The 139493-nt window shown below is 60.5% G+C and overlaps 3 protein-coding genes across 3 annotated transcripts in view; 1 reads left to right on the top strand and 2 right to left on the bottom strand.

Moving 5' to 3' along the window:
* fbl (fibrillarin) overlaps positions 1-10765 on the bottom strand; it is a 23542-nt gene extending 12777 nt beyond the window's left edge. Inside the window, exons 1-4 of the mRNA XM_073055678.1 lie at positions 10609-10765; positions 5077-5292; positions 3040-3129; positions 217-311 (exon numbers count right to left, since the gene is read on the bottom strand). Coding sequence (XP_072911779.1) covers positions 217-311; positions 3040-3129; positions 5077-5292; positions 10609-10618 — 411 coding nt within the window. The 5' untranslated portion in view covers positions 10619-10765. The remainder of the gene's footprint in view (positions 1-216; positions 312-3039; positions 3130-5076; positions 5293-10608) is intronic.
* Positions 10766-17570: 6805 nt separating this feature from the next.
* On the bottom strand, positions 17571-110680 carry LOC140737808 (complement C1q tumor necrosis factor-related protein 3-like). The gene is made up of 4 exons (XM_073064508.1): positions 110559-110680; positions 109679-109756; positions 24667-24772; positions 17571-19596 (listed from the first exon to the last, which is right to left on the bottom strand). Exons 1-4 carry the CDS (start codon positions 110562-110564, stop codon positions 19199-19201), a joined length of 588 nt encoding a protein of 195 aa, XP_072920609.1. The 5' UTR covers positions 110565-110680; the 3' UTR covers positions 17571-19198.
* Positions 110681-127189: 16509 nt separating this feature from the next.
* Positions 127190-139493, top strand: part of LOC140732962 (IgGFc-binding protein-like) — a 64163-nt gene continuing 51859 nt past the window's right edge. The window contains exons 1-4 of the mRNA XM_073055697.1: positions 127190-127262; positions 130964-131011; positions 131542-132789; positions 133656-133969. Of these exons, the coding sequence (XP_072911798.1) occupies positions 130966-131011; positions 131542-132789; positions 133656-133969 (1608 nt within the window). The 5' untranslated portion in view covers positions 127190-127262; positions 130964-130965. The remainder of the gene's footprint in view (positions 127263-130963; positions 131012-131541; positions 132790-133655; positions 133970-139493) is intronic.

The raw sequence follows: 139493 nt of genomic DNA on the forward strand, positions 1-139493 counted from the left end.
TTGCTTTGACTTTATTGGATAAGCAACACAACATTCCAGGTGGAATTTCTTCACTTCATCTGCCCATTGGAGTATCACCAAGGAGCATTAACTTCCACTTTTCTCTCTCTCTCTCTCCATACCCCATCTCCAACGTTCCTTTACCACTCATTTTCCTGGCAGCTGCCTCATGCCCAAAACACTCACTCTGGGCCAGGGTGGGAAAGGGCAACTCACCTCCACACCAATCCGTTTCTCCCCGTACACCGACTCCCCAGGGACCATGTTCCTCGTCACGAGGGCGTCCTCTTTCCCTCGGCAAATGAAGACACCTAAAAGGAGAGGGCCAGTTAGTCAGTGCCCTTCTGGAAAGAGTTGGGTTTGAAAAGAAAGTAAATCTTGGTACAATCAGGCAAGGTGTTGAAGTATTGGAAACAGATTTGGTCCCCTTATCGAATAAAGGATATAGAATTGGTTTATTATTGTCACATGTACCAAGACACCGTGAAAAGTCTGTCTTGCATACTGATCATACAGATCAGATTATTACACAGGACACTGAGGTATCGTAACCAATAGTACTTCTCAATGCATTGTATTATACAGTTGTTACAGAACAAGTTTCACGACAAACGTCAGTGATAATAAACATGATTACTGACTCTGATAACAGCACAGTAGAAGCTGTCCTTGAGCCTGGTAGTACGTATTTTCAGGCTTTTGTATCTTCTGCCCAAAAGCATGGGGAGAAGAGAGAATATCAAGGTGGGCAGGGTCTTTGATTATGCTGAATCCTTTACTGAGGCAACGAGAAGTCTAGATGGAGTTTATGGAAGGGAGTCTGGTTTCCATTACGCACATACGAAGCCATGAGGCATCTGAATTTGATGCTTTCCACACAAAATTGAGAATAAAGAATAAAATGTAATAGGTAAACAAGCACTGCCCTTTCTCTATAACTTCATTTTGCATTCTGTTATTGATTTACCTTGTGGGTAATGTAATTGGTGGAAACAAACAGAATTCACAACCACCGACATTGGGTTCACTTCAAAGCTGGTCTGACATGATGATGTAATTACATAAAGGACTTTCAGCAGTCTTTGTGTTCAGGAGTGGAATAAATGTGTTGTTTTATTTGTGAATCACACTGTTTCATTTATGAAAATCTGCCTTGGTGACCCCATGTTCTAGGATTATTTTAAGAGTTCTTGTACATGTCGGCCAACGCAGTCGCTTTTAAATAGCTGGAGATCTGGGAGCAAATTGCCACGGCTTGGTTTGTACGAGCTGAGGCCCAATTCGTGCTGTGAGAAATCACCACCAATAACACCAAATTCTAGAATACATACACAACACTGGAAGAACTCAGCAGGTCAGGCAGCATCCGTGAGAAAAGAGTAGCCAACGTTTCGGGCCGAGACCCTTCATCAGGAAACACCAAATTCTACTATGTGGTAGCATCACTCGGAAACTCCACGTCTGTGAGAGTATACTAGAAAACCCGCTTGAACACCATAAATACTGGCTGCTGAAAACTCACCTTTTACAGAGTCTCAGCATGCCAAACAGTTGCTCTCCGTGCTAGGCCGTCAGAGCTAATGGACCACATGCTGTCTGTCCTGGAAATCCTTGTTTTATTTTTAAACAGCTCTTCATGCAGCAAATGCCTGATAGTCCACATCTAACTAGGCAGTCGTGCATCATTCCTCCCCCTTTCTCTACCTCAAAAGTCCAGACAACAAGGCCCCCAACTTAAGGATACCCATGGCTGCGAAACAGACAACTCCAGGCCTGTGTTTTTAACCACGCTCACTTTGGTACAAATGCTAGGAAGTGCCGACTGCCTTGCAACTTCCAACATTGACAGCGCGTCGGGACATCAGAGGTCTGTGAACACCGTGGGTTCAAGCTGCCAGAGTCGTTTACTGCTCATTATAGAACCCTTTCAGGGTGACACCTCTGTGAGACGCTGGTGCTCAAGTGAGCATGCTCCCAGCACTGCCTATTGAGAAGGCAAAGAGTGATGAAACCTCGCTGGAGGCCGCCAAGGGCAGCAGGATCCAGACCTACGGAACACGACAGTTAACGCCCTGTTTCAGTGGGCGATGTAACACGCGGCTTCGTCCAGCCCAAAGTGGCTATACCTCTGGTCAGTACAGACTTCCTGTGTACCCAAGGACTGTTAGCTGATCCTAAGAACAGCCAGCTTGTGGACTTCAAGGACTTTGGGCCGTTACCCTGCTCCCCCAGTAAGTTCCCCACAAGGACTGTCGAGCGCATTCACCACGTGATCGACTGCTGGACAAATTCCCAACCCTCATCAAGCTCACATTGTCCACTATAGTCACAAAACATGGGGGTCAAGCACCACATTTCTACAACTGGCCCATCAATCCATGCCGGCATACGCAGACTGGACCCAGGAAAGCTGGCAACCACGAAGGCCGAGTTTACCAACGTGGAAAGATGGCACTGTACACCAGCCCAATAGCCCCCAGGCTTCGCCCCTCCATATGGTCCAATGGTGGCTGCCAACTATGTGATTGTTACCCAGTCCCCCACATCCAGGACTTCTCGGCATGTTTAGCCAGGAAGTTAATTTTTTTCCAAAGCTGATTTAATTATGGGCTCCCAACAGGTGCCTGTTGCTCGAAGGACATTCCCAAAATGGTCGTGACAGGCTCACAATGCTGGTGTAAGTGAATGGGGGGCGGGGGGCTGTGTAGTGTAATTGTTGGAAACATTCAGAATTCACAACCACCATTAGGCTGGGGTTCACTTTAAGAGGCTGGTCTGACGTGATGAAGGTATTCCGTAAAGGGCTTTTCGCAAACTTTGTATTCAGATTTTGGAGTGAAATACATGTGTTGTTACTGTTTTCTTAAGCCTTACGTCATTTTATTTGCCAAAACCTGTACCCCTGTTCTACCTCAATGCACTGTGTAATGATTTGATCTGGATGAACAATGTGTATGACAAGCTTTTGACTCTATCTCAGTACACGTGACGATAATGAAAAAGCATCCACCTACCCAGAGACCAACCAGTGCGACTCACCTTCATGCCTGTGCGGCTCGACCGTCACTTTCGATCCGCCGCGGAATCCACCCCTTCGACCTCCACGACCTCCCCCACGCCCCCGACCACCTGTTGAGAGGGAGAAACAACGGGGCTGGGTGGGTGCTCAGTACACAACAGCCATTCCAGTGGGGAGTTCCTTGCCCCACACTCTTCCTTCTCAACTCCTCCCAACTTTGAAAATATAACGAGCAGAGTGGATAGAGGGGAACAGGCAGACATTATTTACTTGGATATCCAGAAGGCGTTTGATAAGGTGCCGCATAAAAGACTTATCCATAAGATAAGGATGCATAGAGCTGGGGGTGATGTATAAGCATGGATAGAAGAGGAAGCAGAGAGTTGGGTACGTGGGTTTAAGCTGGTTGGCAATCAGTGGTGAGTGGTGTGCCACAGGGATCGGTGCTGGGCCTGCAACTGTTCACGATATACATTAACGACCGAGAAGAGGGAACCGAGTGTTGTGTATCTAAGCTTGCTGATGATACTGCATTGCGTGGAAAAGCAAACTGTGCAGAAGATATGGAAAGTCTGCAGAGAGATAGAGATAGGTTAAGTGACTGCGCAAGGGTCAGGCAGATGGGAGTACGATGTTGATAAATGCAAGGTCATCCACATTGGATGGAAAAATAAAAGAACAGATTATTTAAATGGTAAAAAATTGCAGCATGCTGCTGTGCAGAGGGACTTGGGAGTGCTTGTGCATGAATCACAAAAAGTTGTTTTGTAGATGCAGCAGGCTATCAAGAAGGCAAATGGGATGTTGGCCTTCATCGCTAGAGGGACTGAATTCAAGAGCAGGCAGGTTATGCTACAACTTCACAGGGTACTGGTGAGGCCGCACCTGGAGAACTGCGTGCAGTTCTGGTCACGTTACTTGAGGAAGGATATACTGGCTTTGGAGATGGTGCAGAGGAAGTTCACCAGGTTGATTCCAGAGTATGAGGAGAGACTGAGTCACCTGGGACTGTACTTGCTGGAATTCAGAGGAATGAGAAGGGATATTATAGAAACATATAATATTAAAAGGAATAGATAAGTTAGAGGCAGGAAAGTTGTTTCCACTGGTAGGTGAGACTATAACTAGGGGACATAGCCTCGAGATTCGGGGAGTAGATTTAGGACGGAGATGAGGCGGAACTGCTTTTCCCAGAGAGTGCCCAATGAAGCAGTGGAGGCTACCTCAGTAAATATATTTAAGACAAGATTTTTGCAGAGTAGGGGAATTAAGGGTATGGGGAAAAGGCAGGTAGGTGGAGATGAGTCCATGGCCAGATCAGCCATGAGCTTATTGAATGGCGGAGCAGGCTCGATGAGCCAGATGGCCTAATCCTGCTCCTATTTCTTATGTAAAACCCACTGTAACCAGGGCATCTCCATGGGAAATGGGTTGGAGGGAATGAGGCAATTTGCCCCATGTAGGTTCGATGGGGGAAGGTGTGAGAGTTGGTAGCTTTCAATTCTTAGGCGTTAACATCTCAGTTGACCTTCCTGGGACCAGTAGAGAGATGCAATCACAAGGAAGGTGTGCAAGCATCTTTGCCCTCTCAGGAGGTTAAAGAGGTTCGGCTTGTCACCGAACACTGTAACAAGCTTGCACAGATGTCCTGTTGAAATCTCCTGACTGGTTACATCACGGTTTGGTAGGGCAATTTAAATACACAGGAGCGCAAGAAGCTGCAGAATACTGAATGATTAACCCACCAACCCTGCAAGGTTATTTTTGGGATGCGGGAGGAAACAAGAGCACAGGTGAGGGTGGGGGAGATTGGTCCCATGCAGCCGAGAGAGAACACATAAATTTCACACAAGCTGGAGGTCAGAATTGAACCAGGTTCACTGGAATATTGTAACACAGAGACACTATCACCCACACTCCCAGCACAGACCAGCAGGTACTGGGGCTGGTGGGTAGTAGCTCACTCACAGAGAATTCAACCAAGCATTGGAAATACAGCAGAGAGAAAGGGTAAAGTGAGAGGGCAGAAGGAAAACTTGATTACGGATGACACCTACCTCGACCTCCTCCGCCTCCTCGGTCTCCAAATCCGCCTCGTCCTCCTCCTCTCCCTCCCCGGTCACCGAATCCACCTCTCCCGCCGAAACCGCCCCGGCCACCACGGTCTCCAAAACCGCCCCGGCCACCACGGTCTCCGAAGCCGCCCCGGCCACCGCGGTCTCCGAAACCGCCCCGGCCACCAAAACCACCCCTTCCTCCCCGCGGTGAAAATCCTGAAAGAACAGAACACAACAGGTGGGGAAAGAGTGGGTGAGTTAAAACAAAAAGGCTCCTGGAAATCCTGCTAACGCTCCTCAAACACTCAAAATATCCCAAACTCTCTCACGTCGCAGTGCCTGAAACAGGGCGGAAGCTTCGTGCACGGAACAGCCCGGGCGACAGCAAAATCACAGAGCAGGGGAGCGGGAAATGCCGGGCAGGCGCCAGGGAGGGAGAAAAACAAAAGACACCATTTCAGGTTTCATTGATGGATGTTTAACACGAGGTGGGGTCTTCACCCGTCGATGAGGAGGCACTCAGGAGAGCCGTGCTCAGTTCTGCTGTCCCCCTTCACAGCAGGCAGCTAGTTCAACTGGGAAGATCTCGTCGGAGATTGACAAGGACATTGCCAGGACTCAAAGGCCTCCCTTATAGGGAGAGGTCGGCCAAACTCGGTCTTTATTCCTTTATGTAGAAGATGGGTGGGGCCTTATGAGATATAGACCATTAAATCCAATGCTTCTGAAACAGCTCCTTCCCCTCTGCCCCTCTAAACAGTCCATGAACACTACCTCACTGATGCACCATCAATAACTCACGCCGAGACTTAGGAAGTGAGATATCGGCTTTTATTGACTGAAGAACAACACTACATCCTGGGGAAAATGAGGGAGAGCAGCAGGCCACAGTCGCCTTTATACAGGGGTCTGTGGGAGGAGCCACAGGGGTAGTCAGCAGGGTCTTGGGAGGAGCCACAGGAGCAGTCAGACAGGTATATCTAGTTCACCACACTCACTATCACCCTTCTACAAGTATTTAAAGTTCAAATTTATTATCAAATTATGTGTAAGTCAACATACCCCGAGATTCATTCTCTTGCAGGCATTCATGGCAGGACAAATAAATACAGTGACATCAATTAAAAACTAAACACAAAGACTGACAAACAATAAAAGACAAACTGTGCAACGACAAAAAAACCACAAATAACAATAAATAAATAAATAACGCTGAGAACACGAGTTGTTGGGTCCTTGAATGTGAGTCCAGAGGAAGTGGAATCAGTTCAGCATTGAGGTGAGTGAAGTTATCCACGCTGTTTCAGGGCAAATAACTGTTCCTGGACCTGTTGGCGTGGGACCCAAGGCTCCTGTACCCTCTTCCCAATGCCAGCTGTGAGAAGGGAACGTGGCCTGGATGGTGGATGCTGCTTTCTTGTGGTAGCACTCCTTGTAAATGTGCTGCTTTTTTTTTGCACTTATGTTGACTTCTGTATGTCCTGCACTGTACTACTGACAAAAAACAACAAATTTCATGACAGATGTCAGTGGCAATAAATGTGATTCTCATACAAAGAGTCTTTTACCCAGGGTAGGGAGACAAAAACTAAGTTTGGGGGTCACTCCCATTGCCTTCCCTCCCCCCACTCCCAGTCACTTTCCACTCCCTCCCATCTGTAAGCCTTCTCCCTCTCCTTCCCTCCTCTTGCCTTACTTCCCCCTCTCTTCCTCTCCCTCACCCCTTGTCAAGTGCTACCCTTTGATACAACTCAAGACATAGGTGAGACCACACTGGGAGTACTTTTTGTGCAGTCCTGGCTGCCCAGCTATCGGAATTATGTCCTTAAACTGGAGAGGGAACAGGAAAGGTTCATGAGCATATCACCAGCACTGGAGGGTTTGAGTTACAAGGAGAGACTGGACAGGTTGGGACTGTTTTCCCTGGAGTGAAGGAGGCTGAGGAGTGACCTTATAGAGGTTTATAAGACAGTGAGGGGTGCAAATAAACGGGATGGTAAAAGTCTTTCCCCCAGGATAGGGGAATCTTGTAACAGATAACAGGTTTAGGGTGAGCGAGATTTAAAAGAGACCCGAGGAGGAACTTCTTTACACGGAGGGTGCTCCGTATACGGAACAAGCTGTCCGAGGACGTGGTTGAGGCGGGTACAACAGTATCATTTAAGAATAGATACGTGGAGGGGAGGGTTTGAAGGGATATGGGCTGAATGCAGGAAATTGGGACCAGCCAGGTAGCACCATGAAGTGTTTGGGCCAAAGGGCCCTTTTCATTGCTCTTTCTCCCAAGATGCTTGCTGACCTGCCGAGTACCTCCTGCACTGTGCTCCTCTGCGGTACGCTCCAGTTTAACAACTGCCAGGTATGTCCTCTCGGAAGACTCAAGAGGGGGACCTTACGAAACACAGGCAGCCCCTGAGGGTCACGTCCCCGAACAACTGCTCCCCACCTGAACTTCCTCAAAGGTAGGAACGGAGAACAGTACGCGGGAAAGAGTCACAGGCAACGAGGGTGAGAGGAGAGTTGGCGGGCATGGGGTGAGCGAAGGAGTGAGCATCACCTCATCTCCAGCCAGGTTTCGACTGCTATGGGTCAGGGGGGAGAGAAGGGAACTGGATTAGTTTATTAATCAAGATACAGTGAAAGTTTGTCTTGCACACTGTCCATACAGATCAGATCATTACACAGTGCATTGAGGTAGAACAAGGAAAAAAATTAACAGAATGCAGAATAAAGCGGAACAGCTAGAGAAAGTGCAATTCAGGCAGACAGTAAGGTACGAGTTCATAATAAGGTCAAAAGTCCATCTTGTTCCAGGTTAGATCACGGGGAAGGAAGTTGAAATGGTCTGTTACTGGGAACTCAGGGTGGTCACTGAGGGCAGCGGGATATTAGTGAATAAAGATGATAAAAGGTAAAACAATAACACTTTATTCTGCATTTTGTATCGCCTGCAGAGAAAAATGCAGTACATGAGGTACAAGATCAGGGTGAGGTAGATTGTGAGGTTAAGAGTCCATCTTATCACACTAGGGAGCGTTGAAGAGTGCTGTAACAGTGGGGCAGAAGCGGTCCTTGAGCCTGGTGGTACCTGCTTTCACGTTTTTATATCTTCTGCCCAACGCTGACAGCAAAATGCCCCTCTCACAGCCGGCAGAAGATATCTGCAGCCCGTAAACCCATCCCGCAGGTAATGGAGTCAAGGAGCACTACAGCACAGACAGGCCCTTCAGCCCATCTAGTCTGTGCCAGCTTGGTCTTCTACTTAGTTCTATCTACTTGCACCAAGGATACAGCCCTCACCCATGTGCCCATAGAAACTTCTCTTAAACGTTACCATTGAACTCACATCCACCACTTCCACTGGCAGTCTGTTCTACCCTCACAACACCCTCAGATTCCCCTTAAGTATTTTACCTTGCACCCTTAACCCATGATTTCTAGTTCTATTCTCACCCAACCTCACGCCTGCTTGTATTTACCCTCTCCTACCTACAACCCTCGTAATTTTCTATAACTCTGTATGATCTCCACTCATTCACCTATGCTCCAGGAAGTAAAAGTCCGAACCTGTTCAACCTTTTCATTACAAATCAGCTGGGCAACATTCTTGTAAATTCTCTGCAATCTTTCAATCTTATTTACATCTTTCCTGTAGCTACGAGAATTCAACCCTGATCTTACAGGTGGCACTGTAAACTAACAGCCTCGCTGGTGTGCCCGATGAAGGCCAATGTGACGAAAGCTCTCTTTACAATGCAATGCCCCTCCACATGTGCAGCAACATCCACAGGTCAGGCACTTGTCTCCCACGGGAATTGTGTGACCCATACGGATGTAGGTGGGATTAACGTGAGCATGTGTAGACATGATAGGCGCAACAGCTTGTTCCTCTACCGTCGCATCCTACAACAAAAGCACGATGTATACCATAAGACTAGAACCTCCACTCAGCCCATCGAGTCTGCTCCACCATTCCATCATGGCTGATTTATTATCCCTCTCAACCCCATTCTCCTGCCTTCTCCTCATAACCTTTGACACCCTGACTAAACAAGAACCAATTAACCGCCACTTTAAATACACCCAATGACTTGGCCTCCAGTCATCTGAGGCAATGAATTCAACAAATTCACCACCCTCTGGCTAAAGAAATTCTTCCTCATCTATTCCTTTTATTCTGAGGCTGTGCCCTCTAGTGCCAGACTCCCACACTACAGGAAATATCTTCTCCACATCCTCTCTACCTCAGCCGTTCAATCTTCTACAGGTTTCATTAAAATCCTCCATTCTTCTTCTAAGCTCCAGCGAATACAGAAACTGAGCCATCAAGCACTCCTCTAGGGAGAATGTTTCAGCTGACTGAGGAACTGAGGGTCCTGGTCTCTGAACAAGGGTTTGGGCCAAGACCAGGACGACAGGCTCAAGAGGCCAGCAGCCGTCTCGAAGTGGGGTCTCAACCCAGAACGTCAATTCCTTCCCTCTCACAGGTGTTGCTCAACCTGCTGAGTTTCCCCAGCTGTTTATTCAAAGTCTCAGCGTCTGTAATCTCTCTCAATTATTATGACCCTTGGGAAACCTCTCCAACCCTTGCCAAAGTGGGCAGGGACTGACTTAATTCCACGCACAGCCCCTCTGCACCGTCCCATCACACAGTCAGACAAACAGGAGGGGGCTCCACACAGTGAAGCTTCCTCTAGTCTACACCATTCCTATCACGGATTCCCCCAGGTCAGACACTGAAGGAAACTCCCTCCACACTGTCCCATCACACACTCCCAGGATCAGACACAGAGTGAAGCTCCCTCCACACTGTCCCATCACACACTCCCGGGGTCAGACACAGAGTGAAGCTCCCTCCACACCGTCCCATCACACACTCCCGGGGTCAGACACAGAGTGAAGCTCCCTCCACACCGTCCCATCACACACTCCCGGGGTCAGACACAGAGTGAAACTCCCTCCACCCCGTCCCATCACACACTCCCGGGGTCAGGCACAGAGTGAAGCTCCCTCCACACCGTCCCATCACACACTCCCGGGGTCAGACACAGAGTGAGGCTCCCTCCACACCGTCCCATCACACACTCCTGGGGTCAGACACAGAGTGAAGCTCCCTCCACACCGTCCCATCACACACTCCTGGGGTCAGACACAGAGTGAAGCTCCCTCCACCCCGTCCCGTCACACACTCCCGGGGTCAGACACAGAGTGAGGCTCCCTCCACACCGTCCCATCACACACTCCTGGGGTCAGACACAGAGTGAAGCTCCCTCCACACCGTCCCATCACACACTCCCGGGGTCAGACACAGAGTGAAGCTCCCTCCACACCATCCCATCACACAGTCCGAGGGTCAGGCACGGAATGAATCTCTCTCTGTCTACACCACCCCACCACACACTTTCGGGGTAAGAGAAACTCCCTCCGCACCTTCCCGGGACAAGCGGCCTAGACCCAGCCTGAACCTGGGGAATTGAGTTGCGAAGGCAGCCGTGACCCTCTTCACCCACTCGCCCCCTTCAAGTTCCTCACCCGGCTTCATAGCACTGTCGATACCGCCTCTTGCTCTGTCCGCACTGTTAGACGTCTGACTCCCCCTCCGAACAGAACCGAACCTCCCGCTGCCGCCAATACACCCCGACACGCGGCCGGCCACTTGCACCTCCGGATTCCGGGACCTCCGGCCACAGCGCCGCCCGCCGCCGGGAGGGGTAACTGGAGGTCTCCTGTCGTTGACGCGCCCTTGCAGGCCGGGAGGCGAGTAGCAGCGCTACCATCCTCCCAACTGGATTGGAGGAGGTACTGCACCGACCTCGGCGCAGCGCCGCCATCCTCCTCGTTGGAAGGGAGAAGCGGAACAGCGCCACCGTCCTCCTTTTCGGACAGGAGGAGGGATTGCACCAGCGGCACAAAACGCACCCCACTCCGCCTTCTCGCTGGACAGGTGCGATGAGGTATTCCGGGGCATGACTTCGCAAAATCTACAGGTAGTACAAACAGTTAGGAAAGTTACCGAGGTGTCGGGTGGAGAGCATTCCGGCAGATTCTATCACAGTCCCATATTCAAAAACAAATTTATATTCAGACGCACTAAGTCCATGTCTGCGCTGTTCTATGAAAATCGTATTTGCCGCAGCATCACAGGAACATGGCTTCAGAACACTATATTCACAAGATAAACATAAATTAAACAGAAATCATACACACTTGGTAAAAGGAAAAGCACAGAACATAAAAAAGCAACACGTACAAACAAGCTGGAGGAACTCAGCAGGTCAAGCAGCATCCGTGGAAACCAGCATTCAGCGTTTCGGGCCGAGACCCCTCGTCAGGACTGAACAAAAAGAAGGTCCGTTGTAGAAGAAATCAGAATCAGGTTCATTATTGCTTCATGAAATTTGAATTGAATTGACTTTATCTCTTACATCCTTCACATACATGAGGAGTAAAAATCTTTACATTACATCTCCCTCTAAATGTGCAATGTGTAATTTATAGTCATTTGAAATAAATAGTATGTACAACAGGACAGACAATATAGCATAGAAATACAATGGTATCAGCTTGAATTAATCAGTAAAATTGTGTTTTCAAGTCAAGTCAAGTCACTTTTTATTGTCATTTCGACCATAACTGCTGGTACAGTACACAGTAAAAACGAGACAATGTTTTTCAGGACCATGGTGCTACATGAAACAATACAAAAACTACACTGAACTACGTAAAACAACACAAAAAAAAAACTACACCAGACTACAGACCTGCCCAGGACTGCATAAAGTACACAAAACAGTGCAGGCATTACAATAAATAATAAACAAGACAATAGGCACAGTAAAGGGCAGAAAGTTGGTGTCAGTCCAGGCTCTGGGTATTGAGGAGTCTGATGGCTTGGACTGTTACATAGTCTGGTCGTGAGACCCCAAATGCTTCGGAGCCTTTTCCCAGACAGCAGGAGGGAGAAGAGTTTGTATGAGGGGTGCATGGGGTCCTTCATAATGCTGTTTGCTTTGCGGATGCAGCGTGTAGTGTAAATGTCCGTGATGGCGGGAAGAGAGACCCCGATGATCTTCTCAGCTGACCTCACTATCCGCTGCAGGGTCTTGTGATCCGAGATGGTGCAATTTCCGAACCAGGCAGTGATGCAGCTGCTCAGGATACTCTCAATACAACTTCTGTAGAATGTGATGAGGATGGGAGGGTGGGAGATGGGCTTTCCTCAGTCTTCACAGAAAGTAGAGACGCTGCTGGGCTTTCTTTGCTATGGAGCTGGTGTTGAGGGATCAGGTGAGATTCTCCGCCAGGTGAACACCAAGAAATTTGGTGCTCTTAATGATCTTTACCGAGGAGCCCTCGATGTTCAGCGGGAAGTGGTCGCTCCATGCCCTCCTGAAGTCAACCACCATTCCTTTTGTCTTGTTCACATTCAGAGACAGGTCGTTGGCTCTGCACCAGTCCGTTAGCCGCTGCACCTCCTCTCTGTAAGCTGACTCGTTGTTCTTGCTGATGAGACCCACCACGGTCGTGTCATCGGTGATCTTGATGATGTGGTTCGAGCTGTGTGTTGCAGCACAGTCATGGGTCAGCAGAGTGAACAGCAGTGGACTGAGCACACCGCCCTGGATAATATACATAATATTATTATAAATTACAATAAGTAGTATAAATAAATTTGCAAAAAGAGAGCAAAATAGTGAGGTTCTGATCAATGCATTCATGTGCTGACCCAAACTGGTCGTGCTGTTGCTAAACTGTTGTGATTAGGATTGAAACACACACAGAAGATGCTGGAGAAACTCAGCAGGCCAGGCAGCATCTATGGAAAAGAATACGGTTGACATTTTGGGCTGAGTTCCTTCAGCAGGACCCTTCCTGCAGAAGGGTCTCGGCTGGGAATATCGACCGTACTCTTTTCCGTAGACGCTGCCTGGCCTGCTGAGTTTCTTCAGCATCTTCTCTGTGTGTTTTGGACTTGCAGCATCTGCAGATTCTTCTCTTGTTTGTGATTAGGGGTGTGCCGGTCGGTTCAAGAACCAAAACGTTGAAGGGAAATAGCTGTTCCCAAACTGGTGGTGTGGGACTTCAGGCTTCTGTGCCTACTGGCTGATGGAGGCAGCGAGACGGTGGCCTGGCCCAGATGGTGGGGGTCTCTGCAGCACCTCCTGTAGATACTACTGATGCTGGTGAGGGGTGTATCGGGCCGAGTCCACTTCTCACTTCACCCCACAGCTTCTTACTTCCCTGCACATTACAACTGCCACATCCAGCCGTGATGGAACCAGGCTGGACGCTTGCAACAGGAACATCTGCAGGAGCTTGTTAGAGTGTTTGGTGACAAGCCGAACCACCTGCGAAAGTGAAGACACTGGTGCAATGTCCTTAAAGTCCACCATCCAGGCGTGTCATCTTCACCTTCCTGCTCTGCACTTTCTCTGTAGCTGTTACACTTTATCCTGCATTCTGTTAAGGTTCTACCTCAATGCACAGCATGCAAATGCAAGATTTTCACTGCATCTTGGTGCATGTGACAAAAATAACCCAGTTCCAAGCAGCACACAGGAGAAACTCAGCAGGCCAGGCAGCGCCTACGGAGAAGAGTACCGTCGGTGTTTTGGGCTGAGACTGTTTGGCAGGGCTGGAGAAAAAAAGAACTGAGGAGTCGACTAACAACACACACAACACGCTGGTGGAACACAGCAGGCCAGGCAGCATCCATAGGGAGAAGCGCTGTCGACGTTTCGGGCCGAGACCCTTCGTCAGGACTAACCGAAAGGAAAGATAGTAAGAGATTTGAAAGTAGTGGGGGGAGGGGGAAATGCGAAATGATGGGAGAAGAACGGAGGGATGTGGGATGAAGCTAAGAGCTGGAAAGGTGATCGGCGAAAGTGATACAGAGCTGGAGAAGGGAAAGGATTATGGGATGGGAGGCCTCGGGAGAAAGAGAAGTGAGGGGAAGCACCAGAGGGAGATGGAGAACAGGCAAACAACTAAATATGTCAGGGATGGGGTAAGAAGGGGAGGAGGGGCATTAATGGAAGTTAGAGAAGTCAATGTTCATGCCATCAGGTTGGAGGATACCCAGTCGGTATATAAGGTTTTGTTCCTCCAACCTGAGTGTGGCTTCATTTTGACAACAGAGGCGGCCATGGACAGACATATCCATGTCGACTGCTCATCCAAATCCAAGTCCTGACTGGCTGAGCTCTCCCAGCAATTTTTTTTCTCTCTCTTCCAGATTCCAGCAGCTGCACTTTCACTGACTTGCTGAGAACAGGCGCCCAGACTGAAAAAGCAGGTGTGAGCAATCTCTTCCCTCAGGCTGGAAGGTCTTCGGAATTCTCTACCTTGTTAAGCTTGTTTATTATTGTCAGATGCTTTGCATGCCTCCTGTACAGCTCATTGCATCACATCCGTGAGGAAGAACAAAGGGAAATGCAGAATAAAGGGTTAGAGTCACAGAGAAAGTACAATGTAGGTAGACAATGAGGTCAATTGTGAAGTCAAGACTCCGTCTTATCGCGCTGAGGGCCCATTCACCATTCTTTTCACTGCAGGGTAGAAGCTGCCCTTGAGCCTGGTAGTACGTGCAATCCAGCTCTCGTAGCTTCTGCCTGATGGGTGAGGAGCGAAAGGAGAACATCTTTTGGGGGGGGGGGGGGGGGGAGGGGTCTTTGATTATGCTGGCTGCTTTTTACCGAAATTGTGAGAAGTATAGAGGCGAGGGCACTTAACAGGGAAGGAGGGGAGGGAGAGTGGTATTTGCTGTGTCACCCAGCACAGAAACCAGCCCTTCAGACTAACTCATCCATGTCAACCTAGATTCCTACCTAAGCTGGTCCCATTTGCCTGCATTAGGCCTGTCTGAGTGTCTGGTAAAAGTTATAATTGGACCCACTTTATCATCCTGTATAGTCACCACTCTGTGTGAAAAAATACCCTTCTGGTCATCAGGTTTCATAAACCTTTATTAGGTCACCCCTCAGCTTCCTTCACTCCAGGGAAAACAGTCCTCACCTGTCCAGCCTCTCCTTATAATTCAAGCCCTTCAGGCTCCATGAATCTTTTCTGCACCCGCTTCACCTTAATGACACCCTTCCTTTAGGTACATACAATACTCTAAGTGTGGTCTCCCTAATGTCTTGTACTGCTGTAACATAGCGTGCCAACTCCGTAACCAGTGCCCTGATCGATGAAAACAAGCATGGCAAATGCCTTCTTCAACCCCCGCCCCCCGCCCCTGCAGTCTACCAGTGTCACCGCATTCAGGGAACTATATTTATATCTCAAGGTCTCTCTGTTCTCAAACATTCCCAGGGCCACACAGGTCCTGCCCTGGTTTAACCTCCTAAAGTACAACTCACACTCATCCAAGTTAAACTCCATCTGCCATTCCTCGGCCCAGTTCCCCAGCGGATCCAGATCCTGCTGTAACCTTAGAAAACTCTCTTCGCCCTCCATCACACTAGCCAATTAGCAACCTTACTAACCACACCACCTACCTCCACACCTAATATAGATGGAGTATTGTGCACAGTTCTGGTCACCCCCATTACAGGAAGGGTGGCGAGGCTTTGGAGAAGGTGCAGAAGAGGTTCTCTAGGATGCTGCCTGGATTGGGAGAGGTTGGACTAACTTTCTCTGGAGCAGTGGAGGCTGAGAGGAGACCTGATAGAAGTTTATATCATGTGAGGCACAAACATCAGCCATCACCGTCTGGTTTGGTGCAGCATCCTCTTGCGGTGTACGAAAACCGCAGTGACTGTCAGGTCAGTGGGAAAGGTCATTGGTTACAGTCTCCCATCACTGCAGGTCTCGTACGTGTGTGGGACAAAGGAGCAGGCAGGAAAATAATTGCAGACACTACCCACCCTGAAAAGCTCCATTCTGGGAAGCGCTATAGGGCTATTAAAACAAATACTTCACACCATGTTAAACATTTCTTCCCCCCCAGGCAGTTAATCTAAGCAATCATTCTATTTGCCCATCCCCACCCCTGTCCATCTAGAACATCAGTCACTGCACTTTAAACCTCATTTTATAACGTACTTTACAGTGTAACTGCATGCTGATATTTCTATATTTATGCACATTTTATTCCATATCCATACTTTAATCTCTAATTTATTTTACAGTTCTGCATTCGTTATAATTCTTGAACGTTGTTAGTTTTTTATGTATATCCCATCAACACACCACAGCAATTTCCTAATACTGTACATGTAAATGTATATGGGGAATAACGTTAATCCTTGATCTTAATAGTGTAGGGAGCCAGAGACTCTTTTCCCCAGGGTAAAAATGTCAAATACTAGAGAGCATGCTTTTAAGTGATGAAATGCTTTGAGAGGTTGGTCATGACTAGATTGAACTCCTGCCTCAGCAAGGACCTGGACCCATTGCAATTTGCCTATCGCCACAATAGGTCAACGGCAGATGCAATCTCAATGGCTCTCCACACGGCTTTAGACCACCTGGACAACACATACACCTAGGTTCATTGACTATAGCTCAGCGTTAATACCATCGTTCCCACAATCCTGATTGAGAAGTTACAGAACCTGGGCCTCTGTACCTCCCTCTGCCATTGGATCCTTGATTTCCTAACCAGAAGACCACAGTCTGTGCGGGTTGGTGATGATATTTCCTCCTCGCTGACGATCAACACTGGCACACCTCAGGGGTGTGTGCTAAGCCACTGCTCTGCTCTCTCGCATTGTTGGTAGAATCTCAGATTGAGATGAGAGGGTGTACAGGAGTGCGATATACCAGCCAGTGGAGTGGTTCTGCAGCAACAGCCTTGCACTCAATGTCAGTGACATGGAAGAGCTGATTGTGGACTTCGGAAGGGTAGACAAGGGGTCACGAACCAATCCTCACAGAGGGATCAGAAGTGGACAGAGTGAGCAGTTTCAAGCATATGGGCATCAAGATCCCTGAGGATCTAACCTGGGCCCAACATGTTGATGTAGTTATAAAGATGGCAAGACAGCGGCTACACTTCATTAGGAGTTTGAAGACAATTGGTATATCAACAAATACACTCAAAATCCACGGAGAGCATTCTGACAGGCTGCATCACTGTCTGGTATGGGGGTGGTGGGGGGGGTGGCTACTGCACCGGACCAAAAGAAGCTGCAGAGGGTTGTAAATGTAGTCAGCTCCATCTTGGGTACTAGCCTACAAAGTATCCAGGACATCTTCAGGGAGCGGTGTCTCAGAAAGGCAGCGTCCATTACTAAGGACCCCCAGCACCCAGGGCATGCCCTTTTCTCACTGTTACCATCAGGTAGGAGATACAGAAGCCTGAAGGAACACACTCAGCGATTCAGGAACAGCTTCTTCCCCTCTGCCATCCAACTCCTAAATGGACATTGAAGCTGGGAACACTACCTCACCTTTCTAATATATATTATTTCTGTCTTATTGCATGATTTTAATATATTCAAAGTACGTATACTGCTATTTATTTATTTATTGTTTCATTTTTTCTTCTATATTATGTATTGCATTGAACTGCTGCTACTGAGTTAACAAATTTCACGTCACATGCCGGTGATAATAAACCGGATTCTGATAATATTCAATACTGGTTCTGTTCCGAAAGTCGCTCGGTAGAAAATCCAGAGCCCCAAAACACAGCCCTGTTGTTCCAGTGTTGGAGGGTGGTTCCTTGAGTGTACAACTAACCAGAAGGTTAAGTGACAAGCAACACGCACAAAGCGCTGGAGGAACTGATGAAGAGGAATAGACAGAGTGGACAGCCTGCGCCTCTTCCCCAGGGCACCACTGCTCAGTACAAGAGGGCATGGCTTTAAGGTAAGGGGAGGGAAGTTCAAGGGGGATATTAGAGGAAGGTTTTTCACTCAGAGAGTGGTTGGTGCGTGGAGTGCACTGCCTGAGTCGCTGGTGGAGGCAGATACACTAGTGAAATTTAAGAGTCTACTAGACGGGTATATGGAGGAATTTAAGGTGGGGGGTTATATGGGAGGCAGGGTTTAAGGGTCGTCACAACATTGTGGGCCGAAGGGCCTGTACTGTGCTGTTTTGTTCTATGTATCAGCCCAAAACATTGACTGTACTCTTTCCCATAGACGCTGCCTGGCCTGCTGAGTTCCTCTGGCATTTTGTGTGTGTTGCTCGGATTTCCAGCATCTGCAGATTTTCCCCTTGTCTGAGGCTAAATAACAAAAGAGATCTGTCCCGGGCCGTGCGTTCACAGGAGATCCTGCAGACGCTGCAAAGACAAGATGCTGGAGGCACTCGGTGGGTAGATGATAGACTGAGACTCTCTGGGACTGGAAAGGGTCGGGGGCAGAGGCCAGAATGAGGCGGAGCAGTGCAAGTCGGAGATCACAGAGAGAGGGAGTCTCCACTCCCTACATTTCCAGTCCTGATGTTGACTGTTTATTCCTCTCCACTGATGTGGAATTATGAATTAATTGGCAGGAATAGATCTTTAATCTAATAACAGGAACATGGATCTGTTTTCAGACATCTTCTATGGAGGTTAATAAACAGTGCGTGTTTCAGACAAAGATGCTTCATCAGGACTGGGAAGGAGGTGGGGGGGGGGGGTGAAAGCCAGAATAAGAAGGCGAGGGGACGGGAAGGAGTTCAAGTTGGCAGGTGAGCGGTGAGACCAGGTGAGGAGAAAGGTGGGTGGGGGTGAGGGGATGAAGTAAGCAGTTGAGAGGAGAGAGGTGGGAAAGGTAAAGGACCCTCCCCACCTTTTTATTCTGGCTTCTTCCCCCTCCCTTTCCAGTCCTGATGAAGTGTCTCATTGCGAAATGTCAACTGGTTATTCCCTTCCACAGATAACAGCCCAACCTGCTGAGTTCCTCCGGCATTTTGAATGCATTGTTCAAATTTTCCTACATCTGCAGAACCTTTATTGTCTTTTTCACTGTGTAGTTTCAATGGAACAGAACGTCCCACACCCAGTGATCAGTTTTACAAGCAGCGAAGTGTCAGTTGGAAGTTTAATTTTATACAGGGTTTGTTTCCTGAAGACGGGTTCTCTTTTTAGTTCATCCTCAGTTATGCTATCCATAATATCACAACTCCACAATGATTCCTGACACACTTTCCTCCATGTCCATCCTGAGCCAGGAGGAAGGGGGCCTCAGGTCCTCCGCAGCAGGAATGCCTGGAAGCTGAGGGAGTCCAGCTCGCTCCAGGCAATGCCCCGGGCGAGCTCCACCCACACCGTGTCCCCTGCCCCAAGCTGCATGATGGCGCTGCCCGAGGAGGTCTGCTGCTGTGACCGCCCCAGCCGGCTCTGGATGTATCTCTCGATCACCCCGTTCTTCATGAGCTGTACGAACGACTCCACCGTGACCCGCCTCCCCAGCAGCGAGAAGGTGAAGGAGTAGACCCCCGCCACGGGGGCTGTGAAGATGCCAAAGGTGGGATCATAACCTAGGCCCTCGTTGAGCAGGACACTGTCATAGGTCAGCGTGTTCAGCGAGCTGGGGTTCCTTCCGAAGGAGACTCGCGAGTTGAAGACAACCCTCGGCACATCTGCAAGCAGGAATTGACAGCGAGTGAGACTGGAGGGAGTTCATCCTTACGTGGGAATTACAGCCTTGAAAATAAGTCTGCAGTTCCCGGTGCCCTGGTAAAGCAGCCAGCATAATCAATTACCCCACCCACTCTAGACATTCTCCCTCTCCCATGGGGCAGAAGATACAAATGCCTGAGAGCACGTATCACCAGGCTCAAGGACAGCTTCTACCCCAATTAGAAGACTATTCAATTGTCCCCTAGTATGATAAATTGGATTCTTGACCTCATAACCTACCTTGTTATGGCTTCACACCTTGTTGCCTGCCTGCACTGCTCTTTCTTTGTAGCTGTTACACTTTATTCTGTATTCTGTTATTGTTCTACCCCAATGCACTGTGAAGTGATCTGATCTGTATGGACAGTGAACAAGACAGGTTTTTCACTAAATGTCGGTACGTGTGACAATGATAAACCGACTTACCAAATTTTCTTATCCATATACCTATTCAAGTGTCCTCTAAATGATGTTAATATATCTATTTCAACCACTTCCTCTGGCAGCTTGTTCCATACACCCACCAACTTCAAGGAGAAAAAGTCGCCCCCTCAGGCTCCTATTAAATCTCTCCACTCTCGCTTTAAGCTGTGCCCTCTAGTTCTTGTTTCAATCAGTATTGTGACCAGATTTGCACACGATACTCAACCCATGTTAACAGCTTGGATGAGCGTGCAACTGCTGTGCTCTCCAAGTTTGCCAATTACATCAGAATTGATGGTGTGGTGGATGGTGAAGAAGGTTGTCTAAGGGGAAGTGGGTTGAGAAATGGCAGGTGGAGTCTAACTTGGATGAGTGTGAGCTGTACTTTGGGAAGTTAAACCAGGACAGAACCTGAATGTTAAATGGCAGGGCCCTGGGAATGTTTGAGACCAGAGAGACGTTAGCGTACACACTCAATGGCCACTTCATTAGGTACCGGAAGGGAACCCGGTGCGATCAAGTCTCGATGTGTTTTGTGTTCAGAAATGCTCTTTAGCACACCACTGTTGTAACGTGTGGTTATCTAAGTTGCAGTTGCCTTCCTGTCAGCTAGAATCAGTCTGGCCATCCTTGTCTGACCTCCCTCATTGACAAGGCGTTTTCACTCACAGAGCTGCCCCTCGCTGTTCTCTATAAACTCTAGAGACCCTCGTGCATGAAAATCCCAGGAGATCAGCAGTTTTGGGGATACTCAAGCCACCCCATCTGGCACCAATAACTATTTTACAGTCAAGGTCACTAAGATCATATTTCTTCCCCATTCTGATGTTTGTTCTAAACCATGGCTGCCTGCCTTAATACATCGATTTGCTGTCATATGATTGTCTGTTTAGGTATTTGCAAATGTACAGGTGTATTGTGTATTTAGTATTTTAGTAGTATTTGAATAATATTGTAAGTACAATGTTTGATTAACCATTCTTGTCTATTTATATAAATTATTATGCATTATATGTAAAAATAAGTGAATTACATACACCATGACACTTCCGTGTCCTACGTGTGCACGGTGCTTAAAGTAAAGAAGATGAACTAAGACTCCCTGGCTCTCTCGTTTTCTTTTCAATTAGCTTGTTACGTTTTGGAGTTTCAGTACAAAACACAGCAGAGGTGCCGAGGTACTTTTATAGCGAAACCCAAGACAGCAACCTACCTGTTGAAGTGTAGTGAGATATTCGAGCTTAGAAAAAAAGTGCAGCACTCTTCCTTCGCGAGAGAGAAACAGTCAAGTAAAATAAAGCAGCACATCCGGCAAGGACATCCCACAAAGGGGAGAAAGTTGGTCAAGTTTTTAAAAAAAAGACAGGTTACAGAAGGATTCACAGAGAATGAGTGCCAGGTGATAATAATAATAAGAACAGAAATGGCTGGCTACATTGGAAAGTTAGACACGTTTTATTACATGTCAGATAACTGGAATATGATTACTCAGCTAATTGTGCAAATGGAATAGCCAGTGAGAAACAAATGCCAGTTTTGCTGAGTACGTTGGGTGGAAGAGCTCAGGAGCTTGACTGCTTCGACCAAACCAGCCAAAATGAGCTTTGCTGATATTGTGAAAGTACTGCAAGAACATTTAGAACAGAAGCCATTGTTGATCAGAATGCTTCGGGTTTTGTCAGTGGAATCGAAAGGGGTGGGGGGGGGGTCTGTTTCAAAGTATGTGGTTGAATTGAAGAAGTTGCCAGTTCAGTCATGAGCTTAGTGACACACTGTGAGATCATTAGCTTGTGGAATCTTACAAGAAAGCATTCGAAACCAGCTCCTAACTAAGCGCATCTTACATTGAAAAGAGCAGTTGAAATAGCTGTATCAATAGAAACAGCAGACGTACACAATTGAGCTGCAGTCATGAATGAAAGTGAGATGAATAAAATTGCAACGTCTGAACAGAAACTGGCCCGGCCAATCAGATTGTGTTACCGTGTGGCAGGGGCCGGTATTCACTGGATTTACAGGTGAAACTTGCAGAAAGTGCAACAAACAAGGACACATACAAAGAGCATGTTGGGCAGGCAGAAATAAGTAGAGAAAAAGATCAAGTTGTGGTTCCAAGAAGAGCATTAAACTGCACACTGTTGCTGAAAAATCTGATGATGAGAGTGACTGAGTAGCCTTGAGAGTTTCAATGTGAAAACTAACGATAGACCCGCAATATGGTTTACACCAGCAGTGAACAGCAAATTAATTAAAATGAAATTGGACAGTGGCTCTGCTGTTTCATTCATTCCACAAAGTGGGCATTTCGAAGATACGAAACTGAAGCCTGTAGGTATCCAACAAAGAAATTATACTGGAGAAAAGATAATTCCTGTGGAAATGACATTCATAACTGTGAAATAAAGCAGTCAGCAAGCCACTTTGGTCTTGTATGTGGTACAAACAAGAGGACCAACATTGTGGGGTTAGAATTGGCTGAGACAACTACAACTTGTTTGGAGATCCATCCACCATTTGCATGCCACATCCCCTGCAAACGCCAACTGAAAGCGATTTAAGAAAGTTTCTGGGTGATGCTAAAACTGCCTTCATGCTGTACACCTTGAACCGCTGCCCAAGAGAGTGCAAACAGCGGTTGGTGTCAACCTCTGTGCCTGTGGTTGGAAATTGCATTGGACCATGCTGCTCGGAGAAAGTGTGAAAGTGACAAAAGCAATGATTCAACACTTTTGTAGGCAGCATATCTGAGAAAGCTCCTGTCACGTTAATCAGGCAGTAACTTGCAAAACCTTGCTTGGTTCTAAGTTGGAAGAAAGCTTAGGGAGCTTCAGGAAAGTTGCAAGCATTCGGCGCTTGTGAGTATAAAGGACCAGAGTCTCCTCTGTGTGCATTAAGGTTATTGCATGAACTTCGAGTAGCTGTTTGCACTGTTTTGTGCAGGTCTTGTAGCTTTAGTTTTTGGTCTTGTTTTTGTCTGGTGGATTTGGAGCTCCTTTCCAGGGAACGCGCTAAGACGGTAGCGTGATATTAATATGCAACAGCCTCTCCGGACTCTGGATTGGGGATTGCCAAACATTACGTGGATTTTCTGGTGTAGTCTGTTTTGTCGTGTGCTTTTGTGATATCATTCTGGAGGAACGTTGTCTCATTTTTTAAACTGCATTGCAGTTGTGGTTTCTAAATGACAATAAACTGAATCTGAGTCTGAAGAACCCAGCTGGATGAATGGAAGGCCAGAAAGAAAGGAGTGAGTGGAGAATCAGAAACAGAGGATTTGTGAGATGTTGTTGCGGATGAAGAAACCGAGGGGAGAGATCAGATCGTAACGGGAGCGATGGTGGGATCAGTAATTGAATACGTCAGTGAAGTAAATGCACCCTTCCCAAGATCAAGATGCACAAAGTAGAAGAGGAAAAAAGGCGTCCAGAGCTGTCCAAACCGCTTCCTGCAGTCTCAGAGTCCACTTGTAGAGCCACCGCAGAGGAGCCCCCGAACATGAGTAGTCTCATCTGCCAGGCAGAGTGACCTCCGTTGACAGGGAGGACATTATCACACGAGAGTAAGAAAGCCTCCACAGCGAGTTGGAGTTTATAGCTAAGCAGGGAGGACTGTTGTGTATATACTTCAGCAGTATTTGAGCAATATTGTAAATATTTTGTTCGATTAAACATTCTTGTTCACTTAAATAATTCATTCTGTATTACCTGTAAAAATAAGTGAATTGCATACATCTCGACTCTACCATGACTCTACATCTGCTTGCCTCGCTTAAAGTAACTAAAACAAACCAAGACCTGCATTCCCGTCTCTCTACTTTTCCTTTCAATTAGCTCCTTATCTTTTGGAATTTTGGAATAAGGTGGCCACTGAGAAAGTACAGTACTGTCTGTCGGTACATGTGACAGTAGTAAACCAGTTTACCAACGTGTAGAGACAAGAGATTCTGCAGATGCTGGAAATCTCAAGCAACTCACAGAAAATGCTGGAGGATCTCAGCAGGTCAGGCAGCATCCATGCAGGAAAATGGACAGCTGATCTTTTGGGCCACAACCCTTCATCAGGACTAGAAAGGAAGGGGTAGAAACCAGAATAAATGGGATGTCCATTTCCCGCCATAGATGCTGCCTGACTATAAAACCATAAGGCATAGGAACAGAATTAGGCCATACAGCCCATCGAGTCCGCTCTGTCATTTAATCGTGGCTAATTTATTACCCCTCTCAACCCCATTCTCCTTGGCTTCTTCTCTGTAACCTTCGACACCCTTACTGATGAGGAACCTATCAACATCCACTTTAAATATACCCAATTCCTCCAGAGACATGTGTGGCAATAAATTCCTGACCTGCTGAGTTTCCCCAGCATTTAGTGAGGACCAACCCATTCTTGTTGCAGCCTTTACGAGTCTCCCTCACTCCCTCCTTGCTGTTCTCCCAAACCGTGGGGCCAGTCAATCAGGTGTCACTTATTTCAAAGGGGGCAATTAGGAATGTGCAAAAATTTCAGCAAGATTCAATAAAACGAACGAGAAAGGTGCTTTAGCTGCAGATCACTGCTTCACTGGTGAACTCCTTAATCAATTTGGCAGGGATATTGCAAGTACTTACAGTTGTGGAGGGCAGAAACCTCCTGCTCAATGCGGGAGATCTTCAGTTTGAGAGATATGATGTCCTGTGTCTTATTCATCATATCTTGTATATCTTGAAAGGACACCTAAAAGAATTTAGAACCAGGGTACAGTCCACTCTTTCTGTGCCGCGACGGGGGGAGGGGCCGTGAGGTGGGATCGCTGTAGGAGGGACGGTGAGGAGGGATCGCTGTGGGAAGGGCGGTGAGGAGGGATTGCTGTGGGGAGGGACGGTGAGGAGGGATTGCTGTAGGGGGGGCGGTGAGATGGGATTGCTGTGGGAGGGGCGGTGAGGAGGGATCGCTGTGGGGAGGACGGTGAGGAGGGATCGCTGTGGGAAGGGCGGTGAGGAGGGATTGCTGTGGGGAGGGACGGTGAGGAGGGATCGCTGAGGGAGGGACGGTGAGGAGGGATCGCTGTGGGGAGGGACGGTGAGGAGGGATCGCTGAGGGAGGGACGGTGAGGAGGGATCGCTGTGGGAGGGACGGTGAGGAGGGAGAGCTGTGGGAGGGGTGGTGAGGAGGGATCGCTGTGGGAGGGACGGTGAGGTGGGATCGCTGTGGGAGGGACGGTGAGTAGGGATCGCTGTGGGAGGGGTGGTGAGGAGGGATCGCTGTGGGAGGGACGGTGAGGAGGGATCGCTGTGGGGAGGGACGGTGAGGAGGGATCGCTGTGGGGAGGGACGGTGAGGTGGGATCGCTGTGGGAGGGACGGTGAGGAGGGATCGCTGTGGGAGGGACGGTGAGGAGGGAGAGCTGTGGGAGGGACGGTGAGGAGGGATCGCTGTGGGAGGGACGGTGAGGTGGGATCGCTGTGGGAGGGACGGTGAGGAGGGAGAGCTGTGGGAGGGACGGTGAGGAGGGAGAGCTGTGGGAGGGACGGTGAGGAGGGATTGCTGTGGGGGAGCGGTGAGGAGGGAGAGCTGTGGGAGGGACGGTGAGGAGGGATTGCTGTGGGAGGGGTGGTGAGGAGGGATCGCTGTGGGAGGGGCGGTGAGGAGGGATCGCTGTGGGGAGGGACGGTGAGGAGGGATCGCTGTGGGAGGGACGGTGAGGAGGGAGAGCTGTGGGGGGGACGGTGAGGAGGGAGCGCTGTGGGAGGGACGGTGAGGAGGGATCACTGTGGGAGGGACGGTGAGGAGGGATCACTGTGGGAGGGGTGGTTGAGGAGGGAGTGCTGTCGGAGAGGGGGTGAGGAGGGATCGCTGTGGGGAGGAACGGTGAGGAGGGATCGCTGTGGGAGGGGCGGTGAGGAGGGATCGCTGTGGGAGGGACGGTGAGGAGGGAGCGCTGTGGGAGAGACGGTGAGGAGGGATCGCTGTGGGGAGGAACGGTGAGGAGGGAGAGCTGTGGGAGGGACGGTGAGGAGGGATCGCTGTGGGAGGGACGGTGAGGAGGGAGCGCTGTGGGAGGGACGGTGAGGAGGGAGCGCTGTGGGACGGGCGGTGAGGAGGGATTGCTGTGGGAGGGACGGTGAGGAGGGAGCTCTGTGGGAGGGGCGGTGAGGAGGGATCGCTGAGGGAGGGGCGGTGAGGAGGGATCGCTGTGGGAGGGACGGTGAGGAGGGAGCGCTGTGGGAGGGACGGTGAGGAGGGAGCGCTGTGGGAGGGGCGGTGAGGAGGGATTGCTGTGGGGAGGGACGGTGAGGAGGGATCGCTGAGGGAGGGACGGTGAGGAGGGAGAGCTGTGGGAGGGACGGTGAGGAGGGATTGCTGTGGGAGGGACGGTGAGGAGGGATTGCTGTGGGGAGGGACGTTGAGGTGGGATCTCTGTGGGAGGGGTGGGGAGGAGGGATCGCTGTGGGAGGGGCTGTGAGGAGGAAGCGCTGTGGGAGGGGCGGTGAGGTGGGATCGCTGTGGGGAGGGACGGTGAGGAGGGAGCGCTGTAGGGAGGGGCAGTGAGGAGGGAGCGCTGTGGGAGGGAGGGTGAGGAGGGATTGCTGTGGGGAGGGAAGGTGAGGTGGGATCGCTGTGGGAGGGGTGGGGAGGAGGGATCGCTGTGGGAGGGGCAGTGAGGAGGGAGCGCTGTGGGAGGGGCGGTGAGGTGGGATCGCTGTGGGAGGGAGGGTGAGGAGGGATTGCTGTGGGAGGGACGGTGAGGAAGGATTGCTGTGGGGAGGGACGGTGAGGAGGGATCGCTGTGGGAGGGACGGTGAGGAGGGATCGCTGTGGGAGGGAAGGTGAGGTGGGATCGCTGTGGGAGGGACGGTGAGGAGGGATCGCTGTGGAGGGACGGTGAGGTGGGATCTCTGTGGGAGGGGTGGGGAGGAGGGATCGCTGTGGGAGAGACGGTGAGGAGGGAGCGCTGTAGGAGGGGTGGTGAGGTGGGATTGCTGTGGGAGGGACGGTGAGGAGGGATCGCTGTGGGAGGGACGGTGAGTAGGGATTGCTGTGGGAGGGACGGTGAGGAAGGATCGCTGTGGGAGGGGACGGTGAGGAAGGATCGCTGTGGGGGGGACGGTGAGGAGGGAGAGCTGTGGGAGGGACGGTGAGGTGGGATCGCTGTGGGGAGGGACGGTGAGGTGGGATCGCTGTGGGAGGGACGGTGAGGAGGGATCGCTGTGGGAGGGGTGGTGAGGAGGGATCGCTGTGGAGGGACGGTGAGGAGGGATCGCTGTGGGGAGGGAAGGTGAGGTGGGATCGCTGTGGGAGGGACGGTGAGGAGGGATCGCTGTGGGAGGGAAGGTGAGGTGGGATCGCTGTGGAGGGACGGTGAGGAGGGATCGCTGTGGGGGGGACGGTGAGGTGGGATCGCTGTGGGGGGGCGGTGAGGTGGGATCGCTGTGGGAGGGACGGTGAGGTGGGATCGCTGTGGGGAGGCGGTGAGGAGGGATCGCTGTGGGGGGACGGTGAGGAGGGATCGCTGTGGGAGGGACGGTGAGGAGGGATCGCTGTGGGAGGGGCGGTGAGGAGGGATCGCTGTGGGAGGGACGGTGAGGTGGGATCGCTGTGGGGGCGCGGTGAGGAGGGATTGCTGTGGGAGGGGCGGTGAGTAGGGATCGCTGTGGGAGGGACGGTGAGGTGGGATCGCTGTGGGGGGGCGGTGAGGAGGGATTGCTGTGGGGGGGGCGGTGAGGAGGGATTGCTGTGGGAGGGGCGGTGAGGTGGGATCACTGTGGAGAGGGGACGGTGAGGAGGGATTGCTGTGGGAGGGGCGGTGAGGTGGGATCACTGTGGAGAGGGGACGGTGAGGAGGGAGAGCTGTGGGGAGGACGGTGAGGAGGGAGTGCTGTGGGAGGGGCGGTGAGGAGGGATCGCTGTGGGAGGGACGGTGAGGAGGGATCACTGTGGGGGGACGGTGAGGAGTGATCGCTGTGGGAGGGACGGTGAGGAGGGATCGCTGTGGGAGGGACGGTGATGTGGGATCGCTGTGGGAGGGACGGTGAGGAGGGATCGCTGTGGGGAGGGACGGTGAGGAGGGATCACTGTGGGGAGGGACGGTGAGGAGGCATCGCTGTGGGAGGGACGGTGATGTGGGATCGCTGTGGGAGGGACGGTGAGGAGGGATCGCTGTGGGGAGGGACGGTGATGTCGGATCGCTGTGCGAGGGACGGTGAGGAGGGATCGCTGTGGTGAGGGACGGTGAGGAGGGATCGCTGTGGGAGGGGACGGTGAGGAGGGATCGCTGTGGGGAGGGACGGTGATGTGGGATCGCTGTGGGAGGGACGGTGAGGAGGGATTGCTGTGTGGGGGTGGTGAGGAGGGATCACTGTGGGAGGGGCGGTGAGGAGGGATCGCTGTGGGAGGGACGGTGAGGTGGGATCGCTGTGGGAGGGGCGGTGAGGAGGGATCGCTGTGGGAGGGACGGTGAGGTGGGATCGCTGTGGGAGGGGCGGTGAGGAGGGATCGCTGTGGGAGGGACGGTGAGGAGGGATTGCTGTGTGGGGGTGGTGAGGAGGGATCGCTGTGGGAGGGACGGTGAGGAGGGATTGCTGTGTGGGGGTGGTGAGGAGGGATCGCTGTGGGAGGGACGGTGAGGAGGGATTGCTGTGTGGGGGTGGTGAGGAGGGATCGCTGTGGGAGGGACGGTGAGGAGGGATCGCTGTGGGAGGGACGGTGAGGAGGGAGCGCTGTGGGAGGGGCGGTGAGGTGGGATCGCTGTGGGAGGGACGGTGAGGAGGGATCGCTGTGGGGGGGACGGTGAGGAGGGAGCGCTGTGGGAGGGACGGTGAGGAGGGATTGCTGTGGGGGTCGGTGAGGAGGGATCGCTGTGGGGAGGGACGGTGAGGAGGGATCGCTGTGGGGAGGGACGGTGAGGAGGGAATGCTGTGGGAGGGGACGGTGAGGAGGGATCGCTGTGGGGAGGGACGGTGAGGAGGGAATGCTGTGGGAGGGGACGGTGAGGAGGGATCGCTGTGGGAGGGACGGTGAGGTGGGATCGCTGTGGGAGGGACGGTGAGGAGGGATCGCTGTGGGAGGGGGTGAGGAGGGATCGCTGTGGGAGGGACGGTGAGGAGGGATTGCTGTGGGAGGGACGGTGAGGAGGGATCGCTGTGGGAGGGACGGTGAGGAGGGATTGCTGTGTGGGGGTGGTGAGGAGGGATTGCTGTGGGAGGGACGGTGAGGAGGGATTGCTGTGTGGGGGTGGTGAGGAGGGATTGCTGTGGGGAGGGACGGTGAGGAGGGATTGCTGTGGGAGGGACGGTGAGGAGGGATTGCTGTGGGAGGGGACGGTGAGGAGGGATCGCTGTGGGAGGGGGGTGAGGAGGGATCGCTGTGGGAGGGGACGGTGAGGAGGGATCGCTGTGGGAGGGGGGTGAGGAGGGATCGCTGTGGGAGGGACGGTGAGGAGGGATCGCTGTGGGAGGGGAGGTGAGGAGGGATCGCTGTGGGAGGGGAGGTGAGGAGGGATCGCTGTGGGAGGGACGGTGAGGAGGGATCGCTGTGGGGAGGGAAGGTGAGGTGGGATCGCTGTGGGAGGGGTGGGGAGGAGGGATCGCTGTGGGAGGGGCAGTGAGGAGGGAGCGCTGTGGGAGGGGCGGTGAGGTGGGATCGCTGTGGGAGGGAGGGTGAGGAGGGATTGCTGTGGGAGGGACGGTGAGGAAGGATTGCTGTGGGGAGGGACGGTGAGGAGGGATCGCTGTGGGAGGGACGGTGAGGAGGGATCGCTGTGGGAGGGAAGGTGAGGTGGGATCGCTGTGGGAGGGACGGTGAGGAGGGATCGCTGTGGAGGGACGGTGAGGTGGGATCTCTGTGGGAGGGGTGGGGAGGAGGGATCGCTGTGGGAGAGACGGTGAGGAGGGAGCGCTGTAGGAGGGGTGGTGAGGTGGGATTGCTGTGGGAGGGACGGTGAGGAGGGATCGCTGTGGGAGGGACGGTGAGTAGGGATTGCTGTGGGAGGGACGGTGAGGAAGGATCGCTGTGGGAGGGGACGGTGAGGAAGGATCGCTGTGGGGGGGACGGTGAGGAGGGAGAGCTGTGGGAGGGACGGTGAGGTGGGATCGCTGTGGGGAGGGACGGTGAGGTGGGATCGCTGTGGGAGGGACGGTGAGGAGGGATCGCTGTGGGAGGGGTGGTGAGGAGGGATCGCTGTGGAGGGACGGTGAGGAGGGATCGCTGTGGGGAGGGAAGGTGAGGTGGGATCGCTGTGGGAGGGACGGTGAGGAGGGATCGCTGTGGGAGGGAAGGTGAGGTGGGATCGCTGTGGAGGGACGGTGAGGTGGGATCGCTGTGGGGAGGCGGTGAGGAGGGATCGCTGTGGGGGGACGGTGAGGAGGGATCGCTGTGGGAGGGGCGGTGAGGTGGGATCGCTGTGGGGGGGCGGTGAGGAGGGATTGCTGTGGGAGGGGCGGTGAGTAGGGATCGCTGTGGGAGGGACGGTGAGGTGGGATCGCTGTGGGGAGGCGGTGAGGAGGGATCGCTGTGGGGGGACGGTGAGGAGGGATCGCTGTGGGAGGGACGGTGAGGTGGGATCGCTGTGGGGGGGCGGTGAGGAGGGATTGCTGTGGGAGGGGCGGTGAGTAGGGATCGCTGTGGGAGGGACGGTGAGGTGGGATCGCTGTGGGGGGGCGGTGAGGAGGGATTGCTGTGGGGGGGCGGTGAGGAGGGATTGCTGTGGGAGGGGCGGTGAGGTGGGATCGCTGTGGAGAGGGGACGGTGAGGAGGGATTGCTGTGGGAGGGGCGGTGAGGTGGGATCACTGTGGAGAGGGGACGGTGAGGAGGGAGAGCTGTGGGGAGGACGGTGAGGAGGGAGTGCTGTGGGAGGGGCGGTGAGGAGGGATCGCTGTGGGAGGGACGGTGAGGAGGGATCACTGTGGGGGGACGGTGAGGAGGGATCGCTGTGGGAGGGACGGTGAGGAGGGATCACTGTGGGGGGACGGTGAGGAGTGATCGCTGTGGGAGGGACGGTGAGGAGTGATCACTGTGGGGAGGGACGGTGAGGAGGGATCACTGTGGGAGGGACGGTGAGGAGGCATCGCTGTGGGAGGGACGGTGATGTGGGATCGCTGTGGGAGGGACGGTGAGGAGGGATCGCTGTGGGGAGGGACGGTGATGTCGGATCGCTGTGGGAGGGACGGTGAGGAGGGATCGCTGTGGTGAGGGACGGTGAGGAGGGATCGCTGTGGGAGGGGACGGTGAGGAGGGATCGCTGTGGGGAGGGACGGTGATGTGGGATCGCTGTGGGAGGGACGGTGAGGAGGGATTGCTGTGTGGGGGTGGTGAGGAGGGATCACTGTGGGAGGGGCGGTGAGGAGGGATCGCTGTGGGAGGGGCGGTGAGGAGGGATCGCTGTGGGAGGGACGGTGAGGTGGGATCGCTGTGGGAGGGGCGGTGAGGAGGGATCGCTGTGGGAGGGACGGTGAGGAGGGATTGCTGTGGGAGGGACGGTGAGGAGGGATTGCTGTGTGGGGGTGGTGAGGAGGGATCGCTGTGGGAGGGACGGTGAGGAGGGATCGCTGTGGGAGGGACGGTGAGGAGGGAGCGCTGTGGGAGGGGCGGGTGAGGTGGGATCGCTGTGGGAGGGACGGTGAGGAGGGATCGCTGTGGGGGGGACGGTGAGGAGGGAGCGCTGTGGGAGGGACGGTGAGGAGGGATTGCTGTGGGGGTCGGTGAGGAGGGATCGCTGTGGGGAGGGACGGTGAGGAGGGATCGCTGTGGGGAGGGACGGTGAGGAGGGAATGCTGTGGGAGGGGACGGTGAGGAGGGATCGCTGTGGGGAGGGACGGTGAGGAGGGATCGCTGTGGGAGGGACGGTGAGGAGGGATCGCTGTGGGAGGGGACGGTGAGGAGGGATCGCTGTGGGAGGGGGTGAGGAGGGATCGCTGTGGGAGGGACGGTGAGGAGGGATCGCTGTGGGAGGGGACGGTGAGGAGGGATCGCTGTGGGAGGGGGGTGAGGAGGGATCGCTGTGGGAGGGACGGTGAGGAGGGATTGCTGTGGGAGGGACGGTGAGGAGGGATCGCTGTGGGAGGGACGGTGAGGAGGGATTGCTGTGTGGGGGTGGTGAGGAGGGATTGCTGTGGGAGGGACGGTGAGGAGGGATTGCTGTGTGGGGGTGGTGAGGAGGGATTGCTGTGGGGAGGGACGGTGAGGAGGGATTGCTGTGGGAGGGACGGTGAGGAGGGATTGCTGTGGGAGGGGACGGTGAGGAGGGATCGCTGTGGGAGGGGGTGAGGAGGGATCGCTGTGGGAGGGGACGGTGAGGAGGGATCGCTGTGGGAGGGGGTGAGGAGGGATCGCTGTGGGAGGGACGGTGAGGAGGGATCGCTGTGGGAGGGGAGGTGAGGAGGGATCGCTGTGGGAGGGGAGGTGAGGAGGGATCGCTGTGGGGAGGGACGGTGAGGAGGGATCGCTGTGGGAGGGACGGTGAGGTGGGATTGCTGTGGGAGGGACGGTGAGGAGGGATCGCTGTGGGAGGGACGGTGAGGAGGGATTGCTGTGTGGGGGTGGTGAGGAGGGATTGCTGTGGGAGGGACGGTGAGGAGGGATCGCTGTGGGGAGGGACGGTGATGTGGGATCGCTGTGGGAGGGACGGTGAGGAGGGATCGCTGTGGGAGGGACGGTGAGGAGGGATTGCTGTGGGAGGGACGGTGAGGAGGGATTGCTGTGGGAGGGGGTGAGGAGGGATCGCTGTGGGAGGGGACGGTGAGGAGGGATCGCTGTGGGAGGGACGGTGAGGTGGGATCGCTGTGGCGAGGGACGGTGATGTGGGATCGCTGTGGGAGGGGACGGTGAGGAGGGATCGCTGTGGGGAGGGATGGTGATGTGGGATCGCTGTGGGAGGGACGGTGAGGAGGGATTGCTGTGGGAGGGACGGTGAGGAGGGATTGCTGTGGGAGGGACGGTGAGGAGGGATCGCTGTGGGAGGGACGGTGAGGTGGGATTGCTCTGGGGAGGGACGGTGAGGAGGGATTGCAGTGGGGAAGGGTGGTGAGGAGAGATTGCTGTTGGAGGGACGGTGAGGAGGGATCGCTGTGGGAGGGACGGTGAGGTGGGATCGCTGTGGGAGGGACGGTGAGGAGGGATTGCTGTGGGAGGGACGGTGAGGAGGGATTGCTGTGGGAGGGGCGGTGAGGAGGGATCGCTGTGGGGAGGGACGGTGAGATGGGATTGCTGTGGGAGGGGCGGTGAGGAGGGATTGCTGTGGGAGGGACGGTGAGGAGGGATCGCTGTGGGAGGGACGGTGAGGAGGGATCACTGTGGGGAGGGACGGTGAGGAGGGATCACTGTGGGAGGGACGGTGAGGAGGGAGAGCTGTGGGGAGGGGACGGTGAGGAGGGATCGCTGTGGGGGGAGGACGGTGAGGAGGGATCACTGTGGGGGGAGGACGGTGAGGAGGGATCACTGTGGGAGGGACGGTGAGGAGGGAGAGCTGTGGGAGGGGACGGTGCGGAGGGATTGCTGTGGAGGGGCGGTGAGGTGGGATCACTGTGGAGAGGGGACGGTGAGGAGGGATTGCTGTGGGGGGAGGACGGTGAGGTGGGATCGCTGTGGGGGGAGGACGGTGAGGAGGGATCACTGTGGGAGGGACGGTGAGGAGGGAGAGCTGTGGGAGGGACGGTGAGGAGGGATCGCTGTGGTGGGGGACGGTGAGGAGGGATCGCTGTGGAGGGACGGTGAGGAGGGATCGCTGTGGTGGGGGACGGTGAGGAGGGATCGCTGTGGGAGGGGCGGTGAGGAGGGATCGCTGTGGGAGGGACGGTGAGGAGGGATCGCTGTGGTGGGGGACGGTGAGGAGGGATCGCTGTGGGAGGGGTGGTGAGGAGGGATTGCTGTGGGAGGGACGGTGAGGAGGGATTGCTGTGGGAGGGACGGTGAGGAGGGATCGCTGTGGAGGGACGGTGAGGTGGGATCGCTGTGGGAGGGACGGTGAGGAGGGAGAGCTGTGGGGGGGACGGTGAGGAGGGAGAGCTGTGGGAGGGACGGTGAGGAGGGATTGCTGTGGGAGGGACGGTGAGGAGGGATTGCTGTGGGGAGGGACGGTGAGGAGGGATCGCTGTGGTGGGGGACGGTGAGGAGGGATCGCTGTGGGAGGGACGGTGAGGAGGGATCGCTGTGGTGGGGGACGGTGAGGAGGGATCGCTGTGGGAGGGACGGTGAGGAGGGATTGCTGTGGGAGGGACGGTGAGGAGGGAGAGCTGTGGGAGGAGCGGTGAGGAGGGATCGCTGTGGGGAGGGACGGTGAGGAGGGATTGCTGTAGGGAGGGACGGTGAGGAGAGATTGCTGTTGGAGGGACGGTGAGGAGGGATCGCTGTGGGAGGGGTGGTGAGGAGGGATCGCTGTGGGGAGGGACGGTGAGTAGGGATCGCTGTGGGAGTGGCGGTGAGGAGGGATCGCTGTGGGAGGGACGGTGAGGTGGGATTGCTGTGGGAGGGACGGTGAGGTGGGATTGCTGTGGGGAGGGACGGTGAGGAGGGATCGCTGTGGGAGGGACGGTGAGGAGGGATCGCTGTGGGAGGGACGGTGAGGAGGGATTGCTGTGTGGGGGTGGTGAGGAGGGATCGCTGTGGGAGGGGCGGTGAGGAGGGAGAGCTGTGGGAGGGACGGTGAGGTGGGATCGCTGTGGGAGGGGCGGTGAGGAGGGAGTGCTGTGGGGAGGGACGGTGAGGAGGGATCGCTGTGGGGAGGGACGGTGAGTAGGGATCGCTGTGGGAGGGGCGGTGAGGAGGGATCGCTGTGGGGAGGGACGGTGAGGAGGGATCGCTGTGGGGAGGGACGGTGAGTAGGGATCGCTGTGGGAGTGGCGGTGAGGAGGGATCGCTGTGGGAGGGGTGGTGAGGAGGGATCGCTGTGGGGAGGGACGGTGAGTAGGGATCGCTGTGGGAGGGACGGTGAGGAGGGATCGCTGTGGGAGGGACGGTGAGGAGGGAGCACTGTGGGAGGGACGGTGAGGAGGGATCGCTGTGGGAGGGACGGTGAGGAGGGATTGCTGTGGGAGGGACGGTGAGGAGGGATCGCTGTGGGAGGGACGGTGAGGAGGGATCGCTGTGGGAGGGACGGTGAGGAGGGATTGCTGTGGGGAGGGACGGTGAGGAGGGATTGCTGTGGGGAGGGACGGTGAGGAGGGATCGCTGTGGGAGGGACGGTGAGGAGGGAGCACTGTGGGAGGGACGGTGAGGAGGGATCGCTGTGGGAGGGACGGTGAGGAGGGATTGCTGTGGGAGGGACGGTGAGGAGGGATCGCTGTGTGGAGGGACGGTGAGGAGGGATTGCTGTGGTAGGGACGGTGAGGAGGGATCGCTGTGGGAGAGGGGGGTGAGGAGGGATCGCTGTGGGGAGGGACGGTGAGTAGGGATCGCTGTGGGAGGGACGGTGAGGTGGGATCGCTGTGGGAGGGACGGTGAGGAGGGAGAGCTGTGGGAGGGACGGTGAGGAGGGATCGCTGTGGGGAGGGACGGTGAGGAGGGAGTGCTGTGGGAGGGACGGTGAGGAGGGATCGCTGTGGGAGGGACGGTGAGGAGGGATCGCTGTGGGAGGGACGGTGAGGAGGGAGAGCTGTGGGAGGGGCGGTGAGGTGGGATTGCTGTGGGGAGGGACGGTGAGGAGGGATTGCTGTGGGAGGGGTCGGTGAGGAGGGATCGCTGTGGGAGGGACGGTGAGGAGGGAGAGCTGTGGGAGGGACGGTGAGGAAGGAGAGCTGTGGGAGGGACGGTGAGGTGGGATCGCTGTGGGGAGGGACGGTGAGGAGGGATTGCTGTGGGATGGACGGTGAGGAGGGATCGCTGTGGGAGGGACGGTGAGGTGGGATCGCTGTGGGAGGGACGGTGAGGTGGGATCGCTGTGGGAGGGACGGTGAGGAGGGATTGCTGTGTGGGGGTGGTGAGGAGGGATTGCTGTGGGGAGGGACGGTGAGGAGGGATCGCTGTGGGGAGGGACGGTGAGGAGGGATCGCTGTGGGAGGGACGGTGAGGAGGGATCGCTGTGGGAGGGACGGTGAGGTGGGATCGCTGTGGGAGGGACGGTGAGGTGGGATTGCTGTGTGGGGGTGGTGAGGAGGGATTGCTGTGGGGAGGGACGGTGAGGAGGGAGCGCTGTGGGAGGGGACGGTGCGGAGGGATTGCTGTGGAGGGGCGGTGAGGTGGGATCGCTGTAGGAGGGACGGTGAGGAGGGATCGCTGTGGGAGGGACGGAGAGGAGGGATTGCTGTGTGGGGGTGGTGAGGAGGGATTGCTGTGGGAGGGACGGTGAGGAGGGATTGCTGTGGGAGGGGACGGTGAGGAGGGATCGCTGTGGGGAGGGACGGTGATGTGGGATCGCTGTGGGAGGGATGGTGAGGAGGGATTGCTGTGTGGGGGTGGTGAGGAGGGATTGCTGTGGGGAGGGACGGTGATGTGGGATCGCTGTGGGAGGGGACGGTGAGGAGGGATCGCTGTGGGGAGGGACGGTGATGTGGGATCGCTGTGGGAGGGGACGGTGAGGAGGGATCGCTGTGGGGAGGGACGGTGATGTGGGATCGCTGTGGGAGGGACGGTGAGGTGGGATCGCTGTGGGAGGGGACGGTGAGGAGGGATCGCTGTGGGAGGGGGTGGTGAGGAGGGATCGCTGTGGGAGGGACGGTGAGGAGGGATCGCTGTGGGAGGGACGGTGAGGTGGGATTGCTGTGGGGAGGGACGGTGAGGAGGGATCGCTGTGGGAGGGACGGTGAGGTGGGATTGCTGTGGGGAGGGACGGTGAGGAGGGATCGCTGTGGGAGGGACGGTGAGGAGGGATCGCTGTGGGAGGGACGGTGAGGTGGGATTGCTCTGGGGAGGGACGGTGATGTGGGATCGCTGTGGGAGGGACGGTGAGGAGGGATTGCTGTGGGAGGGGCGGTGAGGAGGGATCGCTGTGGGGAGGGACGGTGAGATGGGATTGCTGTGGGAGGGGCGGTGAGGAGGGATCGCTGTGGGAGGGACGGTGAGGAGGGATCGCTGTGGGAGGGACGGTGAGGTGGGATTGCTCTGGGGAGGGACGGTGATGTGGGATCGCTGTGGGAGGGACGGCGAGGAGGGATTGCTGTGGGAGGGACGGTGAGGTGGGATCGCTGTGGGAGGGACGGTGAGGAGGGATCGCTGTGGGAGGGACGGTGAGGAGGGATTGCTGTGGGGGGGACGGTGAGGAGGGAGAGATGTGGGGAGGGACGGTGAGGTGGGATCGCTGTGGGAGGGACGGTGAGGAGGGATCGCTGTGGGGGGGACGGTGAGGAGGGATCACTGTGGGAGGGACGGTGAGGAGGGAGAGCTGTGGGGAGGGACGGTGAGGTGGGATCGCTGTGGGAGGGGCAGTGAGGAGGGATCGCTGTGGGAGGGACGGTGAGGAGGGATCGCTGTGGGAGGGACGGTGAGGAGGGATTGCTGTGGGGAGGGACGGTGAGGAGGGATCGCTGTGGGAGGGACGGTGAGGAGGGATTGCTGTGGGAGGGACGGTGAGGAGGGATCGCTGTGGAGGGACGGTGAGGAGGGATCGCTGTGGTGGGGGACGGTGAGGAGGGATCGCTGTGGTGGGGGACGGTGAGGAGGGATCACTGTGGGAGGGACGGTGAGGAGGGATTGCAGTGGGGAGGGACGGTGAGGAGGGAGAGCTGTGGGGAGGGACGGTGAGGTGGGATCGCTGTGGGAGGGATGGTGAGGAGGGATTGCTGTGGGAGGGACGGTGAGGAGGGATCGCTGTGGGGAGGGACGGTGAGGAGGGATCGCTGTGGGGAGGGACGGTGAGGAGGGATCGCTGTGGGAGGGACGGTGAGGAGGGATCGCTGTGGGGAGGGACGGTGAGGAGGGATCGCTGTGGGAGGGACGGTGAGGAGGGATCGCTGTGGGGAGGGGACGGTGAGGAGGGATCGCTGTGGGAGGGGCGGTGAGGAGGGATCGCTGTGGGAGGTGCGGTGAGGAGGGATCGCTGTGGTGGGGGACGGTGAGGAGGGATCGCTGTGGGTGGGGCGGTGAGGAGGGATCGCTGTGGTGGGGGACGGTGAGGAGGGATCGCTGTGGAGGGACGGTGAGGAGGGATCGCTGTGGGAGGGGTGGTGAGGAGGGATCGCTGTGGGGAGGGACGGTGAGGAGGGAATGCTGTGGGAGGGGTGGTGAGTAGGGATTGCTGTGGGGAGGGACGGTGAGGAGGGATCGCTGTGGGAGGGACGGTGAGGAGGGATTGCTGTGGGAGGGACGGTGAGGAGGGATTGCTGTGGGAGGGGGTGAGGAGGGATCGCTGTGGGAGGGACGGTGAGGAGGGATCGCTGTGGGAGGGACGGTGAGGTGGGATCGCTGTGGGAGGGACGGTGAGGAGGGAGAGCTGTGGGAGGGACGGTGAGGAGGGATTGCTGTGGGAGGAACGGTGAGGTGGGATCGCTGTGGGGAGGGACGGTGAGGAGGGATTGCTGTGGGAGGGGCAGTGAGGAGGGATCGCTGTGGTGGGGGACGGTGAGGTGGGATCGCTGTGGGAGGGACGGTGAGGAGGGATTGCTGTGGGAGGGACGGTGAGGTGGGATCGCTGTGGGAGGGACGGTGAGGTGGGATTGCTGTGGGAGGGACGGTGAGGTGGGATCGCTGTGTGGAGGGACGGTGAGGAGGGATTGCTGTGGGAGGGGCGGTGAGGAGGGATTGCTGTGGGGAGGGACGGTGAGGAGGGATCGCTGTGGGAGGGACGGTGAGGAGGGATCGCTGTGGGAGGGACGGTGAGGTGGGATCGCTGTGGGGAGGGACGGTGAGGAGGGATTGCTGTGGGAGGGGGTGGTGAGGAGGGAGTGCTGTGGGGAGGGACGGTGAGGAGGGATCGCTGTGGGGAGGGACGGTGAGGAGGGATTGCTGTGGGAGGGACGGTGAGGTGGGATCGCTGTGGGAGGGACGTTGAGGAGGGATCGCTGTGGGAGGGACGGTGAGGTGGGATTGCTGTGGGAGGGGGTGGTGAGGAGGGATCGCTGTGGGAGGGACGGTGAGGAGGGATCGCTGTGGGGAGGAGTGGTGAGGAGGGATCGCTGTGGGAGGGGACGGTGAGGAGGGATCGCTGTGGGAGGGACGGTGAGGAGGGATCGCTGTGGGAGGGACGGTGAGGTGGGATTGCTGTGGGGAGGGACGGTGAGGAGGGATCGCTGTGGGAGGGACGGTGAGGTGGGATCGCTGTGGGGAGGGACGGTGAGGAGGGATTGCTGTGGGGAGGGACGGTGAGGAGGGATTGCTGTGGGAGGGGTGGTGAGGTGGGAGCGCTGTGGGGAGGGACGGTGAGGAGGGATCGCTGTGGGGAGGGACGGTGAGGAGGGATTGCTGTGGGAGGGGTGGTGAGGTGGGAGCGCTGTGGGGAGGGACGGTGAGGAGGGGTCGCTGTGGGAGGGGTGGTGAGGAGGGATTGCTGTGGGAGGGGCGGTGAGGAGGGATCGCTGTGGGAGGGACGGTGAGGAGGGATCGCTGTGGGGAGGGACGGTGAGGAGGGATTGCTGTGGGAGGGGTGGTGAGGTGGGAGCGCTGTGGGGAGGGACGGTGAGGAGGGGTCGCTGTGGGAGGGGTGGTGAGGTGGGAGCGCTGTGGGGAGGGACGGTGAGGAGGGGTCGCTGTGGGGAGGGACGGTGAGGAGAGATTGCTGTGGGAGGGGCGGTGAGGAGGGATTGCTGTGGGAGGGGCGGTGAGGAGGGATCGCTGTGGGAAGGGGTGGTGAGGAGGGATCGCTGTGGGGAGGGACGGTGAGTAGGGATCGCTGTGGGGAGGGACGGTGAGGAGGGATCGCTGTGGGGAGGGACGGTGAGGTGGGATCGCTGTGGGAGGGACGGTGAGGTGGGATCGCTGTGGGAGGGACGGTGAGGAGGGAGAGCTGTGGGGGGGACGGTGAGGAGGGAGAGCTGTGGGAGGGACGGTGAGGAGGGATTGCTGTGGGAGGGACGGTGAGGAGGGATTGCTGTGGGGAGGGACGGTGAGGAGGGATCGCTGTGGTGGGGGACGGTGAGGAGGGATCGCTGTGGGAGGGACGGTGAGGAGGGATCGCTGTGGTGGGGGACGGTGAGGAGGGATCGCTGTGGGAGGGACGGTGAGGAGGGATTGCTGTGGGAGGGACGGTGAGGAGGGAGAGCTGTGGGAGGAGCGGTGAGGAGGGATCGCTGTGGGGAGGGACGGTGAGGAGGGATTGCTGTAGGGAGGGACGGTGAGGAGAGATTGCTGTTGGAGGGACGGTGAGGAGGGATCGCTGTGGGAGGGGTGGTGAGGAGGGATCGCTGTGGGGAGGGACGGTGAGTAGGGATCGCTGTGGGAGTGGCGGTGAGGAGGGATTGCTGTGGGAGGGACGGTGAGGTGGGATTGCTGTGGGGAGGGACGGTGAGGAGGGATCGCTGTGGGAGGGACGGTGAGGAGGGATCGCTGTGGGAGGGACGGTGAGGAGGGATTGCTGTGTGGGGGTGGTGAGGAGGGATCGCTGTGGGAGGGGCGGTGAGGAGGGATCGCTGTGGGAGGGACGGTGAGGTGGGATTGCTGTGGGAGGGACGGTGAGGTGGGATTGCTGTGGGGAGGGACGGTGAGGAGGGATCGCTGTGGGAGGGACGGTGAGGAGGGATCGCTGTGGGAGGGACGGTGAGGAGGGATTGCTGTGTGGGGGTGGTGAGGAGGGATCGCTGTGGGAGGGGCGGTGAGGAGGGAGAGCTGTGGGAGGGACGGTGAGGTGGGATCGCTGTGGGAGGGGCGGTGAGGAGGGAGTGCTGTGGGGAGGGACGGTGAGGAGGGATCGCTGTGGGGAGGGACGGTGAGTAGGGATCGCTGTGGGAGGGGCGGTGAGGAGGGATCGCTGTGGGGAGGGACGGTGAGGAGGGATCGCTGTGGGGAGGGACGGTGAGTAGGGATCGCTGTGGGAGTGGCGGTGAGGAGGGATCGCTGTGGGAGGGGTGGTGAGGAGGGATCGCTGTGGGGAGGGACGGTGAGTAGGGATCGCTGTGGGAGGGACGGTGAGGAGGGATCGCTGTGGGAGGGACGGTGAGGAGGGAGCACTGTGGGAGGGACGGTGAGGAGGGATCGCTGTGGGAGGGACGGTGAGGAGGGATTGCTGTGGGAGGGACGGTGAGGAGGGATCGCTGTGGGAGGGACGGTGAGGAGGGATCGCTGTGGGAGGGACGGTGAGGAGGGATTGCTGTGGGGAGGGACGGTGAGGAGGGATTGCTGTGGGGAGGGACGGTGAGGAGGGATCGCTGTGGGAGGGACGGTGAGGAGGGAGCACTGTGGGAGGGACGGTGAGGAGGGATCGCTGTGGGAGGGACGGTGAGGAGGGATTGCTGTGGGAGGGACGGTGAGGAGGGATCGCTGTGTGGAGGGACGGTGAGGAGGGATTGCTGTGGTAGGGACGGTGAGGAGGGATCGCTGTGGGAGAGGGGGTGAGGAGGGATCGCTGTGGGGAGGGACGGTGTGTAGGGATCGCTGTGGGAGGGACGGTGAGGTGGGATCGCTGTGGGAGGGACGGTGAGGAGGGAGAGCTGTGGGAGGGACGGTGAGGAGGGAGAGCTGTGGGGGGGACGGTGAGGAGGGAGAGCTGTGGGAGGGACGGTGAGGAGGGATTGCTGTGGGAGGGACGGTGAGGAGGGATTGCTGTGGGCAGGGACGGTGAGGAGGGATCGCTGTGGGAGGGACGGTGAGGAGGGATTGCTGTGGGAGGGACGGTGAGGAGGGATCGCTGTGGGGAGGGACGGTGAGGAGGGAGTGCTGTGGGAGGGACGGTGAGGAGGGATTGCTGTGGGAGGGGCGGTGAGGAGGGATTGCTGTGGGAGGGACGGTGAGGAGGGATTGCTGTGGGAGGGACGGTGAGGAGGGATCGCTGTAGGGGGAGGACGGTGAGGAGGGATCGCTGTGGGAGGGGAGGTGAGGAGGGATCGCTGTGGGGAGGGACGGTGAGGAGGGATCGCTGTGGGAGGGACGGTGAGGAGGGATCGCTGTGGGAGGGACGGTGAGGACGGATCGTTGTGGTGGGGGACGGTGAGGAGGGATCGCTGTGGGAGGGACGGTGAGGAGGGATTGCTGTCGGAGGGGCGGTGAGGAGGGATTGCTGTGGGAGGGGCAGTGAGGAGGGATCGCTGTGGTGGGGGACGGTGAGGTGGGATCGCTGTGGGAGGGACGGTGAGGAGGGAGAGCTGTGGGAGGGACGGTGAGGAGGGATTGCTGTGGGAGGGACGGTGAGGTGGGATCGCTGTGGGAGGGACGGTGAGGTGGGATTGCTGTGGGAGGGACGGTGAGGAGGGATCGCTGTGGGAGGGACGGTGAGGAGGGATTGCTGTGGGAGGGACGGTGAGGTGGGATCGCTGTGGGAGGGACGGTGAGGAGGGATCGCTGTGGGAGGGACGGTGAGATGGGATCGCTGTGGGAGGGACGGTGAGGTGGGATCGCTGTGGGAGGGACGGTGAGGAGGGATCGCCGTGGGAGGGACGGTGAGGAGGGATTGCTGTGGGAGGGACGGTGAGGAGGGATTGCTGTGGGAGGGACGGTGAGGTGGGATCGCTGTGGGAGGGACGGTGAGGTGGGATTGCTGTGGGAGGGACGGTGAGGAGGGATCGCTGTGGGAGGGACGGTGAGGAGGGATCGCTGTGGGAGGGACGGTGAGGAAGGATTGCTGTGGGGAGGGACGGTGAGGAGGGATCGCTGTGGGAGGGACGTTGAGGAGGGATCGCTGTGGGAGGGACGGTGAGGTGGGATTGCTGTGGGAGGGGGTGGTGAGGAGGGATCGCTGTGGGAGGGACGGTGAGGAGGGATTGCTGTGGGGAGGGGTGGTGAGGTGGGATTGCTGTAGGAGGGACGGTGAGGTGGGATTGCTGTGGGGAGGGACGGTGAGGAGGGATTGCTGTGGGAGGGACGGTGAGGAGGGATTGCTGTGGGAGGGACGGTGAGGAGGGAGAGCTGTGGGAGGGATGGTGAGGAGGGAGCGCTGTGGGAGGGGACGGTGCGGAGGGATTGCTGTGGAGGGGCGGTGAGGTGGGATCGCTGTGGGAGGGACGGAGAGGAGGGATCGCTGTGGGAGGGACGGTGAAGAGGGATCGCTGTGGGAGGGACGGTGAGGAGAGATTGCTGTGGGGAGGGACGGTGAGGTGGGATTGCTGTGGGGAGGGACGGTGAGGAGGGATCGCTGTGGGAGGGACGGTGAGGAGGGATTGCTGTGGGAGGGACGGTGAGGAGGGATCGCTGTGGGAGGGACGGTGAGGAGGGATCGCTGTGGGGAGGGACGGTGAGGAGGGATCGCTGTGGGAGGAACGGTGAGGTGGGATTGCTGTGGGAGGGACGGTGAGGAGGGATTGCTGTGGTGAGGGACGGTGAGGAGGGATTGCTGTGGGAGGGACGGTGAGGTGGGATTGCTGTGGGGAGGGACGGTGAGGTGGGATCGCTGTGGGAGGGACGGTGAGGAGGGATCGCTGTGGGAGGGACGGTGAGGAGGGATTGCTGTGGGAGGGACGGTGCGGAGGGATTGCTGTGGAGGGACGGTGAGGAGGGATCGCTGTGTGAGGGACGGTGAGGTGGGATTGCTGTGGGAGGGACGGTGATGAGGGATCGCTGTAGGAGGGACGGTGAGGAGGGATCGCTGTGGGGAGGGACGGTGAGGAGGGATCGCTGTGGAGGGACGGTGAGGAGGGATCGCTGTGGGGAGGGACGGTGAGGAGGGATCGCTGTGGGGAGGGACGGTGAGGTGGGATCGCTGTGGGAGGGACGGTGAGGTGGGATCGCTGTGGGGAGGAGTGGTGAGGAGGGAGTGCTGTGGGAGAGGGGGTGAGGAGGGATCGCTGTGGGAGGGACGGTGAGGAGGGATCGCTGTGGGAGGGACGGTGAGGAGGGAGAGCTGTGGGAGGGGTGGTGAGGAGGGATTGCTGTGGGAGGGACGGTGAGGAGGGATTGCTGTGGGAGGGACGGTGAGGAGGGAGTGCTGTGGGAGGGACGGTGAGGAGGGATCACTGTGGGAGGGACGGTGAGGAGGGATCGCTGTGGGGAGGGACGGTGAGGAGGGAGTGCTGTGGGAGGGACGGTGAGGAGGGATCGCTGTGGGAGGGACGGTGAGGAGGGATCGCTGTGGGAGGGACGGTGAGGAGGGAGAGCTGTGGGAGGGGCGGTGAGGTGGGATTGCTGTGGGGAGGGACGGTGAGGAGGGATTGCTGTGGGAGGGGTCGGTGAGGAGGGATCGCTGTGGGAGGGACGGTGAGGAGGGAGAGCTGTGGGAGGGACGGTGAGGAAGGAGAGCTGTGGGAGGGACGGTGAGGTGGGATCGCTGTGGGGAGGGACGGTGAGGAGGGATTGCTGTGGGATGGACGGTGAGGAGGGATCGCTGTGGGAGGGACGGTGAGGTGGGATCGCTGTGGGAGGGACGGTGAGGTGGGATCGCTGTGGGAGGGACGGTGAGGAGGGATCGCTGTGGGGAGGGACGGTGAGGAGGGATTGCTGTGTGGGGGTGGTGAGGAGGGATTGCTGTGGGGAGGGACGGTGAGGAGGGATCGCTGTGGGGAGGGACGGTGAGGAGGGATCGCTGTGGGAGGGACGGTGAGGAGGGATCGCTGTGGGAGGGACGGTGAGGTGGGATCGCTGTGGGAGGGACGGTGAGGTGGGATTGCTGTGTGGGGGTGGTGAGGAGGGATTGCTGTGGGGAGGGACGGTGAGGAGGGAGCGCTGTGGGAGGGGACGGTGCGGAGGGATTGCTGTGGAGGGGCGGTGAGGTGGGATCGCTGTAGGAGGGACGGTGAGGAGGGATCGCTGTGGGAGGGACGGAGAGGAGGGATTGCTGTGTGGGGGTGGTGAGGAGGGATTGCTGTGGGAGGGACGGTGAGGAGGGATTGCTGTGGGAGGGGACGGTGAGGAGGGATCGCTGTGGGGAGGGACGGTGATGTGGGATCGCTGTGGGAGGGATGGTGAGGAGGGATTGCTGTGTGGGGGTGGTGAGGAGGGATTGCTGTGGGGAGGGACGGTGATGTGGGATCGCTGTGGGAGGGGACGGTGAGGAGGGATCGCTGTGGGGAGGGACGGTGATGTGGGATCGCTGTGGGAGGGACGGTGAGGTGGGATCGCTGTGGGAGGGGACGGTGAGGAGGGATCGCTGTGGGAGGGGGTGGTGAGGAGGGATCGCTGTGGGAGGGACGGTGAGGTGGGATTGCTGTGGGGAGGGACGGTGAGGAGGGATCGCTGTGGGAGGGACGGTGAGGTGGGATTGCTGTGGGGAGGGACGGTGAGGAGGGATCGCTGTGGGAGGGACGGTGAGGAGGGATCGCTGTGGGAGGGACGGTGAGGTGGGATTGCTCTGGGGAGGGACGGTGATGTGGGATCGCTGTGGGAGGGACGGTGAGGAGGGATTGCTGTGGGAGGGGCGGTGAGGAGGGATTGCTGTGTGGGGGTGGTGAGGAGGGATCGCTGTGGGAGGGGCGGTGAGGAGGGATTGCTGTGTGGGGGTGGTGAGGAGGGATCGCTGTGGGAGGGGCGGTGAGGAGGGAGAGCTGTGGGAGGGACGGTGAGGTGGGATCGCTGTGGGAGGGGCGGTGAGGAGGGAGTGCTGTGGGGAGGGACGGTGAGGAGGGATCGCTGTGGGGAGGGACGGTGAGTAGGGATCGCTGTGGGAGGGGCGGTGAGGAGGGATCGCTGTGGGGAGGGACGGTGAGGAGGGATCGCTGTGGGGAGGGACGGTGAGTAGGGATCGCTGTGGGAGTGGCGGTGAGGAGGGATCGCTGTGGGAGGGGTGGTGAGGAGGGATCGCTGTGGGGAGGGACGGTGAGTAGGGATCGCTGTGGGAGGGACGGTGAGGAGGGATCGCTGTGGGAGGGACGGTGAGGAGGGAGCACTGTGGGAGGGACGGTGAGGAGGGATCGCTGTGGGAGGGACGGTGAGGAGGGATCGCTGTGGGAGGGACGGTGAGGAGGGATCGCTGTGGGAGGGACGGTGAGGAGGGATCGCTGTGGGAGGGACGGTGAGGAGGGATTGCTGTGGGGAGGGACGGTGAGGAGGGATTGCTGTGGGGAGGGACGGTGAGGAGGGATCGCTGTGGGAGGGACGGTGAGGAGGGAGCACTGTGGGAGGGACGGTGAGGAGGGATCGCTGTGGGAGGGACGGTGAGGAGGGATTGCTGTGGGAGGGACGGTGAGGAGGGATCGCTGTGTGGAGGGACGGTGAGGAGGGATTGCTGTGGTAGGGACGGTGAGGAGGGATCGCTGTGGGAGAGGGGGTGAGGAGGGATCGCTGTGGGGAGGGACGGTGAGTAGGGATCGCTGTGGGAGGGACGGTGAGGTGGGATCGCTGTGGGAGGGACGGTGAGGAGGGAGAGCTGTGGGAGGGACGGTGAGGAGGGATCGCTGTGGGGAGGGACGGTGAGGAGGGAGTGCTGTGGGAGGGACGGTGAGGAGGGATCGCTGTGGGAGGGACGGTGAGGAGGGATCGCTGTGGGAGGGACGGTGAGGAGGGAGAGCTGTGGGAGGGGCGGTGAGGTGGGATTGCTGTGGGGAGGGACGGTGAGGAGGGATTGCTGTGGGAGGGGTCGGTGAGGAGGGATCGCTGTGGGAGGGACGGTGAGGAGGGAGAGCTGTGGGAGGGACGGTGAGGAAGGAGAGCTGTGGGAGGGACGGTGAGGTGGGATCGCTGTGGGGAGGGACGGTGAGGAGGGATTGCTGTGGGATGGACGGTGAGGAGGGATCGCTGTGGGAGGGACGGTGAGGTGGGATCGCTGTGGGAGGGACGGTGAGGTGGGATCGCTGTGGGAGGGACGGTGAGGAGGGATTGCTGTGTGGGGGTGGTGAGGAGGGATTGCTGTGGGGAGGGACGGTGAGGAGGGATCGCTGTGGGGAGGGACGGTGAGGAGGGATCGCTGTGGGAGGGACGGTGAGGAGGGATCGCTGTGGGAGGGACGGTGAGGTGGGATCGCTGTGGGAGGGACGGTGAGGTGGGATTGCTGTGTGGGGGTGGTGAGGAGGGATTGCTGTGGGGAGGGACGGTGAGGAGGGAGCGCTGTGGGAGGGGACGGTGCGGAGGGATTGCTGTGGAGGGGCGGTGAGGTGGGATCGCTGTAGGAGGGACGGTGAGGAGGGATCGCTGTGGGAGGGACGGAGAGGAGGGATTGCTGTGTGGGGGTGGTGAGGAGGGATTGCTGTGGGAGGGACGGTGAGGAGGGATTGCTGTGGGAGGGGACGGTGAGGAGGGATCGCTGTGGGGAGGGACGGTGATGTGGGATCGCTGTGGGAGGGATGGTGAGGAGGGATTGCTGTGTGGGGGTGGTGAGGAGGGATTGCTGTGGGGAGGGACGGTGAGGAGGGATCGCTGTGGGAGGGGACGGTGAGGAGGGATCGCTGTGGGAGGGACGGTGAGGAGGGATCGCTGTGGGAGGGGACGGTGAGGAGGGATCGCTGTGGGGAGGGACGGTGATGTGGGATCGCTGTGGGAGGGACGGTGAGGTGGGATCGCTGTGGGAGGGGACGGTGAGGAGGGATCGCTGTGGGAGGGGGTGGTGAGGAGGGATCGCTGTGGGAGGGACGGTGAGGAGGGATCGCTGTGGGAGGGACGGTGAGGTGGGATTGCTGTGGGGAGGGACGGTGAGGAGGGATCGCTGTGGGAGGGACGGTGAGGTGGGATTGCTGTGGGGAGGGACGGTGAGGTGGGATTGCTCTGGGGAGGGACGGTGATGTGGGATCGCTGTGGGAGGGACGGTGAGGAGGGATTGCTGTGGGAGGGGCGGTGAGGAGGGATCGCTGTGGGGAGGGACGGTGAGATGGGATTGCTGTGGGAGGGGCGGTGAGGAGGGATCGCTGTGGGAGGGACGGTGAGGAGGGATCGCTGTGGGAGGGACGGTGAGGTGGGATTGCTCTGGGGAGGGACGGTGATGTGGGATCGCTGTGGGAGGGACGGTGAGGAGGGATTGCTGTGGGAGGGACGGTGAGGTGGGATCGCTGTGGGAGGGACGGTGAGGAGGGATCGCTGTGGGAGGGACGGTGAGGAGGGATTGCTGTGGGGGGGACGGTGAGGAGGGAGAGATGTGGGGAGGGACGGTGAGGTGGGATCGCTGTGGGAGGGACGGTGAGGAGGGATCGCTGTGGGGGGGACGGTGAGGAGGGATCACTGTGGGAGGGACGGTGAGGAGGGAGAGCTGTGGGGAGGGACGGTGAGGTGGGATCGCTGTGGGAGGGGCAGTGAGGAGGGATCGCTGTGGGAGGGACGGTGAGGAGGGATCGCTGTGGGAGGGACGGTGAGGAGGGATTGCTGTGGGGAGGGACGGTGAGGAGGGATCGCTGTGGGAGGGACGGTGAGGAGGGATTGCTGTGGGAGGGACGGTGAGGAGGGATCGCTGTGGAGGGACGGTGAGGAGGGATCGCTGTGGTGGGGGACGGTGAGGAGGGATCGCTGTGGTGGGGGACGGTGAGGAGGGATCACTGTGGGAGGGACGGTGAGGAGGGATTGCAGTGGGGAGGGACGGTGAGGAGGGAGAGCTGTGGGGAGGGACGGTGAGGTGGGATCGCTGTGGGAGGGATGGTGAGGAGGGATTGCTGTGGGAGGGACGGTGAGGAGGGATCGCTGTGGGGAGGGACGGTGAGGAGGGATCGCTGTGGGGAGGGACGGTGAGGAGGGATCGCTGTGGGAGGGACGGTGAGGAGGGATCGCTGTGGGGAGGGACGGTGAGGAGGGATCGCTGTGGGAGGGACGGTGAGGAGGGATCGCTGTGGGGAGGGGACGGTGAGGAGGGATCGCTGTGGGAGGGGCGGTGAGGAGGGATCGCTGTGGGAGGTGCGGTGAGGAGGGATCGCTGTGGTGGGGGACGGTGAGGAGGGATCGCTGTGGGTGGGGCGGTGAGGAGGGATCGCTGTGGTGGGGGACGGTGAGGAGGGATCGCTGTGGAGGGACGGTGAGGAGGGATCGCTGTGGGAGGGGTGGTGAGGAGGGATCGCTGTGGGGAGGGACGGTGAGGAGGGAATGCTGTGGGAGGGGTGGTGAGTAGGGATTGCTGTGGGGAGGGACGGTGAGGAGGGATCGCTGTGGGAGGGACGGTGAGGAGGGATTGCTGTGGGAGGGACGGTGAGGAGGGATTGCTGTGGGAGGGGGTGAGGAGGGATCGCTGTGGGAGGGACGGTGAGGAGGGATCGCTGTGGGAGGGACGGTGAGGTGGGATCGCTGTGGGAGGGACGGTGAGGAGGGATTGCTGTGGGAGGGACGGTGAGGTGGGATCGCTGTGGGAGGGACGGTGAGGAGGGATTGCTGTGGGAGGGACGGTGAGGAGGGATTGCTGTGGGAGGGGGTGAGGAGGGATCGCTGTGGGAGGGACGGTGAGGAGGGATCGCTGTGGGAGGGACGGTGAGGAGGGATCGCTGTGGGAGGGACGGTGAGGAGGGATCGCTGTGGGAGGGACGATGAGGTGGGATCGCTGTGGGAGGGACGGTGAGGAGGGAGAGCTGTGGGGGGGACGGTGAGGAGGGATTGCTGTGGGAGGGACGGTGAGGAGGGATTGCTGTGGGGAGGGACGGTGAGGAGGGATCGCTGTGGGAGGGGCGGTGAGGAGGGATTGCTGTGGGAGGGGCGGTGAGGAGGGATCGCTGTGGGGGGAGGACGGTGAGGAGGGATCGCTGTAGGAGGGACGGTGAGGAGGGATCGCTGTGGGAGGGACGGTGAGGAGGGATCGCTGTGGGGAGGGACGGTGAGGAGAGATTGCTGTGGGGAGGGACGGTGAGGAGGGATCGCTGTGGGAGGGACGGTGAGGACGGATCGCTTTGGTGGGGGACGGTGAGGAGGGATCGCTGTGGGAGGGACGGTGAGGAGGGATTGCTGTGGGAGGGGCAGTGAGGAGGGATTTCTGTGGGAGGGACGGTGAGGAGGGATTGCTGTGGGAGGGGCAGTGAGGAGGGATCGCTGTGGTGGGGGACGGTGAGGTGGGATCGCTGTGGGAGGGACGGTGAGGAGGGATTGCTGTGGGAGGGACGGTGAGGAGGGATTGCTGTGGGAGGAACGGTGAGGTGGGATCGCTGTGGGGAGGGACGGTGAGGAGGGATTGCTGTGGGAGGGGCAGTGAGGAGGGATCGCTGTGGTGGGGGACGGTGAGGTGGGATCGCTGTGGGAGGGACGGTGAGGAGGGATTGCTGTGGGAGGGACGGTGAGGTGGGATCGCTGTGGGAGGGACGGTGAGGTGGGATTGCTGTGGGAGGGACGGTGAGGTGGGATCGCTGTGTGGAGGGACGGTGAGGAGGGATTGCTGTGGGAGGGGCGGTGAGGAGGGATTGCTGTGGGGAGGGACGGTGAGGAGGGATCGCTGTGGGAGGGACGGTGAGGAGGGATCGCTGTGGGAGGGACGGTGAGGTGGGATCGCTGTGGGGAGGGACGGTGAGGAGGGATTGCTGTGGGAGGGGGTGGTGAGGAGGGAGTGCTGTGGGGAGGGACGGTGAGGAGGGATCGCTGTGGGGAGGGACGGTGAGGAGGGATTGCTGTGGGAGGGACGGTGAGGTGGGATCGCTGTGGGAGGGACGTTGAGGAGGGATCGCTGTGGGAGGGACGGTGAGGTGGGATTGCTGTGGGAGGGGGTGGTGAGGAGGGATCGCTGTGGGAGGGACGGTGAGGAGGGATCGCTGTGGGGAGGAGTGGTGAGGAGGGATCGCTGTGGGAGGGGACGGTGAGGAGGGATCGCTGTGGGAGGGACGGTGAGGAGGGATCGCTGTGGGAGGGACGGTGAGGTGGGATTGCTGTGGGGAGGGACGGTGAGGAGGGATCGCTGTGGGAGGGACGGTGAGGTGGGATCGCTGTGGGGAGGGACGGTGAGGAGGGATTGCTGTGGGGAGGGACGGTGAGGAGGGATTGCTGTGGGAGGGGTGGTGAGGTGGGAGCGCTGTGGGGAGGGACGGTGAGGAGGGATCGCTGTGGGGAGGGACGGTGAGGAGGGATTGCTGTGGGAGGGACGGTGAGGAGGGAGCGCTGTGGGGAGGGACGGTGAGGAGGGGTCGCTGTGGGAGGGGTGGTGAGGAGGGATTGCTGTGGGAGGGGCGGTGAGGTGGGAGCGCTGTGGGGAGGGACGGTGAGGAGGGGTCGCTGTGGGAGGGGTGGTGAGGAGGGATTGCTGTGGGAGGGGCGGTGAGGAGGGATCGCTGTGGGAGGGACGGTGAGGTGGGAGCGCTGTGGGGAGGGACGGTGAGGAGGGGTCGCTGTGGGAGGGGTGGTGAGGAGGGATTGCTGTGGGAGGGGCGGTGAGGAGGGATCGCTGTGGGAGGGACGGTGAGGAGGGATCGCTGTGGGGAGGGACGGTGAGGAGGGATTGCTGTGGGAGGGGTGGTGAGGTGGGAGCGCTGTGGGGAGGGACGGTGAGGAGGGGTCGCTGTGGGAGGGGTGGTGAGGTGGGAGCGCTGTGGGGAGGGACGGTGAGGAGGGGTCGCTGTGGGGAGGGACGGTGAGGAGAGATTGCTGTGGGAGGGGCGGTGAGGAGGGATTGCTGTGGGAGGGGCGGTGAGGAGGGATCGCTGTGGGAAGGGGTGGTGAGGAGGGATCGCTGTGGGGAGGGACGGTGAGTAGGGATCGCTGTGGGGAGGGACGGTGAGGAGGGATCGCTGTGGGGAGGGACGGTGAGGTGGGATCGCTGTGGGAGGGACGGTGAGGTGGGATCGCTGTGGGAGGGACGGTGAGGAGGGAGAGCTGTGGGGGGGACGGTGAGGAGGGAGAGCTGTGGGAGGGACGGTGAGGAGGGATTGCTGTGGGAGGGACGGTGAGGAGGGATTGCTGTGGGGAGGGACGGTGAGGAGGGATCGCTGTGGTGGGGGACGGTGAGGAGGGATCGCTGTGGGAGGGACGGTGAGGAGGGATCGCTGTGGTGGGGGACGGTGAGGAGGGATCGCTGTGGGAGGGACGGTGAGGAGGGATTGCTGTGGGAGGGACGGTGAGGAGGGAGAGCTGTGGGAGGAGCGGTGAGGAGGGATCGCTGTGGGGAGGGACGGTGAGGAGGGATTGCTGTAGGGAGGGACGGTGAGGAGAGATTGCTGTTGGAGGGACGGTGAGGAGGGATCGCTGTGGGAGGGGTGGTGAGGAGGGATCGCTGTGGGGAGGGACGGTGAGTAGGGATCGCTGTGGGAGTGGCGGTGAGGAGGGATTGCTGTGGGAGGGACGGTGAGGTGGGATTGCTGTGGGGAGGGACGGTGAGGAGGGATCGCTGTGGGAGGGACGGTGAGGAGGGATCGCTGTGGGAGGGACGGTGAGGAGGGATTGCTGTGTGGGGGTGGTGAGGAGGGATCGCTGTGGGAGGGGCGGTGAGGAGGGATCGCTGTGGGAGGGACGGTGAGGTGGGATTGCTGTGGGAGGGACGGTGAGGTGGGATTGCTGTGGGGAGGGACGGTGAGGAGGGATCGCTGTGGGAGGGACGGTGAGGAGGGATCGCTGTGGGAGGGACGGTGAGGAGGGATTGCTGTGTGGGGGTGGTGAGGAGGGATCGCTGTGGGAGGGGCGGTGAGGAGGGAGAGCTGTGGGAGGGACGGTGAGGTGGGATCGCTGTGGGAGGGGCGGTGAGGAGGGAGTGCTGTGGGGAGGGACGGTGAGGAGGGATCGCTGTGGGGAGGGACGGTGAGTAGGGATCGCTGTGGGAGGGGCGGTGAGGAGGGATCGCTGTGGGGAGGGACGGTGAGGAGGGATCGCTGTGGGGAGGGACGGTGAGTAGGGATCGCTGTGGGAGTGGCGGTGAGGAGGGATCGCTGTGGGAGGGGTGGTGAGGAGGGATCGCTGTGGGGAGGGACGGTGAGTAGGGATCGCTGTGGGAGGGACGGTGAGGAGGGATCGCTGTGGGAGGGACGGTGAGGAGGGAGCACTGTGGGAGGGACGGTGAGGAGGGATCGCTGTGGGAGGGACGGTGAGGAGGGATTGCTGTGGGAGGGACGGTGAGGAGGGATCGCTGTGGGAGGGACGGTGAGGAGGGATCGCTGTGGGAGGGACGGTGAGGAGGGATTGCTGTGGGGAGGGACGGTGAGGAGGGATTGCTGTGGGGAGGGACGGTGAGGAGGGATCGCTGTGGGAGGGACGGTGAGGAGGGAGCACTGTGGGAGGGACGGTGAGGAGGGATCGCTGTGGGAGGGACGGTGAGGAGGGATTGCTGTGGGAGGGACGGTGAGGAGGGATCGCTGTGTGGAGGGACGGTGAGGAGGGATTGCTGTGGTAGGGACGGTGAGGAGGGATCGCTGTGGGAGAGGGGGTGAGGAGGGATCGCTGTGGGGAGGGACGGTGAGTAGGGATCGCTGTGGGAGGGACGGTGAGGTGGGATCGCTGTGGGAGGGACGGTGAGGAGGGAGAGCTGTGGGAGGGACGGTGAGGAGGGATTGCTGTGGGAGGGACGGTGAGGTGGGATCGCTGTGGGAGGGACGGTGAGGAGGGAGAGCTGTGGGAGGGACGGTGAGGTGGGATCGCTGTGGGAGGGACGGTGAGGAGGGATTGCTGTGGGAGGGACGGTGAGGTGGGATCGCTGTGGGAGGGACGGTGAGGAGGGAGAGCTGTGGGAGGGACGGTGAGGAGGGAGAGCTGTGGGGGGGACGGTGAGGAGGGAGAGCTGTGGGAGGGACGGTGAGGAGGGATTGCTGTGGGAGGGACGGTGAGGAGGGATTGCTGTGGGCAGGGACGGTGAGGAGGGATCGCTGTGGGAGGGACGGTGAGGAGGGATTGCTGTGGGAGGGACGGTGAGGAGGGATCGCTGTGGGGAGGGACGGTGAGGAGGGAGTGCTGTGGGAGGGACGGTGAGGAGGGATTGCTGTGGGAGGGGCGGTGAGGAGGGATTGCTGTGGGAGGGACGGTGAGGAGGGATTGCTGTGGGAGGGACGGTGAGGAGGGATCGCTGTAGGGGGAGGACGGTGAGGAGGGATCGCTGTGGGAGGGGAGGTGAGGAGGGATCGCTGTGGGGAGGGACGGTGAGGAGGGATCGCTGTGGGAGGGACGGTGAGGAGGGATCGCTGTGGGAGGGACGGTGAGGACGGATCGTTGTGGTGGGGGACGGTGAGGAGGGATCGCTGTGGGAGGGACGGTGAGGAGGGATTGCTGTCGGAGGGGCGGTGAGGAGGGATTGCTGTGGGAGGGGCAGTGAGGAGGGATCGCTGTGGTGGGGGACGGTGAGGTGGGATCGCTGTGGGAGGGACGGTGAGGAGGGAGAGCTGTGGGAGGGACGGTGAGGAGGGATTGCTGTGGGAGGGACGGTGAGGTGGGATCGCTGTGGGAGGGACGGTGAGGTGGGATTGCTGTGGGAGGGACGGTGAGGAGGGATCGCTGTGGGAGGGACGGTGAGGAGGGATTGCTGTGGGAGGGACGGTGAGGTGGGATCGCTGTGGGAGGGACGGTGAGGAGGGATCGCTGTGGGAGGGACGGTGAGATGGGATCGCTGTGGGAGGGACGGTGAGGTGGGATCGCTGTGGGAGGGACGGTGAGGAGGGATCGCCGTGGGAGGGACGGTGAGGAGGGATTGCTGTGGGAGGGACGGTGAGGAGGGATTGCTGTGGGAGGGACGGTGAGGTGGGATCGCTGTGGGAGGGACGGTGAGGTGGGATTGCTGTGGGAGGGACGGTGAGGAGGGATCGCTGTGGGAGGGACGGTGAGGAGGGATCGCTGTGGGAGGGACGGTGAGGAAGGATTGCTGTGGGGAGGGACGGTGAGGAGGGATCGCTGTGGGAGGGACGTTGAGGAGGGATCGCTGTGGGAGGGACGGTGAGGTGGGATTGCTGTGGGAGGGGGGTGGTGAGGAGGGATCGCTGTGGGAGGGACGGTGAGGAGGGATTGCTGTGGGGAGGGGTGGTGAGGTGGGATTGCTGTAGGAGGGACGGTGAGGTGGGATTGCTGTGGGGAGGGACGGTGAGGAGGGATTGCTGTGGGAGGGACGGTGAGGAGGGATTGCTGTGGGAGGGACGGTGAGGAGGGAGAGCTGTGGGAGGGATGGTGAGGAGGGAGCGCTGTGGGAGGGGACGGTGCGGAGGGATTGCTGTGGAGGGGCGGTGAGGTGGGATCGCTGTGGGAGGGACGGAGAGGAGGGATCGCTGTGGGAGGGACGGTGAAGAGGGATCGCTGTGGGAGGGACGGTGAGGAGAGATTGCTGTGGGGAGGGACGGTGAGGTGGGATTGCTGTGGGGAGGGACGGTGAGGAGGGATCGCTGTGGGAGGGACGGTGAGGAGGGATTGCTGTGGGAGGGACGGTGAGGAGGGATCGCTGTGGGAGGGACGGTGAGGAGGGATCGCTGTGGGGAGGGACGGTGAGGAGGGATCGCTGTGGGAGGAACGGTGAGGTGGGATTGCTGTGGGAGGGACGGTGAGGAGGGATTGCTGTGGTGAGGGACGGTGAGGAGGGATTGCTGTGGGAGGGACGGTGAGGTGGGATTGCTGTGGGGAGGGACGGTGAGGTGGGATCGCTGTGGGAGGGACGGTGAGGAGGGATCGCTGTGGGAGGGACGGTGAGGAGGGATTGCTGTGGGAGGGACGGTGCGGAGGGATTGCTGTGGAGGGACGGTGAGGAGGGATCGCTGTGTGAGGGACGGTGAGGTGGGATTGCTGTGGGAGGGACGGTGATGAGGGATCGCTGTGGGGAGGGACGGTGAGGAGGGAGTGCTGTGGGAGGGACGGTGAGGAGGGATTGCTGTGGGAGGGGCGGTGAGGAGGGATTGCTGTGGGAGGGACGGTGAGGAGGGATTGCTGTGGGAGGGACGGTGAGGAGGGATCGCTGTAGGGGGAGGACGGTTAGGAGGGATCGCTGTGGGAGGGGAGGTGAGGAGGGATCGCTGTGGGGAGGGACGGTGAGGAGGGATCGCTGTGGGAGGGACGGTGAGGAGGGATCGCTGTGGGAGGGACGGTGAGGACGGATCGTTGTGGTGGGGGACGGTGAGGAGGGATCGCTGTGGGAGGGACGGTGAGGAGGGATTGCTGTCGGAGGGGCGGGTGAGGAGGGATTGCTGTGGGAGGGGCAGTGAGGAGGGATCGCTGTGGTGGGGGACGGTGAGGTGGGATCGCTGTGGGAGGGACGGTGAGGAGGGAGAGCTGTGGGAGGGACGGTGAGGAGGGATTGCTGTGGGAGGGAAGGTGAGGAGGGATCGCTGTAGGAGGGATGGTGAGGAGGGATCGCTGTGGGGAGGGACGGTGAGGAGGGATCGCTGTGGAGGGACGGTGAGGAGGGATCGCTGTGGGGAGGGACGGTGAGGAGGGATCGCTGTGGGGAGGGACGGTGAGGTGGGATCGCTGTGGGAGGGACGGAGAGGAGGGATCGCTGTGGGAGGGACGGTGAAGAGGGATCGCTGTGGGAGGGACGGTGAGGAGAGATCGCTGTGGAGGGACGGTGAGGAGGGATCGCTGTGGGGAGGGACGGTGAGGAGGGATCGCTGTGGGGAGGGACGGTGAGGTGGGATCGCTGTGGGAGGGACGGTGAGGTGGGATCGCTGTGGGGAGGAGTGGTGAGGAGGGAGTGCTGTGGGAGAGGGGGTGAGGAGGGATCGCTGTGGGAGGGGGTGAGGAGGGAGAGCTGTGGGAGGGGTGGTGAGGAGGGATTGCTGTGGGAGGGACGGTGAGGAGGGATTGCTGTGGGAGGGACGGTGAGGAGGGAGTGCTGTGGGAGGGACGGTGAGGAGGGATCACTGTGGGAGGGACGGTGAGGAGGGATCGCTGTGGGGAGGGACGGTGAGGAGGGAGTGCTGTGGGAGGGACGGTGAGGAGGGATCGCTGTGGGAGGGACGGTGAGGAGGGATCGCTGTGGGAGGGACGGTGAGGAGGGAGAGCTGTGGGAGGGGCGGTGAGGTGGGATCGCTGTGGGGGGGACGGTGAGGTGGGATCGCTGTGGGGGGGACGGTGGGGTGGGATTGCTGTGGGGAGGGACGGTGAGGAGGGATTGCTGTGGGAGGGGTCGGTGAGGAGGGATCGCTGTGGGAGGGACGGTGAGGAGGGAGAGCTGTGGGAGGGACGGTGAGGAAGGAGAGCTGTGGGAGGGACGGTGAGGTGGGATCGCTGTGGGGAGGGACGGTGAGGAGGGATTGCTGTGGGATGGACGGTGAGGAGGGATCGCTGTGGGAGGGACGGTGAGGTGGGATCGCTGTGGGAGGGACGGTGAGGTGGGATCGCTGTGGGAGGGACGGTGAGGAGGGATCGCTGTGGGAGGGACGGTGAGGAGGGATCGCTGTGGGAGGGACGGTGAGGTGGGATCGCTGTGGTGGGGGACGGTGAGGAGGGATTGCTGTGGGAGGGGCAGTGAGGAGGGATCGCTGTGGTGGGGGACGGTGAGGTGGGATCGCTGTGGGAGGGACGGTGAGGAGGGATTGCTGTGGGAGGGGACGGTGAGGTGGGATCGCTCTGGGAGGGACGGTGAGGTGGGATTGCTGTGGGAGGGACGGTGAGGAGGGATCGCTGTGGGAGGGACGGTGAGGAGGGATCGCTGTGGGGAGGGACGGTGAGGTGGGATCGCTGTGGGAGGGACGGTGAGGAGGGATTGCTGTGGGAGGGACGGTGAGGTGGGGATCGCTCTGGGAGGGACGGTGAGGTGGATTGCTGTGGGAGGGACGGTGAGGTGGGATCGCTGTGTGGAGGACGGTGAGGAGGGATTGCTGTGGGGGAGGGGACGGTGAGGAGGGATCGCTGTGGGAGGGACGGTGAGGTGGGATCGCTGTGGGGAGGGACGGTGAGGAGGGATTGCTGTGGGAGGGGGTGGTGAGGAGGGATCGCTGTGGGGAGGGACGTTGAGGAGGGATCGCTGTGGGAGGGACGGTGAGGTGGGATTGCTGTGGGAGGGGGTGGTGAGGAGGGATCGCTGTGGGCGGGACGGTGAGGAGGGATCGCTGTGGGGAGGAGTGGTGAGGAGGGATCGCTGTGGGAGTGGACGGTGAGGAGGGATCGCTGTGGGAGGGGCGGTGAGGAGGGATCGCTGTGGGGGGAGGACGGTGAGGAGGGATCGCTGTGGGAGGGACGGTGAGGAGGGATCGCTGTGGGAGGGACGGTGAGGAGGGATCGCTGTGGGAGGGGCGGTGAGATGGGATTGCTGTGGGAGAGGGGGTGAGGAGGGATCGCTGTGGGGAGGGACGGTGAGGAGGGATTGCTGTGGGAGGGACGGTGAGGTGGGATCGCTGTGGGAGGGACGGAGAGGAGGGATTGCTGTGGGAGGGACGGTGAGGAGGGATCGCTGTGGGAGGGGTGGTGAGGTGGGAGCGCTGTGGGGAGGGACGGTGAGGAGGGGTCGCTGTGGGGAGGGACGGTGAGGAGAGTATTGCTGTGGGAGGGGGCGGTGAGGAGGGATTGCTGTGGGAGGGGCGGTGAGGAGGGATCGCTGTGGGAAGGGGTGGTGAGGAGGGATCGCTGTGGGGAGGGACGGTGAGTAGGGATCGCTGTGGGGAGGGACGGTGAGGAGGGATCGCTGTGGGAGGGACGGTGAGGTGGGATCGCTGTGGGAGGGACGGTGAGGAGGGATCGCTGTGGGAGGGACGGTGAGGTGGGATCGCTGTGGGAGGGACGGTGAGGAGGGAGAGCTGTGGGAGGGACGGTGAGGAGGGAGAGCTGTGGGGGGGACGGTGAGGAGGGAGAGCTGTGGGAGGGACGGTGAGGAGGGATTGCTGTGGGAGGGACGGTGAGGAGGGATTGCTGTGGGGAGGGACGGTGAGGAGGGATCGCTGTGGGAGGGACGGTGAGGAGGGATCGCTGTGGGAGGGACGGTGAGGATTGAGAGCTGTGGGAGGAGCGGTGAGGAGGGATCGCTGTGGGGAGGGACGGTGAGGAGGGATTGCTGTAGGGAGGGACGGTGAGGAGGGATTGCTGTGGGAGGGGGTGGTGAGGAGGGATCGCTGTGGGAGGGACGTTGAGGAGGGATCGCTGTGGGAGGGACGGTGAGGAGGGATCGCTGTGGGAGGGGCGGTGAGGAGGGGATCGCTGTGGGAGGGACGGTGAGGAGGGATTGCTGTGGGAGGGGCGGTGAGGAGGGATCGCTGTGGGAGGGACGGTGAGGTGGGATCGCTGTGGGAGGGACGGTGAGGAGGGATCGCTGTGGGGAGGGACGGTGAGGAGGGATCGCTGTGGGAGGGACGGTGAGGAGGGATTGCTGTGGGGAGGGACGGTGAGGAGGGATCGCTGTGGGAGGGACGGTGAGGAAGGAGAGCTGTGGGGAGGGACGGTGAGGTGGGATCGCTGTGGGAGGGACGGTGAGGAGGGAGAGCTGTGGGAGGGACGGTGAGGAGGGATTGCTGTGGGAGGGACGGTGAGGAGGGAACGCTGTGGGGAGGGACGGTGAGGAGGGATCGCTGTGGGAGGGACGGTGAGGAGGGATCGCTGTGGGAGGGACGGTGAGGTGGGATCGCTGTGGGAGGACGGTGAGGACGGATCGCTGTGGTGGGGGACGGTGAGGAGGGATCGCTGTGGGAGGGACGGTGAGGAGGGATTGCTGTGGTGGGGGACGGTGAGGAGGGATCACTGTGGGAGGGACGGTGAGGAGGGATCGCTGTGGTGGGGGACGGTGAGGTGGGATCGCTGTGGGAGGGACGGTGAGGTGGGATCGCTGTGGGAGGGACGGTGAGGAGGGATTGCTGTGGGAGGGGACGGTGAGGTGGGATCGCTGTGGGAGGGACGGTGCGGAGGGATCGCTGTGGGAGGGACGGTGAGGTGGGATCGCTGTGGGAGGGACGGTGAGGAGGGAGAGCTGTGGGAGGGACGGTGAGGAGGGAGAGCTGTGGGGGGGACGGTGAGGAGGGATCGCTGTGGGAGGGGACGGTGAGGAGGGATTGCTGTGGGAGGGACGGTGAGGAGGGATCGCTGTGGGGAGGGACGGTGAGGAGGGATTGCTGTGGGAGGGGGTGGTGAGGAGGGATCGCTGTGGGAGGGACGTTGAGGAGGGATCGCTGTGGGAGGGACGGTGAGGTGGGATTGCTGTGGGAGGGACGGTGAGGAGGGATCGCTGTGGGGAGGGGTGGTGAGGTGGGATTGCTGTAGGAGGGACGGTGAGGTGGGATTGCTGTGGGGAGGGACGGTGAGGTGGGATCGCTGTGGGAGGGGCGGTGAGGAGGGATTGCTGTGGGAGGGACGGTGAGGAGGGATTGCTGTGGGAGGGACGGTGAGGAGGGATTGCTGTGGGAGGGATGGTGAGGAGGGAGCGCTGTGGGAGGGGACGGTGCGGAGGGATTGCTGTGGAGGGGCGGTGAGGTGGGATCGCTGTGGGAGGGACGGTGAGGAGGGATTGCTGTGGGAGGGGTGGTGAGGAGGGATCGCTGTGGGAGGGACGGTGAGGTGGGATTGCTGTGGGGAGGGACGGTGAGGAGGGATCGCTGTGGGAGGGACGGTGAGGTGGGATTGCTGTAGGAGGGACGGTGAGGTGGGATTGCTGTGGGAGGGACGGTGAGGTGGGATTGCTGTGGGAGGGGCGGTGAGGAGGGATTGCTGTGGGGAGGGACGGTGAGGTGGGATTGCTGTAGGAGGGACGGTGAGGAGGGATCGCTGTGGGAGGGACGGTGAGGTGGGATCGCTGTGGGAGGGACGGTGAGGTGGGATTGCTGTGGGAGGGGCGGTGAGGAGGGATCGCTGTGGGAGGGACGGTGAGGTGGGATTGCTGTGGGAGGGACGGTGAGGAGGGATTGCTGTGGTGAGGGACGGTGAGGAGGGATCGCTGTGTGAGGGACGGTGAGGTGGGATTGCTGTGGGGAGGGACGGTGAGGAGGGATCGCTGTGGGAGGGACGGTGAGGAAGGAGAGCTGTGGGAGGGACGGTGTGGAGGGATCGCTGTGGGAGGGAAGGTGAGGAGGGATCGCTGTAGGAGGGACGGTGAGGAGGGATCGCTGTGGGGAGGGACGGTGAGGTGGGATCGCTGTGGGAGGGACGGTGAGGAAGGAGAGCTGTGGGAGGGACGGTGTGGAGGGATCGCTGTGGGAGGGAAGGTGAGGAGGGATCGCTGTAGGAGGGACGGTGAGGAGGGATCGCTGTGGGGAGGGACGGTGAGGTGGGATCGCTGTAGGAGGGACGGTGAGGAGGGATTGCTGTGTGGGGGTGGTGAGGAGGGATCACTGTGGGAGGGGTGGTGAGGAGGGATCGCTGTGGGGAGGGACGGTGAGGTGGGATTGCTGTGGGAGGGACGGTGAGGAGGGATTGCTGTGGGAGGGGTGGTGAGGAGGGATCGCTGTGGGAGGGACGGTGAGGTGGGATCGCTGTGGGGAGGGACGGTGAGGTGGGATTGCTGTGGGGAGGGACGGTGAGGAGGGATCGCTGTGGGGGGCGGTGAGGTGGGATCGCTGTGGGAGGGACGGTGAGGAGGGATTGCTGTGGGAGGCATGGTGAGGAGGGATCGCTGTGGGGGGCGGTGAGGTGGGATCGCTGTGGGGAGGGGTGGTGAGGAGGGATCGCTGTGGGAGGTGTGGTGAGGAGGGATCGCTGTGGGAGGGACGGTGAGGAGGGATCACTGTGGGAGGGACGGTGAGGAGGGATCGCTGTGGGGAGGGACGGTGAGGTGGGATTGCTGTGGGGAGGGACGGTGAGGAGGGATCACTGTGGGAGGGACGGTGAGGAGGGATCACTGTGGGAGGGACGGTGAGGAGGGATCGCTGTGGGGAGGGACGGTGAGGAGGGATCGCTGTGGGGAGGGACGGTGAGGTGGGATTGCTGTGGGAGGGACGGTGAGGAGGGATTGCTGTGGGAGGGACGGTGAGGAGGGATTGCTGTGGGAGGAACGGTGAGGAGGGATTGCTGTGGGAGGGGTGGTGAGGTGGGATCGCTGTGGGAGGGACGGTGAGGTGGGATCGCTGTGGGGAGGGACGGTGAGGAGGGATTGCTGTGGGGAGGGACGGTGAGGTGGGATCGCTGTGGGAGGGACGGTGAGGTGGGATCGCTGTGGGAGGGACGGTGAGGTGGGATTGCTGTGGGAGGGACGGTGAGGAGGGATTGCTGTGGGAGGGACGGTGAGGAGGGATCGCTGTGTGAGGGACGGTGAGGTGGGATTGCTGTGGGGAGGGACGGTGAGGAGGGATCGCTGTGGGAGGGACGGTGAGGTGGGATCGCTGTGGGAGGGACGGTGAGGAGGGATCGCTGTGGGAGGGACGGTGAGGAGGGATTGCTGTGGGAGGGACGGTGAGGTGGGATCGCTGTGGGAGGGACGGTGAGGTGGGATTGCTGTGGGAGGGACGGTGAGGAGGGATCGCTGTGGGAGGGACGGTGAGGAGGGATCGCTGTGGGAGGGACGGTGAGGAAGGAATGCTGTGGGGAGGGACGGTGAGGAGGGATCGCTGTGGGAGGGACGGTGAGGAAGGATTGCTGTGGGGAGGGACGGTGAGGAGGGATCGCTGTGGGAGGGACGTTGAGGAGGGATCGCTGTGGGAGGGACGGTGAGGTGGGATTGCTGTGGGAGGGGGTGGTGAGGAGGGATCGCTGTGGGAGGGACGGTGAGGAGGGATTGCTGTGGGGAGGGGTGGTGAGGTGGGATTGCTGTAGGAGGGACGGTGAGGTGGGATTGCTGTGGGGAGGGACGGTGAGGAGGGATTGCTGTGGGAGGGACGGTGAGGAGGGATTGCTGTGGGAGGGACGGTGAGGAGGGAGAGCTGTGGGAGGGATGGTGAGGAGGGAGCGCTGTGGGAGGGGACGGTGCGGAGGGATTGCTGTGGAGGGGCGGTGAGTTGGGATCGCTGTGGGAGGGACAGAGAGGAGGGATCGCTGTGGGAGGGACGGTGAAGAGGGATCGCTGTGGGAGGGACGGTGAGGAGAGATTGCTGTGGGGAGGGACGGTGAGGTGGGATTGCTGTGGGAGGGTGGTGAGGAGGGAGCACTGTGGGAGGGACGGTGAGGAGGGATTGCTGTGGGAGGGACGGTGAGGAGGGATCGCTGTGGGAGGGACGGTGAGGAGGGATCGCTGTGGGGAGGGACGGTGAGGAGGGATCGCTGTGGGGAGGGACGGTGAGGTGGGATCGCTGTGGGAGGGACGGTGAGGAGGGATTGCTGTGGTGAGGGACGGTGAGGAGGGATTGCTGTGGGAGGGACGGTGAGGTGGGATTGCTGTGGGGAGGGACGGTGAGGTGGGATCGCTGTGGGAGGGACGGTGAGGAGGGATCGCTGTGGGAGGGACGGTGAGGAGGGATTGCTGTGGGAGGGACGGTGCGGAGGGATTGCTGTGGAGGGACGGTGAGGAGGGATCGCTGTGTGAGGGACGGTGAGGTGGGATTGCTGTGGGATGGACGGTGAGGAAGGAGAGCTGTGGGGAGGGACGGTGAGGAGGGATCGCTGTGGGAGGGACGGTGAGGAAGGAGAGCTGTGGGAGGGACGGTGTGGAGGGATTGCTGTGGGAGGGGCGGTGAGTAGGGATCGCTGTGGGAGGGACGGTGAGGAGGGATCGCTGTGGGAGGGACGGTGAGGAGGGATCGCTGTGGGAGGGAAGGTGAGGAGGGATCGCTGTGGGAGGGACGGTGAGGAGGGATCGCTGTGGGAGGGACGGTGAGGAGGGATCGCTGTGGGAGGGACGGTGAGGGGGGATCGCTGTGGGAGGGAAGGTGAGGAGGGATCGCTGTAGGAGGGACGGTGAGGAGGGATCGCTGTGGGGAGGGACGGTGAGGAGGGATCGCTGTGGAGGGACGGTGAGGAGGGATCGCTGTGGGGAGGGACGGTGAGGAGGGATCGCTGTGGGGAGGGACGGTGAGGAGGGATCGCTGTGGGAGGGGCGGTGAGGTGGGATCGCTGTGGGGAGGGACGGTGAGGAGGGATCGCTGTGGGGAGGGACGGTGAGGAGGGATCGCTGTGGGGAGGGACGGTGAGGAGGGATCGCTGTGGGAGGGACGGTGAGGTGGGATCGCTGTGGGAGGGACGGTGAGGTGGGATCGCTGTGGGGAGGAGTGGTGAGGAGGGAGTGCTGTGGGAGAGGGGGTGAGGAGGGATCGCTGTGGGAGGGACGGTGAGGAGGGATCGCTGTGGGAGGGACGGTGAGGAGGGAGAGCTGTGGGAGGGGTGGTGAGGAGGGATTGCTGTGGGAGGGACGGTGAGGAGGGATTGCTGTGGGAGGGACGGTGAGGAGGGAGTGCTGTGGGAGGGACGGTGAGGAGGGATCACTGTGGGAGGGACGGTGAGGAGGGATCGCTGTGGGGAGGGACGGTGAGGAGGGAGTGCTGTGGGAGGGACGGTGAGGAGGGATCGCTGTGGGAGGGACGGTGAGGAGGGATCGCTGTGGGAGGGACGGTGAGGAGGGAGAGCTGTGGGAGGGGCGGTGAGGTGGGATTGCTGTGGGGAGGGACGGTGAGGAGGGATTGCTGTGGGAGGGGTCGGTGAGGAGGGATCGCTGTGGGAGGGACGGTGAGGAGGGAGAGCTGTGGGAGGGACGGTGAGGAAGGAGAGCTGTGGGAGGGACGGTGAGGTGGGATCGCTGTGGGGAGGGACGGTGAGGAGGGATTGCTGTGGGATAGACGGTGAGGAGGGATCGCTGTGGGAGGGACGGTGAGGTGGGATTGCTGTGGGGAGGGACGGTGAGGAGGGATTGCTGTGGGATAGACGGTGAGGTGGGATCGCTGTGGGAGGGACGGTGAGGTGGGATCGCTGTGGGAGGGACGGTGAGGAGGGATTGCTGTGTGGGGGTGGTGAGGAGGGATTGCTGTGGGGAGGGACGGTGAGGAGGGATCGCTGTGGGGAGGGACGGTGAGGAGGGATCGCTGTGGGAGGGACGGTGAGGAGGGATCGCTGTGGGAGGGACGGTGAGGTGGGATCGCTGTGGGAGGGACGGTGAGGTGGGATTGCTGTGGGGAGGGACGGTGAGGAGGGATCGCTGTGGGAGGGACGGTGAGGAGGGATCGCTGTGGGGAGGGACGGTGAGGAGGGATTGCTGTGGGATAGACGGTGAGGAGGGATCGCTGTGGGAGGGACGGTGAGGAGGGATTGCTGTGGGAGGGACGGTGAGGAGGGATCGCTGTGGGGGGCGGTGAGGTGGGATTGCTGTGGGAGGGACGGTGAGGTGGGATTGCTGTGGGAGGGGCGGTGAGGAGGGATCGCTGTGGGAGGGACGGTGAGGAGGGATCGCTGTGGGGAGGCGGTGAGGAGGGATCGCTGTGGGAGGGACGGTGAGGTGGGATCGCTGTGGGAGGGACGGTGAGGTGGGATTGCTGTGGGAGGGGCGGTGAGGAGGGATCGCTGTGGGAGGGACGGTGAGGAGGGATTGCTGTGGTGAGGGACGGTGAGGAGGGATCGCTGTGTGAGGGACGGTGAGGTGGGATTGCTGTGGGGAGGGACGGTGAGGAGGGATCGCTGTGGGAGGGACGGTGAGGAGGGATCGCTGTGGGAGGGACGGTGAGGAAGGAGAGCTGTGGGAGGGACGGTGAGGAGGGATTGCTGTGGTGAGGGACGGTGAGGAGGGATCGCTGTGTGAGGGACGGTGAGGTGGGATTGCTGTGGGGAGGGACGGTGAGGAGGGATCGCTGTGGGAGGGACGGTGAGGAGGGATCGCTGTGGGAGGGACGGTGAGGAAGGAGAGCTGTGGGAGGGACGGTGTGGAGGGATCGCTGTGGGAGGGAAGGTGAGGAGGGATCGCTGTAGGAGGGACGGTGAGGAGGGATCGCTGTGGGGAGGGACGGTGAGGTGGGATCGCTGTGGGAGGGACGGTGAGGAAGGAGAGCTGTGGGAGGGACGGTGTGGAGGGATCGCTGTGGGAGGGAAGGTGAGGAGGGATCGCTGTAGGAGGGACGGTGAGGAGGGATCGCTGTGGGGAGGGACGGTGAGGTGGGATCGCTGTAGGAGGGACGGTGAGGAGGGATTGCTGTGTGGGGGTGGTGAGGAGGGATCACTGTGGGAGGGGTGGTGAGGAGGGATTGCTGTGGGAGGGACGGTGAGGAGGGATTGCTGTGGGAGGGGTGGTGAGGAGGGATCGCTGTGGGAGGGACGGTGAGGTGGGATTGCTGTGGGAGGGACGGTGAGGAGGGATTGCTGTGGGAGGGACGGTGAGGAGGGATCGCTGTGGGAGGGACGGTGAGGTGGGATTGCTGTGGGGAGGGACGGTGAGGAGGGATCGCTGTGGGGGGGACGGTGAGGTGGGATCGCTGTGGGGAGGGACGGTGAGGTGGGATTGCTGTGGGGAGGGACGGTGAGGAGGGATCGCTGTGGGGGGCGGTGAGGTGGGATCGCTGTGGGAGGGACGGTGAGGAGGGATCGCTGTGGGAGGGACGGTGAGGAGGGAGAGCTGTGGGAGGGGCGGTGAGGTGGGATTGCTGTGGGGAGGGACGGTGAGGAGGGATTGCTGTGGGAGGGGTCGGTGAGGAGGGATCGCTGTGGGAGGGACGGTGAGGAGGGAGAGCTGTGGGAGGGACGGTGAGGAAGGAGAGCTGTGGGAGGGACGGTGAGGTGGGATCGCTGTGGGGAGGGACGGTGAGGAGGGATTGCTGTGGGATAGACGGTGAGGAGGGATCGCTGTGGGAGGGACGGTGAGGTGGGATCGCTGTGGGAGGGACGGTGAGGTGGGATCGCTGTGGGAGGGACGGTGAGGAGGGATTGCTGTGTGGGGGTGGTGAGGAGGGATTGCTGTGGGGAGGGACGGTGAGGAGGGATCGCTGTGGGGAGGGACGGTGAGGAGGGATCGCTGTGGGAGGGACGGTGAGGAGGGATCGCTGTGGGAGGGACGGTGAGGTGGGATCGCTGTGGGAGGGACGGTGAGGTGGGATTGCTGTGGGGAGGGACGGTGAGGAGGGATCGCTGTGGGAGGGACGGTGAGGAGGGATCGCTGTGGGGAGGGACGGTGAGGAGGGATTGCTGTGGGATAGACGGTGAGGAGGGATCGCTGTGGGAGGGACGGTGAGGAGGGATTGCTGTGGGAGGGACGGTGAGGAGGGATCGCTGTGGGGGGCGGTGAGGTGGGATTGCTGTGGGAGGGACGGTGAGGTGGGATTGCTGTGGGAGGGGCGGTGAGGAGGGATCGCTGTGGGAGGGACGGTGAGGAGGGATCGCTGTGGGGAGGCGGTGAGGAGGGATCGCTGTGGGAGGGACGGTGAGGTGGGATCGCTGTGGGAGGGACGGTGAGGTGGGATTGCTGTGGGAGGGGCGGTGAGGAGGGATCGCTGTGGGAGGGACGGTGAGGAGGGATTGCTGTGGTGAGGGACGGTGAGGAGGGATCGCTGTGTGAGGGACGGTGAGGTGGGATTGCTGTGGGGAGGGACGGTGAGGAGGGATCGCTGTGGGAGGGACGGTGAGGAGGGATCGCTGTGGGAGGGACGGTGAGGAAGGAGAGCTGTGGGAGGGACGGTGAGGAGGGATTGCTGTGGTGAGGGACGGTGAGGAGGGATCGCTGTGTGAGGGACGGTGAGGTGGGATTGCTGTGGGGAGGGACGGTGAGGAGGGATCGCTGTGGGAGGGACGGTGAGGAGGGATCGCTGTGGGAGGGACGGTGAGGAAGGAGAGCTGTGGGAGGGACGGTGTGGAGGGATCGCTGTGGGAGGGAAGGTGAGGAGGGATCGCTGTAGGAGGGACGGTGAGGAGGGATCGCTGTGGGGAGGGACGGTGAGGTGGGATCGCTGTGGGAGGGACGGTGAGGAAGGAGAGCTGTGGGAGGGACGGTGTGGAGGGATCGCTGTGGGAGGGAAGGTGAGGAGGGATCGCTGTAGGAGGGACGGTGAGGAGGGATCGCTGTGGGGAGGGACGGTGAGGTGGGATCGCTGTAGGAGGGACGGTGAGGAGGGATTGCTGTGTGGGGGTGGTGAGGAGGGATCACTGTGGGAGGGGTGGTGAGGAGGGATTGCTGTGGGAGGGACGGTGAGGAGGGATTGCTGTGGGAGGGGTGGTGAGGAGGGATCGCTGTGGGAGGGACGGTGAGGTGGGATTGCTGTGGGAGGGACGGTGAGGAGGGATTGCTGTGGGAGGGACCGTGAGGAGGGATCGCTGTGGGAGGGACGGTGAGGTGGGATTGCTGTGGGGAGGGACGGTGAGGAGGGATCGCTGTGGGGGGGACGGTGAGGTGGGATCGCTGTGGGGAGGGACGGTGAGGTGGGATTGCTGTGGGGAGGGACGGTGAGGAGGGATCGCTGTGGGGGGCGGTGAGGTGGGATCGCTGTGGGAGGGACGGTGAGGAGGGATTGCTGTGGGAGGCATGGTGAGGAGGGATCGCTGTGGGGGGCGGTGAGGTGGGATCGCTGTGGGGAGGGGTGGTGAGGAGGGATCGCTGTGGGAGGTGTGGTGAGGAGGGATCGCTGTGGGAGGGACGGTGAGGAGGGATCGCTGTGGGAGGGACGGTGAGGTGGGATCGCTGTGGGGAGGGACGGTGAGGAGGGATCGCTGTGGGAGGGACGGTGAGGTGGGATCGCTGTGGGAGGGACGGTGAGGAGGGATCGCTGTGGGAGGGACGGTGAGGAGGGATTGCTGTGGGAGGAACGGTGAGGAGGGATTGCTGTGGGAGGGGTGGTGAGGTGGGATCGCTGTGGGGAGGGACGGTGAGGAGGGATTGCTGTGGGGAGGGACGGTGAGGTGGGATCGCTGTGGGAGGGACGGTGAGGTGGGATCGCTGTGGGAGGGACGGTGAGGTGGGATTGCTGTGGGAGGGACGGTGAGGAGGGATCGCTGTGGGAGGGACGGTGAGGTGGGATTGCTGTGGGAGGGATGGTGAGGTGGGATCGCTGTGGAGGGACGGTGAGGAGGGATCGCTGTGGGAGGGACGGTGAGGTGGGATTGCTGTGGGAGGGACGGTGAGGAGGGATCGCTGTGGGAGGGACGGTGAGGTGGGATCACTGTGGAGGGGCGGTGATGTGGGATCGCTGTGGGAGGGACGGTGAGGAGGGATCGCTGTGGGGAGGGACGGTGAGGAGGGATCGCTGTGGGAGGGACGGTGAGGAAGGAATGCTGTGGGGAGGGACGGTGAGGAGGGATCGCTGTGGGAGGGACGGTGAGGAAGGATTGCTGTGGGGAGGGACGGTGAGGAGGGATCGCTGTGGGAGGGACGTTGAGGAGGGATCGCTGTGGGAGGGACGGTGAGGTGGGATTGCTGTGGGAGGGGGTGGTGAGGAGGGATCGCTGTGGGAGGGACGGTGAGGAGGGATTGCTGTGGGGAGGGGTGGTGAGGTGGGATTGCTGTAGGAGGGACGGTGAGGTGGGATTGCTGTGGGGAGGGACGGTGAGGAGGGATTGCTGTGGGAGGGACGGTGAGGAGGGATTGCTGTGGGAGGGACGGTGAGGAGGGAGAGCTGTGGGAGGGATGGTGAGGAGGGAGCGCTGTGGGAGGGGACGGTGCGGAGGGATTGCTGTGGAGGGGCGGTGAGTTGGGATCGCTGTGGGAGGGACAGAGAGGAGGGATCGCTGTGGGAGGGACGGTGAAGAGGGATCGCTGTGGGAGGGACGGTGAGGAGAGATTGCTGTGGGGAGGGACGGTGAGGTGGGATTGCTGTGGGAGGGTGGTGAGGAGGGAGCACTGTGGGAGGGACGGTGAGGAGGGATTGCTGTGGGAGGGACGGTGAGGAGGGATCGCTGTGGGAGGGACGGTGAGGAGGGATCGCTGTGGGGAGGGACGGTGAGGAGGGATCGCTGTGGGGAGGGACGGTGAGGTGGGATCGCTGTGGGAGGGACGGTGAGGAGGGATTGCTGTGGTGAGGGACGGTGAGGAGGGATTGCTGTGGGAGGGACGGTGAGGTGGGATTGCTGTGGGGAGGGACGGTGAGGTGGGATCGCTGTGGGAGGGACGGTGAGGAGGGATCGCTGTGGGAGGGACGGTGAGGAGGGATTGCTGTGGGAGGGACGGTGCGGAGGGATTGCTGTGGAGGGACGGTGAGGAGGGATTGCTGTGGGAGGGACGGTGAGGTGGGATCGCTGTGGGGAGGGACGGTGAGGAGGGATTGCTGTGGAGGGACGGTGAGGAGGGATTGCTGTGGGAGGGACGGTGAGGTGGGATCGCTGTGGGAGGGGCGGTGAGGAGGGATCGCTGTGGGGAGGGACGGTGAGGAGGGATCGCTGTGGGAGGGACGGTGAGGAGGGATCGCTGTGGGAGGGAAGGTGAGGAGGGATCGCTGTGGGGAGGGACGGTGAGGAGGGATCGCTGTGGGAGGGACGGTGAGGAGGGATCGCTGTGGGAGGGAAGGTGAGGAGGGATCGCTGTGGGAGGGACGGTGAGGAGGGATCGCTGTGGGAGGGACGGTGAGGAGGGATCGCTGTGGGAGGGAAGGTGAGGAGGGATCGCTGTAGGAGGGACGGTGAGGAGGGATCGCTGTGGGGAGGGACGGTGAGGAGGGATCGCTGTGGAGGGACGGTGAGGAGGGATCGCTGTGGGGAGGGACGGTGAGGAGGGATCGCTGTGGGGAGGGACGGTGAGGTGGGATCGCTGTGGGAGGGACGGTGAGGTGGGATCGCTGTGGGGAGGAGTGGTGAGGAGGGAGTGCTGTGGGAGAGGGGGTGAGGAGGGATCGCTGTGGGAGGGACGGTGAGGAGGGATCGCTGTGGGAGGGACGGTGAGGAGGGAGAGCTGTGGGAGGGGTGGTGAGGAGGGATTGCTGTGGGAGGGACGGTGAGGAGGGATTGCTGTGGGAGGGACGGTGAGGAGGGAGTGCTGTGGGAGGGACGGTGAGGAGGGATCACTGTGGGAGGGACGGTGAGGAGGGATCGCTGTGGGGAGGGACGGTGAGGAGGGAGTGCTGTGGGAGGGACGGTGAGGAGGGATCGCTGTGGGAGGGACGGTGAGGAGGGATCGCTGTGGGAGGGACGGTGAGGAGGGAGAGCTGTGGGAGGGGCGGTGAGGTGGGATTGCTGTGGGGAGGGACGGTGAGGAGGGATTGCTGTGGGAGGGGTCGGTGAGGAGGGATCGCTGTGGGAGGGACGGTGAGGAGGGAGAGCTGTGGGAGGGACGGTGAGGAAGGAGAGCTGTGGGAGGGACGGTGAGGTGGGATCGCTGTGGGGAGGGACGGTGAGGAGGGATTGCTGTGGGATAGACGGTGAGGAGGGATCGCTGTGGGAGGGACGGTGAGGTGGGATCGCTGTGGGAGGGACGGTGAGGTGGGATCGCTGTGGGAGGGACGGTGAGGAGGGATTGCTGTGTGGGGGTGGTGAGGAGGGATTGCTGTGGGGAGGGACGGTGAGGAGGGATCGCTGTGGGGAGGGACGGTGAGGAGGGATCGCTGTGGGAGGGACGGTGAGGAGGGATCGCTGTGGGAGGGACGGTGAGGTGGGATCGCTGTGGGAGGGACGGTGAGGTGGGATTGCTGTGTGGGGGTGGTGAGGAGGGATTGCTGTGGGGAGGGACGGTGAGGAGGGAGCGCTGTGGGAGGGGACGGTGCGGAGGGATTGCTGTGGAGGGGCGGTGAGGTGGGATCGCTGTAGGAGGGACGGTGAGGAGGGATCGCTGTGGGAGGGACGGAGAGGAGGGATTGCTGTGTGGGGGTGGTGAGGAGGGATTGCTGTGGGAGGGACGGTGAGGAGGGATTGCTGTGGGAGGGGACGGTGAGGAGGGATCGCTGTGGGGAGGGACGGTGATGTGGGATCGCTGTGGGAGGGATGGTGAGGAGGGATTGCTGTGGGAGGGGTGGTGAGGAGGGATTGCTGTGGGGAGGGACGGTGATGTGGGATCGCTGTGGGAGGGACGGTGAGGTGGGATCGCTGTGGGAGGGACGGTGAGGAGGGATCGCTGTGGTGGGGGACGGTGAGGAGGGATCGCTGTGGGAGGGACGGTGGGGAGGGAGCGCTGTGGGAGGGTGGTGAGGAGGGAGCGCTGTGGGGAGGGACGGTGAGGAGGGATCGCTGTGGGAGGGGCGGTGAGGAGGGATCGCTGTGGGAGGGACGGTGAGGAGGGATCGCTGTGGGAGGGACGGTGAGGAGGGATTGCTGTGGGGAGGGACGGTGAGGAGGGATCGCTGTGGGAGGGACGGTGAGGAGGGATTGCTGTGGGAGGGGCGGTGAGGAGGGATCGCTGTGGGAGGGACGGTGAGATGGGATCGCTGTGGGAGGGACGGTGATGTGGGATCGCTGTGGGAGGGACGGTGAGGAGGGAGCGCTGTAGGGAGGGGCAGTGAGGAGGGAGCGCTGTGGGAGGGACGGTGAGGAGGGATCGCTGTGGGGAGGGACGGTGATGTGGGATCGCTGTGGGAGGGGGGTGAGGAGGGATTGCTGTGGGAGGGACGGTGAGGAGGGATCGCTGTGGGAGGGACGGTGAGGAGGGATCGCTGTGGGAGGGGACGGTGAGGAGGGATCGCTGTGGGAGGGACGGTGAGGAGGGATTGCTGTGGGAGGGGCGGTGAGGAGGGATCGCTGTGGGAGGGACGGTGAGGAGGGATTGCTGTGGGAGGGGCGGTGAGGAGGGATCGCTGTGGGAGGGACGGTGAGGAGGGATCGCTGTGGGGAGGGACGGTGATGTGGGATCGCTGTGGGAGGGACGGTGAGGTGGGATCGCTGTGGGAGGGGACGGTGAGGAGGGATCGCTGTGGGAGGGGGTGGTGAGGAGGGATCGCTGTGGGAGGGACGGTGAGGAGGGATCGCTGTGGGAGGGACGGTGAGGTGGGATTGCTGTGGGGAGGGACGGTGAGGAGGGATCGCTGTGGGAGGGACGGTGAGGTGGGATTGCTGTGGGGAGGGACGGTGAGGAGGGATCGCTGTGGGAGGGACGGTGAGGAGGGATCGCTGTGGGAGGGACGGTGAGGTGGGATTGCTCTGGGGAGGGACGGTGATGTGGGATCGCTGTGGGAGGGACGGTGAGGAGGGATTGCTGTGGGAGGGGCGGTGAGGAGGGATCGCTGTGGGGAGGGACGGTGAGATGGGATTGCTGTGGGAGGGGCGGTGAGGAGGGATCGCTGTGGGAGGGACGGTGAGGAGGGATCGCTGTGGGAGGGACGGTGAGGTGGGATTGCTCTGGGGAGGGACGGTGAGGAGGGATCGCTGTGGGAGGGACGGTGAGGAGGGATTGCTGTGGGGGGGACGGTGAGGAGGGATCACTGTGGGAGGGACGGTGAGGAGGGAGAGATGTGGGGAGGGACGGTGAGGTGGGATCGCTGTGGGAGGGACGGTGAGGAGGGATCACTGTGGGAGGGACGGTGAGGAGGGAGAGCTGTGGGGAGGGACGGTGAGGTGGGATCGCTGTGGGAGGGGCAGTGAGGAGGGATCGCTGTGGGAGGGACGGTGAGGAGGGATCGCTGTGGGAGGGACGGTGAGGAGGGATTGCTGTGGGGAGGGACGGTGAGGAGGGATCGCTGTGGGAGGGACGGTGAGGAGGGATTGCTGTGGGAGGGACGGTGAGGAGGGATCGCTGTGGAGGGACGGTGAGGAGGGATCGCTGTGGTGGGGGACGGTGAGGAGGGATCGCTGTGGTGGGGGACGGTGAGGAGGGATCACTGTGGGAGGGACGGTGAGGAGGGATTGCAGTGGGGAGGGACGGTGAGGAGGGAGAGCTGTGGGGAGGGACGTTGAGGTGGGATTGCTGTGGGAGGGATGGTGAGGAGGGATTGCTGTGGGAGGGACGGTGAGGAGGGATCGCTGTGGGGAGGGACGGTGAGGAGGGATCGCTGTGGGGAGGGACGGTGAGGAGGGATCGCTGTGGGAGGGACGGTGAGGAGGGATCGCTGTGGGGAGGGACGGTGAGGAGGGATCGCTGTGGGAGGGACGGTGAGGAGGGATCGCTGTGGGGAGGGGACGGTGAGGAGGGATCGCTGTGGGAGGGGCGGTGAGGAGGGATCGCTGTGGGAGGGGCGGTGAGGAGGGATCGCTGTGGTGGGGGACGGTGAGGAGGGATCGCTGTGGGTGGGGCGGTGAGTAGGGATTGCTGTGGGGAGGGACGGTGAGGAGGGATCGCTGTGGGAGGGACGGTGAGGAGGGATTGCTGTGGGAGGGGGTGGTGAGGTGGGATCGCTGTGGGGAGGGGTGGTGAGGAGGGATCGCTGTGGGAGGGACGGTGAGGTGGGATCGCTGTGGGAGGGGACGGTGAGGAGGGATCGCTGTGGGAGGGGCGGTGAGGAGGGATCGCTGTGGTGGGGGACGGTGAGGAGGGATCGCTGTGGAGGGACGGTGAGGAGGGATCGCTGTGGGAGGGGTGGTGAGGAGGGATCGCTGTGGGAGGGACGGTGAGGTGGGATCGCTGTGGGAGGGACGGTGAGGAGGGATCGCTGTGGGAGGGACGATGAGGTGGGATCGCTGTGGGAGGGACGGTGAGGAGGGAGAGCTGTGGGGGGGACGGTGAGGAGGGATTGCTGTGGGAGGGGCGGTGAGGAGGGATTGCTGTGGGGAGGGACGGTGAGGAGGGATCGCTGTGGGAGGGGCGGTGAGGAGGGATTGCTGTGGGAGGGGCGGTGAGGAGGGATCGCTGTGGGGGGAGGACGGTGAGGAGGGATCGCTGTAGGAGGGACGGTGAGGAGGGATCGCTGTGGGAGGGACGGTGAGGAGGGATCGCTGTGGGGAGGGACGGTGAGGAGGGATTGCTGTGGGGAGGGACGGTGAGGAGGGATCGCTGTGGGAGGGACGGTGAGGACGGATCGCTTTGGTGGGGGACGGTGAGGAGGGATTGCTGTGGGAGGGGCAGTGAGGAGGGATTTCTGTGGGAGGGACGGTGAGGAGGGATTGCTGTGGGAGGGGCAGTGAGGAGGGATCGCTGTGGTGGGGGACGGTGAGGTGGGATCGCTGTGGGAGGGACGGTGAGGAGGGATTGCTGTGGGAGGGACGGTGAGGAGGGATTGCTGTGGGAGGAACGGTGAGGTGGGATCGCTGTGGGGAGGGACGGTGAGGAGGGATTGCTGTGGGAGGGGCAGTGAGGAGGGATCGCTGTGGGAGGGACGGTGAGGAGGGATCGCTGTGGGGAGGGACGGTGAGGAGGGATCGCTGTGGTGGGGGGTGGTGAGGAGGGATCGCTGTGGGAGGGGTGGTGAGGAGGGATTGCTGTGGGAGGGGGCGGTGAGGAGGGATCGCTGTGGGAGGGGACGGTGAGGAGGGATCGCTGTGGGAGGGACGGTGAGGAGGGATGGCTGTGGGAGGGACGGTGAGGAGGGATCGCTGTGGGAGGGACGGTGAGGTGGGATCGCTGTGGGGAGGGTCGGTGAGGAGGGATTGCTGTGGTGGGGGACGGTGAGGTGGGATCGCTGTGGGAGGGACGGTGAGGAGGGATTGCTGTGGGAGGGACGGTGAGGTGGGATCGCTGTGGGAGGGACGGTGAGGTGGGATTGCTGTGGGAGGGACGGTGAGGTGGGATCGCTGTGTGGAGGGACGGTGAGGAGGGATTGCTGTGGGAGGGGCGGTGAGGAGGGATTGCTGTGGGGAGGGACGGTGAGGAGGGATCGCTGTGGGAGGGACGGTGAGGAGGGATCGCTGTGGGAGGGACGGTGAGGTGGGATCGCTGTGGGGAGGGACGGTGAGGAGGGATTGCTGTGGGAGGGGGTGGTGAGGAGGGAGTGCTGTGGGGAGGGACGGTGAGGAGGGATCGCTGTGGGGAGGGACGGTGAGGAGGGATTGCTGTGTGGGGGCGGTGAGGTGGGATCGCTGTGGGGAGGGACGGTGAGGAGGGATCGCTGTGGGAGGGACGGTGAGGAGGGATTGCTGTGGGAGGGACGGTGAGGTGGGATCGCTGTGGGAGGGACGTTGAGGAGGGATCGCTGTGGGAGGGACGGTGAGGTGGGATTGCTGTGGGAGGGGGTGGTGAGGAGGGATCGCTGTGGGAGGGACGGTGAGGAGGGATCGCTGTGGGGAGGAGTGGTGAGGAGGGATCGCTGTGGGAGGGGACGGTGAGGAGGGATCGCTGTGGGAGGGACGGTGAGGAGGGATCGCTGTGGGAGGGACGGTGAGGTGGGATTGCTGTGGGGAGGGACGGTGAGGAGGGATCGCTGTGGGAGGGACGGTGAGGTGGGATCGCTGTGGGGAGGGACGGTGAGGAGGGATTGCTGTGGGGAGGGACGGTGAGGAGGGATTGCTGTGGGAGGGGTGGTGAGGTGGGAGCGCTGTGGGGAGGGACGGTGAGGAGGGATCGCTGTGGGGAGGGACGGTGAGGAGGGATTGCTGTGGGAGGGGTGGTGAGGTGGGAGCGCTGTGGGGAGGGACGGTGAGGAGGGGTCGCTGTGGGAGGGGTGGTGAGGAGGGATTGCTGTGGGAGGGGCGGTGAGGAGGGATCGCTGTGGGAGGGGCGGTGAGGAGGGATCGCTGTGGGAAGGGGTGGTGAGGAGGGATCGCTGTGGGGAGGGACGGTGAGTAGGGATCGCTGTGGGGAGGGACGGTGAGGAGGGATCGCTGTGGGAGGGACGGTGAGGTGGGATCGCTGTGGGAGGGACGGTGAGGTGGGATCGCTGTGGGAGGGACGGTGAGGTGGGATTGCTGTGGGAGGGACGGTGAGGAGGGATCGCTGTGGGAGGGACGGTGAGGAGGGATTGCTGTGGGAGGGACGGTGAGGAGGGATCGCTGTGGGAGGGACGGTGAGGTGGGATCGCTGTGGGAGGGACGGTGAGGAGGGAGAGCTGTGGGGGGGACGGTGAGGAGGGAGAGCTGTGGGAGGGACGGTGAGGAGGGATTGCTGTGGGAGGGACGGTGAGGAGGGATTGCTGTGGGGAGGGACGGTGAGGAGGGATCGCTGTGGGAGGGACGGTGAGGAGGGATTGCTGTGGGAGGGACGGTGAGGAGGGAGAGCTGTGGGAGGAGCGGTGAGGAGGGATCGCTGTGGGGAGGGACGGTGAGGAGGGATTGCTGTAGGGAGGGACGGTGAGGAGAGATTGCTGTTGGAGGGACGGTGAGGAGGGATCGCTGTGGGAGGGGTGGTGAGGAGGGATCGCTGTGGGGAGGGACGGTGAGTAGGGATCGCTGTGGGAGTGGCGGTGAGGAGGGATCGCTGTGGGAGGGGTGGTGAGGAGGGATCGCTGTGGGGAGGGACGGTGAGTAGGGATCGCTGTGGGAGGGGCGGTGAGGAGGGATCGCTGTGGGAGTGGCGGTGAGGAGGGATCGCTGTGGGAGGGGTGGTGAGGAGGGATCGCTGTGGGGAGGGACGGTGAGTAGGGATCGCTGTGGGAGGGACGGTGAGGAGGGATTGCTGTGGGGAGGGACGGTGAGGAGGGATCGCTGTGGGGAGGGACGGTGAGTAGGGATCGCTGTGGGGAGGGACGGTGAGTAGGGATCGCTGTGGGAGTGGCGGTGAGGAGGGATCGCTGTGGGAGGGGTGGTGAGGAGGGATCGCTGTGGGGAGGGACGGTGAGTAGGGATCGCTGTGGGAGGGACGGTGAGGAGGGAGTGCTGTGGGAGGGACGGTGAGGAGGGATCGCTGTGGGAGGGACGGTGAGGAGGGAGTGCTGTGGGAGGGACGGTGAGGAGGGATCGCTGTGGGAGGGACGGTGAGTAGGGATCGCTGTGGGAGGGACGGTGAGGAGGGAGTGCTGTGGGAGGGACGGTGAGGAGGGATCGCTGTGGGAGGGACGGTGAGGTGGGATCGCTGTGGGAGGGGTGGTGAGGAGGGATCGCTGTGGGAGGGACGGTGAGGAGGGATCGCTGTGGGAGGGACGGTGAGGAGGGATTGCTGTGGGAGGGACGGTGAGGAGGGATCGCTGTGTGGAGGGACGGTGAGGAGGGATTGCTGTGGTAGGGACGGTGAGGAGGGATCGCTGTGGGAGAGGGGGTGAGGAGGGATCGCTGTGGGGAGGGACGGTGAGTAGGGATCGCTGTGGGAGGGACGGTGAGGTGGGATCGCTGTGGGAGGGACGGTGAGGAGGGAGAGCTGTTGGAGGGACGGTGAGGAGGGAGAGCTGTGGGGGGGACGGTGAGGAGGGAGAGCTGTGGGAGGGACGGTGAGGAGGGATTGCTGTGGGAGGGACGGTGAGGAGGGATTGCTGTGGGCAGGGACGGTGAGGAGGGATCGCTGTGGGAGGGACGGTGAGGAGGGATTGCTGTGGGAGGGACGGTGAGGAGGGATCGCTGTGGGGAGGGACGGTGAGGAGGGAGTGCTGTGGGAGGGACGGTGAGGAGGGATTGCTGTGGGAGGGGCGGTGAGGAGGGATTGCTGTGGGAGGGACGGTGAGGAGGGATTGCTGTGGGAGGGACGGTGAGGAGGGATCGCTGTAGGGGGAGGACGGTGAGGAGGGATCGCTGTGGGAGGGGAGGTGAGGAGGGATCGCTGTGGGGAGGGACGGTGAGGAGGGATCGCTGTGGGAGGGACGGTGAGGAGGGATCGCTGTGGGAGGGACGGTGAGGACGGATCGTTGTGGTGGGGGACGGTGAGGAGGGATCGCTGTGGGAGGGACGGTGAGGAGGGATTGCTGTCGGAGGGGCGGTGAGGAGGGATTGCTGTGGGAGGGGCAGTGAGGAGGGATCGCTGTGGTGGGGGACGGTGAGGTGGGATCGCTGTGGGAGGGACGGTGAGGAGGGAGAGCTGTGGGAGGGACGGTGAGGAGGGATTGCTGTGGGAGGGACGGTGAGGAGGGATCGCTGTGGGAGGGACGGTGAGGAGGGATTGCTGTGGGAGGGACGGTGAGGTGGGATCGCTGTGGGAGGGACGGTGAGGAGGGATTGCTGTGGGAGGGACGGTGAGGTGGGATCGCTGTGGGAGGGACGGTGAGGTGGGATCGCTGTGGGAGGGACGGTGAGGAGGGATTGCTGTGGGAGGGACGGTGAGGAGGGATTGCTGTGGGAGGGACGGTGAGGTGGGATCGCTGTGGGAGGGACGGTGAGGTGGGATTGCTGTGGGAGGGACGGTGAGGAGGGATCGCTGTGGGAGGGACGGTGAGGAGGGATCGCTGTGGGAGGGACGGTGAGGAAGGATTGCTGTGGGGAGGGACGGTGAGGAGGGATCGCTGTGGGAGGGACGTTGAGGAGGGATCGCTGTGGGAGGGACGGTGAGGTGGGATTGCTGTGGGAGGGGGTGGTGAGGAGGGATCGCTGTGGGAGGGACGGTGAGGAGGGATTGCTGTGGGGAGGGGTGGTGAGGTGGGATTGCTGTAGGAGGGACGGTGAGGTGGGATTGCTGTGGGGAGGGACGGTGAGGAGGGATTGCTGTGGGAGGGACGGTGAGGAGGGATTGCTGTGGGAGGGACGGTGAGGAGGGAGAGCTGTGGGAGGGATGGTGAGGAGGGAGCGCTGTGGGAGGGGACGGTGCGGAGGGATTGCTGTGGAGGGGCGGTGAGGTGGGATCGCTGTGGGAGGGACGGAGAGGAGGGATCGCTGTGGGAGGGACGGTGAAGCGGGATCGCTGTGGGAGGGACGGTGAGGAGAGATTGCTGTGGGGAGGGACGGTGAGGTGGGATTGCTGTGGGGAGGGACGGTGAGGAGGGATCGCTGTGGGAGGGACGGTGAGGAGGGATTGCTGTGGGAGGGACGGTGAGGAGGGATCGCTGTGGGAGGGACGGTGAGGAGGGATCGCTGTGGGGAGGGACGGTGAGGAGGGATCGCTGTGGGAGGAACGGTGAGGTGGGATCGCTGTGGGAGGGACAGTGAGGAGGGATCGCTGTGGGAGGGACAGTGAGGAGGGATTGCTGTGGGAGGGACGGTGCGGAGGGATTGCTGTGGAGGGACGGTGAGGAGGGATCGCTGTGTGAGGGACGGTGAGGTGGGATTGCTGTGGGAGGGACGGTGAGGAGGGATCGCTGTGGGGAGGGACGGTGAGGAGGGAGTGCTGTGGGAGGGACGGTGAGGAGGGATTGCTGTGGGAGGGGCGGTGAGGAGGGATTGCTGTGGGAGGGACGGTGAGGAGGGATTGCTGTGGGAGGGACGGTGAGGAGGGATCGCTGTAGGGGGAGGACGGTTAGGAGGGATCGCTGTGGGAGGGGAGGTGAGGAGGGATCGCTGTGGGGAGGGACGGTGAGGAGGGATCGCTGTGGGAGGGACGGTGAGGAGGGATCGCTGTGGGAGGGACGGTGAGGACGGATCGTTGTGGTGGGGGACGGTGAGGAGGGATCGCTGTGGGAGGGACGGTGAGGAGGGATTGCTGTCGGAGGGGCGGTGAGGAGGGATTGCTGTGGGAGGGGCAGTGAGGAGGGATCGCTGTGGTGGGGGACGGTGAGGTGGGATCGCTGTGGGAGGGACGGTGAGGAGGGAGAGCTGTGGGAGGGACGGTGAGGAGGGATTGCTGTGGGAGGGAAGGTGAGGAGGGATCGCTGTAGGAGGGACGGTGAGGAGGGATCGCTGTGGGGAGGGACGGTGAGGAGGGATCGCTGTGGAGGGACGGTGAGGAGGGATCGCTGTGGGGAGGGACGGTGAGGAGGGATCGCTGTGGGGAGGGACGGTGAGGTGGGATCGCTGTGGGAGGGACGGTGAGGAGGGATCGCTGTGGAGGGACGGTGAGGAGGGATCGCTGTGGGGAGGGACGGTGAGGAGGGATCGCTGTGGGGAGGGACGGTGAGGTGGGATCGCTGTGGGAGGGACGGTGAGGTGGGATCGCTGTGGGGAGGAGTGGTGAGGAGGGAGTGCTGTGGGAGAGGGGGTGAGGAGGGATCGCTGTGGGAGGGGGTGAGGAGGGAGAGCTGTGGGAGGGGTGGTGAGGAGGGATTGCTGTGGGAGGGACGGTGAGGAGGGATTGCTGTGGGAGGGACGGTGAGGAGGGAGTGCTGTGGGAGGGACGGTGAGGAGGGATCACTGTGGGAGGGACGGTGAGGAGGGATCGCTGTGGGGAGGGACGGTGAGGAGGGAGTGCTGTGGGAGGGACGGTGAGGAGGGATCGCTGTGGGAGGGACGGTGAGGAGGGATCGCTGTGGGAGGGACGGTGAGGAGGGAGAGCTGTGGGAGGGGCGGTGAGGTGGGATCGCTGTGGGGGGGACGGTGAGGTGGGATCGCTGTGGGGGGGACGGTGGGGTGGGATTGCTGTGGGGAGGGACGGTGAGGAGGGATTGCTGTGGGAGGGGTCGGTGAGGAGGGATCGCTGTGGGAGGGACGGTGAGGAGGGAGAGCTGTGGGAGGGACGGTGAGGAAGGAGAGCTGTGGGAGGGACGGTGAGGTGGGATCGCTGTGGGGAGGGACGGTGAGGAGGGATTGCTGTGGGATGGACGGTGAGGAGGGATCGCTGTGGGAGGGACGGTGAGGTGGGATCGCTGTGGGAGGGACGGTGAGGTGGGATCGCTGTGGGGAGGGACGGTGAGGAGGGATTGCTGTGTGGGGGTGGTGAGGAGGGATTGCTGTGGGGAGGGACGGTGAGGTGGGATCGCTGTGGGGAGGGACGGTGAGGAGGGATTACTGTGTGGGGGTGGTGAGGAGGGATTGCTGTGGGGAGGGACGGTGAGGAGGGATCGCTGTGGGGAGGGACGGTGAGGAGGGATCGCTGTGGGAGGGACGGTGAGGAGGGATCGCTGTGGGAGGGACGGTGAGGTGGGATCGCTGTGGGAGGGACGGTGAGGTGGGATTGCTGTGTGGGGGTGGTGAGGAGGGATTGCTGTGGGGAGGGACGGTGAGGAGGGAGCGCTGTGGGAGGGGACGGTGCGGAGGGATTGCTGTGGAGGGGCGGTGAGGTGGGATCGCTGTAGGAGGGACGGTGAGGAGGGATCGCTGTGGGAGGGACGGAGAGGAGGGATTGCTGTGTGGGGGTGGTGAGGAGGGATTGCTGTGGGAGGGACGGTGAGGAGGGATTGCTGTGGGAGGGGACGGTGAGGAGGGATCGCTGTGGGGAGGGACGGTGAGGTGGGATCGCTGTGTGAGGGACGGAGAGGAGGGATTGCTGTGTGGGGGTGGTGAGGAGGGATTGCTGTGGGAGGGACGGTGAGGAGGGATTGCTGTGGGAGGGACGGTGAGGAGGGATTGCTGTGGGAGGGACGGTGAGGAGGGATTGCTGTGGGGAGGGACGGTGAGGAGGGATCGCTGTGGGAGGGACGGTGAGATGGGATCGCTGTGGGGAGGGACGGTGATGTGGGATCGCTGTGGGAGGGACGGTGAGGTGGGATCGCTGTGGGAGGGACGGTGATGTGGGATCGCTGTGGGAGGGACGGTGAGGAGGGATCGCTGTGGGGAGGGGTGGTGAGGAGGGATCGCTGTGGGAGGGACGGTGAGGAGGGATCGCTGTGGGGAGGGACGGTGATGTGGGATCGCTGTGGGAGGGACGGTGAGGTGGGATCGCTGTGGGAGGGGACGGTGAGGAGGGATCGCTGTGGGAGGGACGGTGAGGAGGGATTGCTGTGGGAGGGGCGGTGAGGAGGGATCGCTGTGGGAGGGACGGTGAGGAGGGATTGCTGTGGGAGGGGCGGTGAGGAGGGATCGCTGTGGGAGGGACGGTGAGGAGGGATCGCTGTGGGGAGGGACGGTGAGGAGGGATCGCTGTGGGGAGGGACGGTGATGTGGGATCGCTGTGGGAGGGACGGTGATGTGGGATCGCTGTGGGAGGGACGGTGATGTGGGATCGCTGTGGGAGGGACGGTGAGGAGGGATCGCTGTGGGGAGGGGTGGTGAGGAGGGATCGCTGTGGGAGGGACGGTGAGGAGGGATCGCTGTGGGGAGGGACGGTGATGTGGGATCGCTGTGGGAGGGACGGTGAGGTGGGATCGCTGTGGGAGGGGACGGTGAGGAGGGATCGCTGTGGGAGGGACGGTGAGGAGGGATTGCTGTGGGAGGGGCGGTGAGGAGGGATCGCTGTGGGAGGGACGGTGAGGAGGGATTGCTGTGGGAGGGGCGGTGAGGAGGGATCGCTGTGGGAGGGACGGTGAGGAGGGATCGCTGTGGGGAGGGACGGTGAGGAGGGATCGCTGTGGGGAGGGACGGTGAGGTGGGATTGCTCTGGGGAGGGACGGTGATGTGGGATCGCTGTGGGAGGGACGGTGAGGAGGGATTGCTGTGGGAGGGGCGGTGAGGAGGGATCGCTGTGGGGAGGACGGTGAGGAGGGATTGCTGTGGGAGGGACGGTGAGGAGGGATTGCTGTGGGAGGGACGGTGAGGAGGGATTGCTGTGGGGAGGGACGGTGAGGAGGGATTGCTGTGGGAGGGACGGTGAGGAGGGATTGCTGTGGGGAGGGACGGTGAGGAGGGATCGCTGTGGGAGGGACGGTGAGATGGGATCGCTGTGGGAGGGACGGTGAGGAGGGATCGCTGTGGGGAGGGACGGTGATGTGGGATCGCTGTGGGAGGGACGGTGAGGTGGGATCGCTGTGGGAGGGGACGGTGAGGAGGGATCGCTGTGGGAGGGACGGTGAGGAGGGATTGCTGTGGGAGGGGCGGTGAGGAGGGATCGCTGTGGGAGGGACGGTGAGGAGGGATTGCTGTGGGAGGGGCGGTGAGGAGGGATCGCTGTGGGAGGGACGGTGAGGAGGGATCGCTGTGGGGAGGGACGGTGAGGAGGGATCGCTGTGGGGAGGGACGGTGAGGTGGGATTGCTCTGGGGAGGGACGGTGATGTGGGATCGCTGTGGGAGGGACGGTGAGGAGGGATTGCTGTGGGAGGGGCGGTGAGGAGGGATCGCTGTGGGGAGGGACGGTGAGATGGGATTGCTGAGGGAGGGACGGTGATGTGGGATCGCTGTGGGAGGGACGGTGAGGAGGGATTGCTGTGGGAGGGACGGTGAGGTGGGATCGCTGTGGGAGGGACGGTGAGGAGGGATTGCTGTGGGAGGGACGGTGAGGACGGATCGCTGTGGGGAGGGACGGTGAGGTGGGATCGCTGTGGGGAGGGACGGTGAGGACGGATCGCTGTGGGAGGGACGGTGAGGTGGGATTGCTGTGGGAGGGGCGGTGAGGAGGGATTGCTGTGGGAGGGACGGTGAGGAGGGATTGCTGTGGGGAGGGACGGTGAGGAGGGATCGCTGTGGGAGGGACGGTGAGGACGGATCGCTGTGGGGAGGGACGGTGAGGAGGGATCGCTGTGGGAGGGACGGTGAGGAGGGATCGCTGTGGGAGGGACGGTGAGGAGGGATTGCTGTGGGGGGGACGGTGAGGAGGGATCACTGTGGGAGGGACGGTGAGGAGGGAGAGCTGTGGGGAGGGACGGTGAGGTGGGATCGCTGTGGGAGGGACGGTGAGGAGGGATCGCTGTGGGAGGGACGGTGATGTGGGATCGCTGTGGGAGGGACGGTGAGGAGGGATTGCTGTGGGAGGGGCGGTGAGGAGGGATCGCTGTGGGGAGGGACGGTGAGATGGGATTGCTGAGGGAGGGGCGGTGAGGAGGGATCGCTGTGGGAGGGACGGTGAGGAGGGATCGCTGTGGGAGGGACGGTGAGGTGGGATTGCTCTGGGGAGGGACGGTGATGTGGGATCGCTGTGGGAGGGACGGTGAGGAGGGATTGCTGTGGGAGGGACGGTGAGGTGGGATCGCTGTGGGAGGGACGGTGAGGAGGGATTGCTGTGGGAGGGACGGTGAGGACGGATCGCTGTGGGGAGGGACGGTGAGGTGGGATCGCTGTGGGGAGGGACGGTGAGGACGGATCGCTGTGGGGAGGGACGGTGAGGAGGGATCGCTGTGGGAGGGACGGTGAGGAGGGATCGCTGTGGGAGGGACGGTGAGGAGGGATCGCTGTGGGAGGGACGGTGAGGACGGATCGCTGTGGGAGGGACGGTGAGGTGGGATCGCTGTGGGAGGGACGGTGAGGACGGATCGCTGTGGGGAGGGACGGTGAGGAGGGATCGCTGTGGGAGGGACGGTGAGGAGGGATCGCTGTGGGAGGGACGGTGAGGAGGGATTGCTGTGGGGGGGACGGTGAGGAGGGATCACTGTGGGAGGGACGGTGAGGAGGGAGAGCTGTGGGGAGGGACGGTGAGGTGGGATCGCTGTGGGAGGGACGGTGAGGAGGGATCGCTGTGGGGGGGACGGTGAGGAGGGATCACTGTGGGAGGGACGGTGAGGAGGGATCGCTGTGGGAGGGACGGTGAGGTGGGATCGCTGTGGGAGGGACGGTGAGGAGGGATCGCTGTGGGAGGGACGATGAGGTGGGATCGCTGTGGGAGGGACGGTGAGGAGGGAGAGCTGTGGGGGGGACGGTGAGGAGGGATTGCTGTGGGAGGGACGGTGAGGAGGGATTGCTGTGGGAGGGGACGGTGAGGAGGGATCGCTGTGGGAGGGACGGTGAGATGGGATCGCTGTGGGAGGGACGGTGAGGAGGGATCGCTGTGGGGAGGGACGGTGAGGAGGGATCGCTGTGGGAGGGGACGGTGAGGAGGGATTGCTGTGGGAGGGGACGGTGAGGTGGGATCGCTGTGGGAGGGACGGTGAGGAGGGATCGCTGTGGGAGGGACGGTGAGGAGGGATCGCTGTGGGAGGGGACGGTGAGGTGGGATCGCTGTGGGAGGGACGGTGAGGAGGGATCGCTGTGGGGAGGGACGGTGATGTGGGATCGCTGTGGGAGGGGACGGTGAGGAGGGATCGCTGTGGGAGGGACGGTGAGGAGGGATTGCTGTGGGAGGGGCGGTGAGGAGGGATCGCTGTGGGAGGGACGGTGAGGAGGGATTGCTGTGGGAGGGGCGGTGAGGAGGGATCGCTGTGGGAGGGACGGTGAGGAGGGATTGCTGTGGGAGGGACGGTGAGGAGGGATCGCTGTGGGAGGGACGGTGAGGAGGGATTGCTGTGGGAGGGGACGGTGAGGTGGGATCGCTGTGGGAGGGACGGTGAGGAGGGATCGCTGTGGGGAGGGACGGTGATGTGGGATCGCTGTGGGAGGGGACGGTGAGGAGGGATCGCTGTGGGAGGGACGGTGAGGAGGGATTGCTGTGGGAGGGGCGGTGAGGAGGGATCGCTGTGGGAGGGACGGTGAGGAGGGATTGCTGTGGGCGGGGCGGTGAGGAGGGATCGCTGTGGGAGGGACGGTGAGGAGGGATCGCTGTGGGGAGGGACGGTGATGTGGGATCGCTGTGGGAGGGACGGTGAGGTGGGATCGCTGTGGGAGGGGACGGTGAGGAGGGATCGCTGTGGGAGGGGGTGGTGAGGAGGGATCGCTGTGGGAGGGACGGTGAGGAGGGATCGCTGTGGGAGGGACGGTGAGGTGGGATTGCTGTGGGGAGGGACGGTGATGTGGGATCGCTGTGGGAGGGACGGTGAGGTGGGATTGCTCTGGGGAGGGACGGTGATGTGGGATCGCTGTGGGAGGGACGGTGAGGAGGGATTGCTGTGGGAGGGGCGGTGAGGAGGGATCGCTGTGGGGAGGGACGGTGAGATGGGATTGCTGAGGGAGGGGCGGTGAGGAGGGATCGCTGTGGGAGGGACGGTGAGGAGGGATCGCTGTGGGAGGGACGGTGAGGTGGGATTGCTCTGGGGAGGGACGGTGATGTGGGATCGCTGTGGGAGGGACGGTGAGGAGGGATTGCTGTGGGAGGGACGGTGAGGTGGGATCGCTGTGGGAGGGACGGTGAGGAGGGATCGCTGTGGGAGGGACGGTGAGGAGGGATCGCTGTGGGAGGGACGGTGAGGAGGGATTGCTGTGGGGGGGACGGTGAGGAGGGATCACTGTGGGAGGGACGGTGAGGAGGGAGAGCTGTGGGGAGGGACGGTGAGGTGGGATCGCTGTGGGAGGGACGGTGAGGAGGGATCGCTGTGGGGGGGACGGTGAGGAGGGATCACTGTGGGAGGGACGGTGAGGAGGGAGAGCTGTGGGGAGGGACGGTGAGGTGGGATCGCTGTGGGAGGGGCAGTGAGGAGGGATCGCTGTGGGAGGGACGGTGAGGAGGGATCGCTGTGGGAGGGACGGTGAGGAGGGATTGCTGTGGGGAGGGACGGTGAGGAGGGATCGCTGTGGGAGGGACGGTGAGGAGGGATTGCTGTGGGGAGGGACGGTGAGGAGGGATCGCTGTGGGAGGGACGGTGAGGAGGGATTGCTGTGGGAGGGGCGGTGAGGAGGGATCGCTGTGGGGAGGGACGGTGAGATGGGATTGCTGAGGGAGGGGCGGTGAGGAGGGATCGCTGTGGGAGGGACGGTGAGGAGGGATCGCTGTGGGAGGGACGGTGAGGTGGGATTGCTCTGGGGAGGGACGGTGATGTGGGATCGCTGTGGGAGGGACGGTGAGGAGGGATTGCTGTGGGAGGGACGGTGAGGTGGGATCGCTGTGGGAGGGACGGTGAGGAGGGATCGCTGTGGGAGGGACGGTGAGGAGGGATCGCTGTGGGAGGGACGGTGAGGAGGGATTGCTGTGGGGGGGACGGTGAGGAGGGATCACTGTGGGAGGGACGGTGAGGAGGGAGAGCTGTGGGGAGGGACGGTGAGGTGGGATCGCTGTGGGAGGGACGGTGAGGAGGGATCGCTGTGGGGGGGACGGTGAGGAGGGATCACTGTGGGAGGGACGGTGAGGAGGGAGAGCTGTGGGGAGGGACGGTGAGGTGGGATCGCTGTGGGAGGGGCAGTGAGGAGGGATCGCTGTGGGAGGGACGGTGAGGAGGGATCGCTGTGGGAGGGACGGTGAGGAGGGATTGCTGTGGGGAGGGACGGTGAGGAGGGATCGCTGTGGGAGGGACGGTGAGGAGGGATTGCTGTGGGGAGGGACGGTGAGGAGGGATCGCTGTGGGAGGGACGGTGAGGAGGGATTGCTGTGGGAGGGACTGTGAGGAGGGATCGCTGTGGAGGGACGGTGAGGTGGGATTGCAGTGGGGAGGGACGGTGAGGAGGGAGAGCTGTGGGGAGGGACGGTGAGGTGGGATCGCTGTGGGAGGGATGGTGAGGAGGGAGTGCTGTGGGGAGGGACGGTGAGGAGGGATCGCTGTGGGGAGGTACGGTGAGGAGGGATCGCTGTGGGAGGGACGGTGAGGTGGGATCGCTGTGGGAGGGACGGTGAGGAGGGATCGCTGTGGGGAGGTACGGTGAGGTGGGATTGCTGTGGGAGGGACGGTGAGGAGGGATCGCTGTGGGGAGGGACGGTGAGGAGGGATTGCTGTGGGAGGGACGGTGAGGAGGGATCGCTGTGGGGAGGGACGGTGAGGAGGGATCGCTGTGGGAGGGACGGTGAGGTGGGATCGCTGTGGGAGGGACGGTGAGGAGGGATCGCTGTGGGGAGGTACGGTGAGGAGGGATCGCTGTGGGAGGGACGGTGAGGAGGGATTGCTGTGGGAGGGACGGTGAGGAGGGATTGCTGTGGGAGGGACGGTGAGGAGGGATCGCTGTGGGGAGGGACGGTGAGGAGGGATCGCTGTGGGAGGGACGGTGAGGAGGGATCGCTGTGGGGAGGGGCGGTGAGGAGGGATCGCTGTGGGAGGGGCGGTGAGGAGGGATCGCTGTGGGAGGGGCGGTGAGGAGGGATTGCTGTGGGGAGGGACGGTGAGGAGGGATCGCTGTGGTGGGGGACGGTGAGGAGGGATCGCTGTGGGGAGGGACGGTGAGGAGGGATCGCTGTGGGAGGGGACGGTGAGGAGGGATCGCTGTGGGAGGGGCGGTGAGGAGGGATCGCTGTGGTGGGGGACGGTGAGGAGGGATCGCTGTGGAGGGACGGTGAGGAGGGATCGCTGTGGGAGGGGTGGTGAGGAGGGATCGCTGTGGGGAGGGACGGTGAGGAGGGAATGCTGTGGGAGGGGTGGTGAGTAGGGATCGCTGTGGGAGGGACGGTGAGGTGGGATCGCTGTGGGAGGGACGGTGAGGAGGGATCGCTGTGGGAGGGACGATGAGGTGGGATCGCTGTGGGAGGGACGGTGAGGAGGGAGAGCTGTGGGGGGGACGGTGAGGAGGGATTGCTGTGGGAGGGACGGTGAGGAGGGATTGCTGTGGGGAGGGACGGTGAGGAGGGATCGCTGTGGGAGGGGCGGTGAGGAGGGATTGCTGTGGGAGGGGCGGTGAGGAGGGATCGCTGTGGGGGGAGGACGGTGAGGAGGGATCGCTGTAGGAGGGACGGTGAGGAGGGATCGCTGTGGGAGGGACGGTGAGGAGGGATCGCTGTGGGGAGGGACGGTGAGGAGGGATTGCTGTGGGGAGGGACGGTGAGGAGGGATCGCTGTGGGAGGGACGGTGAGGACGGATCGCTGTGGGGAGGGACGGTGAGGACGGATCGCTGTGGTGGGGGACGGTGAGGAGGGATCGCTGTGGGAGGGACGGTGAGGAGGGATTGCTGTGGGAGGGGCAGTGAGGAGGGATTTCTGTGGGAGGGACGGTGAGGAGGGATTGCTGTGGGAGGGGCAGTGAGGAGGGATCGCTGTGGTGGGGGACGGTGAGGTGGGATCGCTGTGGGAGGGACGGTGAGGAGGGATTGCTGTGGGAGGGACGGTGAGGAGGGATTGCTGTGGGAGGAACGGTGAGGTGGGATCGCTGTGGGGAGGGACGGTGAGGAGGGATTGCTGTGGGAGGGGCAGTGAGGAGGGATCGCTGTGGTGGGGGACGGTGAGGTGGGATCGCTGTGGGAGGGACGGTGAGGAGGGATTGCTGTGGGAGGGGCGGTGAGGAGGGATTGCTGTGGGGAGGGACGGTGAGGAGGGATCGCTGTGGGAGGGACGGTGAGGAGGGATCGCTGTGGGAGGGACGGTGAGGTGGGATCGCTGTGGGGAGGGACGGTGAGGAGGGATTGCTGTGGGAGGGGGTGGTGAGGAGGGAGTGCTGTGGGGAGGGACGGTGAGGAGGGATCGCTGTGGGGAGGGACGGTGAGGAGGGATTGCTGTGGGAGGGACGGTGAGGTGGGATCGCTGTGGGAGGGACGTTGAGGAGGGATCGCTGTGGGAGGGACGGTGAGGTGGGATTGCTGTGGGAGGGGGTGGTGAGGAGGGATCGCTGTGGGAGGGACGGTGAGGAGGGATCGCTGTGGGGAGGAGTGGTGAGGAGGGATCGCTGTGGGAGGGGACGGTGAGGAGGGATCGCTGTGGGAGGGACGGTGAGGAGGGATCGCTGTGGGAGGGACGGTGAGGTGGGATTGCTGTGGGAGGGACGGTGAGGTGGGATCGCTGTGGGGAGGGACGGTGAGGAGGGATCGCTGTGGGAGGGACGGAGAGGAGGGATTGCAGTGGGAGGGACGGTGAGGAGGGATCGCTGTGGGAGGGACGGTGAGGTGGGATCGCTGTGGGGAGGGACGGTGAGGAGGGATCGCTGTGGGAGGGACGGAGAGGAGGGATTGCTGTGGGAGGGACGGTGAGGAGGGATCGCTGTGGGAGGGACGGTGAGGAGGGATCGCTGTGGGGAGGGACGGTGAGGAGGGATTGCTGTGGGAGGGGTGGTGAGGTGGGAGCGCTGTGGGGAGGGACGGTGAGGAGGGGTCGCTGTGGGAGGGGTGGTGAGGTGGGAGCGCTGTGGGGAGGGACGGTGAGGAGGGGTCGCTGTGGGGAGGGACGGTGAGGAGAGATTGCTGTGGGAGGGGCGGTGAGGAGGGATCGCTGTGGGAGGGACGGTGAGGTGGGATCGCTGTGGGAGGGACGGTGAGGAGGGATCGCTGTGGGAGGGACGGTGAGGTGGGATCGCTGTGGGAGGGACGGTGAGGAGGGATCGCTGTGGGAGGGACGGTGAGGAGGGATCGCTGTGGGAGGGACGGTGAGGAGGGAGAGCTGTGGGGGGGACGGTGAGGAGGGAGAGCTGTGGGAGGGACGGTGAGGAGGGATTGCTGTGGGAGGGACGGTGAGGAGGGATTGCTGTGGGGAGGGACGGTGAGGAGGGATCGCTGTGGGAGGGACGGTGAGGAGGGATTGCTGTGGGAGGGACGGTGAGGAGGGAGAGCTGTGGGAGGGACGGTGAGGAGGGATCGCTGTGGGAGGGGGGTGGTGAGGAGGGATCGCTGTGGGAGGGACGTTGAGGAGGGATCACTGTGGGAGGGACGGTGAGGAGGGATTGCTGTGGGAGGGGGTGGTGAGGAGGGATCGCTGTGGGAGGGACGGTGAGGAGGGATTGCTGTAGGGAGGGACGGTGAGGAGGGATCGCTGTGGGAGGGGGTGGTGAGGAGGGATCGCTGTGGGAGGGACGTTGAGGAGGGATCACTGTGGGAGGGACGGTGAGGAGGGATTGCTGTGGGAGGGGCGGTGAGGAGGGATCGCTGTGGGAGGGACGGTGAGGTGGGATTGCTGTGGGAGGGACGGTGAGGAGGGATTGCTGTGGGGAGGGACGGTGAGGAGGGATCACTGTGGGAGGGACGGTGAGGTGGGATCGCTGTGGGAGGGACGGTGAGGAGGGATCGCTGTGGGAGGGGCAGTGAGGTGGGATCGCTGTGGGAGGGACGGTGAGGAGGGATCGCTGTGGGGAGGGACGGTGAGGAGGGATCGCTGTGGGAGGGACGGTGAGGAGGGATCGCTGTGGGAGGGACGGTGAGGAGGGATCGCTGTGGGGAGGGACGGTGAGGAGGGATCGCTGTGGGAGGGACGGTGAGGAGGGATCGCTGTGGGGAGGGACGGTGAGGAGGGATCGCTGTGGGAGGGACGGTGAGGAGGGATCGCTGTGGGGAGGGACGGTGAGGAGGGATTGCTGTGGGGAGGGACGGTGAGGAGGGATCGCTGTGGGAGGGACGGTGAGGAGGGATTGCTGTGGGAGGGACGGTGAGGAGGGATCGCTGTGGGAGGGACGGTGAGGAGGGATCGCTGTGGGAGGGACGGTGAGGAGGGATCGCTGTGGGGAGGGACGGTGAGGAGGGATTGCTGTGGGGAGGGACGGTGAGGAGGGATCGCTGTGGGAGGGACGGTGAGGAGGGATTGCTGTGGGAGGGGTCGGTGAGGAGGGATCGCTGTGGGAGGGACGGTGAGGAGGGATCGCTGTGGGAGGGACGGTGAGGAGGGATCGCTGTGGGAGGGACGGTGAGGAGGGATCGCTGTGGGAGGGACGGTGAGGTGGGATCGCTGTGGGGAGGGACGGTGAGGACGGATCGTTGTGGTGGGGGACGGTGAGGAGGGATCGCTGTGGGAGGGGCAGTGAGGAGGGATTGCTGCGGGAGGGACGGTGAGGAGGGATTGCTGTGGGAGGGGCGGTGAGGAGGGATCGCTGTGGTGGGGGACGGTGAGGTGGGATCGCTGTGGGAGGGACGGTGAGGAGGGATTGCTGTGGGAGGGACGGTGAGGAGGGATCGCTGTGGGGAGGGACGGTGAGGAGGGATCGCTGTGGGAGGGACGGTGAGGAGGGATTGCTGTGGGAGGGACGGTGAGGAGGGATTGCTGTGGGAGGGACGGTGAGGTGGGATCGCTGTGGGAGGGGCAGTGAGGAGGGATTGCTGCGGGAGGGACGGTGAGGAGGGATTGCTGTGGGAGGGGCGGTGAGGAGGGATTGCTGTGGGAGGGACGGTGAGGAGGGATCGCTGTGGGAGGGGCAGTGAGGAGGGATTGCTGCGGGAGGGACGGTGAGGAGGGATTGCTGTGGGAGGGGCGGTGAGGAGGGATCGCTGTGGTGGGGGACGGTGAGGAGGGATTGCTGTGGGAGGGACGGTGAGGAGGGATCGCTGTGGGAGGGGGTGAGGAGGGATCGCTGTGGGGAGGGACGGTGAGGTGGGATCGCTGTGGGAGGGACGGTGAGGAGGGATCGCTGTGGGGAGGGACGGTGAGGAGGGATCGCTGTGGGAGGGACGGTGAGGTGGGAGCGCTGTGGGAGGGGGTGAGGAGGGATCGCTATGGGAGGGACGGTGAGGTGGGAGCGCTGTGGGAGGGACGGTGAGGTGGGAGCGCTGTGGGAGGGGGTGAGGAGGGATTGCTGTGGGAGGGACGGTGAGGAGGGATCGCTGTGGAGGGACGGTGAGGTGGGATCGCTGTGGGAGGGACGGTGAGGAGGGATCGCTGTGGGGAGGGACGGTGAGGAGGGATCGCTGTGGGAGGGACGGTGAGGTGGGATCGCTGTGGGAGGGACGGTGAGGAGGGATCGCTGTGGGAGGGGCGGTGAGGAGGGATCGCTGTGGGAGGGACGGTGAGGAGGGATCGCTGTGGGAGGGGCGGTGAGGAGGGAATGCTGTGGGAGGGGGTGGTGAGGAGGGATCGCTGTGGGAGGGGCGGTGAGGAGGGATCGCTGTGGGAGGGGCGGTGAGGAGGGAATGCTGTGGGAGGGGGTGGTGAGGAGGGATCGCTGTGGGAGGGGCGGTGAGGAGGGAGCACTGTGGGAGGGGGTGAGGAGGGATTGCTGTGGGAGGGACGGTGAGGAGGGATTGCTGTGGGAGGGGTGGTGAGGAGGGAGCGCTGTGGGGAGGGACGGTGAGGAGGGATTGCTGTGGGGAGGGACGGTGAGGAAGGAGAGCTGTGGGAGGGACGGTGAGGAGGGATCGCTGTGGGAGGGACGGTGAGGAGGGATTGCTGTGGGGAGGGACGGTGAGGTGGGATCGCTGTGGGAGGGACGGTGAGGAGGGATCGCTGTGGGAGGGACGGTGAGGTGGGATCGCTGTGGGGAGGGACGGTGAGGAGGGATTGCTGTGGGAGGGGCAGTGAGGAGGGATCGCTGTGGTGGGGGACGGTGAGGTGGGATCGCTGTGGGAGGGACGGTGAGGAGGGATTGCTGTGGGAGGGACGGTGAGGTGGGATCGCTCTGGGAGGGACGGTGAGGTGGGATTGCTGTGGGAGGGACGGTGAGGTGGGATCGCTGTGTGGAGGGACGGTGAGGAGGGATTGCTGTGGGGAGGGACGGTGAGGAGGGATCGCTGTGGGAGGGACGGTGAGGTGGGATCGCTGTGGGGAGGGACGGTGAGGAGGGATTGCTGTGGGAGGGGGTGGTGAGGAGGGATCGCTGTGGGAGGGACGTTGAGGAGGGATCGCTGTGGGAGGGACGGTGAGGTGGGATTGCTGTGGGAGGGGGTGGTGAGGAGGGATCGCTGTGGGCGGGACGGTGAGGAGGGATCGCTGTGGGGAGGAGTGGTGAGGAGGGATCGCTGTGGGAGGGGACGGTGAGGAGGGATCGCTGTGGGAGGGGTGGTGAGGAGGGATTGCTGTGGGAGGGACGGTGAGGAGGGATCGCTGTGGGAGGGACGGTGAGGAGGGATCGCTGTGGGGAGGGACGGTGAGGAGGGATCGCTGTGGGAGGGGCGGTGAGATGGGATTGCTGTGGGAGAGGGGGTGAGGAGGGGATCGCTGTGGGGAGGGACGGTGAGGAGGGATCGCTGTGGGGAGGTACGGTGAGGAGGGATCGCTGTGGGAGGGACGGTGAGGAGGGATTGCTGTGGGAGGGACGGTGAGGAGGGATTGCTGTGGGAGGGACGGTGAGGAGGGATCGCTGTGGGGAGGGACGGTGAGGTGGGATCGCTGTGGGGAGGGGCGGTGAGGAGGGATCGCTGTGGGAGGGGCGGTGAGGAGGGATCGCTGTGGGAGGGACGGTGAGGAGGGATCGCTGTGGGGAGGGGCGGTGAGGAGGGATCGCTGTGGGAGGGGCGGTGAGGAGGGATCGCTGTGGGAGGGGCGGTGAGGAGGGATTGCTGTGGGGAGGGACGGTGAGGAGGGATCGCTGTGGGAGGGACGGTGAGGAGGGATCGCTGTGGGGAGGGACGGTGAGGAGGGATCGCTGTGGGAGGGGCGGTGAGGAGGGATCGCTGTGGGAGGGGCGGTGAGGAGGGATCGCTGTGGTGGGGGACGGTGAGGAGGGATCGCTGTGGGAGGGACGGTGAGGTGGGATCGCTGTGGGAGGGACGGTGAGGAGGGATCGCTGTGGGAGGGACGATGAGGTGGGATCGCTGTGGGAGGGACGGTGAGGAGGGAGAGCTGTGGGGGGGACGGTGAGGAGGGATTGCTGTGGGAGGGACGGTGAGGAGGGATTGCTGTGGGGAGGGACGGTGAGGAGGGATCGCTGTGGGAGGGGCGGTGAGGAGGGATTGCTGTGGGAGGGGCGGTGAGGAGGGATCGCTGTGGGGGGAGGACGGTGAGGAGGGATCGCTGTAGGAGGGACGGTGAGGAGGGATCGCTGTGGGAGGGACGGTGAGGAGGGATCGCTGTGGGGAGGGACGGTGAGGAGGGATTGCTGTGGGGAGGGACGGTGAGGAGGGATCGCTGTGGGAGGGACGGTGAGGACGGATCGCTGTGGGGAGGGACGGTGAGGACGGATCGCTGTGGTGGGGGACGGTGAGGAGGGATCGCTGTGGGAGGGACGGTGAGGAGGGATTGCTGTGGGAGGGGCAGTGAGGAGGGATTTCTGTGGGAGGGACGGTGAGGAGGGATTGCTGTGGGAGGGGCAGTGAGGAGGGATCGCTGTGGTGGGGGACGGTGAGGTGGGATCGCTGTGGGAGGGACGGTGAGGAGGGATTGCTGTGGGAGGGACGGTGAGGAGGGATTGCTGTGGGAGGAACGGTGAGGTGGGATCGCTGTGGGGAGGGACGGTGAGGAGGGATTGCTGTGGGAGGGGCAGTGAGGAGGGATCGCTGTGGTGGGGGACGGTGAGGTGGGATCGCTGTGGGAGGGACGGTGAGGAGGGATTGCTGTGGGAGGGGCGGTGAGGAGGGATTGCTGTGGGGAGGGACGGTGAGGAGGGATCGCTGTGGGAGGGACGGTGAGGAGGGATCGCTGTGGGAGGGACGGTGAGGTGGGATCGCTGTGGGGAGGGACGGTGAGGAGGGATTGCTGTGGGAGGGGGTGGTGAGGAGGGAGTGCTGTGGGGAGGGACGGTGAGGAGGGATCGCTGTGGGGAGGGACGGTGAGGAGGGATTGCTGTGGGAGGGACGGTGAGGTGGGATCGCTGTGGGAGGGACGTTGAGGAGGGATCGCTGTGGGAGGGACGGTGAGGTGGGATTGCTGTGGGAGGGGGTGGTGAGGAGGGATCGCTGTGGGAGGGACGGTGAGGAGGGATCGCTGTGGGGAGGAGTGGTGAGGAGGGATCGCTGTGGGAGGGGACGGTGAGGAGGGATCGCTGTGGGAGGGACGGTGAGGAGGGATCGCTGTGGGAGGGACGGTGAGGTGGGATTGCTGTGGGAGGGACGGTGAGGTGGGATCGCTGTGGGGAGGGACGGTGAGGAGGGATCGCTGTGGGAGGGACGGAGAGGAGGGATTGCTGTGGGAGGGACGGTGAGGAGGGATCGCTGTGGGAGGGACGGTGAGGAGGGATCGCTGTGGGAGGGACGGTGAGGTGGGATCGCTGTGGGGAGGGACGGTGAGGAGGGATCGCTGTGGGAGGGACGGAGAGGAGGGATTGCTGTGGGAGGGACGGTGAGGAGGGATCGCTGTGGGAGGGACGGTGAGGAGGGATCGCTGTGGGGAGGGACGGTGAGGAGGGATTGCTGTGGGAGGGGTGGTGAGGTGGGAGCGCTGTGGGGAGGGACGGTGAGGAGGGGTCGCTGTGGGAGGGGTGGTGAGGTGGGAGCGCTGTGGGGAGGGACGGTGAGGAGGGGTCGCTGTGGGGAGGGACGGTGAGGAGAGATTGCTGTGGGAGGGGCGGTGAGGAGGGATTGCTGTGGGAGGGGCGGTGAGGAGGGATCGCTGTGGGAGGGACGGTGAGGTGGGATCGCTGTGGGAGGGACGGTGAGGAGGGATCGCTGTGGGAGGGACGGTGAGGTGGGATCGCTGTGGGAGGGACGGTGAGGAGGGAGAGCTGTGGGAGGGACGGTGAGGAGGGAGAGCTGTGGGGGGGACGGTGAGGAGGGAGAGCTGTGGGAGGGACGGTGAGGAGGGATTGCTGTGGGAGGGACGGTGAGGAGGGATTGCTGTGGGGAGGGACGGTGAGGAGGGATCGCTGTGGGAGGGACGGTGAGGAGGGATTGCTGTGGGAGGGACGGTGAGGAGGGAGAGCTGTGGGAGGGACGGTGAGGAGGGATCGCTGTGGGAGGGGGTGGTGAGGAGGGATCGCTGTGGGAGGGACGTTGAGGAGGGATCACTGTGGGAGGGACGGTGAGGAGGGATTGCTGTGGGAGGGGGTGGTGAGGAGGGATCGCTGTGGGAGGGACGGTGAGGAGGGATTGCTGTAGGGAGGGACGGTGAGGAGGGATCGCTGTGGGAGGGGGTGGTGAGGAGGGATCGCTGTGGGAGGGACGTTGAGGAGGGATCACTGTGGGAGGGACGGTGAGGAGGGATCGCTGTGGGAGGGGCGGTGAGGAGGGATCGCTGTGGGAGGGACGGTGAGGTGGGATTGCTGTGGGAGGGACGGTGAGGAGGGATTGCTGTGGGGAGGGACGGTGAGGAGGGATCACTGTGGGAGGGACGGTGAGGTGGGATCGCTGTGGGAGGGACGGTGAGGAGGGATCGCTGTGGGAGGGGCAGTGAGGTGGGATCGCTGTGGGAGGGACGGTGAGGAGGGATCGCTGTGGGGAGGGACGGTGAGGAGGGATCGCTGTGGGAGGGACGGTGAGGAGGGATCGCTGTGGGAGGGACGGTGAGGAGGGATCGCTGTGGGGAGGGACGGTGAGGAGGGATCGCTGTGGGAGGGACGGTGAGGAGGGATCGCTGTGGGGAGGGACGGTGAGGAGGGATCGCTGTGGGAGGGACGGTGAGGAGGGATCGCTGTGGGGAGGGACGGTGAGGAGGGATTGCTGTGGGGAGGGATGGTGAGGAGGGATCGCTGTGGGAGGGACGGTGAGGAGGGATTGCTGTGGGAGGGACGGTGAGGAGGGATCGCTGTGGGAGGGACGGTGAGGAGGGATCGCTGTGGGAGGGACGGTGAGGAGGGATCGCTGTGGGGAGGGACGGTGAGGAGGGATTGCTGTGGGGAGGGACGGTGAGGAGGGATCGCTGTGGGAGGGACGGTGAGGAGGGATTGCTGTGGGAGGGGTCGGTGAGGAGGGATCGCTGTGGGAGGGACGGTGAGGAGGGATTGCTGTGGGAGGGACGGTGAGGAGGGATCGCTGTGGGAGGGACGGTGAGGAGGGATCGCTGTGGGAGGGACGGTGAGGTGGGATCGCTGTGGGGAGGGACGGTGAGGACGGATCGTTGTGGTGGGGGACGGTGAGGAGGGATCGCTGTGGGAGGGGCAGTGAGGAGGGATTGCTGCGGGAGGGACGGTGAGGAGGGATTGCTGTGGGAGGGGCGGTGAGGAGGGATCGCTGTGGTGGGGGACGGTGAGGTGGGATCGCTGTGGGAGGGACGGTGAGGAGGGATTGCTGTGGGAGGGACGGTGAGGAGGGATCGCTGTGGGGAGGGACGGTGAGGAGGGATCGCTGTGGGAGGGACGGTGAGGAGGGATTGCTGTGGGAGGGACGGTGAGGAGGGATTGCTGTGGGAGGGACGGTGAGGTGGGATCGCTGTGGGAGGGGCAGTGAGGAGGGATTGCTGCGGGAGGGACGGTGAGGAGGGATTGCTGTGGGAGGGGCGGTGAGGAGGGATTGCTGTGGGAGGGACGGTGAGGAGGGATCGCTGTGGGAGGGGCAGTGAGGAGGGATTGCTGCGGGAGGGACGGTGAGGAGGGATTGCTGTGGGAGGGGCGGTGAGGAGGGATCGCTGTGGTGGGGGACGGTGAGGAGGGATTGCTGTGGGAGGGACGGTGAGGAGGGATCGCTGTGGGAGGGGGTGAGGAGGGATCGCTGTGGGGAGGGACGGTGAGGTGGGATCGCTGTGGGAGGGACGGTGAGGAGGGATCGCTGTGGGGAGGGACGGTGAGGAGGGATCGCTGTGGGAGGGACGGTGAGGTGGGAGCGCTGTGGGAGGGGGTGAGGAGGGATCGCTATGGGAGGGACGGTGAGGTGGGAGCGCTGTGGGAGGGACGGTGAGGTGGGAGCGCTGTGGGAGGGGGTGAGGAGGGATTGCTGTGGGAGGGACGGTGAGGAGGGATCGCTGTGGAGGGACGGTGAGGTGGGATCGCTGTGGGAGGGACGGTGAGGAGGGATCGCTGTGGGGAGGGACGGTGAGGAGGGATCGCTGTGGGAGGGACGGTGAGGTGGGATCGCTGTGGGAGGGACGGTGAGGAGGGATCGCTGTGGGAGGGGCGGTGAGGAGGGATCGCTGTGGGAGGGACGGTGAGGAGGGATCGCTGTGGGAGGGGCGGTGAGGAGGGAATGCTGTGGGAGGGGGTGGTGAGGAGGGATCGCTGTGGGAGGGGCGGTGAGGAGGGATCGCTGTGGGAGGGGCGGTGAGGAGGGAATGCTGTGGGAGGGGGTGGTGAGGAGGGATCGCTGTGGGAGGGGCGGTGAGGAGGGAGCACTGTGGGAGGGGGTGAGGAGGGATTGCTGTGGGAGGGACGGTGAGGAGGGATTGCTGTGGGAGGGGTGGTGAGGAGGGAGCGCTGTGGGGAGGGACGGTGAGGAGGGATTGCTGTGGGGAGGGACGGTGAGGAAGGAGAGCTGTGGGAGGGACGGTGAGGAGGGATCGCTGTGGGAGGGACGGTGAGGAGGGATTGCTGTGGGGAGGGACGGTGAGGTGGGATCGCTGTGGGAGGGACGGTGAGGAGGGATCGCTGTGGGAGGGACGGTGAGGTGGGATCGCTGTGGGGAGGGACGGTGAGGAGGGATTGCTGTGGGAGGGGCAGTGAGGAGGGATCGCTGTGGTGGGGGACGGTGAGGTGGGATCGCTGTGGGAGGGACGGTGAGGAGGGATTGCTGTGGGAGGGACGGTGAGGTGGGATCGCTCTGGGAGGGACGGTGAGGTGGGATTGCTGTGGGAGGGACGGTGAGGTGGGATCGCTGTGTGGAGGGACGGTGAGGAGGGATTGCTGTGGGGAGGGACGGTGAGGAGGGATCGCTGTGGGAGGGACGGTGAGGTGGGATCGCTGTGGGGAGGGACGGTGAGGAGGGATTGCTGTGGGAGGGGGTGGTGAGGAGGGATCGCTGTGGGAGGGACGTTGAGGAGGGATCGCTGTGGGAGGGACGGTGAGGTGGGATTGCTGTGGGAGGGGGTGGTGAGGAGGGATCGCTGTGGGCGGGACGGTGAGGAGGGATCGCTGTGGGGAGGAGTGGTGAGGAGGGATCGCTGTGGGAGGGGACGGTGAGGAGGGATCGCTGTGGGAGGGGCGGTGAGGAGGGATCGCTGTGGGGGGAGGACGGTGAGGAGGGATCGCTGTGGGAGGGACGGTGAGGAGGGATCGCTGTGGGAGGGACGGTGAGGAGGGATCGCTGTGGGAGGGGCGGTGAGATGGGATTGCTGTGGGAGAGGGGGTGAGGAGGGATCGCTGTGGGGAGGGACGGTGAGGAGGGATTGCTGTGGGAGGGACGGTGAGGTGGGATCGCTGTGGGAGGGACGGAGAGGAGGGATTGCTGTGGGAGGGACGGTGAGGAGGGATCGCTGTGGGAGGGGTGGTGAGGTGGGAGCGCTGTGGGGAGGGACGGTGAGGAGGGGTCGCTGTGGGGAGGGACGGTGAGGAGAGATTGCTGTGGGAGGGGCGGTGAGGAGGGATTGCTGTGGGAGGGGCGGTGAGGAGGGATCGCTGTGGGAAGGGGTGCTGAGGAGGGATCGCTGTGGGGAGGGATGGTGAGGAGGGATTGCTGTGGGGAGGGGTGGTGAGGAGGGATCGCTGTGGGGAGGGACGGTGAGGTGGGATCGCTGTGGGAGGGACGGTGAGGAGGGATCGCTGTGGGAGGGACGGTGAGGTGGGATCGCTGTGGGAGGGACGGTGAGGAGGGAGAGCTGTGGGAGGGACGGTGAGGAGGGAGAGCTGTGGGGGGGACGGTGAGGAGGGAGAGCTGTGGGAGGGACGGTGAGGAGGGATTGCTGTGGGAGGGACGGTGAGGAGGGATTGCTGTGGGGAGGGACGGTGAGGAGGGATCGCTGTGGGAGGGACGGTGAGGAGGGATCGCTGTGGGAGGGACGGTGAGGAGGGAGAGCTGTGGGAGGAGCGGTGAGGAGGGATCGCTGTGGGGAGGGACGGTGAGGAGGGATTGCTGTAGGGAGGGACGGTGAGGAGGGATTGCTGTGGGAGGGGCGGTGAGGAGGGATCGCTGTGGGAGGGACGGTGAGGTGGGATCGCTGTGGGAGGGACGGTGAGGAGGGATCGCTGTGGGGAGGGACGGTGAGGAGGGATCGCTGTGGGAGGGACGGTGAGGAGGGATTGCTGTGGGGAGGGACGGTGAGGAGGGATCGCTGTGGGAGGGACGGTGAGGAAGGAGAGCTGTGGGGAGGGACGGTGAGGTGGGATCGCTGTGGGAGGGACGGTGAGGAGGGAGAGCTGTGGGAGGGACGGTGAGGAGGGATTGCTGTGGGAGGGACGGTGAGGAGGGAACGCTGTGGGGAGGGACGGTGAGGAGGGATCGCTGTGGGAGGGACGGTGAGGAGGGATCGCTGTGGGGAGGGACGGTGAGGAGGGATCGCTGTGGGAGGGACGGTGAGGACGGATCGCTGTGGTGGGGGACGGTGAGGAGGGATCGCTGTGGGAGGGACGGTGAGGAGGGATTGCTGTGGTGGGGGACGGTGAGGAGGGATCACTGTGGGAGGGACGGTGAGGAGGGATCGCTGTGGTGGGGGACGGTGAGGTGGGATCGCTGTGGGAGGGACGGTGAGGTGGGATCGCTGTGGGAGGGACGGTGAGGAGGGATTGCTGTGGGAGGGGACGGTGAGGTGGGATCGCTGTGGGAGGGACGGTGAGGAGGGATCGCTGTGGGAGGGACGGTGAGGTGGGATCGCTGTGGGAGGGACGGTGAGGAGGGAGAGCTGTGGGAGGGACGGTGAGGAGGGAGAGCTGTGGGGGGGACGGTGAGGAGGGATCGCTGTGGGAGGGGACGGTGAGGAGGGATTGCTGTGGGAGGGACGGTGAGGAGGGATCGCTGTGGGGAGGGACGGTGAGGAGGGATTGCTGTGGGAGGGGGTGGTGAGGAGGGATCGCTGTGGGAGGGACGTTGAGGAGGGATCGCTGTGGGAGGGACGGTGAGGTGGGATTGCTGTGGGAGGGGGTGGTGAGGAGGGATCGCTGTGGGAGGGACGGTGAGGAGGGATCGCTGTGGGGAGGGGTGGTGAGGTGGGATTGCTGTAGGAGGGACGGTGAGGTGGGATTGCTGTGGGAGGGGACGGTGCGGAGGGATTGCTGTGGAGGGGCGGTGAGGTGGGATCGCTGTGGGAGGGACGGTGAGGAGGGATTGCTGTGGGAGGGGTGGTGAGGAGGGATCGCTGTGGGAGGGACGGTGAGGTGGGATTGCTGTGGGGAGGGACGGTGAGGAGGGATCGCTGTGGGAGGGACGGTGAGGTGGGATTGCTGTAGGAGGGACGGTGAGGTGGGATTGCTGTGGGAGGGACGGTGAGGTGGGATTGCTGTGGGAGGGGCGGTGAGGAGGGATCGCTGTGTGAGGGACGGTGAGGTGGGATCGCTGTGGGAGGGTACGGTGAGGTGGGATTGCTGTGGGAGGGACGGTGAGGTGGGAATGCTGTGGGAGGGACGGTGAGGTGGGATTGCTGTGGGAGGGGCGGTGAGGAGGGATCGCTGTGGGAGGGGCGGTGAGGAGGGATCGCTGTGTGAGGGACGGTGAGGTGGGATTGCTGTGGGGAGGGACGGTGAGGAGGGATCGCTGTGGGAGGGACGGTGAGGAAGGAGAGCTGTGGGAGGGACGGTGTGGAGGGATCGCTGTGGGAGGGAAGGTGAGGAGGGATCGCTGTAGGAGGGACGGTGAGGAGGGATCGCTGTGGGGAGGGACGGTGAGGTGGGATCGCTGTAGGAGGGACGGTGAGGAGGGATTGCTGTGTGGGGGTGGTGAGGAGGGATCACTGTGGGAGGGGTGGTGAGGAGGGATCGCTGTGGGGAGGGACGGTGAGGTGGGATCGCTGTGGGGGGGACGGTGAGGAGGGATCGCTGTGGGAGGGACGGTGAGGAGGGAGTGCTGTGGGGCAGTGAGGAGGGAGAGCTGTGGGAGGGACGGTGAGGTGGGATCGCTGTGGGGAGGGACGGTGAGGTGGGATTGCTGTGGGGAGGGACGGTGAGGAGGGATCGCTGTGGGGGGCGGTGAGGTGGGATCGCTGTGGGAGGGACGGTGAGGTGGGATTGCTGTGGGGAGGGACGGTGAGGTGGGATTGCTGTGGGAGGGACGGTGAGGAGGGATTGCTGTGGGAGGGATGGTGAGGAGGGATTGCTGTGGGAGGGATGGTGAGGAGGGATCGCTGTGGGAGGGACGGTGAGGTGGGATCGCTGTGGGAGGGACGGTGAGGTGGGATTGCTGTGGGAGGGACGGTGAGGAGGGATCGCTGTGTGAGGGACGGTGAGGTGGGATTGCTGTGGGGAGGGACGGTGAGGAGGGATCGCTGTGGGGAGGGACGGTGAGGAGGGATCGCTGTGGGAGGGACGGTGAGGAAGGAGAGCTGTGGGAGGGACGGTGAGGAGGGATCGCTGTGGGAGGGAAGGTGAGGAGGGATCGCTGTAGGAGGGACGGTGAGGAGGGATCGCTGTGGGGAGGGACGGTGAGGTGGGATCGCTGTAGGAGGGACGGTGAGGAGGGATTGCTGTGTGGGGGTGGTGAGGAGGGATCGCTGTGGGAGGGGTGGTGAGGAGGGATCGCTGTGGGGAGGGACGGTGAGGTGGGATCGCTGTGGGGGGGACGGTGAGGAGGGATCGCTGTGGGAGGGACGGTGAGGTGGGATCACTGTGGGGAGGGACGGTGAGGTGGGATCGCTGTGGGAGGGGTGGTGAGGAGGGAGCGCTGTGGGGAGGGACGGTGAGGAGGGATCGCTGTGGGGAGGGACGGTGAGGTGGGATCGCTGTGGGAGGGACGGTGAGGAGGGATCGCTGTGTGAGGGACGGTGAGGTGGGATTGCTGTGGGGAGGGACGGTGAGGAGGGATCGCTGTGGGGAGGGACGGTGAGGAGGGAGAGCTGTGGGAGGGACGGTGAGGAGGGATCGCTGTGGGAGGGAAGGTGAGGAGGGATCGCTGTAGGAGGGACGGTGAGGAGGGATCGCTGTGGGGAGGGACGGTGAGGTGGGATCGCTGTAGGAGGGACGGTGAGGAGGGATTGCTGTGTGGGGGTGGTGAGGAGGGATCGCTGTGGGAGGGGTGGTGAGGAGGGATCGCTGTGGGGAGGGACGGTGAGGTGGGATCGCTGTGGGGGGGACGGTGAGGAGGGAGAGCTGTGGGAGGGGCGGTGAGGAGGGAGTGCATGTTGGGAGGGACGGTGAGGAGGGATTGCTGTGGGAGGGGACGGTGAGGAGGGATCGCTGTGGGGGGGACGGTGAGGTGGGATTGCTGTGGGGAGGGACGGTGAGGAGGGATTGCTGTGGGAGGGACGGTGAGGAGGGATCGCTGTGGGAGGGGTCGGTGAGGTGGGATTGCTGTGGGAGGGACGGTGAGGTGGGATTGCTGTGGGAGGGATGGTGAGGAGGGATTGCTGTGGGAGGGATGGTGAGGAGGGATTGCTGTGGGGGGGACGGTGAGGTGGGATTGCTGTGGGGAGGGACGGTGAGGAGGGATTGCTGTGGGAGGGACGGTGAGGAGGGATCGCTGTGGGAGGGGTCGGTGAGGTGGGATTGCAGTGGGAGGGATGGTGAGGAGGGAGCGCTGTGGGAGGGGTGGTGAGGAGGGATCGCTGTGGGGGGCGGTGAGGTGGGATCGCTGTGGGGAGGGGTGGTGAGGAGGGATCGCTGTGGGAGGGGGTGGTGAGGTGGGATCGCTGTGGGGAGGGACGGTGAGGTGGGATCGCTGTGGGGAGGGACGGTGAGGAGGGATCGCTGTGGGAGGGATGGTGAGGAGGGAGCGCTGTGGGAGGGGTGGTGAGGAGGGATCGCTGTGGGGGGCGGTGAGGTGGGATCGCTGTGGGGAGGGGTGGTGAGGAGGGATCGCTGTGGGAGGGACGGTGAGGTGGGATCGCTGTGGGGAGGGACGGTGAGGAGGGATCGCTGTGGGAGGGGTGGTGAGGAGGGATCGCTGTGGGAGGGACGGTGAGGTGGGATCGCTGTGGGGAGGGACGGTGAGGTGGGATCGCTGTGGGGAGGGACGGTGAGGAGGGATCGCTGTGGGAGGGACGGTGAGGTGGGATCGCTGTGGGGAGGGACGGTGAGGAGGGATTGCTGTGGGAGGGACGGTGAGGAGGGATCGCTGTGGGAGGGACGGTGAGGTGGGATCGCTGTGGGAGGGACGGTGAGGTGGGATCGCTGTGGGAGGGACGGTGAGGAGGGAGAGCTGTGGGAGGGACGGTGAGGAGGGATCGCTGTGGGAGGGACGGTGAGGAGGGAGAGCTGTGGGAGGGGACGGTGCGGAGGGATTGCTGTGGAGGGGCGGTGAGGTGGGATCGCTGTAGGAGGGACGGTGAGGAGGGATCGCTGTGGGAGGGACGGAGAGGAGGGATCGCTGTGGGAGGGACGGTGAGGAGGGAGAGCTGTGGGAGGGACGGTGAGGAGGGATCGCTGTGGGAGGGGCGGTGAGGAGGGATCGCTGTGTGAGGGGCGGTGAGGAGGGATCGCTGTGGGAGGGGCGGTGAGGAGGGATTGCTGTGGGAGGGGCGGTGAGGTGGGATCGCTGTGGGAGGGACGGTGAGGAGGGATCGCTGTGGGAGGGACGGTGAGGAGGGATCGCTGTGGGGAGGGACAGTGAGGAGGGATCGCTGTGGGGAGGGACGGTGAGGTGGGATCGCTGTGGGAGGGACGGTGAGGAGGGATCGCTGTGGGAGGGACGGTGAGGAAGGAGAGCTGTGGGAGGGACGGTGTGGAGGGATCGCTGTGGGAGGGAAGGTGAGGAGGGATCGCTGTAGGAGGGACGGTGAGGAGGGATCGCTGTGGGGAGGGACGGTGAGGTGGGATCGCTGTAGGAGGGACGGTGAGGAGGGATTGCTGTGTGGGGGTGGTGAGGAGGGATCACTGTGGGAGGGGTGGTGAGGAGGGATCGCTGTGGGGAGGGACGGTGAGGTGGGATCGCTGTGGGGGGGACGGTGAGGAGGGATCGCTGTGGGAGGGACGGTGAGGAGGGAGAGCTGTGGGAGGGACGGTGAGGAGGGATTGCTGTGGGAGGGGACGGTGAGGAGGGATCGCTGTGGGGGGGACGGTGAGGTGGGATCGCTGTGGGGAGGGACGGTGAGGTGGGATTGCTGTGGGGAGGGACGGTGAGGAGGGATCGCTGTGGGGGGCGGTGAGGTGGGATCGCTGTGGGAGGGACGGTGAGGAGGGATTGCTGTGGGAGGGACGGTGAGGTGGGATTGCTGTGGGAGGGACGGTGAGGAGGGATCGCTGTGGGAGGGACGGTGAGGAGGGATCGCTGTGGGAGGGACGGTGAGGTGGGATTGCTGTGGGAGGGACGGTGAGGAGGGATCGCTGTGGGAGGGACGGTGAGGAGGGATTGCTGTGGGAGGGATGGTGAGGAGGGATCGCTGTGGGGGGCGGTGAGGTGGGATCGCTGTGGGGAGGGGTGGTGAGGAGGGATCGCTGTGGGAGGGACGGTGAGGAGGGATCGCTGTGGGAGGGAAGGTGAGGAGGGATCGCTGTAGGAGGGACGGTGAGGAGGGATCGCTGTGGGAGGGACGGTGAGGTGGGATCGCTGTGGGGAGGGACGGTGAGGAGGGATCGCTGTGGGAGGGACGGTGAGGAGGGATTGCTGTGGGAGGAACGGTGAGGAGGGATTGCTGTGGGAGGGGTGGTGAGGAGGGATCGCTGTGGGAGGGACGGTGAGGAGGGATCGCTGTGGGAGGGACGGTGAGGAGGGATCGCTGTGGGAGGTGTGGTGAGGAGGGATCGCTGTGGGAGGGACGGTGAGGAGGGATCGCTGTGGGAGGGACGGTGAGGAGGGATCGCTGTGGGAGGTGTGGTGAGGAGGGATCGCTGTGGGAGGGACGGTGAGGAGGGATCGCTGTGGGAGGGACGGTGAGGTGGGATCGCTGTGGGGAGGGACGGTGAGGAGGGATCGCTGTGGGAGGGACGGTGAGGAGGGATTGCTGTGGGAGGAACGGTGAGGAGGGATTGCTGTGGGAGGGGTGGTGAGGTGGGATCGCTGTGGGAGGGACGGTGAGGTGGGATCGCTGTGGGGAGGGACGGTGAGGAGGGATTGCTGTGGGGAGGGACGGTGAGGTGGGATCGCTGTGGGAGGGACGGTGAGGTGGGATTGCTGTGGGAGGGACGGTGAGGAGGGATCGCTGTGTGAGGGACGGTGAGGTGGGATTGCTGTGGGGAGGGACGGTGAGGAGGGATCGCTGTGGGGAGGGACGGTGAGGAGGGATCGCTGTGGGAGGGACGGTGAGGAAGGAGAGCTGTGGGAGGGACGGTGAGGAGGGATCGCTGTGGGAGGGAAGGTGAGGAGGGATCGCTGTAGGAGGGACGGTGAGGAGGGATCGCTGTGGGGAGGGACGGTGAGGTGGGATCGCTGTAGGAGGGACGGTGAGGAGGGATTGCTGTGTGGGGGTGGTGAGGAGGGATCGCTGTGGGAGGGGTGGTGAGGAGGGATCGCTGTGGGGAGGGACGGTGAGGTGGGATCGCTGTGGGGGGGACGGTGAGGAGGGAGAGCTGTGGGAGGGGCGGTGAGGAGGGAGTGCATGTTGGGAGGGACGGTGAGGAGGGATTGCTGTGGGAGGGGACGGTGAGGAGGGATCGCTGTGGGGGGGACGGTGAGGTGGGATTGCTGTGGGGAGGGACGGTGAGGAGGGATTGCTGTGGGAGGGACGGTGAGGAGGGATCGCTGTGGGAGGGGTCGGTGAGGTGGGATTGCTGTGGGAGGGACGGTGAGGTGGGATTGCTGTGGGAGGGATGGTGAGGAGGGATTGCTGTGGGAGGGATGGTGAGGAGGGATTGCTGTGGGAGGGACGGTGAGGAGGGATCGCTGTGGGAGGGACGGTGAGGAGGGATCGCTGTGTGAGGGACGGTGAGGTGGGATTGCTGTGGGGAGGGACGGTGAGGAGGGATTGCTGTGGGAGGGACGGTGAGGAGGGATCGCTGTGGGAGGGACGGTGAGGAGGGATCGCTGTGTGAGGGACGGTGAGGTGGGATTGCTGTGGGGAGGGACGGTGAGGAGGGATTGCTGTGGGAGGGACGGTGAGGAGGGATCGCTGTGGGAGGGGTCGGTGAGGTGGGATTGCTGTGGGAGGGATGGTGAGGAGGGAGCGCTGTGGGAGGGGTGGTGAGGTGGGATCGCTGTGGGGAGGGGTGGTGAGGAGGGATCGCTGTGGGAGGGGGTGGTGAGGTGGGATCGCTGTGGGGAGGGACGGTGAGGTGGGATCGCTGTGGGGAGGGACGGTGAGGAGGGATCGCTGTGGGAGGGATGGTGAGGAGGGAGCGCTGTGGGAGGGGTGGTGAGGAGGGATCGCTGTGGGGGGCGGTGAGGTGGGATCGCTGTGGGGAGGGGTGGTGAGGAGGGATCGCTGTGGGAGGGACGGTGAGGTGGGATCGCTGTGGGGAGGGACGGTGAGGAGGGATCGCTGTGGGAGGGGTGGTGAGGAGGGATCGCTGTGGGAGGGACGGTGAGGTGGGATCGCTGTGGGGAGGGACGGTGAGGTGGGATCGCTGTGGGGAGGGACGGTGAGGAGGGATCGCTGTGGGAGGGACGGTGAGGTGGGATCGCTGTGGGGAGGGACGGTGAGGAGGGATTGCTGTGGGAGGGACGGTGAGGAGGGATCGCTGTGGGAGGGACGGTGAGGTGGGATCGCTGTGGGAGGGACGGTGAGGTGGGATCGCTGTGGGAGGGACGGTGAGGAGGGAGAGCTGTGGGAGGGACGGTGAGGAGGGATCGCTGTGGGAGGGACGGTGAGGAGGGAGAGCTGTGGGAGGGGACGGTGCGGAGGGATTGCTGTGGAGGGGCGGTGAGGTGGGATCGCTGTAGGAGGGACGGTGAGGAGGGATCGCTGTGGGAGGGACGGAGAGGAGGGATCGCTGTGGGAGGGACGGTGAGGAGGGAGAGCTGTGGGAGGGACGGTGAGGAGGGATCGCTGTGGGAGGGGCGGTGAGGAGGGATCGCTGTGTGAGGGGCGGTGAGGAGGGATCGCTGTGGGAGGGGCGGTGAGGAGGGATTGCTGTGGGAGGGGCGGTGAGGTGGGATCGCTGTGGGAGGGACGGTGAGGAGGGATCGCTGTGGGAGGGACGGTGAGGAGGGATCGCTGTGGGGAGGGACAGTGAGGAGGGATCGCTGTGGGGAGGGACGGTGAGGTGGGATCGCTGTGGGAGGGACGGTGAGGTGGGATCGCTGTGGGAGGGACGGTGAGGAGAGATTGCTGTTGGAGGGACGGTGAGGAGGGATCGCTGTGGGAGGGACGGTGAGGAGGGATTGCTGTGGGGAGGGACGGTGAGGTGGGATCGCTGTGGGAGGGACGGTGAGGTGGGATCGCTGTGGGGAGGGACGGTGAGGTGGGATTGCTGTGGGAGGGTGGTGAAGAGGGAATGCTGTGGGAGGAGTGGTGAGGAGGGATCGCTATGGGAGGGACAGTGAGGTGGGATCGCTGTGGGGAGGGACGGTGAGGAGGGATCGCTGTGTGGAGGGACGGTGAGGTGGGATCGCTGTGGGAGGGGCGGTGAGGAGGGATCGCTGTGGGAGAGGGTGGTGAGGAGGGATCGCTGTGGGGAGGGACGGTGAGGAGGGAGAGCTGTGGGGGGGCGGTGAGGAGGGATCGCTGTGGGAGGGACGTTGAGGAGGGATCGCTGTGGGCGGTGGTGAGGAAGGATCGCTGTGGGGGGTGGTGAGGAGGGAGCGCTGTGGGTGGGAGGTGAGGAGGGAACGCTGTGGGTGGTGGTGAGGAGGGAACGCTGTGGGTGGTGGTGAGGAGGGAATGCTGTGGGGGGGGTGAGGGGGGAATGCTGTGGGGGGGGTGAGGGGGGAATGCTGTGGGGGGGGGTGAGGAGGGAATGCTGTGGGGGGGGTGAGGAGGGAATGCTGTGGGAGGGGGTGAGGAGGGAATGCTGTGGGAGGGGGGTGAGGAGGGAGCGCTGTGGGAGGGGGTGAGGAGGGAACGCTGTGGGAGGGGGTGAGGATGGAGCGCTGTGGGTGGGAGGTGAGGAGGAGATCTGTGGGAGGGGGGTGAGGAGGGAACGCTGTGGGTGGTGGTGAGGAGGGAATGCTGTGGGGGGGGTGAGGGGGGAATGCTGTGGGGGGGGGTGAGGGGGGAATGCTGTGGGGGGGGGGTGAGGAGGGAATGCTGTGGGAGGGGGTGAGGAGGGAACGCTGTGGAAGTGGGTGAGGAGGGAACGCTGTGGGAGGCGTCAGTGAGGAAATTGCATCAGGACACAGCGACGAGGGGTGGAGCACAGAATCAGGCCATTCTGCCTATCTGTGTGTGTGATCACCTTCGAGCACTAACAACAACCCTTCACCCCCGTGCTAGAAACCACCGAGTGCAACCATAGGGGTAAGAATGCACAGATCGGAGGAGGAAGGGACTCACCTCGGAGAATCGTGAACAGATATTGGAATCTGCATTCCCAAAGGTGGGCCAGCAAGGAAGCAGGAAGAGCCAGAATCCCTGGGAACATAAACACCATGGTTAACGTCAGCACGGCCAGACTTAGTGGTGTGGCCCTCAGGGCTGGACACCTTCCCTTGTCCATTGACAGTCCCTCCTCTCCATCTACTGACCGACACAGTGCACTGCCCTGTATCCCATAACCATCACTTCCCCATTACAGGACAATTCGGATCCAGCTATTCAGAAATCCCAACCTTCCTGCATGCCTGTTAAGCTCGCTTGAACCCTGTTTCCCACTCGCTTTAAACCCCCGGGGACCCCGTTTCCCACTCGCTTTAAACCCACCGGGACCCCGTTTCCCACTCCCTTTAAACCCACCAGGACCCCGTTTCCCTTCTCGCTTTAAACCCACTGGGATCTTGGTTCACTCTTCTGAAACCCACTGGGTACCCTGCTTCTAGTGCGACACTCTCTCCTCACCACCCCTCCCACAGTGAGGACTTCCTCCTCAATGCCCCTCCCACAGCAGGGGAGTCCCTCTGCCCTGCCCTTCCCACAGCTTGGCACTGTCTTCTCACCGCCCCTTCCACAGTGAGCGTTTGCCTCCTCAATGCCCCTCCCACAGCAAGAACTCCCTCCTCACCACCCTTCCCACAGTGAGGGTCTCCCCCCTCACCACCCCTCCCACACTGTAAAACTCCCTCACTTGCCGTTGCTTCATTCTAAACTCTACAGCTCTTCAGTGACAGTGTACACACCATGGATCTATACTCAGAGACGGGACGGAGTGAGAATCCATAGACTTAAAAAACCAATGTGACCCCCCCCCCCCCACCCGGTTCCCAGGACTTAATCGGACCTTCATTCTCCAACGAATCAATCCTCTGTCTCTGGTGACTGAGGTGAGGTCTCGTTTCCTCTCTCCTGGGAGTACGGTCGCTGTCTGTGATCCAATGTGGGAAGCCAGCAGTCAGATATCGGGGAAAGTTTCAAAACCGGACCAAAGTCCACAGGAAAGTTATTTAACATTCCAGGACAGATAAACATTACATACACAACCCATTCAACCTCTACACCCGCCCCCCCCCCCGACTCTGTGATCCCATCCAGCCCCTAGACTCCTTCCCATCTCTGCGACTGCTTCCAGTCCCTACACCCCTCCCAACCTCTGTGTGAGCTCCTCCAGCTTCTACACCCCTCCCTGTCCGTGTAACGAATCTGGCCCCTATGCCTCTCTCTGTCTCTGTCAACCTCTTTGGCCCCCACATCCTTGTCTGTATAACCCTTCTGGGTCCACTCAATAACTCCTGGTTACTGTTGTGCCTTTGTGTGGGAAGGGCTACAAAGAAAACCCTGGGAACTATAGACTATAGGCATAACGTCATGGTAGGTAAGTTAGTAGAGGTGATTCTCAAGGAATAGATATACTAACATTTGGAAAAACCCAGTGTTGATTAGGGATAGTCGGCTCAGCTCTGTGTGTGGGAGACCATGTCTCATGAATTTGATAGGGTTCTATCGATGCAATGCTCCTCAGACAGGATGAAGAGGTCAATACTCCCCAATGCCATTAGGCTTTACAATTCTACCGCCAGGACTTAAGAACTTTTTAAAAGCTATTATTAATGCTTTTTGAGATAGTGATTTAGATGCATATCATATTTCTTACTGAGTTAAGTATTGTATGTAATTAGTTTTACTACAACAAGTGTATGGGTCATTGGAAAAAAGTTGAATTTCCCCATGGGGATGAATAAAGTATCTATCTATCTATCTATCTATCTAACCAAGAAGGTCGGGAACAGGGAGGGAGATGTGGTCTTCAGTAAGGCCTTTGATAAGGTTGCACATGGAAGGGCCACTGCACAGGATTGGAAAAAGCTGCAGAAATTTGCAAACTCAGCCAGCATTAGCCTCCCGGTATCAAAGACACCTTCAAAAGGCGATGGCTTAATAAGCCAGCATCACTGTTCCCTCTAAGCTGTGTGCACACAGACACATCTTTTGCTGCGAGCACACAAAGGAATTTAAACTGCGCACAAAAGGTTGCCACCCTCTACCTTGTTGGCATGTTAAGTATATTTCACAGTCCGACACTATTAGATTTCCTTTTCCATTTTCTGACGCGGGCAGTGTTGACAACACAGAGTTTGCGATGATTTCTCTGCAGGTTTTAGAACTGGCTTATTTATACTGGGGTTTTTTTTTGAAGAAATTACTCGGTGCGCACATGTTGTTGTCACTGGGCAAAAAAGTAGTAGTAAAAAAGTAATCTTGCACAGCACAAGATTTTTGCGCACACTGGTCGTTGCAAATTAGAGGGGACATTGGCCAGCATACGTCATTAAGGACCCACGTCACCCAGGACATTCCCTCTACTCGTCGCTACAATCAAGGAGCTCAAAGACACACACTCAACAGTTTCTTCCTCTCCGCCATCAGGTATCTGAATGGACAATGAACCCATGTACACTGCCTCACTATTTTTTCCCTTTTTCGCTCTCTTTATACTACTTACTTAATTTAATATATTCATTTATATATACCTTGTTGTAATTTATTGTTTTCTGCTATTATATATTGATTGCATTGTAGCAGTGCCACAAAACAGCAAATTTTACGCCAAGTGCCGGTGATGACTCCGATTCTGATTATGGAAGGTTAGATCGCATGGGATCCGGGGAGAGCTGGCCAATTGGATACGGAATTGGTTCAGTTGTAGAAAGCAAAGGGTGATGGTAGAGGTTTATTTCTTGGAGCAGAATGTGTTTTCCTGGGCTCCGTGCTGGGACCACTACTACTTGTCATTAACGGTTAGTAAGTTTGTGCCTTCGTGTTAAGAAGGGCTACAAAGAAAAACCCCAAACTAAGAGGTGTCATCGACAGTGAAGATCTACAAGGCGATCATGGTCAGATGAGGAATGGTGAGTGGAGTTTAATTCGGATGTGTTGGATTTTGGGAAGACAAACAAGCTTTCTCACGGTGAACACATGAGCTTTGGGGAGTGTCGTAGAACAGCTACTTCGGGGTACAGGTACATAGTTCCCTGAAAGTCGTGACGCAGGTGGACAGGGTGGTGGAGAAAGCCGTTGGTACGCTGGCCTTCATCAGTCGGGGCACTGAGTACACAAGGTGGGACGGCACATTGCAGTTGTGCAAGACGCAGGTGAGGTTACATCTGGAGTATTGTGTTGACTGTTGTTCAGACTGCTATAGATACGATTAAGATGGAAAGAGTGGCGAGGAGATTTTCAAGGATGTTGCCAGGAATTGACGGTCTGAGACACGTAGAGAGATTGAGTATATTGGGACTTAATACCTCAGAAGACGGACGGATGATCTTTTAGAGGCGCAGAAAATCATGAGGGGCAGAGATAGAGCGAACGCACAGACCTTTGTTATCACCAAATAGACCTTCCCTGGAACTGTAGCCTTTGGCAAAAAGGTTAACTCAGCTGTTTTTCTCAGTACCTGGTGGATTGAATGTGTCGAAGTGAATGGAATTGTTGTCCTGTGTAAAGCATGATAAAGCAATGAAAAGCTTAATTCCATCACCATTGTAAGCACAAAGGTACAGACAATGCCCGGATCCGAAGTTATATACAATGTGCAGAACAGGGTATTAGTGCAAAACCACAATCAGAGACAGTAGTGCGAGAGGTGCTATAATTAGACAGTGATTAGGGTTGTGCTGGTTGGTTCAAGAACCAAGTGGTTGAAAGGAAGAAGCTGACCCTGAACCTGGTGGTGTAGGAACTTTAAAGCAACACACACACACACACACACAAAGTCAGAGGGACTTGGGTTTCCGTACCTCCTGCCCAACGGGAGCTGTAAGAAGTGGGAATGCGACATCCTCTGGGCACCGCTGTTCGCTCGAGTTTCAGATCCCTGACCAGTCTCTGGTACAAGCAAGACCCGTCAATAAGGTGTCGACACCCTAAAGGAAAATCCATTCCCAACTCTGAAGTGGCTGCAAGCCGGGTTCTTCTCTAAGTCATGGGCAGGCTTTAGATTTCTTTACCAAGATCGGTGACTGATAGCAGCTCTCTGCTCAGGCTACTATCTTTACTGTTGATTGCACCAGCTTCAATCCCATATTCACTGCTCCTCAGCACATTCCTACGTGTAGCGAAGCCCAGAAAATTTTCACACAGGGGATGATCAATGGGGAAATGACAGACACTAACCGTCTCCAACAGAGGAGGGTCCAGTCACCCCCCCCTAGTATTCAATGGTGTTCCCATCACCCAGCCTGCCACCATCAACATCCTGGGAGTCACCACTGACCAGACACAGAAACACCATGGAGACAGGAGCAGGCTGGCAGTCCAAAGGAGAGTGACCCAAGGCCATTCCCCTGCCAGCAGGTCAGGAGTGTGGTGGGACACTCCCCACTTGCCTGGGTTGAGTTAGTCCATGCACTCCATATCCGTCACATTACCTGTCCCTAATCTACAGGTTAGGAGTATTTCAGGGCACTCTCTACTTGCCTGTGTGGAGTTAGTCCACGCACTCGATGGCCTTCTGCGTATCTACAAGGCTCCAGTCAGGAGGCTGCGACATTCCCTACCTGACAGGGTGAGCGGGGCTCCAACAACTCCTCAGAAGTTCAACACCATCTAGGAAAGAGCTGGCACCCCTGTTCACTCCCCTCCCTCCACCTAGTGGCACATAGTGGCTGCAGTGTGCATTGTTTACCAAATGCACTGCAATCACCTACCCCTCCCGAATTCCCCACCTCTCCTCAACGCAGGGGAACACCACCACTCGCAGACTCATCACCCCTCCAACTCAGAAATCTGTCAGCTTTTCCTTCACTGTCGCGGGGTCTGAACTCCAGGACTCCTTCCATCCAACGCGGGTGAGCACACAGACTGCGGTGGTTCGAGGTGACCAGTGTGGCTCAACACCCTCGCCTCCTCTCCTAGAAGGGGTGCAGGCAGGGGGGAGGGGTAATAAATGCCCATCGTGCAGAGTTGGCATCCAATGACTTGTACTGTGACAGTAGTGTCAAGGATATGACACGTCTCTGCTTTCTTGCCAGACCAGACACCCACCATCCAGGATCAGCCATCTTCTTGGGCAGGAGGTACAGTCTCGCACCACCAGGTTCAGGAACAGCGACTTCCCCTGAACCATTTGGTTAGTGAATTGGCATAACCCTAATCACTGTGATTAGTGGAGCAGTGCTAGGACCAGCTCTTCCACTGGCATGGACTTGTCAATGACAGTGCTTCTTAAATCTGATTCTTTATTGAAGTTCATCATCAAACAAACATTTCCATCAGATGTAGTTCAGACATTGTACATATATATCACAAATCTCCACAAAGTATTTATCTGAGGTATACACTTATAGAAAAGAGTGGAAAGAAAAAACAAGCAAAAGGAAAGAGCTATGTACAAGTAGGGAATGATCTTTTTTTTACAACAGATTCATTGATTTGTGAGAATAAAATCAGGTCTATGAGGCATTATGTAGTTAAACCATTTTTCCCAGTATAAATCAAATTGTTCCAGCTTACGATTAACAGTAATAATAAAAAGCAATATACATAAATACATAAGATAGCTTATATCCACAGATTAATTGTATGTCCTCCATAAAGTGACGCTAGACACTGTACATAAGGTGACTGATGTGAACTGATCGAGTAGTGGTGGTTGGGGGGGTGTAGAGGGGTGGTTTAGTGGGTGGAGGAGGTGATCAGCCCTAGTGCTTGGGGAAAGAAACTGTTGTTGACTCTGGTGGTCCTGGCGTGGATGCTACGTAGCCTCCTCCCTGCAGGGAGTGGGGCAAACAGCCCATGAGCAGAGAGGGTGGGATCCTTCCCGATGCTACTGGTCGTATTCTGGCGCATTTGCAGGCTGGTCCCGGTGATGCGTTGGGTTTTGACTCCCTGTTGCCGCGGTGCATGTAGTGACACAGCTTGTTAGGAAGCTCTCAACTGCATGTTTGTGGAAAGACACAAGTTTAGATCTGCGTAGTCCAGCACTCCATTTGCCATGAAACTTGCTGCAAGACATTAACATTAAAAAAATATTAGTTTCAACACACAAAACTATGTTACAAAATAAATAGTACCAAAGAGGAATAAGAAGGTAATGTTTGTGGAATCATGGACGAAGTCTGATGGAAGAGGCGAAGGAGCTGTGTATTATAGTTTCTGAATAAACTATTGACATGAACTTTCATGCCTGCAATGAGTTCTTCATCATTCAGGGACAATAAATTGGAATTGGAATTGGTTTATCATTGTCACACATACAACTCCATTGCATTCCTGTGGGTTTGCAGGAATGCTGCATTGTGTTCCTGTGTGGATGCAGGAATGTGTCATTGTGTTGAATGCAGTTAGAAGTATACACAGAGGGGATGCTGGTTTCTGTGATATGTTTAGCTGTGTCCACATCTCTGCAATTTCATATGGCCACGGGCAGAGCAAATTCCACTGATCTGACTTAAACTTGGATTCAATGCACCAGGTACCGAGAACTGGCTGAACTCGTGAGATAGAGTACAGGTACAAGGAAGATCACAGCCCTGTTACTGTGGACCAGAATTACCTGTTTCGCTTTGTTATAGCACTCAAATCGACCCAACAGTGCAGGAGATTCACACACAAAATGCTGAAGGAACTCAGCAAGTTAGGCAGCATCTATTGAGGGGAACAAACAGCCAGCATTTTGGGCCATGACCCCTCATCAGCACTGGAAAGGAAGGGGACAGAAACCAGGATGAGAAGGCGGCTGTTAAAAATAAGCACGTTGTCCAGGACTGCTCTGTCTGAAAGGTGGAAAGGTGTAAAATTAGTATTCACACAATTTATTTAGCATGAACGTTATGCAGTGATTTACAAGAGATTTGGAGAGAGATTAAAGGTTGTGGATAAGTGAAAAGAGAGAGGGAGAGAGAAGTGAGGGAAAGGGAGTGAGGGGTAGAGAGAAAACCACAATGGGAGAGAGAGAGAGAGAGAGAGAGAGAGAGAGAAGGAGGGGATAGTGAGAGTGTGAGGGATGAGAGGTTGGGAATGGGGGAAGAGAGAATGAAATGTAGGAAGAGAAATGACAGGGAGGAATAGAGGGGGAGGGAAAATAGAGAGAGGGGAAAAGAAGGAGAAAGGGAGAGGAGAGGGAGAGAAAGAGGCCGAAGAGAAAAGAGTGAGAGTGGGAGGGAGGAAGAGACAGGAGAGGGGACAGAGAGGAAAAGGAGGGACAGAAAAATAGGGTGATGAGGAAAGAGTGAGGGAGAGGGAGGAAAGACGAACAAAGAGATTAACTGAGGTTAGAGACTGGGGGAAGAGAGAAAGTAAAGGAAATAGAAAGGGAGGGGAGAGATAGGGGGTCTAGATGACAGGGCAAGAGGGAGAGATAGACAGGGCAAGAGGGTCAGGGTCAGAGAGAGGAGAAGTGGAAAATTGGATGAGAGGCAAAGTGCCAGGGAGGGAGAGAGAGAGGGGAAAGTGTGAAGATAGATGATGCACTGACCTACAATAGAAATGAATGGTGGAGGTGAAGAGACCAGCACCCGGATGATACACAGAGACAGGCAACTACTCTCTGGATGCCTCGAGGCTTGGTATGGGAACCGTTTGTCTCTGACCTTGACAAACTGCTGAGTTGTGGACACAGTCACGGAAACCAGTCTCACCTTCATAGATTCAGTCTGCACTTCTCACAGTCTCTTCAGTTAACATGATCAAAGGTCCCCATCTACTCCAGAGCTTCCCTCTGCCCCCCACCTCCCTCACCAATCGGGCAGAAGATACGAGAGTCTGGGCTGAAGTACAATTTCTATCAGACTGTTTGAATGGTTGCTCGTGTGAAAAATAAACGCACCTTATGGTAAATGACCTTATGATGTGCTGTTGTGGTCTTTGTAGCTCATTGTCTATCCATACTGCTTTGGTGACTACCGTAAAACACTTCCTTCTGCCTTCGGTTTTCCCCTTTGTGCCACCGCGATGTATTTATGTATGGAATGATCTGTCTGGGTGGCACGTGAAGTGTAAAGTCCAGGCCGGGTTTGTGGCCAGACTCACAAGTCCATGCGTGCACAGTTGCAAACACTCGCTTTCAGCAGATCACGGTATCAGATAAGCCAGCATTCAGAACATTGCGAATGGAATTAAATTCGATTTTTTTTTACACGAAGAAGCAGAATTAAAACAAAGAAGAACACAAAATCTAATTTAATGTTGAGTTATTAAAGCAAAAGTCACTCCCTGTCTCTCGGTAGCTGTGGCAGGAATAAGCGAGCGGTCTGGTTGTTTTGTGACGAAGCAGACGGGACGGGCCACTGGGATGACAACCCCTGGGTTCACTGGAATCCTCTCCGGCCACTGGGATGACAACCCCTGGGTTCACTGGAATCCTCTCCGGCCACTGGGATGACAACCCCTGGGTTCACTGGAATCCTCTCCGGCCACTGGGATGACAACCCCTGGGTTCACTGGAATCCTCTCCGGCCACTGGGATGACAACCCCTGGGTTCACTGGAATCCTCTCCGGCCACTGGGATGACAACCCCTGGGTTCACTGGAATCCTCTCCGGCCACTGGGATGGCAACCCCTGGGTTCACTGGAATCCTCTCCGGCCACTGGGATGGCAACCCCTGGGTTCACTGGAATCCTCTCCGGCCACTGGGATGACAACCCCTGGGTTCACTGGAATCCTTTCCGGCCACTGGGATGACAACCCCTGGGTTCACTGGAATCCTCTCCGGCCACTGGGATGACAACCCCTGGGTTCACTGGAATCCTCTCTGGCCACTGGGATGACAACCCCTGGGTTCACTGGAATCCTCTCCGGCCACTGGGATGACAACCCCTGGGTTCACTGGAATCCTCTCCGGCCACTGGACTGCGGGTCTGGTTAAACGGGTGCGTGAAAACGGGGTATGGAACATGCTGATCACGTTCAGCCCGTTTATATTTTGCAATGGTCACGGCTTCGCCTCAGTCAATCTGCTTTCTAGTGGCAACGGCACGCACCGAGACAAACTTGTGTGTGTGGTGCAGGCTTGCGGTGGGATGTTTGGTTTGCCGAGCTCTCGAACACATCGAGCCACCGGGGTGAAAATCAGACATATTCAGTGGCTACTTGACTAAGAACTGTACTTCCTCTGGCCTCTTTCATGAACACAGATCTGTCATTCAAAGAATGTGTTTTTGGGGGGAGGGGTTCGCATCATTCTCTGTAAACTCTAGAGCTGGGGCTCCCGATTTTTTTTTACGCCAATAAGCCTCACTGTGAACTGAGGGGTCCGTGTACCCCAGGCTGGGAACCTCTGCTCTGGAGACTGTTGTGTGTGAGAAATCCCAGGAGACTGGCATTCCCTGGGGTACTCAAACTCCCTTGTCTGGCACCAATATTTACATCACTGTTTGGTCCGAACAACAACTGCGCCTCTTAGCCATGTTCTTATGCTTGTTATGCAGTGAGTTGCTGCCACATAAATTAGATATTTGCATTAACGGGCAGGTGTACAATGTCCCTAAAAAAGAAAGTGGCCATTGAGTACGGAAGGAACGAACTGCCGGAGGAAGTGTTTGAGGCTGGTTTAAATGCAACTTTAAAAAGACGTGTGCACTGGTGCAGAGAGGAAAGCTCTGGAGGGGTACGGACCAAATATTGGCAAGTGGTACAAGTACAGATACAGTAGTTCACTTGCTCAACATGGATGAGTTAGGCCAACGAGTCTGTTCCACGCTGTATGACTGCATAAAGTGACATATAACATGGATGTAATACAACATATATGTACTTACCACACAGACTGTTAGGTTTTTTGATTCGTTCTGGGGTTAAGGGTCATGGAGAGAAGGCGCGACAATGGGGTTGAGAAATATCAGCCAGGATTAAATGACAGGGCAGATTCAATGGGCCAAATGGCCTCATTCTGCTACTGAATCTTTGACTTCCCAGGAGACCACAGTCTGTGTGGATCGGAAATTACATCTCCTTGCTGACAATCAACACCGTCGCACTTCAAGGATACATACTTAGCCCACTGCTCTGCTTTCTCTGCACCTGCGATTCTGTGGCCAGGCACAGCTCAATTGCCATCTTTACATTTGCCAATGACATAACTGTTGTTGGCAGAATTTCAGATGGCGATGAGGAGGTGTACAGGAGCGAGATAGATCAGCTGGTTGAATGGTTTTGCACCAACAACCTTGCACTTGATATCAGTCAGACAAGGAATTGATTGTGGATCCCAGGAAGGGGAATTTGAGGGAATACACATTATTCTCATAGAGGGATCTGCAGAGGAAAGGGTCAGCAGTTTAAAGTTTCTGGGTGTCAAACTCTCTGAAGATTTATCCTGGCCCCAACATATTTATGCAATTACAAAGAAGGCATGACAGTGGCTACATTTCAAAGGTACAAGATTCAGAGTACACTTATTGTCAACAAATGTTTAAATTATACAATTTTGAGATTGGTTTGCAAAGCAAGAAATCTGAAAGAACCCAATTAAAAGAATAAAAATGAAAGACCAACACCCAATGTGTAAGAGAAAGGGAAAAAAATACAATTCATGCATACAATTGAAGCGAACAGCATTTCCAAACCAAACTGAGTCCTCGGACCTGTTAGCCTCCGGTTAAGATGACACTACCAAACATCTGCCACAGCAGATGTTGTTAGTTACAACATGGTAAGCCCTTCAACTAAATATGGCTGTATTTCACTAGGACTTTGAGAAGAACTGGCATGTCACCAACCTAAACATGGAACAGTCTCGTGTAGATGTGTTGTGGAGGGTATCCGAACTCCACAGTTGTATTACTAACGGAGTACATCACCGTCTGGTACTGAGGATCAGAAAAAGCTGCTGAAAAGTTCTAAACTCAGCCAGCTTCATCAGGGCAACGAGCCTCTGCAGCAACGAGGATATCTTCAAACGGCAATGTCTCTCAGGGGAATCATCTCTCAGGGGGATCATCTCAAAGGGGAATCATCTCTCAGGGGGATCATCTCTCAGGGGGATCATCTCAAAGGGGAATCATCTCTCAGGGGGATCATCTCTCAGGGGAATCATCTCTCAGGGGGATCATCTCTCAGGGGGATCATCTCTCAGGGGGATCATCTCAAAGGGAAATCATCTCTCAGGGGAATCATCTCTCAGGGGGATCATCTCTCAGGGGAATCATCTCTCAGGGGGATCATCTCTCAGGGGAATCATCTCAAAGGGAATCATCTCTCAGGGGAATCATCTCTCGGGGGATCCTCTCAGGGGGATCATCTCTCAACGGAAATCATCTCTCAGGGGGATCATCTCTCAGGGGAATCATCTCTCAGGGGGATCATCTCTCAGGGGAATCATCTCTCAGGGGGGATCATCTCTCAGGGGGATCATCTCTCAGGGGAATCATCTCTCAGGGGGATCATCTCTCAGGGGAATCATCTCTCAGGGGAATCATCTCAGGGGGATCATCTCTCAGGGGGATCATCTCTCAGGGGAATCATCTCTCAGGGGGATCATCTCAAAGGGGAATCATCTCAAAGGGGAATCATCTCAAAGGGGAATCATCTCTCAGGGGGATCATCTCTCAGGGGAATCATCTCTCAGGGGGATCATCTCAGGGGGATCATCTCAAAGGGGAATCATCTCTCAGGGGAATCATCTCTCAGGGGGATCATCTCTCAGGGGGATCATCTCTCAGGGGAATCATCTCTCAGGGGGATCATCTCTCAGGGGAATCATCTCTCAGGGGGATCATCTCTCAGGGGAATCATCTCAGGGGAATCATCTATCAGGGGAATCATCTCTCAGGGGGATCATCTCTCAACGGAATCATCTCTCAGGGGGATCATCTCTCAGGGGGATCATCTCTCAGGGGATCATCTCTCAGGGGAATCATCTCTCAGGGGGATCATCTCTCAACGGAATCATCTCTCAGGGGATCATCTCTCAGGGGATCATCTCTCAGGGGGATCATCTCTCAGGGGATCATCTCTCAGGGGGATCATCTCTCAACGGAATCATCTCTCAGGGGGATCATCTATCAGGGGAATCATCTCTCAGGGGGATCATCTCTCAACGGAATCATCTCTCAGGGGGATCATCTCTCAGGGGGATCATCTCTCAGGGATCATCTCTCAGGTGGATCATCTCAAAGGGGAATCATCTCTCAGGACATGCTGTCTTCTGCAGCAACGAGGATACCTTCAAAAGGCAATGTCTCAAAGGGGAATCATCTCTCAGGACATGTTCTCTTCTCATGGCAGCCATCAAGTAGGTGGTACAGCAGCCCAAAGACACACAAACTCAAAGTTTCAGTAACACCATCAGATTTCTGAATGGACATGCAGACTACCTCAGTAGTTCTGCCCTTTTTGCTCAAATTATTTATATATTGTCATTTATAGATTTTTATTATTATGTATTAAAATGTACTTCTGCAGCAAAACAACAAATTTCACGACATATGCCAGTGATATTAAACCACTTCTGCCCTCTTCCCAGTTTAATGACCAAAGCAGCAGGGTGCTTGGCATATTACAGTGCCAGTGACCCGGGTTGACTTCCTGTTGCTGTCTGTAATGAGTCTGTACACTCTTCCTGTGAGTGCGTGGGTTTCCTCTGCTTGCCTTGGTTTCTTCCCGAAGTCTAAAGAGGTAGATATATTAAAAACTACACAATTTTCAATGTACAGCCTCACCAGTATCTTGTACAACCACACTGTGACCTCCCAATCTCAGTACTCACTGCCCTGACTGATGAAGGCCACCGTGCCAAATATGCTCCTGTCTCTGTGATCCACTTCTGGCCCCTACAGCCCTTTTGTCTCTGTGATCCCCCTCCTCCAACCCCTACACCCCTCTCTGTCCGTGATCTCCTCCAACCCTACACCCCTCTCTGTCTGTGACCTCCTCCAGCCCTACACCCCACTCTGTCTGATCTCCTCCAACCCTACACCCCTCTCTGTCTGTGACCTCCTCCAGCCCTACACCCCTCTCTGTCTGTGACCTCCTCGAACCCTACACCCCTCTCTGTCTGACCTCCTCCAGCCCCACACCCCTCTCTGTCTGTGACCTCCTCCAGCCCTACACCCCTCTCTGTCTGTGACCTCGTCCAGCCCCTACACCCCACTCTGTCTGACCTCCTCCAGCCCCACACCCCACTCTGTCTGACCTCCTCCAGACCTACACCCTACTCTGTCTGTGACCTCCTCCAGACCTACACCCCTCTCTGTCTGTGACCTCCTCCAGCCCTACACCCCTCTCTGTCTGTGACCTCCTCCAGCCCCTACACCCCACTCTGTCTGTGACCTCCTCCAGCCCCTACACCCCTTTCTGTCTGTGACCTCCTCCAGCCCCTACACCCCTCTCTGTGACCTCCTCCAGCCCCTACACCCCTCTGTCTGTGACCTCCTCCAGCCCTACACCCCTCTCTGTCTGTGACCTCCTCCAGCCCCTACACCCCTCTCTGTCTGTGACCTCCTCCAGCCCCTACACCCCACTCTGTCTGATCTCCTCCAACCCTACACCCCACTCTGTCTGTGACCTCCTCCAGCCCCTACACCCCTCTCTGTCTGTGACCTCCTCCAGCCCCTACACCCCACTCTGTCTGATCTCCTCCAACCCTGCACCCCTCTCTGTCTGATCTCCTCCAACCCCACACCCCTCTCTGTCTGTGACCTCCTCCAGCCCCACACCCCTCTCTGTCTGTGACCTCCTCCAGCCCCACACCTCACTCTGTGACCTCCTCCAGCCCTACACCCCTCTCTGTCTGACCTCCTCCAGCCCCACACCCCTCTCTGTCTGTGACCTCCTCCAGCCCCACACCCCTCTCTGTCTGTGACCTCCTCCAGCCCCACACCCCTCTCTGTCTGACCTCCTCCAGCCCCTACACCCCTCTCTGTCTGTGACCTCCTCCAGCCCCTACACCCCTCTCTGTCTGACCTCCTCCAGCCCTACACCCCTCTCTGTCTGTGACCTCCTCCAGCCCCTACACCCCTCTCTGTCTGACCTCCTCCAGCCCTACACCCCTCTCTGTCTGTGACCTCCTCCAGCCCCTACACCCCTCTCTGTCTGACCTCCTCCAACCCCTACACCCCTCTCTGTCTGACCTCCTCCAGCCCCTACACCCCTCTCTGTCTGTGACCTCCTCCAGCCCCTACACCCCTCTCTGTCTGACCTCCTCCAGCCCCTACATCCCTCTCTGTCTGTGACCTCCTCCAGCCCCCTCACCCCTCTCTGTCTGTGACCTCCTCCAGCCCTACACCCCTCTCTGTCTGTGACCTCCTCCAGCCCCACACCCCTCTCTGTCTGACCTCCTCCAGCCCCTACACCCCTCTCTGTCTGAGCTCCTCCAGCCCCTACACCCCTCTCTGTCTGACCTCCTCCAGCCCTACACCCCTCTCTGTCTGTGACCTCCTCCAGCCCCTACACCCCTCTCTGTCTGTGACCTCCTCCAGCCCCTACACCCCTCTCTGTCTGTGACCTCCTCCAACCCTACACCCCTCTCTGTCTGACCTCCTCCAGCCCCTACACCCCTCTCTGTCTGTGACCTCCTCCAGCCCCTACACCCCTCTCTGTCTGTGACCTCCTCCAGCCCCTACACCCCTCTCTGTCTGTGACCTCCTCCAACCCCACACCCCTCTCTGTCTGACCTCCTCCAGCCCCTACACCCCTCTCTGTCTGTGACCTCCTCCAGCCCCTACACCCCTCTCTGTCTGACCTCCTCCAGCCCCTACACCCCTCTCTGTCTGTGACCTCCTCCAGCCCCTACACCCCTCTCTGTCTGACCTCCTCCAGCCCCTACACCCCTCTCTGTCTGTGACCTCCTCCAACCCTACACCCCTCTCTGTCTGACCTCCTCCAGCCCCTACACCCCTCTCTGTCTGTGACCTCCTCCAGCCCCTACACCCCTCTCTGTCTGACCTCCTCCAACCCTACACCCCTCTCTGTCTGACCTCCTCCAGCCCTACACCCCTCTCTGTCTGTGACCTCCTCCAGCCCCTACACCCCTCTCTGACCATGTTACTAGGTGTAATGCTACACCAGGTTACTGGTGGCCGGAGGTGATCAGTGGTGATCCACTTCTGGCCCCTACAGCCCTTTTGTCTCTGTGACCCCCCCCTCCTCCAACCCCTACACCCCTCGCTGCACGCCTGCACGCGGGGGGGGGGGGGGCGGAGAGGACAAAGGGACTGCCGAGTCGCGGGAGGGGTGGCGAGGGAGGACGCCGTGCCATGGGTGGATGGTGAGGATTGAGTGCCGCGCTACGAGAGGGGCGGTGAGGAGGGAACATGGCGCTGAGGAAGGGGCAACAAGGAGGACCATGACTTTGCTGTGGTCCTTTATCTTCTTGATTGCTTTTCCTGTGTCTTTCAGTTTTATAGTACATAGAGCAGTACAGTACAGACCCTTCAGCCCACAATGCTGTGCCAACCCTTTAACATATTCCATAATCAATAAAACCCCTCTGACATAGGCTTCAATTTTTCTTTCATCTATGTGCCCATCTAAGAGTATCTTAAATATCTCTAATGAGTCTGCCTTTACCATTACCCCACACTTATCACTCTCTGTGTAAAAAACCTACCCCTGACACCCCCCCCCACCATCCAAAGAGGAACTTGGTAAATCTCCTCTGCACCCTCTCAAAAGCTGCCACATCCTCCCTATAATCTCACAAACAGAACTGAACACATATTCCAGGTTTTATAAAAGCTGAAATATTACTTTGTATTTCTTGAACTTAAAGCCCCCGACTAATGAAGGGCAACCTACCATATGCCTTCTTAACCTCCCTGGGGGTGATTCCAGCTGTGGATCTGGTGCTTCATTGGGGGATCTGTTTTCAATTGGTGATCAGTCATCCCACTTGGTCCCTTCCAGGGTTCAGTCCCCACACTGTTCTCTCCCAGGGGCCCCTCTCCAACTGATTCTCTCCCAGGGGCCAGTCTCTACTCTGGATCCCTTCCAGGGGGTCTGTCCCTACATTGGCTATTCCAGGGCCAATATCCACCCTGGCTCTCCCAAAAGCCAGTCCCCACACTGGATCTTTTGCACACTGAATCTCGGGATCTGTGTAACTCCCAGGGGATATTACTGGTACTTGGCCCAGTACGCACGCCCAGCACATCACTTCCTGAGGTCACTGCCAGTACTCAGCATTGGACATTCGATCCTGAACCTGGTAGTGTGGGACTTCAGGATTCTGTACCTCCTGCCTGATGCTCTCTGTGAGAAGATGGCTTGCTGGTGATCTTTGATGGTCTGCAGGGCGCAGGTGATGGATGTTGCCTTTTTGAGGCAGTATCTCTTGTAGCTACTAACAAGGGATGTGCTTGAGATGGACTCGTGGAGTAGACTTACTGTCAACATCACAGCGGACACTCACACTGGACAATCCCTGCAGAATCCCCTGGTAAACTCACAAAGGTCACTCTCCCTAAACTGGATATTCCTTTCTACATAGTAAAGGACTCTCCCAGGCGACATTCTCACTGGGCAGTCTCTGCAAATGAGACATTGTCAACATGAACTTCAGCAAGGTTTTGATAAGGCCACATATGGTAGACTGGTCTGGGAGGTAAGACTGTACGGAGTCCATGGTGAGATAGCCAATTGGATACAATATTGTCTTGGTGGGAATGGTGGAACAACACACACAATGCTGGAGAAGCTCAAGTCAGGTATAGATAACGTGGAAGGTCCCAGTCTTGTCTCCCCAGGGAAGAAGGGTCTGAAACTAGAGAGCACAGGTTTAGGGTGAGCGGGGAAAGATTTAAGGAGACCTGAGAGGCCAGCTTTTTCACCCAGATGATGGTGAATTGAATGAGCTGCCAGAGGAATTGGAGAGGTGGGCAAAATTAGGCCTCTTAGATGGTTTTTGGACAGGTACATGAATAGGGGAGGTAGATGGATATTGGCCGAACGGGACGGGCTGGGATGGGTATGCTGGTCAGCGTGGAGCTGGGCCGAAGATCCGGTTTCCGTGCTGTGCCCAGCAGTTGCTCCCATTACCTTACACCCGGATCTCCCCGCTGCGGGACGAGACCCCGTACCACACGTGCATGGAGTGTGCGAGGCTGCAGCCCCGATTCGCTCATCTGCGGGTCCTGCTCCTGGTCGTATATTAGCCCCAGCTTCGGACATCCATTACGGAGGGGTCAGGGGTATGAGGGTGTCCGAGTATGCCTGTTGCCGCGGCTGGCAAATTAAGCTGTCCACGATCCCGCAGGCGGACAGTGCTGGGCTCCTACCGGGCTGACTGCCTGACCCTGTTCCGCGCGTTTGCCTGGGTAGCTGTGTCCACAGGCACCCAGAGGTGTTCTGGGACCGCTGGAACCGCAGGGGATATACTTTGTGTTAGTCACTGCTATTGCCTCTGCTTTTGTTATGGTATTGTGAAGATAAAAGAAAAAAACTCTGTAATATAAAAAGCAGGATACGTGCAGGGGACAATCGCCCTTGATACTGCGTGTCAGAGGGAGAGGCGGGGACTTGGACCGGGACGGGACAGGGGCGTGGGCCGGCCGCTTATAAATCCGGTGCCGGACCAGGCGCAGCTCTATTCGTCCCGAACTCTGCAGCAGGTGAGAGGCCTGGGGGTGAGCGCTGGAGCAGGGGCGGGTGAGGAACAGGAGGGTGGCAGGGTTACCCGATCCGACCCTTTCCTCTACAACCGATTCTGAGAACGGGAGCCGCGGTGAAGCCTGTGAGACTCCACATACCCCTTCCTCTCTGTCACCCTCCCCCTCCGCCCCCGCCTTCTGTCCATCACTCCTCTCTCTCGCTCTCCCCTCTCGTGTCTCACTCTCTCCGTCCCTATTACTCTTCTTGTTCTTCTCCTCTTCTCTCTACACTCCCTTTCTACCTCCACTCTCACCTCTTCCCCCACCCGTTCTCATCTCCCATTACTCTCCCCTACTCTATTCTCAGAACTCCCCACCCCGACCTCTACTCTTCCTCCTTTCCCCCTCTCCCGCCACACCATCCCCTCCTCTCTCCATCTCCCTCCACAGCTCTCCATCTAGCCCATCCTGTCTCTACTTCCCCCTTCTCCACTCCGAACTCTACTCACTCTTCTCCCCACTCCCTCCCGCTCTACTCCATCCTCTGCTCTTCCCTCACCCCCTCCCCATCCTCTATTCTACTTACTCTCCCTTCTCCCTAACCCGTCCTCTACTCTCCCCTCTCCCTAACCCGTCCTCCACTCTCCACTCTCACCTCTCCCTAACCCGTCCTCCACTCTCACCTCTCCCTAACCCGTCCTCCACTCTCACCTCTCCCTGACCCGTCCTCCACTCTCACCTCTCCCTAACCCGTCCTCCACTCTCCCTGACCCGTCCTCTACTCTCCCCTCTTCCTAAACCGTCCTCCACTCTCCCCTCTCCCTGACCCGTCCTCCACTCTCACCTCTCCCTAACCCGTCCTCCACTCTCACCTCTCCCTGACCCGTCCTCTACTCTCCCCTCTCCCTAACCCGTCCTCTACTCTCACCTCTCGCTAACCCGTCCTCTACTCTCCCCCTTTCCCACCCCGTGCTTTTCTCTCCAATCTCCTCCACCCTATCCTCTACTCTCCCCATCCCATCCTCTTAACCGATCCTCTACTCTCCCTTCTTCCTTGCCCCTATTCTCTCCCTCTACCCCATCTTCTGCTCTTCCCGCAACCTACTCCCCATCTTCTACTCTCCCCCCCACCCCGTCCTCTGCTCACACCTCTTCCCCCTGTGCTCTCCCTTCTCCCCCACCCCGTCCTCTGCTCACCCCTCTCCCCTGTGCTCTCCCTTCTCCTGCACCCCGTCCTCTGCTCACCCCTCTCCCCCTGTGCTCACCCCTCTCCCCCTCTGCTCTCCCCTCCCCCCCCACCCCGTCCTCTGCTCACCCCTCTCCCCCTGTGCTCACCCTTCTCCTCCACCCCGTCCTCTGCTCACCCCTCTCCCCCTCTGCTCACCCCTCTCCCCCACCCCGTCCTCTGCTCACCCCTCTCCCCCTGTGCTCTCCCTTCTCCTGCACCCCGTCCTCTGCTCACCCCTCTCCCCCTGTGCTCACCCCTCTCCCCCTCTGCTCTCCCCTCCCCCCCCACCCCGTCCTCTGCTCACCCCTCTCCCCCTCTGCTCACCCCTCTCCCCCACCCCGTCCTCTGCTCACACCTCTTCCCCCTGTGCTCTCCCTTCTCCCCCACCCCGTCCTCTGCTCACCCCTCTCCCCTGTGCTCTCCCTTCTCCTGCACCCCGTCCTCTGCTCACCCCTCTCCCCCTGTGCTCACCCCTCTCCCCCTCTGCTCTCCCCTCCCCCCCCACCCCGTCCTCTGCTCACCCCTCTCCCCCTCTGCTCACCCCTCTCCCCCTCTGCTCTCCCCTCCCCCCCACCCCGTCCTCTGCTCACCCCTCTCCCCCTGTGCTCACCCTTCTCCTCCACCCCGTCCTCTGCTCACCCCTCTCCCCCTCTGCTCACCCCTCTCCCCCACCCCGTCCTCTGCTCACCCCTCTCCCCCTGTGCTCACCCTTCTCCTCCACCCCGTCCTCTGCTCACCCCTCTCCCCCACCCCGTCCTCTGCTCACCCCTCTCCCCCACCCCGTCCTCTGCTCACCCCTCTCCCCCTCTGCTCACCCCTCTCCCCCACCCCGTCCTCTGCTCACCCCTCTCCCCCACCCCGTCCTCTGCTCACCCCTCTCCCCCTCTGCTCACCCTTCTCCCCCACCCCGTCCTCTGCTCACCCCTCTCCCCCTCTGCTCACCCCTCTCCCCCACCCCGTCCTCTGCTCACCCCTCTCCCCCACCCCGTCCTCTGCTCACCCCTCTCCCCCACCCCGTCCTCTGCTCACCCCTCTCCCCCTCTGCTCACCCCTCTCCCCCACCCCGTCCTCTGCTCACCCCTCTCCCCCACCCCGTCCTCTGCTCACCCCTCTCCCCACCCCGTCCTCTGCTCACCCCTCTCCCCCTCTGCTCTCCCCTCCCCCCCACCCCGTCCTCTGCTCACCCCTCTCCCCCTGTGCTCACCCTTCTCCTCCACCCCGTCCTCTGCTCACCCCTCTCCCCCTCTGCTCACCCCTCTCCCCCACCCCGTCCTCTGCTCACCACTCTCCCCCTCTGCTCTCCCCTCCCCCCCACCCCGTCCTCTGCTCACCCCTCTCCCCTGTGCTCACCCTTCTCCCCCACCCCGTCCTCTGCTCACCCCTCTCCCCCTCTGCTCACCCCTCTCCCCCACCCCGTCCTCTGCTCACCCCTCTCCCCCTCTGCTCACCCCTCTCCCCACCCCGTCCTCTGCTCACCCCTCTCCCCCTCTGCTCTCCCCTCCCCCCCACTCCGTCCTCTGCTCACCCCTCTCCCCTGTGCTCTCCCTTCTCCCCACCCCGTCCTCTGCTCACCCCTCTCCCCAACCTCGTCCTGTACTCTCCACTCTCTCCCCTCCTGCCTCACCCCGTCCTCTACTCTCTCCCTCTCCCCACACCGTCCTTTACTCTCCCTTCTTCCCGATCCCCATTCTCTATTTGCCCCTCTCCTCAACCCGTGGTCTACTCCCCCCTCCGTCCTCTACTCTTCCCTCCCCACCCTTTACTCTCCCCCTCTCTATCTCCCATTTCTTTCTTCCCATCTTTCTGAGGTCTTACTTCTGTCCTCTCTTCTCTCCCCCTCTCACACATACCTCGTCCCTCATCCCACCCCCCCACTATTCCATTGCCTTCCCTGCCACTCTCCCGATGCCCTTCACCGCACCGTCTCGCTTCGCACAAACGGCGGAATAGGGAATGTGAGATTCATTCAAAGCTGCCCAAGTCCGTCTTGTTAAATCTGCTACCTCGACTCTGCACAAAAATCTTCCTTGTTCTGTAGCAAAATTCCAGGCGGTTCGCTGAGCATCTTTCTCGAGGAAACGGGCCAGAAGGCGGAGAGATTTCTATCTAATTTATTTGAGTTGGAATTGTCTTCCCCTGCCCCATCATCGGAATGGAAAGGAGGTGGGGAGGATTTGACCCCCACAAGGTTAGGGGGGCTGATTGGCTAATCAGAGGTTCCGTCGCCCAATGGGCGGAGAGCCCCCCCCCCATAAATGTGTGTCTCCCAGTGAGGGTGGTGCGTGAATGTGAGAGTTTCCCTGCGTTATGCAGGGTGAGCGGGCTCGTCAGCCGTCGTTAATTCTGGGAAGGAGTTGTACATAGAGGGGTGACGGAGGGTGAGGGAAAGAGGGGAGCTGGAAGAGAGGATGGGGCGGGAGGGGTGAGGGTTTCAATCATGCAGCACGTTGTTGATTGGGACCATCCCTAACTGACGGCGGTTCTCTCGTTTCAGCAATGGGTACCGGGATTCTGAGCTGCGTCGTCATAGCTTCCCTGCTGGGTGAGTGAAACACGCCCTCCGGCGGAAGGAAGCGCCGCGCCACGTGCCTCTCCCACCTACCCATCCCCTCCGTTTTCTACTGCCCCCTCTCTCCCCAATCACCATTTCCCCTGTCCCGTACCTCTCTACCCTTCCACTCCCTCGCTGTTGTCCCCCATGTCACCTCTATTCACTCTCCAGATTATGCCGCAAGTCACCCTCTCACTTCTGCCCCTTCGTCTCACCTCCATCACTTTCGTCAGTTCCCCCTCCCGCTCCCCGCCTTTGCCGTCCCTCCCAGCGACCACGCTCATCCCAGGCTCCACTCACTAGGAGCGCCGCGCTCCGCTCGGGACGGGACGGAACGGCGGGGGCGGATGTGAGGGAGCGCCGCGCTCCGCTCGGGACGTGGGATGTGAGGGAGCGCCGCGCTGTGGGAGATGAATCTGACCTACCCGTTCCCTCTCTCCATCTACCCCTCTTTCCTACCTCCTCTGCCCCCTTCCCTTTCTATTCTGCCCCCCCCCCTCCACTACTTTACCGCCCGCCAGGAGCCGCCAGCGGGAGATACGCCGGCCGTGAGTTCGTGGCCACCTTCCTGGAGAATCTGAGCGCTAACTACAAGTCGGCCGATCTGGAACTGCTCATCACCGCCCGAAAGCCCTCCACCTCGGTCACCATCTCGGCGCCGAACTTCCACCTGCAGCTAACGTTGCCCACCGCCCTCCGCACGGTCTCGGTGGCGATACCGGCCATCGAGCTAAATGGCACAAAGCGCAGCAATCACACGGTCCGGATCAGCGCCAGCCATCCCGTCACCGTCTCCAGCTTCAGCAAGAAGAACTTCACGACGGAGGGCTCCGTCCTCTACCCGGTGCGCAGCCTCGGCACCGATTACCTGATCTTCACTCCGCCGACTTCATCGCAGGAATTCCGCAAGGAGTTCGCCGTCAGCAACGCCGGAGAGGCGGACAATCCGGTGGTTCTGACCCTAACCAAGGCCCTGACCTTCGAGGGACAGGCTTACCAGAGAGGGGACTCCATCCGGTTGACACTCGGCCCCTACGAGACGGTCCAGTTCCAGCACGAGGAGGACCTGACCGGTTCCCGGGTGCAGTCCGAGCGCCCGGTGGCGGTCGTGGCCGGACACTCTTGCAGCAAGGGGCGGTCCAAATGCAACCACGTGTACGAGCAGTTGCCGCCGGTCAGCGAGTGGGGCGACAGCTTCGTGATAGCTCCGAGCGCCGTGCAGACCACAAGCGACCTGGTCTACGTCCTGACGTCCCAGAACACCGAGCTGACCGAGGGTCTCTATCGGCAGGTCAAGGTGCCCGCCTTCCACACCAGGTCATTCTCCGTGTCCAAGAATCTGCCCCTCGCCCTGCGCAGCTCCCACCCCGTCCTCGTCCTCTTCTACTCGCCCGGTGTGAAGCCGAACTGGAGGCGACGCAACGCAGGTTACGACCCCTACCTGATGACGGTTATGCCTAACCGGGACTTCGCCACCTCCTATGTGGTGCGGGGGCTCGACGGATTTGAAAACCACATCAGTCTGGTGGCCCGCGCCTCCGAGACCAGTAAGTTGCGGCTGGACGGACAACCTCTAACCGACCCGGAAGGGTGGGCCACAATGAAGGGTTCCGAGTACTTCTGGATAGACTTGACGACCAGCAAGAACAATAAGACGCACCTGGTGACAGCGGACGGCGAGGCCCGCTTCGGGGTCTACCAGTACGGGGTGTCCACAATGGATGCCTACGGCTACCAAGGGATCCCCACCGGAGGCGATGACTTTGTTGGTGAGGGCGGCCCTTGGGTTGTCTAACCCCGGGAGTTTGTGATGGGACAGTGTGGAGGGAGCTTCATTCTGTGTCTGACCCCGGGAGTGTGTGGTGGGACGGTGTGGAGGGAACTTCACTCTGTGTCTGACCCCGGGAGTGTGTGATGGGACGGTGTGGAGGGAGCTTCACTCTGTGTCTGACCCCGGGAGTGTGTGATGGGACGGTGTGGAGGGAGATTCACTCTGTGTCTGACCCCGGGAGTGTGTGATGGGACGGTGTGGAGGGAGATTCACTCTGTGTCTGACCCCAGGAGAGTGTGATGGGACGGTGTGGAGGGAGATTCACTCAGTGTCTGACTCCGGGAGTGTGTGATGGGACGGTGTGGAGGGAGTTTCACTCTGTGTCTGACCCCAGGAGAGTGTGATGGGACGGTGTGGAGGGAGATTCACTCAGTGTCTGACCCCGGGAGAGTGTGATGGGACGGTGTGGAGGGAGCTTCACTCTGTGTCTGACCCCGGGAGTGTGTGATGGGACAGTGTGGAGGGAGCTTCACTCTGTGTCTGACCCCGGGAGTGTGTGATGGGACGGTGTGAAGGGAGTTTCACTCTGTGTCTGACCCCGGGAGTGTGTGATGGAACGGTGTGGAGGGAGCTTCACTCTGTGTCTGACCCCGGGAGTGTGTGATGGGACGGTGTGGAGGGAGATTCACTCTGTGTCTGACCCCGGGAGTGTGTGATGGGACGGTGTGGAGGGAGATTCACTCTGTGTCTGACCCCGGGGGTGTGTGATGGGACGGTGTGGAGGGAGCTTCACTCTGTGTCCGACCCGTGGAGTGCGTTGGGATGGTACCCACAGTAACCAAACCCATTCCCATTTTGTAACAGCTGACCCCTGCTCCGGGGTGCAATGCCAGTCGTTGGAAACCTGCGAGATGGGTGTGTGCGTGCCAATACAGTTCAGAATTTGCGAGAGAGAAAGCAACTTCAAATACCTTACCTTCGATCGGAAGAGCTTCAACTTCCAGGGCACCTGCACATACATCATCGCCAAAACCTGCAGCAATCCTGACGCCATGCTCCCCCAGTTTGCCATCCGGGCCAAAGATGTTCACCGCGGAGACTCCTTTGTCACTATGGTTACCATCGAAGTTTACGGCATAGAGATCGTCCTGGGAAAGTTGAACCCCGGTTTCATCGAGGTGAGTTGTGAACCCGCTCTGCCCTCGTCCTCCTGGAAAGTCCTCTCCTGGTTTCCTCTACCACCTGGCTCTGAAGTGGTCTTCCAACACTCCACATTTTCCCGTAACCCTCTCGATACCATGCAATCTAATCCGGTTGATATCTTCCCTGTCCCCTCCAGTTTTTGTATCCGGTCCAGAGTTTACAACCCTCTTTCACTTCTTCCTCACCTATCTCTATCCATTTACTCCCCTTTGCTCCACTCCAGGCTTTCCCTCATCCCTCCTGCTTCCGCCCGCCTTCTTCTTTCCGTCCCTCTAACCCCACGCCTTCGGCCTCATCTCACTCTCGTGCACTCTCTCATTCACTCTGACTCGCGGATGCTCCCTCGCTCGCACACTCTCACACTCACCTGCCCTCTTTCTGTCGCGCCTTCTCTCAGGCTCTCTCTCTCTCCGTCTCCCGTGTGCATGTCATCTCTCTCGCACCCACTCTTCCTGTCCCCTCTCTCGCATTCTCCGTCGCGCTCCCTCTCAAACGTGCACTCTCTCACTCACGCCCTCCCCTCTGTCTCACCATCTCTCCCTCGCGCCCGCTTCCTCCTTCGCACCCTCTCCCTCTCTCACGTGTTCTCCTCTTTCGGGCTCTCTCTCCCGCGGTCGATTTCGTGCCGTCTCTTTCTCCAGCACTCTCTCTCATTCACCCTCTCTTTTTTGCAGCCACTGCAACTCACTCAGCCTGTCCCTCGTGCTCTCCCTCACTAACTCCATCTTGTGCTGTCTCACATGCCCTCTCTTTCACTTACCCACCCTTTCAGGCTCTCTCTTGCACTCAGTCTTGTGCACGTGCTCTCATGCTTTCTCTCTTGCATGGTCTTTCTCCAGCTTCTCAGTCTTGTCCACTCTCATTTTCTCTCGCACTCCCCCTCTCTCATGCCTTCTCTATCACACTCTCTCTCACACACTCTCTCTCATGTGCTCTCCCTCCCTCGCACCCTCTCCCTCCCTCGCACCCTCTCCCTCCCTCGCACCCTCTCCCTCCCTCGCACCCTCTCGCTCTCTCACGCACCCTCTCCCTCTCTCACGCACCCTCGCTAAATCTCCCTCCCTCTCACACACTCTCTCTCACGCTCTCCCTCTCAAGCTAACTCCCTTTTTCTCTCTCATGCCCGCTCTCTTTCTTACGTGTGCCCTCTCTTGTGCTTCCTTTCCCACCTACCCTCTTTCTCTCGTCCACACGCTTGCGGATAGTCTCACTGTCTCTTATGCCCTCGCTCTCATGCCCTCTGTCTTCTGAGTGCTCTCTCTCTGTCTCTCTCACAACCTTCTCTCTTACATGCCCACTCTCTGGGCTCTATCTCACACTCTCTTGCACATTCTCTCGAGCTCTCTCATGCTCCTTCTCTGATGTGTCCACTTTATCTCACACCCTCTCTCTCAGTCTCAGGCTCTCTCTTGCACTCCCTCGTGCTTTCTCTCTTGCATGCTCTCCCTCTCACACTCTATCCCTCTTTCGCACTTTCTCTCTCACACACACTATCTCTCTCATTTGTGCCCCCCCCTCTCTCTCTCTCTCTCACACCCTCTCTCAGGCTCTCTCCCTCTTTCATACTCCTCTCTTGCATGCCCACTCTCATGCTCTCTCTCATGCTCCCTCTCGTGTCTGTGTTCCCTCATGCTTTTTTTCTTGCATGCTCTCTTGCACACAGTCCTTCTCATACAATCTCACATTTTTGTGCTCTTTCTCTCACATGCACAAGCTCTCTCTCTCTCTCTCTCTCTCTCTCTCTCTTGCATGCCCTCTCTCGTGTGCTCCCTCTCCCATCTACCCTCTCTCTCTCCCTCTCTCACCTCGCTCATATACTCTCTCATGCAACTTTCTCTCTGGGCTCTATAGAAACATAGAAAGTTGTGCCGAACATGTCCTTACCTTAGAAATTACCTAGGGTTACCCATATCCCTCTATTTTTCTAAGCTCCATGTACCAATCCAGGAGTCTTTTAAAAGACCCTATCGTTTCCGCCTCCACCACCATTGCCGGCAGCCCATTCCATGCACTCACCACTCTCTGCGTAAACAACTTACCCCTGACATCTCCTCTGTACCTACTCCCCAGCACCTTAAACCTGTGTCCTCTTGTGGCAACCATTTCAGCCCTGGGAAAAAGCCTCTAACTATCCACACGATCAATGCCTCTCATCGTCTTACACACCTCTATCAGGTCATCTCTCATCCTCCATTGCTCCAAGGAGAAAAGGCCAAGTTCACTCGACCTATTCTCGTAAGGCATGCTCCCCAATCCAGGCAACATCCTTGTAAATCTCCTCTGCACACTTTCTATGGTTTCCACATCCTTCCTGTAGTGAGGTGACCAGAACTGAGCACAGTACTCCAAATGGGGTCTGACCAGGGTCCTGTAGAGCTGCAAAATTACCTCTTGGCTCTAAAACTCAATCCCACGATTGATGAAGGCCAATGCACCATATACCTTCTTAACCACAGAGTCATCTGCACAGCAGCTTTGAGCGTCCTATGGACTCAGACCCCAAGATCCCTCTGATCCTCCACACTACCAAGAGTCTTACCACTAATACTATATTCTGCCATCATATTTGACTGACCAAAATGAACCACCTCACACTTATCTGGGTTGAACTCCATCTGCCACTTCTCAGCCCAGTTTTGCATCCTATCAATGCCCTGCTGTAACCTCTGACAGCCCTCCACACTATCCACAACACCTCCAACATTTGTGACATCAGCAAATTTAGTAACTCATCCCTCCACTTCCTCATTGAGGTCATTTATAAAAATCCCAAAGGGCAGGAGTCCCAGAACAGATTCCTGAGTCACACCTCTGGTCACCGGTCTCCACGCAGCCAATTCTGGATCCACAAAGCAATGTCCCCTTGGATCCCATGCCTCGTTACTTTCTGAAGGAGCAGTGCATGGTGCTTTCCTGAAATCCATATACACTCCATCCACTGCTCTATCTTGATCAATGTGTTTAGTCACATCCTCAGAAAATTCAATCAGGCTCGTAAGGCACGACCTGCCTTTGACAAAGCCATGCTAACCATTCCTTATCATATTGTACCTCTCCAAATGTTCATAAATCCTGCTTCTCAGGTCACGGTGACTTATCCAACTTGATGCTTTCCAAAAGCTCCAGAGAATACTGAAGAAAAATACTATAGAATACTAAAGAGAATACTGAAAAAAAATACTCATTACGTACCTCTGCTATCTCCTCTGGTTACATGCACACTTTTCCACTGTCACACTTGATTGGTCCTATTCTCTCACGTCTTATCCTCTTGCTCTTCGCATAGTTGTCGGATGCCTTGGGGTTTTCCTTACTACTGTCTGCCAGGGTCTTCTCATGGCCCCTTCTGGCTCTCCTAATTTCATTCTTAAACTCCTTTCAGCTAGCCTTATAATCTTCTAGATCTCTATCATTACCTAGTAATTTGACCATTTCATAAGTTCTCCTTTTCTTCTTGACAAGATTTGTAACAGCCTTTTTAAACCACGGTTCCTGTACCCTACCATCCTTTCATAGGAACGTACCTATGCAGAACTCAAATGCAAATATCCCCTGAACATTTGCCAGATTCCTGCTGTACATTTCCCTGAGAACATCTGTTCCCTATTTATGCTTCAAGCTCCTGCCTGATAGCGTCATATTTCCCCTTACTCCAAAGAAATACTTTCCTGACTTGTCTGTTCCTATCCCTCTCCAATGCTATGGCAAAGGAGATCGAATTATGATCACAATTCTTGCACTCTCTCATGCTTTCTGTCTTGCGTGTTCTCTCTTGAGGTCTCTAGCTCTCTCACACCCTTTCTCTCTCACGTGGGCTCCCTCTTGGGTTCTCTCTTTTGCTCCCTCTCCCACATGCCCTCTCTACCACTTGCTCAGTCTTGTGGGCTCCCTCTCTCTTGCCCCCTCTATCTGGTGCACCCTCTCATGTGCCCTCTCTTGCAGACTGTCTCGTCTGCTCGCTCTCACTCACTCTCCTGAGCGTCTTCCCACTCGCGAGAGGGCCTGTGAGTTAGAGAGAAGACGAGTGAGTTAGAAAGAGGGCACGAGTGAGGGAGTGAGAGTGTGAGACAGCATGCAGGAGAAAGAGTGCAAGTGAGAGAGAGTGAGGGAGTGAGAGTGTGAGACAGCATGCAGGAGAAAGAGTGCAAGTGAGAGAGAGTAAGGGAGTGAGAGTGTGAGACAGCATGCAGGAGAAAGAGTGCAAGTGAGAGAGAGTGAGGGAGTGAGAGTGCAAGAGTGTACCCTCTCTCTCTCACTTGCCCACACTCTCTTGCTCTAATGCACCCAGACTCTCGTGCCTTCTCTGTCTTGCACTTTCACGTTTGCACGCTCTCCTTTCACGCACTCTTACTCTCTAACGCGCACTCCCGCTCTCTCTTGCACGTATGCTCTCTCACACTCTCATACACCCTCTCTCTCTCACTCTCTCTCTCTTCCTGTCTCATGCACTCACTGTCATGTGCATTCTGTCTCTCATTCACACTTTCTCGTGGACTCTCTCCCTCACTCACCCATTCTCTTCGGCTGTCTCTCACTCCCTCTCATGCATGTGGTCTCTCGTTCTGCCTCTCTTGCACACGCTCTCTTACACTCTCATCCTCTCTCCCCAGCTTGCTGTCCCACTCGCGCTCGCTCTAATGCTCCCTCTCCTGTGCACTCCCTTTATTGCTCACGCTCTCTCACACCCCCATCTCTTGCTCTCTGTATGTCACACGCTCTCTCATGCTCTCACCTACAGTCTCTTAGCTCTCTCTTGCATGATCTCTCTCGCTGTTGCTTGTGCTGTGTGTCTCGCACCCTCACTCTCTCTCAGGGTCTCTCCCTCTTACACTCTCTCCCTATTTCACATTCCTTCTCCCATGTACTCTCTCCCTCACAAATTCTGTCACACTATCTCTCTCTCGCTCTTTCTCCCTCTGTCTCTCACATGCTGTTTCTCACACTTTCTCTCGTTTGTGCTCTCTCTCACGCTCTTCCTCCTGCGCTCTCTCACTCCTTTGCACTCATGCCCCCTCTCTCTGGCACACGCTCTCTCAACTGTTGCATGTCTTTTCTCCTTCATGTACCCTCTCACTCTCATGTGCCCCCTCGCTCTGGCTCTCTCTGTTGCTCCCCCTCGTGCATGTACTTTCTAGTGCTTTCTCCCTTGGGTGCTGTCTGTCACTTGCTCCCTGTATGTCACAAGCTCCCTGTCTCATATGCTCTCTCTCACCCACTCTCTTGGCCTCTGTCTTGCACTTCCTCTCACTTTCCCTCTTGTGTGCTTTCTCTTACTGTTGCTTGATGCATCCTCCCTTTTGCACACTCTGTCTTGTGCTCACTTGCACGCTCTCTCTCTCGCTGTGTCTCACTCGCCCTCTCTCACATGCCCACTCACTTGGGCTGTCTCTTGCACTCCCTCCCATGCGTGCGCTCTCTCATGCTTTCTCTCTCTTACTCTCTCACTTGCACCCTCTCTCACACACTCTCCCTCACCCTGGCTCTCTCTTGTGATCCCTC

Source organism: Hemitrygon akajei, chromosome 1, assembly GCF_048418815.1.
Source record: "Hemitrygon akajei chromosome 1, sHemAka1.3, whole genome shotgun sequence".
Lineage (NCBI taxonomy): Eukaryota > Metazoa > Chordata > Chondrichthyes > Myliobatiformes > Dasyatidae > Hemitrygon > Hemitrygon akajei.

Excerpts from the sequence above, each read along its gene's own strand:
- LOC140737808 (XM_073064508.1), bottom strand. Across the intron at positions 24,773-109,678 it reads TCTGTTCACGATTCTCCGAG|GTGTCCTTTCAAGATATACA; the intron begins GTGAGTCCCTTC and ends AAATTCTTTTAG. Across the intron at positions 19,597-24,666 it reads GGTTTCTGCCCTCCACAACT|ATGTGCCGAGGGTTGTCTTC; the intron begins GTAAGTACTTGC and ends TCCTGCTTGCAG.